This window comes from Lottia gigantea (genome assembly GCF_000327385.1).
Source record: "Lottia gigantea unplaced genomic scaffold LOTGIsca_19, whole genome shotgun sequence".
In the NCBI taxonomy this organism is placed as follows: Eukaryota; Metazoa; Mollusca; class Gastropoda; family Lottiidae; genus Lottia; species Lottia gigantea.
The window spans coordinates 664451-808629 of NW_008708358.1; the positions used below are offsets into that span (position 1 = coordinate 664451).

At 33.9% G+C, this 144179-nt stretch overlaps 14 protein-coding genes across 14 annotated transcripts in view; 5 read left to right on the forward strand and 9 right to left on the reverse strand.

The window, feature by feature from the left end:
• The window catches only part of LOTGIDRAFT_159034 (hypothetical protein), a gene marked incomplete at both ends in the record, with an annotated part of 4633 nt that extends 1049 nt beyond the window's left edge, over nt 1–3584 (forward strand). The window contains 4 exons of the mRNA XM_009052696.1: nt 1–130; nt 474–590; nt 2840–3016; nt 3373–3584. The exon at nt 1–130 is cut by the window's left edge and continues 47 nt beyond it. Of these exons, the coding sequence (XP_009050944.1) occupies nt 1–130; nt 474–590; nt 2840–3016; nt 3373–3584 (636 nt within the window). The remainder of the gene's footprint in view (nt 131–473; nt 591–2839; nt 3017–3372) is intronic.
• Nucleotides 3585–6901: 3317 nt separating this feature from the next.
• LOTGIDRAFT_159035 (hypothetical protein) lies at nt 6902–11749 on the forward strand (the record flags this gene model as incomplete). The annotated part of the gene is made up of 2 exons (XM_009052697.1): nt 6902–6935; nt 10674–11749. 2 exons carry the CDS (start codon nt 6902–6904, stop codon nt 11747–11749), a joined length of 1110 nt encoding a protein of 369 aa, XP_009050945.1.
• A 10422-nt stretch (nt 11750–22171) lies between these two features.
• LOTGIDRAFT_187340 (hypothetical protein) lies at nt 22172–27164 on the reverse strand. Its single transcript, XM_009052698.1, has 10 exons — nt 27152–27164; nt 26644–26757; nt 26207–26268; nt 25675–25818; nt 25265–25344; nt 24902–25034; nt 24475–24591; nt 23545–23620; nt 22999–23079; nt 22172–22469 (listed from the first exon to the last, which is right to left on the reverse strand). The coding sequence occupies exons 2-10, from the start codon at nt 26750–26752 to the stop codon at nt 22327–22329; spliced, it is 945 nt and encodes a 314-aa protein (XP_009050946.1). The 5' UTR covers nt 26753–26757; nt 27152–27164; the 3' UTR covers nt 22172–22326.
• A 9575-nt stretch (nt 27165–36739) lies between these two features.
• On the reverse strand, nt 36740–39696 carry LOTGIDRAFT_114290 (hypothetical protein; the record flags this gene model as incomplete). The annotated part of the gene is made up of 3 exons (XM_009052699.1): nt 36740–37722; nt 37876–37929; nt 39408–39696. 3 exons carry the CDS (start codon nt 39694–39696, stop codon nt 36740–36742), a joined length of 1326 nt encoding a protein of 441 aa, XP_009050947.1.
• Nucleotides 39697–49263: 9567 nt separating this feature from the next.
• LOTGIDRAFT_159038 (hypothetical protein) lies at nt 49264–50069 on the forward strand. Its single transcript, XM_009052700.1, has one exon. The coding sequence runs from the start codon at nt 49333–49335 to the stop codon at nt 49819–49821; it is 489 nt and encodes a 162-aa protein (XP_009050948.1). The 5' UTR covers nt 49264–49332; the 3' UTR covers nt 49822–50069.
• A 4042-nt stretch (nt 50070–54111) lies between these two features.
• On the reverse strand, nt 54112–57921 carry LOTGIDRAFT_231352 (hypothetical protein; the record flags this gene model as incomplete). The annotated part of the gene is made up of 4 exons (XM_009052701.1): nt 57366–57921; nt 56618–56700; nt 55910–56096; nt 54112–54377 (listed from the first exon to the last, which is right to left on the reverse strand). The coding sequence occupies exons 1-4, from the start codon at nt 57832–57834 to the stop codon at nt 54112–54114; spliced, it is 1005 nt and encodes a 334-aa protein (XP_009050949.1). The 5' UTR covers nt 57835–57921.
• A 12368-nt stretch (nt 57922–70289) lies between these two features.
• LOTGIDRAFT_159040 (hypothetical protein) lies at nt 70290–70873 on the reverse strand (the record flags this gene model as incomplete). Its single annotated transcript, XM_009052702.1, has 2 exons — nt 70290–70426; nt 70654–70873. The coding sequence occupies 2 exons, from the start codon at nt 70871–70873 to the stop codon at nt 70290–70292; spliced, it is 357 nt and encodes a 118-aa protein (XP_009050950.1).
• A 4290-nt stretch (nt 70874–75163) lies between these two features.
• Nucleotides 75164–86304, reverse strand: LOTGIDRAFT_159041 (hypothetical protein; the record flags this gene model as incomplete). The annotated part of the gene is made up of 4 exons (XM_009052703.1): nt 75164–75420; nt 76176–76362; nt 77724–77806; nt 85815–86304. The coding sequence occupies 4 exons, from the start codon at nt 86302–86304 to the stop codon at nt 75164–75166; spliced, it is 1017 nt and encodes a 338-aa protein (XP_009050951.1).
• Nucleotides 86305–90413: 4109 nt separating this feature from the next.
• LOTGIDRAFT_101818 (hypothetical protein) lies at nt 90414–90635 on the reverse strand (the record flags this gene model as incomplete). Its single annotated transcript, XM_009052704.1, has 1 exon — nt 90414–90635. A coding segment is annotated over one exon (222 nt), but the record flags the coding sequence as incomplete, so codon positions are not given.
• Nucleotides 90636–93533: 2898 nt separating this feature from the next.
• On the reverse strand, nt 93534–101123 carry LOTGIDRAFT_159043 (hypothetical protein; the record flags this gene model as incomplete). Its single annotated transcript, XM_009052705.1, has 4 exons — nt 93534–93802; nt 95928–96114; nt 97568–97653; nt 101102–101123. The coding sequence occupies 4 exons, from the start codon at nt 101121–101123 to the stop codon at nt 93534–93536; spliced, it is 564 nt and encodes a 187-aa protein (XP_009050953.1).
• A 9138-nt stretch (nt 101124–110261) lies between these two features.
• Nucleotides 110262–114237, reverse strand: LOTGIDRAFT_159044 (hypothetical protein; the record flags this gene model as incomplete). Its single annotated transcript, XM_009052706.1, has 3 exons — nt 110262–110378; nt 111666–111697; nt 113787–114237. The coding sequence occupies 3 exons, from the start codon at nt 114235–114237 to the stop codon at nt 110262–110264; spliced, it is 600 nt and encodes a 199-aa protein (XP_009050954.1).
• Nucleotides 114238–119670: 5433 nt separating this feature from the next.
• On the forward strand, nt 119671–122150 carry LOTGIDRAFT_231354 (hypothetical protein; the record flags this gene model as incomplete). The annotated part of the gene is made up of 6 exons (XM_009052707.1): nt 119671–119801; nt 120296–120518; nt 120724–120846; nt 121106–121253; nt 121607–121787; nt 122057–122150. Coding segments are annotated over 6 exons (899 nt in total), but the record flags the coding sequence as incomplete, so codon positions are not given.
• A 269-nt stretch (nt 122151–122419) lies between these two features.
• LOTGIDRAFT_213887 (hypothetical protein) lies at nt 122420–126530 on the forward strand (the record flags this gene model as incomplete). Its single annotated transcript, XM_009052708.1, has 8 exons — nt 122420–122480; nt 122734–122847; nt 123035–123097; nt 123324–123448; nt 123647–123845; nt 124059–124153; nt 124364–124562; nt 124789–126530. 7 exons carry the CDS (start codon nt 122420–122422, stop codon nt 124556–124558), a joined length of 852 nt encoding a protein of 283 aa, XP_009050956.1. The 3' UTR covers nt 124559–124562; nt 124789–126530.
• A 431-nt stretch (nt 126531–126961) lies between these two features.
• On the reverse strand, nt 126962–134353 carry LOTGIDRAFT_231356 (hypothetical protein; the record flags this gene model as incomplete). Its single annotated transcript, XM_009052709.1, has 4 exons — nt 126962–127643; nt 129508–129618; nt 133264–133498; nt 134180–134353. The coding sequence occupies 4 exons, from the start codon at nt 134351–134353 to the stop codon at nt 127225–127227; spliced, it is 939 nt and encodes a 312-aa protein (XP_009050957.1). The 3' UTR covers nt 126962–127224.
• Nucleotides 134354–144179: the final 9826 nt, after the last annotated feature.

Below are 144179 nucleotides of genomic sequence, written 5' to 3' on the forward strand. Positions count from 1 at the left end.
ATATCTAACACAACGAAATATCCCGATACTGCCAGGACACAGTGTGAAACGTTCAAATCAAGTATGATATTGTTAGATACTCATGATGATTTGAGATTTATCAAGGAAAATTTCCCCTATTTACCAGGAGGTAAGTATCTACAATTTGTTTCAATGCAAGGAATTAGTTAAAATTTGAAGTAAGCATGTGAGATATTTAGAGGAAGGGTCCTTGATAAATGAAGGTTTGTTGTAACAATATTCATGTGAATGGAAAGCATTTACCTCTCTCTTCTTCGTTTTGAAGTCAAACATTGAAAATTCACAAGCGAAGAGACTATAATATTATTGTCATTTATTAATCTATTTCTTACTTTTGGTCCCTTGACATTTTTCGTACCACAACCAGAATTTCTTTACCAAGGTTTCGGGGTTAAAGCTGCACACTATACTATAAATGGTAAATATATGTACAAATGGCTATTATATTTCAGATTTTTTTCTAGCTGCCGGCGCGAATAAGTTTGCAGGCGATCTCAATAGTTTTGAATGGTTAAGTGGAGAAATAATAGAAGCCACGTTGTTTTGTCCTGGTGAACCAGACAGACACGGTAATGAAAAAAGTGTTGGAATTTCTCCTCGTGATGGGTTTTGTTTGCGAGATCGACTTTACGAAAACCCCCAGTTATTTATATGTGAAATGATTTAACGGGACGAATATTAAATATCTAACATTTGTTGCTGTGATAGGGGAAGTTTTCTAAAGTGGGAAGTCGTAGAATACCTAAAACGCTATTTTGGAAGTGAAAATAGAATAAATTTTTTCATTTTTTATGGTCCGCCTAAATGCACCACTGTACCAAATCCACATCGTTCAGTTTTCAGTCAGAGCCAAAATGAAACTTCGTATCTTTCTAGCATAGAAAATCTGGTTCTGGTAACGTGGATAGGCGCATAGTATCTTGTATCAGAGCCCAGGGGACAGCTACTAACTGAAAGAATCCTGTCTAATGGAATTTAACAATAATGGTTATCTCTGTCTTAGGAACGTATTGTTGGTCTGGAACTCATTATGCGAAAATTTTCTTCAAAAGTTTAATCCTTTTATTTAAATCTTTACGCGCAATTAATAAATCAATAAAATAAAAAGAAAGGAAAACTGTCTTTTAACTTCATGACATATCTCCGGAATATCAAGGTATTGGAAACTTCCTATGAAACATAACTACCATAGCCGCTATCTTGTATCAAAAAATCAGTGGTGTCTCTTAAGGGGGGTCGATGGAACATTTTATAGCCCCTTCTCCGCCCCTCTCCTGAGAAACGCCACTGCGCGGAATGCAGCGATTTAATTGGATTGTACACCAGGGAATACAGCCGATCAGAGCCCTTAACAGAAAGACTGTAAACACTAGAATTGTTCTAGAAGTTCTGTCGAGGACTCCGATTGGCTGTATTCTCTGACGAACAATCTAACGAATTCTCTGTTACCGTTTTGACTATTAAAATTTGTTACGGTTTTGAGGTGTTACCGTTTTAACTGGATACCATTTGTAGATCTGTAGATATCACCTCTCCATCTCCCCACCCCCCTGAAACCCCGGGCTAGCTACGGGCCGGGTAGATATATGGCATGTGGATAATTGTATCTCCACAAAGATGTAATTAGAATTAGAGTTCACGTGGTGTTTTTCTTGTTTAATATGAATAACTATATAATATTGTACATTTTACATAATAACTACACCCAGGTCTGCGCAAATAGTGGCGAGAACATGCGGTTTTTACTAGGGTTGCGCCCATTGGCAGAAACGGTTTAAGATAACTACCACTTCCAAAACATTCAGAGAACAATATTTAAATTGTCCGAACTATTCCACATGGCATTCGGCTATCGATAATGATCGATACAAGAACATTAGATTGATATTATTCACGAATTTCTTTATCTTAATTGTGAGCTCGTCGATATTCTTGTCTGTCGTGACTTCAGTCATGGCTTCAAAGGTTTACACAGTTTTCTTACTTTGTCTCTTAAACGCCGAGCAAATGAAAAGTTTTACAATTTCTAAATGGAGGAGATACAGTTTAAAAGGATATCATATGGAAGATTTTATTGGGGAGGAAAAACGCAGATCTTTGACCGATTGTATGATAAAATACAGTTACAATAGCGATTGTCTGATAACAGGATTTAATATATTAACTTATATGTGTTATATATATAATAAATTCTTATATGTGACTCAAAATCATATACTGGATTCTAATATGGAGTATTTTATCTAACACCAAGGTAAATTATCATAATACTTTATTACATTTATCACTCTCGTTACAGAGAGGGGTTCTTGTTATGGCAACTATTTTATATTAGTTAAATTTTGATACAGAAAAAGATCATAGAGCAAGTTGTAAAAAAAATTTCATTTATCAATTTATAGCAGAGAGGAATGTTATCACAAAAAAGGTATTATTCGTATAATTAGATATTACATCTTTAACAGGGATAGCAGTTTGATATGGTTGCTTTAACTGAGGGTTTGTTTAAAACATCCTCAACTTTCAATGAGATGTCCCTATCACACTTGTATTTTAGTTTGTTATAATATTATCACTTTGTGACAGACCAATTTTCTTTAGCGGACAGCCATTCCGACTAAAAAAGCGCAAACAAGTGCTACAAACAAGCACAAACAAGTATAAACAAGCGCAAACAAACGCAAATCAGTGTAATTAATGGTAAAAAAGCACAGAAAACACGAATCGGTATTAGAAAATCAGGAAGCGATTTTTATGTCAACTATGTGCTTGTTTGCCCTTAATTGTTTGCGCAAAGTCACAATTTCAATCATTTCAGGTTATTGTTCGCCACCATTTGTTTCGGCAGAATCAAGATGTGTTTACATATCTAACACAACGAAATATCCCGATACTGCCAGGACACAGTGTGAAACGTTCAAATCAAGTGTGATATTGTTAGATACTCATGATGATTTGAGATTTATTAAGGAAAATTTCCCCTATTTACCAGGAGGTAGGTATCTACAATTTGTTTCAATGCAAGGAATTAGTTAAAATTTGAAGTAAGCATGTGAGATATTTAGAGGAAGGGTCCTTGATAAATGAAGGTTTGTTGTAACAATATTCATGTGAATGGAAAGCATTTACCTCTCTCTTCTTCGTTTTGAAGTCAAACATCGAAAATTCACAAGCGAAGAGACTCTGAAAAATGCCTATAATATTATTGTCATTTATTAATCTATTTCTTACTTTTGGTCCCTTGACATTTTTCGTACCACAACCAGAATTTCTTTACCAAGGTTTCGGGGTAAAAGCTGCGCACTATACTATATATGGTAAATATATGTACAAATGGCTATTATATTTCAGGTTTTTTTCTAGCTGCCGGCGCGAATAAGTTTGCAGGTGATCTCAATAGTTTTGAATGGTTAAGTGGAGAAATAATAGAAGCCACGTTGTTTTGTCCTGGTGAACCAGACAGAGACGATGATGAAAAAAGTGTTGGAATCTCTACTGATAGGTTTTGTTTGAAAGATCGACTTTACGAAATACCCCGGTTATTCATATGTGAAATGATTTAACGGGACAAATATTAAATATTTAACATTTGTTGCTGTGATGGGAAAGTTTTCTAAAGTGGGAAGTCGTAGAATACCTAAAACGCCATTTTGGAAGTGAAAATAGAATACTATTTTTCATTTGTTATGGTCCGAAGGGGGGGGGGGGGGGGATTGAATAACAGCCTAAATGCACCACTGTACCTAATCCACATCGTTCAGTTTTCAGTCAGAGCCAAAATGAAACTTCGTATCTTTCTAGCATAGAAAATCTGGTTCTGGTAATGTGGATAGGCGCATAGTTTCTTGTATCAGAGCCCAGGGGGACAGCTACTAACTGAAAGAATCCTGTCTAATGGAATTTAACAATAATGGTTATCTCTGTCTTAGGAACGTATTGTTGGTCTGGAACTCATTATGCAAATGTTCTTCAAATGTTTAATCCTTTTATTTAAATCTTTACGCGCAATTAATAAATCAATAAATCAATAAATTTGTGCAGCTTAGAGGCATTCTAAAGAGGTCATTGAAGGGGGCACTTAGTTCTGTTAACATCATTCCTATCGTCTATAGTTTCTACTACAGGAAAACCAGGCCGCCAAGGTATAATTATGGCATAAACATTTGGCCGGAATGGTATTTCCCTTCCGACGTTTGTGGTTCCTGAATTTATGGGAAAATAAGACCACTACGTCGTTAACAACCATTGATTGTATATGCAAGAAAACCTCTTTTTAATCACTAAGCCGGTAAATGCTTTATTTGATTTATTGTGTTAATATCTTATAGAGCTGAACTGCAATCACCCATATAAGTTAAGTTTTTGTATTGTTTCAATACAGTGTCTGTATACCACTGGCAGTTGTTGATTTCTCAGACCATCATGATCCTGCTTTCCACAAACCTATATCTGGCCAAAGAGGGAGTATTTATAAAAGTGTGAGGTGTTGATATTTTTAATAATCTGTTGGTTTGGCGACTTTTTTATATTGAAATAAAACATATCGCCCAAGGATTAACTTTCATTCAATTCCACGTGGAACGTTTTATGAATCCTTTTAAATTAGATAAATACAGAATGATCAACAAATTTCAATAAAAATTGAAAGAACTTTGAAAAGAATCAATTCCCGATATCTTGTTCTGCATACATCAATGCAAACATGTACCAATAAACTCTAATGTAAGAAACCTGTCCCATGTTTAATTCATTTACCCGGGTAAAAAAATCAATAAAAATGTCTGTCTGAAACCTAACTACCATAGCCGCCATCTTGTATCAAGAAATCAGTGGTGTTTCTTAAAGTGGGTCGGTGGAACATTTTGTAGCCCCTTCTCCGCCCCTCACCTGAGAAATGGAATGGGGCGATTTGATTGGATTGTACGCCAGCCGACCTGAGCCCTGGACAGAAAGGCTGTAAACGCTATAATTATTACTGTTTAAAGAATTTCTGTCTAGTACTCTGATTGGCTGTATTCTCTAACGATCAGTCCAACCAATTCACTGCATTTGCAAATTCCGTAAAAGTAAAACAAGAAACTTGGCTAGTGCACTCAAGACACAGTTCGTAATAGCTAAACATTGTGGAGATTCTATGAAGAAACAGCTTCTCTATTGTTGTAATGGGTTTACCTCATCAATATCTCAAGAGTTACCAGTCAGTTCATGAGGACCCGTACAACATACAACCTACCTCTAGGTAGTAAAAAAACATGTGAAGCTTTCATAATTTCTTTTGTGCTTTAGATAATAGCACTGAAACTTTGTTTTAATGTCATCAATATGTAAAATGTCAAATCAATGTCATAGAAAATGTCTGAAAAGCTCTTTTTTACTTTTTGAAAGTTATGAAATACATCCTGAAATAAACCAGCCTAAACTGTCTTGTTGAATTACGTGTATTCAGGAATTATTCGACATTATTTTACAATTTGAAATCAGAAATAAAATGAAAGCTTTACGTGTCTTACAATTCTGCATGTTATATTTTTTTCAAAATTATGTATTTGTCAGATCAGTTGTGTTTGTTTGTATAAAAAGTTGTATTGATGTTTAAGTATTTAACAGCAGTAGGTCCTAACCTGCTATTCGCTCAATTTACCTCATATAGCTCCGGATGTCGACAATTTGCTAAGAAATTTTAGTCAATACTTGCACTGTAGATGACATATTATTACACAAGAATTACTTCAATTTCTAGTCATAAAGTATAAAAGGAATATATATATATATTAAGATATAGAAGATAAATACATAAAGTAAGAAGAACAAACTCCTTTAAGAAACGTACTAAGAATTGGACAAACGCACTAAAGTTTAATGTTGACTTAAATAATGACTGCATTTAGAATCACTGTTTGGTCCGATAAATCCATAAAAAGAAGTAATTATCCATATAACTGATTCTGAATTAAATGTTATGGCACCAAATAAGTCCATTGATTATCATATACAATATTTGAATGTTTACTAGGAACGATCGTTGTAATACATTGTTATTAACAACAGGTATCTGTACAGTTCTTCAGGAGTTACTTCATGAACATAATGCAACATCATCATTTATAACAAAGACCTGGAGCATAAATTTCATTGGTACAAAATAATTTTCCAATCAAAGAGTTGGTAACCCGAGTTGGTTGTTTATTATTCTAGAGACTACTTGTAGGAGACACAGCAATAGTACTGTCTAATAGTAATTTAAATATAGAAGGAACCCTTCAACCATCTACAAGTGTAAATACTTATGTTCAATTAACTATTAATCAGTGGTGGGCCAAGTACCCAGTAATTATTATACTCCACATAAAACGTTATGGAATGAAACGGACCCTTGTATATTTCCCGTTATCCCTTTGAAACTGTAACGGTTCACATCTACTATAACAGCTGGCTAGCGCCTTCCACGCGACCAAACCATCACAATTTGACGGAAGTAATTAATAAAATGTTTAATACAGAGAAAAGAATTTTATTCTCTGATATCTTCATTACACCACTCGCCTTTATTTTTCATAAGATCAAAACAAAAATTGCCATCAAATATTTCAAAGAGCACTACAAACACTGCCGAGTGGGGTGTCAAGCACTACATTAAAAGATAAAACAAGTCGTGGAAATATCATGAAATTTAAAGAAATTCTTTCGCTTTGACGTGTGCAAGGTAAATTAGTTTGTCTCATCTATGACCCACAAGTGTCGTTGTCGATCCAAAAAATGCAACGCAGGTCAATTGTCTCTTCCAAGATGTATCGTCTAAATTGGTCAGTCATAACTTTTAACCTTTTTTAAATGGTGCCCCAGTAGTGCTTTGGTTTGGATCTGAATTTGTCTAACAAATATGGGAGTTTTCGTGGTATATGTCTTAGAACAAAGTAAGTCTTCGTCTCTTACATCTTTCATTCAGTGTAATTAGGGAACAGATAGTCACGATGTAGCATTAAATGCACGCGTAAGTATCAGAATATTCCCCCCCCCCCCATCCATCAGTTTTCCCTCTATTTGCACACTACAGTTTCAGTAGACTGTTGCCGACACTGCTGACAAGCTGACGCTCGATTCCCATATCACCAATTTCCATTTCATCCACTTTTATTCCATTCATTTTTTCGTTGTCCTCTTTCCAATACCAACCCTTTTTCATTTCACCCCTGTGATTTTCCGACCTTTCCCATTTAGCCCCTTTCATTGTTCGCCCCTTCATACCTACACGGGACCTCGGTTGATCGTCTCCTCCGCTATACAACTGACAAGGGAGACCCGTCCTGAAACTCTTACAGAGTTGGCATTGGATTTGGAAATGAATGAATTTCTTTAACACTTTTTGACGGGCGCCTAAAAAAACACTTGTTTGGAAAGGTTCTGGAATTATTTAAATCTATCTAAAAAAAAAATAAGTAGACAAATTATTTGTCTGCCAGAAACGGAAATCCTTTCATAATACCGCCATTCAACTAAAGACTCAAAGGGATACATAATTTGTATTCTATTGATAATATGCCTAACCGATAATGTAATAAAACGTCATCACGTCGTTAAAGAGGCATCTTTACAATTCGTTCAAACAATAATACCTTAATCTTAAAAATGGGATTTTTTTGGCTTATTAGATTATCAGAAATACCGTCAAGATCTCACTGTCATGCATGTGTATCCATAATTATCAGTGTTTGAAAGCAAAAATACGAATCTTATTTTAGTGAGACAATGCCTTATATAGAAAACGCACAATATAGCTGAAGTACTTTTGGAGTTAATTTACAAATATATTTAAGACCAAAATCGACGCTCGAAAATACTGAATGTTCCCCTTTAAGGCTTTAAACGTTTCAAACCACGTTGCACTTTATGAACTAGCCTATATCATATACATGTATACTAAATTTTGTCTTAACATGGTACTGGGAGCGAGGATTAAGAACGGAAACTCTCTCCCCTAAATTGCTTCAAAAAGAGCTTACACGTATTTTAGAAAGAAGAAACAGGACAATGAAACTTGTCTTGAGGGTATTTAAAAATGGTCAAGGACGGTCACTTTAATTTTTCATGATTTTTTGAGTCATTGAGTGCACTTCTGCAAAAGACATATTTTGAGAAATTTTATTAATATGTGTTTTTTATGAATTATCATGTGTTCTTAATCATTTCATTATGTTCTTATTGCATATGAAGAGTTCTAACCAATCATAAATGTCCATGTAAGAACAGTCTGGATTAACAAAAAAATACTTTTTGACCTTTCTTGTCCGGTCACACAGTGGAATTCTGCTTGTAATTCTCTTCAATGTTAGCTAATTATGAATTAATTATGGACATGTGAGACAAACTGGTATTTTTCCAAGTCATTACAACATCTCTACGTTCTATTCATATAAGTATCCATAATGAAAACCCATCTTTAATAGTCTAAATAGATAATATTTCTTATTTGGTATATTTATTCTATAATGCCAATGCCTACTTTCGTCTTGTGGAATCCGAAATTTCGACTGGCGGAATCCAAAATTTCGAGTTGTGGAATCCGAAATTTCGACTTGTGGAATCTGAAATTTCGACTTGTGCAAAATACATTCAGAAAAATAAATTTTTTTTAGATGGGTCTAAAAGGCTTTCGTACATTCTTAAAAAATCTAATTGAACAAACAAATCAGATAATATCAGATAAGAAAATATATCATAGAACGAGGAACATGTCGAACTTAAACTGTAAACAATTTGAACCCAGCGAGGGTGAAAACGACAGCCGGTCTCAATGGTCTTTATGTTAATCTATTTATTTTCTCTACCACTGTTTGATTACATGATCACCACAAGTGGTCAAAAGTCGGCTCCAATTACCCGGTTGAAATAACTCATTTCGTCTTGCTTACCGTTATTTTCATTTACATTGAAGGAGAAAATAATATCCTACGTCACAATTCCTAACACCTGTTCTTGTCAGATTAAAGCGCGTGCCATTCTTCTAAAAGGCGGAGCATCTTATGCAAATATGAATGATGCCAGATGATTGGTTCCTGGCATCTTAAGAAGCTGATAATTCGGGTGTAATTGGCACCCCATTCTGAATAAAGTTATATACTTATCAAACAAAACGTATATTTACCGTTATATATTTGTCGGCACCTTTTATTCTTTTGGATGCTGGTTATTTCAAATAATATTTTGATTTGGAAAGAAGGATAAAATTTATAAAAAATGGAGTACATAGAAATTGGTAAGCTTTATAATTTTTTTCGAATTTTATTTTTCTTTATAAATTTTGTAGTATCACTTCATGATTTATGGCAGATTTTTACACCAAACGAAATTAATACAATTTCTTATTGGCTTCAGAATCGGTGGCTTAAACCTGACTGGTCTGAAGCGTTTATTTCTATGTTTTTATATCAGGAAATCGAACTGCACGAAACAATTTTTTTTCTATTTTAGATCCAAATTTAAATGTTCAAATCTTGCATTGTTCTTGATATGATTTCATAATCTACACATGTTTTAATATTGACCACTTTCGTCACCCATGGCCGAAAAAAAACCCGACGGAAAAGGGACTTATAAATTTTTGTTCAACATCTGTACTACAAATAATGAACGATACAAACAATTAGTTTTATTGGAATAAAAAAATATAAATTTATAAAATAATCATGATATATCTTGAAAACAATCATCAGGAGATAAATTAAATTTTCGTTATCTAAATTAATTTCAATCTATTGTATCAATCTACTCGAGCGATTGTTATTGTCTCTGTTGGAAGTCTTGATATCATTGATAATTACGTTAATAAAATAACATAATAAGATAGGTCAAAGAAGGGAACCTTGCTTCACCCCGTGTGCCGATTGATATCAATTACTTAATATTACAGAACTATAGATTGCAATAATCTGTTTAATACCCGGAAAACCCTTTTCAAGACCAGTATCTTTTTAAGTTTTTGAAGTATCTTCCCAATCGTGAAGATTCCATTTTTGTGGACATTTTTTGATTCCAACACACTTTGAAAAGATTCAAGTTGTTATTGTGATAAAATATACTAATATACTAATAATAAAATATTATTTTGTATAAAAACCAAAAGTTTAGAATTTCAGTTGATTTTTCAGTTCACTTTTTTTCATATAAATACTGAATTTATGTGATACTCGGATCAAATGGTAACCAAAAAATATTTGAAGAAATTATCTTACCTTCGAATGGATTGCAAAAGTTAAACGTAAACGATAAATAAGATAAATCATAACATATTTAAATCAAAAACTATTTTTGTAACCAATTTACCGATTTCGGGGCAGGGAGGGTTTGATTCTCTCAAATATACAGGTCTAGGGTGGAGCAGACACTTTATTTAGAAATTAGGATTAAGGGTCTTGATATTGGGTTTTCTTCTAAGGGATAAATATATCTATATAAATTAAACGGCCTCCCTTTCCTGCTAAAGAGCTTTTTGTTAATACATTATAGATAGAAATTGATATCCACACAATTTGTTCTTGTATTTATTACAAATTTCACAGCAGTCTAAATTATACTTTAATAAATATACAAAATATATCAAATTTAACATTAAGTACAATTTTAGGTAAATAATTAATATATATATATTTTTTCAGATGTAACAAGTAACACAAATGTTCCTGACGGTCATCCTATGATGTCACAATCTGACATACTACGTCACTTCCACCAATCAAATGACACCCAGAGCATTACCAATAACACCTCCCACAGTTCCATTATGAGAGAACAAACTAACAAATCAACTGGTCAATTTCTGGCATCGTCCCTAGAGATGTCAGTTAGTGAAAGGCAGGCGGTTCGAACTGACAACACCGAAGTTAAATCTGATCCCAAGAGTGCTGTTAAACCTATTGTTCGACCTTGGCTAATCGAACCATCTACGAAGAAGAGTAATCAGAAGCAAAATAATCCAATCGTCTCCCAGAGTCAAAATGTGCCCAACGTTGTCCAGCCGACACATCCTGTTGTACCGTTACCTTTATCACCACGATACTGTTCAGATCAGCTTACCCTCAATCAAATTGATGCTATCAGACTTTTACGAGATCAAGCAGTTCTATATTCCGATCCTAAAACATCTTACTACCACGATCCTAGCTTCAGGAACAATCTGAATTCTTGGTTTTATTTTCTACGGAATGGAAGTTGTGAAGGTCGGGTTACCACTGATCAATGGCCTAATACAGCCATTTCACCTAGCCATCATTCTATGTCGATCAATGGACAATCACCGCCGCGGTTTCAATGTGATGCCTGTCAGAAAAGTTACTCAACATTTGGTGGACTGTCAAAACACAAACAATTCCATTGTGCACAACAAATAAAAAAGGATTTTCGCTGTAAATATTGTGATAAATCTTATTCTTCTCTAGGAGCTCTGAAGATGCACATTAGAACTCATACTCTACCATGTAAATGTAAACTTTGTGGTAAGGCGTTTTCACGTCCTTGGTTGTTACAGGGGCATATTAGAACACATACTGGAGAGAAACCATTCAGCTGTCAACATTGTGGTCGAGCATTCGCTGATAGGTCGAATCTGAGAGCTCATCTTCAAACTCATGCCGAAATCAAGAAATACGGATGTAAAAATTGTTCCAAAACATTCTCGAGAATGTCTTTACTGGTGAAACATGGTGAAAGTAGCTGTATGGGTATTGTTCGGTAACATTGACCTGCTTAAAACTTGAACTATTGAATTAGAATTTGTATCACAAGAGTCATCATATCAACTGAGAAAATTTCGTGATGTTCTTATGATAAAAGCATCGCAAGTTGTCGGATTTTGTAAAACAAAACACCTCATAGTTCATAGTTACATTTATTGAAATTATTATTGAGTTTCATTAAAGTCGTTCATTGAAGATTGTGCATAAATCAATCATTATGATGACATTGCGTTCACATAGTTATATCATAGTATAGGTAAAATAATCAAAAGAAATCTTTACACTCGATAACCGAGGACGAAACAATTCGTGTTGTAATGTTACTATTGTCTGTGTTTTCAAACGGACGACAAACAAATTTCGTTACATATATCAATTATTGAAGAGTTTGTTGAGTTCACCTTTTCTGTGCAGTTATCGATATATCGATATTTAAATGTAATATACTTCATGGTTTTCATTTTTAAGACGTTCAAGGCAGAAAAGTTCTGCAACGGTAAGGATTCTCCACCACGGAGTTGCTGTAACCAAGCATTGTTGTTAGATATTACACGCGTTTGATTGTGTTCAGAGTCTCTGATGTGTAATAAAGGTGCTTTGTAAAACAATTTCAAAATGGAGGTCGGGTAGACTGGAGGATTTATTGCTTCATTGACGGGACCAAACGTGAATGTTTGTTGTAGAGTGAGATAATCAGAGAAAATAAAATACCACACACAATGATAAATAGTGGTGCCAAATATCTTTAAGAGAACAAAATATATCTTTTCTTATTCAAATCTTAGGTCTTTAATTTCTTCAGGGTTTATCAAGATTTAAATATTTTTAAATGATGTTTATCTTATGTTTTATAATTTATTATAACTTTTGACTATTTTTTGGGATATGGTGTCAAGGGATATTTGGTCGATTTTAACTCGCTGACATCACAAAGACTAGTAAGCTTTAGTTTACTTTTTTAATATTTATTTATTATTTATGGCTGCATTTGGTATCCATACTTTTTTCATCATCACAAAACTATAAATCCACAAAGTTCTTCAATTTGTGATGTAACATATTTACCTTTCCATAATATCCAAACCAGTATTATTTTTTGTATTGAACATGTGATGTCAAATAATTGCAGTCGATTACATATATTCTATTGCATGTAAATATTGTTATTGTATATTCATTCATTAAATATTTAATATCATAATATTTATTTAATCGCAATAAAATTTCTTCATAATATTTTTATTTTTTATTTAATTTTGAAACAAGACTGCTACCGTTTAAAGTGATACTACGTCTTAGAATGAACATAAAATTTAAATTCTCGAATAGGTCAATATTAGTCTATATTCATCAGTTAGATTACCTAGTGTCATAAAGTTACAACAGAATCCCTGTAAAATCTTGAAAATTTGAAAATTCATAAAAATAAGTAATTATTGAAAAACGCTTAATCTTGATATAATATATAATTATAATATTTCAATAGTTAATTGCATATTTATGGATACTTATTAAGTTTTTGGGATTTATCGGATTATATAAGGATTCTGTTATGTTATTTATGACACACGGTATATCTACTGGCTCTTATTCGCCAAGCTTAAAATTCTTAAATTTTATGTTAATTCTAAGACGTAGTATCACTTTAAGATACCTCGAAGTAGTGAAGAAGCCTCACACAAGATATGTCATCGAATCCTTGGCATCTTTATGATTTATCATATTGATTAACTGTATTGTTTGAATTAAATGCTCTGAGTTTTTGTTTATCGTGATGACAAGAAGATCAACCGATACAATTGGTTTTGTTGCGCATCTTTAATGAAAACCATTTAGTAACTTCTGATATGAAATATTTCTTACTGATGTTTTAAGCTAGCCTATGTGCTGTTTTGACGTGAGGAACTGACATCGGTATACATTTCTGTAACACTGACGCACACAACTATTCTGGTAACCCACGAGATCCTTTTTGTTGAAAATTCTTTAGTAATCCGAATTAAAATTTCGTTTGACTAACTTTAAGTTGCAATTGGGATTTCTCATATAAATGAATGCATTGAAATGCGACCTGGTCCGAACCTGGAATACAAGTCCTTGTTGCCGTCTGCAGTAAAATGTGCTATCTCGTTCCGAATTTACACCCAAATTGCATCTGGCTACATTTTACAATGTATACATATCACACCTGCGGTGGGTCAATCGTCATTGGTGGCTACATTTAGACTAAATTACAAGAATATAAACACAGAACACACTTGCCTATTTAAAGGGATATTAGCCATTTTGTAATTGGTGTAGAAAATGTTTATTTATGTTGTAAGAATAGGCAGTAACATGATAATCAAACTGCCTGTTTTCATACCTATCACGTTAAACGTCTAAACAAACGTGAGAACATCTTTCTTTGACTTATTTGATGAGATACACGTGTTCTTGGACCATTGTAAATACATTAATCACATGTTCTAATATTGTTTTATATCCCCATCATTCACCGGTACAATTTGCATAGTTTGGCAAAGGTTGCAAGTACATATTTTATTTACTTGTAAGTTAACGCTAGTTTGAATGATAATAACGCCACAGAGTAATGGTTGGTTGGTAGATGACATGTTCTTCGAGCGGATGTTGATATCACAAACTAGGTAGTTGTTGGTAGACGTAGTAGTTGGTAGTTGCATTGAATGATTCTAAACTGTTGGTTTGGAGTGTTTTGGAAAATATGTTCACAAAAAAAAATACACAACTCGTCATCGTCTCCAAATTTCTTTTCTAATGCAAATGTATCTTCGCCCATCATCTGGCGAAATTGTAACGCATGTTATGTTTTAGGTAATTGGGCGTGTTCAACATAAATGGACATTTATGACTGGAACATAATGATAAGATTAAGAATACATGGTAATTCATTAGAAACACTAATAAATGAAATAATTTGCTTAAATTGACACTAAAAAATAAGGAAGCCCATCTTTAAATCTTTATAGTACATAGGGGCATATCCATTGTGCATTTGTGACAAATGATAAACGATTTGTCTATTAGTTGTTACTTTAAAATCCTTCCTCATTCCTCACCTCTTTTTCTAATGAAATATTTTCTAAGTTAAAATATTGGCCAGAAAATGAGAGGAGCTAGTAAGAAGTGTAGCAAGTGAAATAATGATAATAGATTTACCAAAGTTAAGAGAAATAATTGTTTGATAATAGTCTGTTTCTGTCTTTACTTTGTGCCAACAATTATATCAGTTTCTTCTTACAATCTAAATATCAACAAAACAGATACACTTTCTTCTCGTGCTTCTTTCTTTTAGTTTTTTTTAAAGAGGCCAACTGAAAAGGACCATAACCAAAAACCATTGAGATGCAGAAAAAAGAAAAAGTTTTTTTCAATTCTGAACAGATACAGATTAACTTCAAAACACCATCTCTATATTTCTTATTAAAACAAGATCTAAATACATCAGAAACACTTTCTTCTCTTGTTTCTTTCTTTAGTTTTTTTTAAAGAGATCAACTGAAAAAGACCATTTATATACAGAAAGTTGAACGTAAAAAAGAATATGTTTTATATTACATGTTCCTTTACATATAACGACAAAAAATCTGAATTTAACAGATACACTTTCTTCTAGTGCTTCTTTCCTCTGTCCTTTTAAGAAGACAAGACAAGATCTTAACACAAAGCACATTTAGAACAGAATCAAATATGAAATAGACCAGTTTTATAATACATTTAAGATTTACATAGAACAAAAAAGACTTTCTCTACGTTTGTAATAATATTCATCTGTACACAACAGATTGTTTTCTACCCTTAATATATATGTATAAATTTTTAATATCTAAAGTTTTAAATTCTTTGGTAGGCTACTACTAAATTTCACTGCCAAAATGAAGGAATTGCTCTGTCTCTTTAACGCTGTTCAATAGAAAATATATCGTTACTCTTTTCGTTTCTTTTCCTCTCACCTGCTTGTGCTTGTACGAAGCGACAGGTTCGACATTTTTCAGTTTTTTACTCTGTTTTTCCACCTCATTTCACACGGAGTAGAATGATGAATATTACACACGTTTCATCTCAATTTTCTGTGAATAAATTAACCTCCTATAGGGAAGTAGACTAAATTACCATTTGTTAAAATTGATGTATGGATTTAACATACGTACAACGACCCTCTTTGTACTCCCAGTTTACAAAGGCAAATTAAAAGTTCTAAAAATACTTCAAGAATTTGTATGTTTGGTCTCAAGCCTCAATCGACGATTAACACTCGGGCAAGTTATACTTTTGGTTACTCTGTTAGTTACCTTATCAAGCTTATTGGAAGTGTCGGAACGAGAATTATAGTTCTCTGTCAATTTGCCTTGGATTTGAAACTATCTGTTATTTCTCGAGATATGAACGAATTCTTCCAATTTTTGTTTTATGTCCCATGATCTAAAAGATTTCATCAAGTATGATCCAGTACTTTTGACAAATTTCAACCACGAAAGAGCTATCTTTGGGAAAAACCTCTTCGTAACTACACCAAACAACCGTTCTTCATTTTTCAATATATCTGCAAAGCAGATCCTCAGATTTAGTTGTTGAAGGACATTAAACTTTGTAAGTTTAACATGTTTGTAACAATCGATTAGTTTTTTTTGACAACACAAGTTTTACGATAATTGATTTTGCTTTTTAAACTCTCACTGCGCTTTCTGCATCCCTCAAGATACACGAGTTTTGCCTAAATCTGAATGAACTCACTGTGCTTTCTGCACCCGCCAAGATACATTCTGAAATAACTTATATTCAAGAAGGTGCGTTAATAGAGGCAGACGTTCATTAATTAAAACTTGAATCAAAGTAATGATAGAGTCATTAATTCTGCTGGTTTGTACCTCAATACAAGACGCTGTATAATTACCCAGCACTTGTGTACATTTCACTTGGAACTTGGCAACATCAAAGTCAGTGCTAACTGCTTCATTTCTATAAACATGTTCCATACAATGATTTTCTGTCTGTTTTAACAGTTTATGGGTAGAGTAGAAGAATCGCTCCATTAATATCGTGATCACTTCTGGAATTCTCAACATTTCTGCTTGTTGATTTACGCTTGTGTTTCCTGCAACAAATCGCCTCATCTGTTAGCCAATTAATCACGCTGTTATTTTCGCAGTTTCTTCCATGTTTTTAGAACAAGTTCATGCTGTATCATCGTATTTTACAAGTGCTTATACAACTGATATATCTTTTTACAACCGCATTTCTTTGTCAGTCTTGTCTATGTGTCTGGTACATATCACATTGATATGAGTAAGTAATCGTTACCACTGAAATCTACAATAGGTGACAATCGAATCTAGATTTCAAATCGGCCCAATTCCCAGACTCTAACTACAATAATAATATATTCACAAAATTAAAATGTAAGCAAGTTTTTAAAACAAACAAATAAATAAAAACTAAATTTCACAGTCCATTAAATACTGAAATTGCGAAACGAAATATTTTGTAATACATCTGTTTTCCTTTTAGTTTTAAAATTCTCGACTTTTATATCTGCCAATTACAAAAGTAATATGGCGTAACAAATAAGACATTTATTGATAATAGGAGTAAAATGATATATATCATTAAATAGAAGCGTTGAAGGCAGTTGTATTTGTCAATCTCGAACTAGACCTTTAAGCATTTAACCTATGACCTTACATTCATCAATCTAGTTTATAGGAGCCGAGTTTTTTATGTTCTGCACCTCCTTAAAGTTAATTGACCCGAAGCTTGCTACTTATTTATCTTCCTGCAGCCATAAATAATACAGATATCTTTTCTAATAAAACAAGTGAATTATGTAGCGTTAGACGTCTAGAATTGTTCTTGATATTTCTTAATTTACTATCAAAACAAATGTATTGGAATCAATTTTTAACGTTAAATTTTTTTGACATTAACTTTCACAACTACAAATAATCAATTCTTAAAAATATTTTATTTGAATCCTTAACATTCCATATCTATTATGTCCATTCATGCCGTGACTTTTCATTGATTTATGAAAATGTTTTTTGGAAAGAAAGGTTACTTTTTGTGTTTTACAATTGTAAAGCAAACAGACCAATGAATCGAGAAAAATTCCAGCACTCGTTCAGTCTTATATTTGCGTCAGTCAACTGAGTTGAAACTCTGTTTGTCAAATGGAATTTCGCTAATTACTTTTACAATATAAGTATTTAAATACAGATTTGTTTCACCAGCCAATTTGTAAATGCATTGGTTATGACATCAGCGTATCTGAAATCTCGCGAGAATATTCGTGTGTATTTGACATGTTGAATCAGGTGATGTCATACTGAACTGTAACAGAAGGAAAATAAACAGCACGTGACAACCGAGGCACCACAGGAAAACCTATTAGACACACGTGATTAGAATTCCCTCGGTTAATTATTACGTCACATACATCTCACTACAGAGATTGATAATCCCAACTGCTGAAATACCACTATATTCAGGGAATCGATCACTTATCTGTCAGTTCTTTCCAAGATCGTCTACAGGAGAAGGGTCGTGCTACAACAAACAGCAAGAACTTAAGCAACAGCCAATAGCTTTATTAATATTCTATTCTTTACCAAAATAATGTCTTTAGGAAAATTGTACATGAAATCCTTTTATTTGGTCTCCTTGGACTGCTTTGTGCGATGCATAATTTGCACAGATGAAGCTTCCAAATGGAATACAACACGTCGTCTGAATTAGGCACATAGAGAGCCTACTCATTATTACGCAAGTTCGTTTAAAAAAGTTTTACTTTCACACGGGGATATTGCATTTAGGCATCGACGAAATAAAGTTATTAGTTTAGAAAGGTCATAAATCATTTTTAAGTGTTAGTTAGCCCACCATGTTGCAATATTGACAGTAATGTTAACACTATTATTGGTGAACACCATCTGTACATAACACCCGATAACACTCCATAATACATCAGTAATATACATTATCATATTGACTGTATCACTTAGTGTTTATATAAAAATCAGGCAAGCACATCGTTAGCACCACTTTTCAACAGACATTAGCGGAGTTTTGATGCAGGTGCTCTACCCGACTTTGGTAATATGATTTTAACGTGGTACCAGCCTGGAAGTCTCTTGAAATATATAGCTTCATAATGGTATTAATAGAATTTACATCTCATATTTATGGAATAATAGAGTGACATTAAGAACGAACATGTTGTGATGAACGATTCTAGGGCTCAAAATTTTCTGTGACAGACAGAGTTTGGCAAGTTAATTGATGCCCCTGTCTGTCCAGATGTGTGAGAAGGGTTGTTTTTAATATTTGTTATTTTTTCACACGGGAATCTGTCAATATGCATGTTTGCATCTTGTTTAACGAATATTAAAATAAACAATGAATGCAGGGGGTATTTTCAGTTGATATAATTCTCGCAATCAGCCATTACATTTGTGGCCTTTTTTTAAAAACATAATTTTATGATTTATACTTTAAACCAAATTATAGTTCAATAGTCTGGTAATGTCCATGAAAGAATATTTTAAAATATATTGTTTGGTTTAAAAAAAACATGACGAGGCGTTTAGAAAAAACATGACGAGGCGTTTAGAAAAAACATGACGAGGCGTTTAGAAAAAACATGACGAGGCGTTTAGAAAAAACATGACGAGGCGCAACTGTATTTTCTGAAGATAAATAAATAACCCAAATACGATCCGAAATCCAAAGCGACTTGGCCTATTAGCGAAACATGTGGTATGTGTCTAGCACCTAATAAATGTAAATAAATGCCAATTGAGGTGCATATTGATAATTCTATATGATATGGTCATATTTCTCAATGCATGTGACATCATATCGTCACCAGAACAATGAATGGTTTCAGTCCAGAAGTACACTTCTTAGAAAGGTATTTGATGGTTCATGATTCAGGGTTACCTCCCTTGACAAGTAAATTAAACTTAAAGGTATTACCTCCCTTGACAAGTAAATTAAACTTAAAGGTATTACCTCCCTTGACAAGTAAATTAAACTTAAAGGTATTACCTCCCAAGAATCTTAATTGATCGATGTGCGGCTTGATTTAAAGATTAAAGGAAAATCAATTAAAGACATGAACAAAACAAACGAACATGCTGGTTCTGTAATTTATAATTGTATGATTGGCATCCTGTCGAGCAATAAATCGACGAGTTTCAGCCTTGACCTGTTGTAAAATCTAGATTCAGGGTTACCTCCCCTTACAAGTAATTTTTTTTTAATTATTACCTCCCTTGAACCTAAATCGATTCTACATCGATTTCGTCTCGAGTCAGAAAAGGAAATCAGATATAGTCATGGAAAAAAAAAACAAACAGATCAATTTCTACCAGATTATAGAACTGATTTCATGTCAGGTGAAATTATAGGACTTGGATCAATGATAGACAAACAAATCCTATTGATTTCACATTACGTAAGATAAATTTTTAATTGTAAACATTGCTAACTTACGGTTGCCATTATGTCAATTTTACAAAGCAACCTTACACCATATTCATCATATAGAGGTGTGTTTGCAAATCAGAAAAAATTATACAACAAATTATCAAACATAATATAGACGTTGTCTGACTTAAAAAAAGAAGATACTTTTATACCCTAGATCGATATGACCAAGCCAATCGACCACTCCACAAATACAAAACAAAATTCTTCATATAGTACGGAAATGTTTTATTAATAAGAAGATATGATTGGTTTAGATGCATGCGAATTTCGTCAGACTTGCCTAGGACCGATCGATTTCCAGTGGCCCAACTACTATAAAGACTGGTTGAACAAAATCCCCTGGCCCCCATCCTTGAGGGGGCCCCACCTTAAATGTTAACACATAATATAAAAAGGTTCACAACGTATGCTGTGACCCTAAGAAGGCTAATATAATGTACTACAGACTGAAAATCTTTAAATCTCCCATTAACAGGCATTAATTTGACTTACAGAGGGGTCTGAAAATGCAGGAAAACATGGGGGAGGAACCTCAACCCATTCAACTTGTTGAGCCACTGTCGGTTTCTACCTCAATTACATGATAGTTAAGTTGTTGTACAGACGGTGTATGTAGCAGATAACGAGTTAATGATTCTATAATTACTGGTTCTTTGATAAATTTTATCTTTCATCTTGAACATGGCGTTAAATTAGTTACAGAGATTTCCTAACGGTTAACAAGCTAGATTATACTGATTATCTATGATAACTTGATTAAATCGAGATAGCTGCCATTTCAATCTTGAGATGTCTTGTACGGTTCCTCATTCAAATCAAGGGTGTAGGCGCTAAGAATTTCGTATTGAGCCTTGTATTTGTCGTGTACGGATGAATTCGAACGAACGTTCTGTGGTTATATATTTAAAATTTGCATATTTATGGCCAATGATATTGATAATATAAATGAGCAAACGCCATTGATTATATATTTTGTACCATGTATTTTGAAAATATTGATATGATTATGTAGATATTTGTCTATATTTTAATTATGTGTCTTGGGAATAACACCGATAGTTCTTTTTATTAGCAATATCCAATCGTTGTACTGATAGATATTGCTCATATTTTATATTGCTATAAATGATGACTACATCCTGATTACAATGCCCTATTATGGATATGAATTTGTGAAAGAAAAGTCATTTTCGAAACGACGTTTTTCGGGATGGAGACATAAAGCAATTAAAGTACATATTTTAAAAGTTACTAATAATTACTAAATATAGTGTATAGCGTATCGAGCGGAACAACCCGCCGTGAGGTTGTAGAGTGAACTTGGTATTTTTTTTTTTTATCAAAGATCAAGTTCTACTTTCACCTGTTGATGTTTCTAGGGAGTTCCGGATAATTAACCAAAACCATCAGCCTTTGGCGTAAAAAGGTTAGTTAACGTGCAATTTTAATTGGAAGCCATGATATATACTGAGTAGATGAACCCAAATGATATACGCTTCGCTCTCTTCTAAAATATAACACACTCTTTACAGTGCTGTGATTCGTCATTCTACAGTGGGAAAGTGACTATTATTGTGGTCAGTTTCTTACAGGAATGACCTATCCAATATTCGTTTAACCTTATTTATGTGTTTGTTTTTTATCAACCGATCAAATACTATCGTATCCTTGAAATAAATTTTATTTTTCTCAGGTTAACAAAGAGTCAATTATATACAGTTGTGTCCCTTTGTATAAATTTCCATCACAACAAAGGTTGCGAGTGATACTCGTTTAAGAAGACCGGTAAGGCCTCATTTTCTTGCTGAAGACTTCACTGCGTTATCCGTTTTTCTTGCTGCAGACTTCACTGCGTTGTACAATTACATAATGGTACAATGCCCAGTAAGCAGTTAAGGAACAAGTAAGACTGTAAACTTTTCATTTTATTTACCTGATAGTCGAGAACTGATACATTTAATCTCCATTAAAAGCACAATTATAATACTAATAATCATAATACTAATAATTTACAATAAAAAAATAATTATAAACCTTTATTAAATCCAGAAAAATAAAATGTAGATTTTCAAAATTTATACAAAGGTTTGTTTATCGCCAATAACCATTTGGGAAGCTTTACCCAAGTTGGCATCCAATTGACTAGCCATTCTGGCACTCCATTGTACGTCAATAGAGCTGGCATCCACAGTTGAGAGGTAATGTGGCGACCTGAAAAATACAATACAAAACATCTGATGGTAACATCTCTTTTGAAGAGTCCACTACTATACAACTTTTACTACACATTTTGGCCATTCATTTGACGAGTTTTTTTCATCAAACGAATTGTCTTGCTTGTACGGATTTTTATTACCACGGCGCATCAAGAAAAAATTTTGAAGCGATAGAGCCATCCATATTTGTCTCGCCATAGTGGAATGGGCTAGCCGTATCACTTTTCAAAATTAAAATCCGACACCATGTCTCCTTCATATCATCAAAATTATATCACGCCAATAAGGACTGGCATCGCTTACAAGACATTAGTGTCACCTTGGTAATAATTGCACGTTTGTGGTAAAACGAAGGGAAGAACAACATAGTTTCATTTGTGATCCATTCTTATAGCTGGTCTTTGGCAAATCAGATTGAATTGTTCTTTACAGGATTATCCCTACCCATTTACAGCTGGGTCGAATGAAATAATGAGGAAATGTCACTTATTCCAAGCCACCAGACTGTCACACGACTATCTTACCGTCAATATCTTTTAAGTCATACTCATCACCAATATCAGCACTAAACAAAACACGACCAGTTTTCTCTAATATACAAGGATCTGAAAGAATACGCATCATGCTACTTTAGGCATATACTGACATTGCCAACGTTGTTGAATTCTAATTCCGTAGCTTTACACTAGACAGAGCTCTCTTCTTTAGGATCATTTATTTTGGCTCTCTGAATTTGAAAGGTATCTGATTTTTTGTAAGAATCAGTTAATAATTGATCTAGCATCGAGAAATTACAAAGAAAAATACATATGTATTAAAGGGGCCCTCACACCATAGCAAGCACCAGTTGCGTATGGTTGCTAATAAGAATATTGGTCAGAAGTTTCAAACGCAAATCTTATGAAACTGAGTTCTGAGCTGCGTCTGGTATATACTCATTATTCGCGACCATACACATCTGGTAATTGCTACGCTGTGAGGGCACTTTTAAGAAATTTTGTTCAGGAAAACGTCAAAAAGGCATTGAAATCATAAAATCCTACTTTTAACCGTGATAACTCATAACTTACCAGATGCTAGAGTAACGATACATTTTCCAGTAAATTCTGTGCTTTCATTCTGTGCAAACAAATCTTCGCTAACGGTCTAAAAGTAGAAAAACCCCAAATAACGTAATCACAGTGTCCATAGTGTCCAAACCAAGCCCCCATTCGCCATACTTCCTCGAGACCGTACAAGTGAGGAAACTTACGTATTCATAGATGAATACTGTCCAATCAGAATTGGGACTGAAATCTTTCTAGAAAATCTCAGCCAATCAAAACAAATCACTCGTTATGACTCTTTGTGTGCGAACGTACACGAAACGAAAGTAGCGTGTCATTAAATGTTTTGATTAATATGGACGTTACAAAATTGAGTAAGATATTTGACTTTGGAATATTTACTTGGAAAGAATGTGTTCTTATCTGATCAAACTGGCGAAGGTAAAACGATGATGTGTTTTCTTTACATGACCTCATTTCTGTTCTACCGATCTGATTGGTCAGATTTGAATAGCATCAATCTCATTTCCATGCCTACAGTGTCACAGACATTTTTGCACAAATGGCCTCACCAGATTAATGGTGTGAATAAGAGTTCAAACTCAGCAGCCATAAAAATGTCTAAATGTGCGATCTTGGAACTATTTTTAGTGTAGTTAATAAAGACCGTTCTCATCAAGCCTTCACTTGGAGCTTTTGAAGTTAAAATCAGACTTTAATGTCGGCTGGTTATGGACAAATGATGGCACTTGGTATGGTGAAATTTCAATGTAAAGGGTGAAGGTAGAAGGTGTGTCATTGTGAAGTAAACTTTTCTCGAAACGCTTGCAATTCGCAAAACCACATCTTCGACGTTGTCCAAGATACGAACGGTTCTCGAAACCAATGCGTGTTTACAGTACACAATTTTCAATCTTCCATCTCGAGAAAAGATATCTAAATTGAGTAATTTACCTTTTCTTGGAATAAATTCTTGCAAACTTCTGTTTTCACTGCACATGGATATATACTTATAAATGAAACGTTATGTGGTTCCAATTCTGGAGCTCCGTCCACTACTATTCTATCTAACTATATAATGAACGTTCAAATTACATTAGCAAAATCAAAATCAAAATCTGACTAAATCATTGGGCAGCAGAGATCAGATAAGAAAAGTCGATCCTCTCTCGCTTTGGAGCTCAAACGGAAGGTATATACTTAATAATAATAATAATAACAATAATAACAGAAAAACAATAATGTTCGTTGCTGATAGCACATGTACACACAAAATAAAATTAGAAACGACGCTGTCCTATAAATAATTCTTCCGTTATTCTTTTGTTGAATAAAATCTTGTAGATTTGAGGATTTTTTTATATAAATATTTAATGCTTACAGCCGTTTTCCCGGCACAATATGGAATGTTGAAGATCTTTGCAATTCCACCAACGGATGAAATATTAAAAATTATCCCTGACTTTCTTTCTACCATCATTCGAGCTGCATACACCGAGCAGAAATAATGATTCCTGAAATTATAGATCACACGAGTAGTTTTTAAGTGACCATGGGAAAAAAATCTCACTTTTTTTCGAAAAAAACTGTTCTATGTTGCTTTGTATAGAAACACAAGTTAAAAGATTTTGATTTTTTTCCTAAAATTGTATTCTAAAAGCCCAATTATTTTTATGTGGGTTTTACTATATTGACACCTATAAATTTTAAGACACTTATAAACACAAGTAAAGGGAAAACCAACCTTAAGCCAACAGAATTCACATCATCCCATAGTTTTGGCTCTAACTTCCAAAAGTCGGTGTAAAGATTATCAAGAGATGTCTATATAGAAAAGAAAACAAAGAAAAATGACATGTTAAAAGGCGACACACCTTCAAATGACCAAATCGAGAATTAGCTTACAAGAAGTCTTCAGGTCATCTTGTTAGTTAGAATTAGTGACTCGAAATTTTCACTCTTTAGCTTAAAAATGCGGCATTGTAACTCGAAAATCAGATTAATTTAGTACCTAATGGCCTCCCTTATTTAAACTGATGATTAAATATCATATTCAAAACTCCTGAAACCAATCTGTAACATTATTGTGAATGGTTTCAGAGCCAAAATGTTGAATGATGCTGCACGAGTACATGAATATTTGTATTTACATACCTTAACTGCACTAAATGCACAATTAACTAAAATATCAAGTGTTCCATCCTGTTCTATTTTGATTTTTTCAAATAATGTTCTGATTTCTTCAGCATTATTGTGGTCACATTGAACTGGAATACATTTACCACCTCGCCTTTCAACCTACAATATATAAGATACTGAAATTAAGAGATGGAAAAAAGCTTCGAAATGGACAGTCCCTCGGCAGTTGTAAATCGAAAAAAGTAGGCAAATGGCGCCGTCCTGGATAATTTTCCTCATGGCTCACTGCATAGCGTTTTCCGTCTTCAGTAGTGCAATAAGGTGCAGAAAACTCTTATTCATTTCATCTTACATTTTACATATTATGAAAGGCATTCTGGGCCATAACGAATCATCCGGAACAGGTCAGCAAAGATAAAGATTTAATGGGTGCAACAGATTTTTAGACATTTAAAATCCTCCAATTCTAACCACTAGTACACAGCTTGTGTCATGACTGGACAATATTTATGCGTATTGGTGATCCTTGGTGATTAAAGCAACTCACTTCTTTAGCTGTTTCTTTCAAACTTCCACCAACTTTATCGTTCGGTGGATTCAATGTTCTACCTAGTAGCAAAATGGAATAAAAAGTAAATAGTATTATTTGTTGAAATGACGTATTCTGAAAGTTTCATGGTTCAGTGCATTGCCAACCGTGATTTGCTCATACAAATTCGCAACATCAAAACGTTCAAAACTTGGCATTTTAAATTTTTGTGGAGCATCACGATCCCATATGTAACCGGGACTGAAAGCTCTTTTCTCTTAAAATATTTAGCAAATGAACTTTTTAACATTGCTAGAGTGCCATGGATCAAATTGAAGCCTAATGAAGATTCAATAAGCGACGAATAAATAAAACAGGTACAAACGTTCCTAACCGCAAAACGAAACCTGAAATCCAAAACAACATGTTGGCGAAAGATTATACAAATTGCTTACCTGTAATATAAACGGTGGCCCCAGCCTCGCCTAACTGTAGAGCTATGCCCTTTCCTAAACCTCGAGTTGCTCCAGTAACAAGACATATTTTACCAGATAAATTCTTCATGATTGCTTTAAAACAAAATCAATACACATACACACATAAATATATATATTTATAATCATCTTATATCTTTGGGTTATAACCTGGATCTATGGATAATGGATTTGATACTTATGAAGTTTTTTGATTTCTACACAAGAGGTTTTGCTGCATAAATTATGAACTATACAAATATCTGAATAGAAAACTTAATACACTTTAACAACCGACTTTAAGGGATCCGCGCAGCTTTAAGAAAAATGGGCTACAAAAAGCCATAACTTCACAATTTTTTAACTAGCTCAAGATATAGACAATTCAATAATTTATTCTGCTATGTACAAACAGATTTTTCTCGGTACTGTTGTTTTATATATATCTATATAAATTACGGTGGTGTGTGCTCAACTCCAGCAACCTTACCTGTTCAAAGTATAGTCCAATGATGAGGAGAATGATATCTGACCAGAACTACAATTCATTTTATAGCTTATTACCATTAATCACTCAATTAAAGTTAATGATCATTAGAAGACATTAGTATAATTTATAAATAATAATTATAATGAAAATTAGTTCATTAAATTCGTGTCACAAATCATTGCAATATTTAAAATATATAAACAGAATATTTACATTTTTGGCCATAATTAGACACGTAACAATACAAAACAGAATAATTACATAAATAAGATCACATTAAAAACGACAAATAAACAAAAAATAAATAAATGTAATTCATGTACATAAATGAAATAAAATCAAATATCTAAATGTACAGTATCTACAGTATATTTTGATGAAAAAATATAAACATAAAAAGTCTTGTGTCAAATATACCATGCACATGGGTAAACCTTTCTATAAAATCATGGAATACATTCGCAAAGTTTAAAACATAAATATCAATCCATCATAACATTAAAATCTAATGCAGGTGGAAATCGTAAAAGAGCAGGCTTATGCCGCTGTCCTGGCAAAATTTCCCTCATCGCTCCTTGCATGGCGTTGCCCGTCTTCATTAGCCCACATGGTGCAGAAAAGTAGGACGTAAAACTGCATTCATTTCATTTCATTTCTTGTCAAAGATGACCAATATTTAACAAGATGAAATAGATGCCAATTCTTATCAATTCTGTACAATTTAAATTTATTTAACTGTTTATTTGCTATGAAACATAATACACGCATGTGTGTTGCATTCAGAACTTATGATGTATGCTCTGTACAGGATAGGGCATGTAAATGTATATTTTGGAACCCATATTTGTGCCATGTTTGTCACTCTTTTCAAAGAGTAATGGTCGTCATTCACAATCCCTTATAAATCAAATATATTGTGTTTTCATAATTCTATAGAAACCATTTGAGTGTTTTTGAAATATTATGTTATCCCTTCTTTTATACTTTTTCCCCTTTTCCTTGTGCTAATATTTGGTAGAATATTTTCAGGGGATTTTTTTCTGGCCGTTGATCGATGGTCGCGCTTATACTGGTGGCTGTTGGCACAAGTTTGACTGTAATGTGTATACATATACAAATAGATGTAGTTAAAAATCTAATATAGTCCTAATTCGTCTAATTGATGTCGTCAGCTTGTAATGCAACTGTCTGGAAAATATTTATGTTAATCGGTGGTCACTTACAGATGAAAACGTTAAGGTCGGCTACTCTATGATACATTCCAAGTAAACCGATTAAAGAACTAGGTGGTGGCTTTCAACCTTAGCTACAGAGTGGCAATGGGGACCCCCTAATTCTGACAACTGACCAATTCCAAAATTGCCCCTCTGATTATATTATTTGCCCCTACGAACAAGCAAGTCTGGCTACGGGTCTGTTTTCAACCTGTTTTGTGTATGTGCCCCCAAATGGTATTTTGCTTGAAAGTGATATTGAAAGTGAAACTTAGTTTGGATATGAGGCATGGTCTCTCTGAGTACTCAGAGACAATGTTAGCTGAGGCCGAGTATAGTGTAGTTATATGATATGTTGTGTATATTGTAGTTGGACACTTTTTTCATAGCCTACAACACAAAGAAAAGTGAAAATGTCCTCACTTTAGCACATGTCCTTGTGGTTGAAACCTACGTTAAGAAGTCTGAGAACTGGCCAGAGATCGGCTCAAAAGTTAATCAAAGTCGATTGATTCACAGAATGGTCATTATACAACCATTTATAAATTTCGTCTGTTCCGTTTTGAGAACTGTTTATTTTCGTAAAGTAAAATAGAAGCAGGTATTATTATTATGGATTTCTTAAAAATATACTGAGATAAATGTATATATTTTAAACCAATTACATTTATGTATAATTATATTTCAGGGCAATTAATTTAATGAAATGATTGGCAACAAGGTCTGTGTTGGAGATATCACACCAAATAACTCAAGAATCACACTTTGATAGAAAACTTTTAATTATATAGAACATGAAAATAATTCATATCGTACTTGAAATTCTGTGAAGGTCTTTAAAATTGTATTAGCAGCAGATAGAAACAATTTTCTCTGTGTTAAATAGAAATTTATTCAACAGGTGACTTACGTAATCACATCACTATACTTGTCTTAATTCCTTCTTACGTCTGATAAACCACAAAATTGTTTTTGCTCTTCGTCAGTTCTTCAAGATCACAAGTATGGTTTGTTTTTGTATTTCAGTAATTTGAGCTCTTATACTTATATACCTTGGGAGTATAATTATTGTTAGCAATCGAAACATGAATTGCTCTAAAGTCAATGGTACAAAACAGAAGAAGATGCTGTTTGATTTAAAAGTCAAATTCCAACCATCCTTCATTATAGTCATGTCTACTGAATACATTTTCTTTTCAAGACCTCAAACCTGAGCTTCCTGGGTGGATTTTAAAAGAAAAACAGACGAGGGGCTCAATTAATGCATAATCTCACAATAAATCTACAGAACATGGAAATACCAGTTGTCCATTTCGACTCAAATCCACGTCCCGAATATCTAAAATAGATGCCCATAAGAACAAAGAACAATTCTTGGTACAATGGCAGTTTTCTGTAGTGAGTGAGGTAAAATCGCCCATTTGGAAATGATCATCGGGTCATTCTTGGCAGTTTCCATGTGTGCTAGCGGAACTTTCTTAAGGGGTCCTCACACCATGGCGACACCAGTTGCGTATTGTCAAGAATAAGAATAACGGTCACTTTCGAGCGCAACTCTCATTCAATTGAGTTGAGTTGCGTTCGGCCACTTTCATTAATACGCAAGTGCATAGTAATCGCTATGGCGTGAGGACACTTTAAATCTTAATGGCTTCTATCAATCAATCTATTACAATGAATATTTCGTATATATATGATACTAGGATATGGTAATACATTGTCACCTAGACGAAAATATGTTACCCCATGTTAATATTTGCACCTGATTGTGAGTTCGAGAAGAATAGATAATTGTTGTTCTATGTAGTCAGTTGACGTGTAGATTAAATACTAGGATTTAATCAATGGGTGTTTCTAGGTTTTACATATGACCTAACAAGATATTTCACTTCTATATTGTCACTCGGACCAGATAGTTTATAGATATTCCACAGGCATTCGAATTTTATGATCACCTAAGCTATGTAATAAGATATGCTTTTATTAAAAGCATTTTGTGTGGTCGGTTTTATATTAAATCAGGTTAATAAATACGTATAATTTCTCTGTATCTTAGTACTCTGGCTTACTTACGATGCTAGTATAAAATCTGAGCAGTTAAGAGTAGCATCATTTTTCTTTCTTGTAGATCTAACGATCTCATGCCATGAATTCAAGGTACTTTGTCGTATCATTTAGTGTTGTGTGCATGCATATTGCAAGATTTTATTTGAAATATAACACATTAGCAATTTTAAATTTTAAACAAGGCATTGCAACTCTGTAACACTTTAGTTCGAACGCCTCTGATCTTAAAAAAAATCATAACAAGGGTTTATTTCATGAAGTGATTGAATGTAAATTATTAAGAACCTAACGACTGGTTGACACCTGTATTGTATTGTATGTGGTGACTCGAACTAGCAGGTGAATACTACACAATATATAATGCAATCAAATAAAAATATACAATTCATATCAAAGTGTATGCGAAATACCAATGTGTTAAGATACCGATTTTGTAAAACATAAGTTATGGTGGTATTAATAATTGACAAAATTCTAACGAATATGAAAAAGCCCTGTATACCAAGATAACATTAGGCTTACATGCTTGTCTACTCACAAAAGACAGTCGCAAAGTGACATCACGCGGTCATTCTTGTGTCATTAGCCACAAGCAAATGCACTAGTTACAAGGTTGCAGTTTTTAGCATATACATGTATTGGAAAAATGGCCCTCATTTCTGTTATTAATTAGTTTCGCCTTCCTACAAGATGAAATAGTTCTCATTCATTTTAAAACACATGATTACAGGCTTCCATTCAGTCTATTCTTTCTCACAATGTCACCCAAGTAAGGACAGCGAGACGAGATTTGTACTCAAAGATTACCCATAATCCTCGACAAATCTGTAAAGCTCGACTTCTGAATTATGAAAAGTGTTTTACGTTATTTTGTTATTTATTCTGTAGAAATTCTCGCTCTGCCCTCAAATTGTTCAACAAAGGAAAGTTGGGGGTTTTGCTATTCAGTGATAAAAGTTTAAAAGAGAGTTAACTAGGACATAAAGTGGCTATGTTGTCCTTAGTAATACCATTGTCAACATCGCCCACAATTACACCATTATGCCCCTCATACGATACATTCTGTTTGGCATCGGAAATGGATTTACGCTTCTCTTCAACTCAGTGTTGTCGGAAGATTAGCCAGTGAATTGCTCTCTCTAATTTCTTAATCTCTTTAAAGAAATACAAGTTTTACATTCCTGGGAACGTTAATACTAGGTCCACAACACCTGTCGATTCATGTTTAGTTATGGAGTCGACGCTTGTAGCATACCAGCGTGGCGACCCTCTTCAATATCAAAGAGAAACATGTCTTTAACTAGTTTTTTCTATAAACAAATGATCATATGACGATCAGTGAAAGGCATGTATCCAAACGTTGTGTCTTTGATCAGAGGCTTATATCAAAAAATGATTCGAAAGTCGCAGATCTTCTGTACATGGTATAGAATGTTGTGTTTGCAAGTTACGCCTTTCACAAATATCTAGTGTAACTTTTAACAGAAAAATCAAAGAATGGGCAGGTATTCAAATGAAAAATTTATCAGGGCACCTGCCACTAAAACAAGTGATCAAATGGTATAATTCTATATCACCTTCACAATATACCTTATTCAGGTTTTTATCAATGTTCCTCGACATTGAAGGTAGTTACAGATCTAGGTAGTCAGCACTTCAGATGCAGTCCATAATAGTTTGACATAATGAAGATGGGTGCTCTGACGATTTTGCTCTGGTAACATAATCAAGCGGGATTTAAGACCTTTATCGGAGGCTGGACCAGTTTCACCTTCTCCCCATACTAGACGAATCCATAGCGATTATATAGTTCACTAGTACAGGATTTAATTTTACAAACAAAACCTGTTACTTTAAGTCTTAAATCAATATAGGAACCATTAAAACACGTCGTTTTTATATATTCGTTTACCAAGATTGTCATCTGTGTCAGAGTAGCTACCTACATTTCTATCCCTGTAGTGTTAAGAAAAAATTTAATCCGTTTTTAATTTTGAAAAAGTAATCGAAGGCGAGGCTTAATTTTCAGTTTCGAGAAAATAGTACAATTTTACAGGTCTTGCAGAAAATGCTATTTCCATTGAATATTTTAAGCTGAGAATTTCAAATTTATAAATTGTGATCGAACTGTAAATATAGTTCACAATTAAATCGATTGACATAAAATTCCGAATAGATAAATATTATAAACCTGTTGCAAGACCTTAATCTTTTTCTGTCTTGATTTCTACAGAATTTCAATTGATCGTGTTATTTTCAATCTTTAACATTTTAAAACCCTCATTCACTTTTATTGATTTTAGTATAAACAATACAATTTCAATCAACAACATATACAGAATTAGATTTCTGTCCGTTTAACGATTTTCATGAAAAATCAAGAAAAGTGATAGAATTAAATTTAGACACGAAATAGATTTATAACGAAAAAGGATTAAAAGTCCCATTATGAGATATTATTGACTGAAAGTTGAACCCTAAAATGCTGAATTTGTCACATTTTATTGAACTAAAAATCAATTGCACTTGTTTACGTGTATATAAAGGTATATTAGATTTGAAAGTTGATATACCAGCAAGTGTGTCTGACAATATAACTGACAGTCGTATAATAACACTTGTCAGCTTATAAAACCGTCATATTTCTCAACTCCTAGAGCTTTGAATGTTGAAATAACTGTTCTTAACGAACTGCACAAGTTTCAGATGCATTTTTCCGAGATAATTTATACAACTCAACAAAGAAAGACAATTAAAATTAAAATAGGCTTGTCCTTCTCAAATCTGTCAAAGCAAAAATAAATAATGAATCGTTATTTTGTGACGAGTGGAATATCTGTTTTGAAGGATGAGATTGTCTTTCCATTTATAATGATTATTGGAGATTATTGCATGCACAGAAGCAGCTAAGTGGAGATAACTCGTGTCTAACATAGAACAATAAGTGAGCAGTACAGCCATATCAATATCGTCCAATTCGAACGACAAATCCTTTCCAATAAATAATAACAAAATGATTTACGTCTTTTTATAGTGAAATCGGAGTCATTTGTATTTCAGGACAACTCTAATAAGTCTCTTTTTCTTGGATAAAGTTCTGAAAGTATGTTACCCTTTTTAAAATTATTATCAACATAGATGCGTTCCTTGAAATCAAGTCAAATGAAGTCAAATCTTATATCAAATAGGAAAACAGTGTGAGGTAAAAGTGAACCTGTATCTTCCTTCAAACGTTCATTGCCTAATAAAACAAAATCAGTTTGTACAATACATTATTGAAATAATCGACAAGTTCCAATTTATCTTTTATCTCTTACCGACAGGTCAAATATCTATTGTATTCTTCACGATTTAGCTACCTGCTTCGTGTACCAAACTACAGTTCGTCAATAGAAAATCGTGAACGTTTATTTGATATTCCATTATTTAACTATTGTAGTGAAATCGGTGGGGATCCTTGAAGACTTGTAAAATGTGAACTATGTTAAAAGCCGACTACGGGGGTTATTTAATTCCCCTCTTCCTCACGTCTAAAAACACGAGACCCGCCACCAGGTAAACAAACTCCTGTTAATTTTGTTTCTTTTTATTCTCACCACTGTAAATTAACACGATATCGTATTACTCGATGATAACAATGTTTTTTTACGGTACAGATCTGAATTTTTTCAAATATGAATTTGCAAGACGTGAATGTTGTGTTTCTTGGTGTGCACTTTTCGTACACAGAAAATGGACTTTTAATACTAATTGAAAAAAAAAGCGATGTTAGTAAGTCTTGGCACTAGTCTTAATCGACGTTGACAAATTAACACCCGAAAAAGAGAACTGTATTATGAGCATACAGCAGGAGTAAGGGTGGTTTTGGCAATTCGAAATTGACTTCAATACTTTATAATTCAAAAGCCAGAATCGGGCTGTATTCGTTTAACCATATATATATCCTAGAGGATAAGAATATAATATTTTGAAGCAGGTTGTGGGGCTTAAATTACAACAATATAGACTGAAAACTGTCCTAGGTGAACTCTAAATTGTATTTTTATTGTTACAAAGTATTGAATACTTGTCCAAGGGAAACCACAATCATAGGGACAGGTATGATAGCATTGTTCAGTGAGTAATAATAGTCTTTTGTTGTATGAGTCGATCCTTAAATTCGTTTCACCCTTTATATTTCTAAAACCGTATGTACTTTAGCTTATAAGATTAAAACAGGTGTTATTTAATGGAGCTATATTTATTTTGCATATCGAGGGTCTGGCTCCCTTTTACTCTTGCATATCGAGGGTCTGGCTCCCTTTTACTCTTGCATATCGAGGGTCTGGCTCCCTTTTACTCTTGCATATCGAGGGTCTGGCTCCCTTTTACTCTTGCATATCGAGGGTAAGGGGTTTGCTCTGTCCTCTCGGAACACGCATCAATCATTAGGCATCACTTTCATCTGGTTAGATAACATTCAAGAGATTCACATGAAGTGTCACCTATATTTATTCAAAATATGGTCAGTGATCTGCGGTTACGTTCAGGAGGAAGGGTAACAAATAATAGGTACGAACCCATCTAAAAGATCATGACTACATTCTTTTTAAATCTTAAGGAACGTAATCGACAAAGTTTCACAGTATTTTACGTCGCAAAATATTTTATTTCATGAAAAGTCTTTGTATATATTTTCTTTTCTTGTTAATGAGATCAAAAATACAATCTGGTAATTACCTATTTTCCAAGATTCATCACGAGTAACCTCCCTTAACATACATCAACACAACAAGCAGCTATAATTTTTAAAAGTACAATTGTTCTCTACATCATCATAAGGCTCATGGTATAAATCTGCCTACTGTAGTGTTTTACGGCAGGTGAAACAAATGTAAAATATAAAATGAAAGTAGAAGGTAACTATGACAGGTGATTTACTGACTATTAGAATCAATAATGTCATAAATTATATATCATTTAATTGTTCTGATAAACTCAAAGAATATGCAGTAGATAATGAGGAATTACTGAGGATTCCGATTATATTCAAGATAATCTTAGCTGAGACTCAGTTGTATGCTAGAGCGTTTACACCGCAAACCCTTACCGGCGCTCCCATATGAAATACAAAGAAAATCTTCACGAGACAGATGATCATCTGTTTGGAGGATCATATTATATCAATTATCATATAAGGGATATTATGAAGCTAATTTCTGCTACAGTCGGGTCTGTTTCTTCAGTGAATGCCAGACGTCAAACACCTTCCCGCGCTTTGCTATCACCTTGAAGACAAAACTTGCAGGGCGGGAAGTCGTCAAAGGAATGACTCGGGGCGCTTCCCTCACCCAGGTCAATGTAATTGTTGTAATCTATTAAAGAATGATAGAATAATATGAACGTTCCGCGCCATATTATCACCTGTCGTGAACTTGCAGGTTCTTTTCTACCTTTCAGACGACAACTTGTCCGTGCACCTGCCATCAGAATAACACTGTGTCACGCTCTCAACTATCATCATTGCCACGCGCCAAAGATGTCTCGTGTTTCTTTTATATTGGGGTGAATTCGGCGCGCGCCCAAACACTCAACAGTAATAGAGCGTATCACTAGATACGACAGGTGAAAAGTAGCCCAACAATGACAAAATTTAAAGCAAATCATAACATAATTGCAAGGTGGCCAGCTCTTTCTATAAGGTATGTTGAAAAACTGTCGGGGTGTTAAATTGAAAACACAATTAATGAAAACAAATATTGACTGGCGTATTTTAATGGTGACTGGTATTATACATTGAATAAATAATAGAGTATTCATTACATGTTATACAAAAACATAGATTTTAATAAAACAACTGATACGCTATGGAAGCATATCTTCCGCATGGCAAGAAATTTCTTGGAATAAGTTATAATTCCTCGTTGGATAACCATAAATAAAAATAAATTGGAGACAAATGGATTCAATACTGATATTCAAAATAAATAAGCAATAAATAACAAAAAAATGACTGAATTGGCACATAATAATCTTCTCCTTAGTCTAAGCATGAACGTTTATAGTTCTATGGTAGTCATCACCAATGACTTGATTTTTGATTCACTCGTTGTAAGACTTTAAACATCTATATCGTCTTTAACTATAACTTTTGATCCAGTTCGAGTCTTATCAAATGAAATGATTGCACAATACTCGAACATGTACAATTTAAAAGAACTTCCAGTTGAACATGGCTGCCTTCTTGAAAATTGCAACTATTAACACTTAACCTTGTAACAATATCCCATAGTAAAGCTGATCAACTAAGATAAGAACCAGATTTCTTTCAATGAGGGACAGGTCCACAACAACTATCTTCATGTTTCAATAACAGGGACATCCTAGAAAAAGTCTTACTGCATCCTCGACAACTATATTTCTTTATATCCGAATGCGTTTGAAGATGAGCTCTTAGATTAGACCTATCAGCGAATGCTCGACCACAATGTTGACAGCTGAATGGTTTCTCTCCAGTATGTGTTCTAATATGTCCCTGTAACAACCAAGGACGTGAAAACGCCTTGCCACAAAGTTTACATTTACATGGTAGAGTATGAGTTCTAATGTGCATCTTCAGAGCTCCTAGAGAGACGTACGTTTTATCACAATATTTACAGTTGAATTCCTTTTTAATTTGAGATGCACAGTGGAATTGTTTATGTTTTGATAAACCACTAAACGTTGAATAACTTTTCTTACAAGAATCACATTGATAACGTATTGGTTCATTTTCCTTGGATTTCTTTTTCTCTGGAAGATCAAGCTGCGACAGAACTCGCTCAGCTCCTACAGGATAATTTAACACGTTGTCAAATGGACTTTTCATTAACTTTTGTCCGAACTCAAAATCCATCCGTCTTTCATCGATAATCCTGTCATGTCTAGGCGGAGAGAAGTTCATTGGGTATCTCATTCCTGGTAAATAGGGCGGTGGAGGTGGGAGAAGCTGGGGTCCTTTGAATGCAGAGAGTTCGGAATAAGGTCTGAAACCGGTGGGAGAGTCTTGAGCAGGCTGAGGTAAGGGCGGAGATGGAAATCCATTCATGAATCTAAATGGTAAAAATGGATGGGAATGGATGTTTGGTATTAATGCTGGTTGCCATGGAAATGGATCATGGAATCGTGCTGGTTCCGGTGGACTGCAACTCGGACCGTCAACGGGACTAAGACTACTAGTACGTCTGTCGAAATCTGTGGGGGTGTGTGGAGATAAACGGCGATGACAATCGGGAGGTGAGGGTAGTGGTACGGACACTGGTATATGATGAGCTCGTTCTAAAACGTTTGGTGACAGTCGCAGGTGGCAGTCAGACGGCGACGGAAGCTGTAATGATATTGGAGCATGCAGTGGTCGTTCTATAATCGCATGAGGTGATAAACGTCTGTGGCAGTCGGTCGGAGTTGGAAGCTGTAAGGATGCACGCTGTGGCCGTTCTGCTATTGGTTTTACGACTGTTGGTTTGATGACTGTGGGTTCTGAAATTATAAAAAACAGAACAATGAAGACCTTTATGTATTAAAAAATGGAACACATTTTATGGTATGCTACTCCTGAGTTTTTATTGAACATTGTTTCAACAATTTACACTGTCAGCATCAGGTAAAAAAGAGAATCTTTAAAGGAGGCTGTTGACGTATTTTTGTCTGCTGTTTTTATGTAACAAATGATAATATTGTATCATTTAAAATTTATGAAAAACTGTTTGTTTGTCTAGTCAGTTGGCTGAGCATGGTTATGCAAAGTAGCAAATTATTGTTCATTTGATTCAAATTCTTCCCCACTTCACTGGCTATTGTATTTCAAATTCATAAAGCGAACAAATAAAGCGATGGTGAGAACAATGCTCTTTAAGATGTTTCCGCCGTTTTCGCACGCGTCGGGGTCACAAAAGTCTTGAAGTATTTCTAGAGAAGGGCGACAGGTGGTTTATTAGGGTACCGGCACGTGACCATAAACAGGTGAACGAACATTTTGTCAATTTTCATGAATTCCGTCCACTGAAATTTAAAGACGATTAACTGGACAAAGGTCATTTATTATTTGAATAGAAAACAATTTTCCGTAAAATTTGATTGTCGGTTCGTGGGATTTGTTCTGTTAACAATGGATTGGGAGTATAAAGGAATTTTAAAGAATTTCTGAATAATATTCTCTTGAAATATAATTAGCTATTATTTATGATAACAAGTGACATTAAATTCCGCTTTTTTTCCTCAACAGATTGTTGATCAGTCGAATTAAAAATGCATTATTCATATGAAATCTGAAAGGAGGCTTGGATGTTAAAGTAAATAGAAAATTATTATGTAAATTCCCATTGTCGTGTATTTTGTGTTTTTAAATATTTTTCAGATTCTATACCTATCTCATAATTTATTTCTACTGAATAGTATATTTTATTACTATAGCACCCTACAATTTATATATTGAGCACTACTGTAACAGTGAAAATATTTTGTTATTGTAAATGCATAGATAAGTAATTGACATTTTCATAATAAACCAGAAAAATGTGATTTAATTATTATGTTCATTATTACAATTTACTAGCAATAAACTAATAACAAATAAAATTTGTTTGTTATAATCTAATAAATGTTTATTTGTTTGTGAGTGTTAAACACCACCGTAATTTGTGAAAAACATTAATTATAAACATAAGAAATATATTATATTTCTTGAAAAAATATCTTCTATTCCTAGCAAAGTATCAATTTTCAGAGATAATAATAATATTTGATGTCTTCATTTGCAAATGAAATTATTAAAGCCTGTTAAAAATATGAAGGGTAATTCTTTGCTAAGGGATTTGATTCCATAGAAAATCGTCCATGATGTCATTACAGCATTCAAAAGTTTCATTATTGTAAAGTGCAGTACAGTGCACAATATTACCAACAATATTATCCGAGAAAAAAAAAAGAATATGCAAATAGAAAAGACATTTTCTTACCCCTGATGGTGTTTTTGTGAGATTCTGGGATCATATTAGGTGATATATGTCGGGGTATTTCTTCCACTATAACTTTCTGATTATTAATCATATCCTTGTAGATATTTTCTGATTGTTCCATTATCACATCATCAGTATCCGTCACATTAATAGTTTCTTCCTCATCGTCACACACATCGACTACATTAATAATTGTATTATTATTAGTTTCTGATACACTCTCTTCTGTTACAGCAGTACCCTCCATTATACCTCTATCACGTTTCTTAATTAAAAAGGCACGAGGCATCCTGTGTTTATTGCGGCATACACGTTTAAAAAATCTTTTGGATAATTTGCACCTCCTGATAGTTTCTGATTTTGCTTCACTTTAACTTTAACATGTGACTCTTGACAGAAATATTCACTGTATTAGATTATATTTAGTCTTGTGAGTTATAAATACCACTTCTTAACTCCAAACATTCTCATAAACAAGATCATTCATAATGTTTCAACCAATGAGAGAGCACGATTAGACTTCTCAAAGATATTCAGCCAATCGAAACCCATAAGATGGTTGGTGACTCCACCTACAAGGCGTGACCAGTTAGTAAACATAATGCAGCAGGTGTAATATTTGTACGCACTTTTGCCGCGGAAAGAAGGCCCTTGAAAATAATTAGGTACGCGTGGATGAAAGAAAATGAAAATGAATAATTTTTCGACTTAAGGAGAAAAACAATTTATAAAACTTCCTTGGTTAAAAGCGGCGATATCAATTTCAATCGAATTTTAAGGAATGTTATTTGAATATCAAACAATCTTTTATAAAGTTATTTCGCGGGAGCCTGAAAAACACTGCTTTAATCTTTTCAAAGACTCTGAAATTTTAGCAAATTTAAAACGATCATAAGCAGAAAATATTGGATCCTTTATTTTTTAAATTAAAATTTTGTTTTAAAATATTTCTCATGGTATAACTACATATTATTTTTCATATACTATTAACTTACTGATGTCACAAGGCATTTGATATTTCAGTGGTGGTTTTTTTCGGTGTCTTCAATTTATTTCAAAAATACTAATTTTGCCATTTTTTTTTCACATATACATGAAAATCAATTTTATAAAATGGTCATCATGTTTCGCTATATCTGTTTTTCAAATTCGGTTCTAGTAACTCTTCGTGTCCATGAGAAGATCAGGTGTAATCCAACGGACAATTTTTCAATCTGCATGTTTTTGCATATCAAAAGCTTATTTGGACAGAAGTTATTGTACGCATGTAGTATATCCATGAATATCTTTAATTTTAATACCATGCTCAAAACGCCAAGACAAATAATGTATGGTTTTAGTTACGTGTTTCATAGTTGGTCCGTTCGCCCTGAAACCTGTTCTTGTTCGCCCCTTTTCACGTTCGCCCTGGTTCGTTCGCCCGTATTTCATATTCGCCCCTGGTTCGTTCGCTGCTATTTCATATCCGCCCTGGGTTCGTTCGCTCTATTTAATATAATATTATATGATCATCTGTATAGTGATTCAACTTTCTCTATTACTCGAACAGCTATATATTACATTTTTCATTGTCTAAAATGTTACCGTGGATAAAAATGCAGATCGTGTTTTTTCATTTAAGCCATATGTATTTTTCTGAAATTGTGGTTTTAAGGTATATCGGATATCTTTTAGATGGACCTTTCCATGTCAGCATGACTGACAAATTCAGAAGATCTGATTGCGACCGCTACCGGAAGTGCAAGCTTGTAAGCTCTGATGATTCAATTTGTACCGAAGAAAACTATTATTAAAATACAAACTGTTTTAAGGTTATTGGTCTTGGTGAGCAAACCAAAAATAATATTTTGCAATAGCAAAAATAAGGCTTTAATGAATTTTAAGGTGATAAATATCTGCAAGAATAATACAAGACCTGGGTTCTATAGCATTGAGGAATCTGACAAACACATGTAAAGAATAAGTTGGACAAGTAACAAGTGATTACTAAGCTAAAATATGTTCATTTACCACCCGAACTGTTCTTCTTTTAATACAAGAACAACATGCGGTAATGAAAATATGTGTTAATGTAGCGTTGTAGAACTTATATTATACCATCCTAGTGGGTAAATATACAGTCTTTAACCTGGCTTTATCATCAATATCAATAGAAATATCATTCTAGACAGCTTCATTATATTAATCGGGCGTGAGACACTGGGCTTTGTTGATTCAACAGCTACTTAATGATATTACAATATGTTTTAAACAAATTTTATCCATGTTATGCTATGCGCTAATGTCGCGTGTCGCATGAATATCATTCATATAATGCATGTCCCGTCGCGAGCCTGATTATCTCAGCATATTGTAGATGACTTTCTTATGAACCATATAATTCCACTTTCTTATATTACGAAAACAATGAAATATTCATATCTTATGGTATGTATTGCATTGGTGTCCTTGAATCTCCATAGAAATATTCCTGTTGGCAGTTGAAATTGTATATTGATATGGACAATGCATTCACGAATGTCCGACAGAGTTTGGTATTCAGTAAGAAGTCAAGTTTAAAGAACAGTTACTTCGTTAGGTGTCATGGAACTTTCCATATCAGTTTGGAAAATATAGAAGATTTATTGACGTTGGAAGGATAACTTTCTTCTGACATTTCCTTGGTAATGATATTGATAGTGATGTGCTACTGCAGAATTATTGCCATTGGAATTCTAAGGGTGTATAAAAATTCTTCTGTGGGAATATAAAGAATACCGTAAGACGTACTTCAGTATGTAAACATTAGCTATTCTCAATATTGAGTCATTAAGCGATGATCACCAATTGTTGATGGCATCATTAACATATTGATGACAAATACAACAAACTGAATGTTATCAACGATATGTTTATAACTTATCATTTCAACCTTCAATTTGTTTGTGATAAATAACGAATCAACTGTAGTAAACAAACGAATTAAAATTTAATAAGATTAGTCACAGATTAAATGAATGATTACATGATCAGATTTAAATTATATTAGTTAATATATTAAAAGATTTATATATCCAAATGAAAGGAAATGAAAAACAAGCAGAAAATAGTGATGTGATTTGTGAGAGACCGTGAGAAACATCATAAATTGACCTCAAACAATAGAAAACTAATCAGCAGGGATCAACAGAAGAACGACATCGCGAGAAAAGTTAACAAAGTGCGAGTTTCATCTATTTTTGAGAGGATGAAGTCAATAGAGCTGAGACTGTAACCAAAGATTAACTTTATCGCTGGTCGTATTGACTTCTTCTAATCTTTTTATCTCCTGCAATGACAGCATGTAGTTTTTTCATTCTTCACATTCTCACAACTACCTCTTCTTTCAATTTGTACCGGAAATACTTTGATACATTCTAATATCTTTCTGTTTATTATTAATTTATGTTAATTTCTTGCAGGTTAGTAAATGATTCTGTAGTATTTTCAAACCAAATGTAAAAGTATCTTTCAAAACTTTTCGACTGTTTAAAATCTAAATGTGTAGTTTTGAGAACAAAAATTGGTTTATTGCACACTGCATGGCGTATTTTTCAAGCCCAAAGTAAAAGAAAAGTAAGTGGTACACAAATCTTTCCACATTCACTAAACTTGAATTGTGTCCAGTTAATTATAAGATATGCTTGAAATTGACGTGGGATATATGTTGTAAATATCGTATTAATGTATGGTTTAATATGGTTTAACGAGGTAAATATTTAAGAACTGAAAAGAGAATTCAATTATAAAAAAAATCATTTTTCCCAAGAATCATCAGATCGTTGGTAAAATACCCGACACCTGAGTAATATCGTTAGTGAAATGCCTGAAACCTTGATAATATCGTTGGTGAAATGCCTGAAACCTGAATAATATCGTTGGTAAAATGCCCGATACCTGAATAATATCGTTGGTGAAATACTTGAAACCTAAATAATATCGTTAGTGGAATGCCTGAAACCTTAATAACATCGTTGGTGAAATATCTGAATAATATCGTAGGTGAAATGCCTGAAACTTGAATAATATCGTTGGTGAAATGCCTGAATAATATCGTTGGTGAAATGCCTGAATAATATCGTTGGTGAAATGTCTGAAAAATTGAATAATATCGTTGGTAAAATGTCTGAAAACTTTACAGAATACAATACCTGTTGTCTTCAAGTATTGTTTGAAGTTCGTCAAAGATAGATCAGAGAGAAACAGGTCAAACAGACCGATTAGAATAATCCATAAAGCCAATCCAACAGATTAACGTTAATCCATGCCAGGTGAAAACAATAGCAAGTCTGTTTCCAGAATTCATCTCCACCCATCGCAATACAATGGCCAACTGTTCCAGAGTCGAATATCCTCCATGGAACAGTACTTGAATTCAATGATGAAAATCACTTTGGTTTGTTTATTTTCTACAAAGTAAGAATGTTACTTAAAGCCAAGTTAAAATCCAATATAACACAGGTATTCTGTGATCTTCAAAAATCTCTTTAAAAACCTTTTTACTGTTCTTCTATTTTTCATTGTCTCAGTGGACCATTTGGTATTACAATAAATTTAGGATTTAAATTCCACAAACCCGTTTGTATTTCGAAGCATTTTGATAACTCTCAATTAGAGATACATATTTCATATTCATACCTGTCTATAAACTTTTGACTGGTATTGCTCAATTGAAAAATGTAAGCTCGGGGAATTATCTTAAGAAAAGAGAGGCAATATCTGTAAAACTGCAAAAAAATGGATTTCCTGATAGTTTGAAAGAGTTGTATTCTTTGTATTGTCTGTATAAACAAACTCAACTTTCCTTGCATTTAATTTAACAAGATTTGTTAACAAGAGTTTCACTGATAGCCATAACTATACCAATTGTGTAGGCAACGAGGGGTGGGATATTGTCAGAATTAGTTCGTAAACCACTCCATGACATATTCAAATTCTAATTTGATTTATCAAAGATTCTTAATTTATTATTTATTACAATAGTTTGAATAAAATTTTAAAAGTTTATAAAATTTGAATATCAGAATATGGTATTTGATATGATACATGACCAGATCGTAAAACAATATGGCGATTTAAAAGAAATGTGGAAATGTCATCACGTCGTTAATACAATATAAGTATTTCACACTGTTAACAATATGGTAGTTGTTATACCTAACAATATACAGTTTTAACTGTTTATCTCTCTCACCTGTATCTTTCAACTAACTCATTAACAAACTCATTATACTATCACTATTAATTAGATTAAAATTAATTAAAACAATCAGTTTCTTGACAAACAATAGTGCCATTCAGAAAGTTTTGAACAGTAGGACATAAAACACGATTTACAACAAACAAACAAATAGCTTAGTAGTTTATTACTCATTAAGAAAAATTATTTTTCTACTTCGTTCACAGTACGATTTGTTATATTGCTTGCCATTTGTTTTGGAATGTCTTCGGGGCCATATAAATATATGGTTTGCTGATTTTACATTTGAAATAACAACTTGACTCTTTAGAAAATTCTTCATTTATAAAATCAGATATTCAAATAAAAAATTTTAAGTTGGCAGTTTCATCAATTCAAATAAAAATGGTATGCAAAGAGCGATTTTTTAACATTGTCGTCAACAGCAATACCTTACCGCTGAAGGATCGTCACATGCATAGTCTGTAGCACATTAAGGCTTCAGTCCCTTATTCCGAACGACAAGACGCCTTTTCAATTTTTACCCTCCAACTATAGCATCACGTAGAAGGGAGAATCTGATTCAAATATTTTCACGAAACCACATAATATTTAAAGGATGACATGCCTCATGGGTGTAATAGTTACAATATTGAAAATGCACGTGCATCATTGATATAAGTGTAATTAAAATATGTAAATTAGAACATATAACTTGTAACACCTTGTTAACTATATTGTGTGAAACTGTCATGAAAATTCCTGATTTACTTTTAAATAATTCAAATTATTATAATCCAAATCTTTACACGTACTAATACCACAGATTTACAGCATTGCACGTGCTTTAACTATAAATACAACAGATGACCCATTTGATTTTATGTAAGATCAAGGATAAAATCTCTGAAATATAAAATCTCTGAATACACACGAACAAACGGCTTAATATTGAAATTTAATGTTAAATCGCATCGACTGGAAATATAAAACCATTGATTTTTGTGATCTGAATTATATTGTGGTTTTTAGTAAGTCAGCAAGTAACAGGTGGACGGAGTCTATCAAAGCTTCCTGGAAATTATTTATTTTGGGTGTCGCTTCAATACCCAAGCCACAGTTTTATTTTTAAAATGAAAACGCATAACTTTGACAGTGTCCAAAGGGTTAAAAACCTCTGTTTACAATCATCACTGAGAGAGTTGAACAGAGCGACGGAAAATTATGTTAACTCACGTCTTATTATAAACCTCACAATAATACTTCAAGAAAACACTGTGTGTATACGCGATGTATGTGTTCGAGACGATGTTTTGTCAATATTCAATTCATCATCATACGAATTTTGAGACCTCTTCATTCTTGCTTGTGTACAGTGCAGGTCTTTTCGGGTTATATATACATGTACTTACAATCAGCGCATAAAATCAAGTTTTAGTTTAGTAGGTTTTTTTTAAGATTAATAGAAACTGCAGTTGCCTTAATGCTTTCGTAATTGAAATGTAATAAAACGGCACGAGTGCAACCTGTAACCAGAGGATTAACTGATTTTAAGGCAATTTAATCCTCAAATTTGACATATTTTCCACAGGTGGTTTAGTACAGTCTTAGAAAGGTACAAGTCCATAGTGTTGTTATTGTTCTTTATAATTCCTATATTTCTAATATAACAGTTGAATTCTATACTCTGGTCTTTAATCGGATCAGCTCAGGTAACACCTTGTTATATTTCAATCAATCATTTTATCACTATAATACGCTATTACCATCAACTATTCACAATCCAGCCACCAATCTCCAGCACCGTATTTATTTACATTCCTGAAAGATCAAAACGCTTGTAAAATAATCGAAAGTAATAAACCAGTTATACCAACTAATAAAAATCTAATATGCATTACATTTATTTACCTTTGAAACAGGTCAATATACATATTTAAAGCGATTAAATTCAAATATATAAAACAGAGAAAAAATATAAATAAAAATTTACTTTCGATTATGACTTTTGAACATGACGGGTCATTTTGGAGGAAAAGAAGCGAATGTATCTAATTGCATGATTATTATATCATTCTTATTCGGATTAATGAAAATCTTCATTCAATATTTTTTGGCATTACTTTATCGAGGTATAAGAGGAAAAAATATAACGCTCTACTACTTTAACAGAATATTTTAGAGGTATGTACATTTGTATCCTTAAACCAAGATGGAAGTAATTCAAGTGGAATTTCTAACGCTTCTAAATATGTCATTCTTAGATGTGTTCGAATAATACTTGCACATTTAGAGTCCCCAGAAATACCGCCGAAATTTCTTCACAGCGTTCCTGCAATTTATATCAAAGAAGGTATTAAAATGGCCACGATAGCATCAATGTACCAAATTAAAATAATATCACGCAAAAATATCACAAAATCAAAAAAATTGTACGAATTTCATCTGTTTCATTAATTAAAATCAATTATTTTCACTTTAAAATTCATCTTCAAAGCATCAAATTTATTTGTTGAATGCAAGTTGAGGAACGCCAAGGATAGCGTCAGTTTCCGTTATACATCTGGATCTAATGAGCGAAATGAATTAACATATTGTTTTCTTAATTCATCTAAAAAAAATTCACTATTCAAACAAAAGAGAATTGAACTGGGGCACTACAAATGAAATATTGCATTTAAAGAAATTTGATTGTTAATTGTATTTGAATATCATTGTAATGTGATTGTATGAATAATGAGATGAATTGGGTGATGAAAGATCATACACAATCATACATGATAATGATATAATCACTTGCTATGATCTTCGTATTCAACCAGCTGTCCTTAACCCTTACACCTCTTCTATTCATAACAGTGATGAAACGTGCCCCTAGGGTGCCACGCGACTACCATAAAGACGAGTTGAGAGTTATAACCGCATGGTTATGATATTCCGTCCCAATTAAAACATGGCTAATGATTTCACTGATAACATTGAGTGTGAGTTCTTCATGGCGTTGATAAGGAGTTATTAAGGAGCTGGTAGTCGACAAGTTGCTATGTGATAACACCGCTTTATCCCACTTCATTTATATGCTAATGTGACCATGTTATATATCTTACTAGAAGATAACTATAAACCTCTATCAAATATTATTTAAATCTTCACAAATTTTAAAGGAGTCAGTGCGAAAAATGTCCGTTAAAATTAAAAAAATCTGTAAATGTCATTCTAATTTGCTAATTAAAGATAACAAAATAAGGACATCTAAGTTACCATATAGGGCCTGAAAACTTCGTGTTTTGAAATAAGTGATAATCAACCCAGTCTTAAACTAAAATGTAAACTGTTATAAAAGTATAATTAAGTATCCGGAAAGGATGCTGAACAAATTCAATGACATCCGGTTTCCTGAAAGAGTCAAGAATGTCAAAGCTTTGCGTCTTGCCTTGAACACAAGGAGGGTAAGGGTAGTTAAAAAAAAGTAACAGGTATTTTTTGAACAATAGGCATTAGAGCAGAGTTAATACGATATAGTGTGCAGTTTTAATATTGCAAGCTCGTGTTTATTATGTTGATATAATTTTAAATGCTTGCCAATTATATATCTTAAATGTTTTTGAGAGACTGAGAAATGGGCCTCGATCAACTCTGATAAAAGTTCTAAAGCAATTAGGAGAAGAATTGATGCCCACTTACAGGAAGTGGAATTTAACTCAGGAAAATGGAACATTACTATAGTTGTTTCCTTGAATGAGAATGATATGGTGTAATGGTGTTCGGTAAGGGTAATTAAGATGGTTAATAACGTGTTTAACAAGTTGTATAAATAATAGCCTGGTTTCTTCACTTGTCAAGATCTCATTATAGATTACATGGTGATTAAACAACGACACTGATTATCTCCCTTGAATCTGATATCATTTGCATATCCTAGTCCTTTATAGTGATATATAAACATGTTGATAGTGGAGAGTATTTAACAGAAGTTGTAAATCTGATGAGATAAGCGAATGATATTAAGGATAAGCGATTTACTGTGTGGATGGTATAAGCTGGAATGATGCCGATAAATTATTATGGGTTCGTTATGTAAGACAGTTTTATTCTTCTAAATCATGGTATGGACATTGGTTGTCCCCAGTAAACACGAGTAAGAGGTCGCATGTGTTTAGTAATTCATGGGTCTGATCCAGTGCCTTTTGTGTAGATATAGAAATCCCCAGTAGACATGAGTAAGAGGTCGCAAGCAATTCATAGCACTGACCTTGTGCTGCTGTGACAACCTTCCCAACTCCACTAAGGAACATGTAGCCTACATGTATTCATTGAGCCACTGAGCATATTTAATACATTTGCCAAAGAAGATGCCATTGTTACTTGACATTACTGACTTTGTTATCATTGCAGGTAGTCTTGCTGTATCTTCTCATATTGGTCATCAAAATCCTTTATGAGGTCCGAAGTAAGTGATATTTGAAACTTTGTGAAAAACAGGATTGTACTCGTCTCTATCTTTCGTTTCGAACCAGAACAAACTGTTCTGTTAACTGTTAATTAACTTTGAACAATGTCGGATTTTTTATTCGATGAAAAAGCATGGACATATAAAGAAGGAAAACTCATAATCCATTTCCAATCCGTAATAAATAATATCAATATGGCGGCCTTCATATTGGGTGCATGTGAATTCTGACGAATCTGTGTGTCTTTCTTTTCTAGGATTTGACTCAATGATCAAATATGGAAAGCCATACTTTACCCACGGAACATCCGATTTACCACGAAATACAATCGTATCATTTGGAAAACCCAGGGCAAGGTGATCATGCGTTTCAGGTATATATTGACTTGTCAGAAACGCGAGGTTGGTACGGATTGAAATTGCATTATTGCAACGAACTTAATTGTGTTTTTCTTTCCGGAAAATCTCCGATAATTAAAGGAAGACAGATTGTTTTACCGGTCACAACAAATGAAACATTGAGTCAGAGGGATATGCAAAAGTACTTTGAACTTCTTGCAAAAGACGAAAGTGATATAAGGGAAATAACTCTTGCTCTGTGCGATGTGGACTCCACTTTGGTCTATTATAAAATTTCAAATCATATAGTTCGACCGGAAGATCCGATGGACACAGAATTAAAGAAGAAGAAAAAGTATGAACGATTTAGAAATGCTCAGTCGGATTTGCCACACTATGTGGATCAATACTATCACGAGCAAAAATAACATACTGAACCCACGGATTAGTGTATTAATAGGCTGTAGTCGATCATCGTTCTCGGCGAGTTACCTCCCATAGACAAATCTAAGCGAGTACAAATTTTCGTGCCCACGTTATTTCCTCCCCAGTCTTGTCACGCTTGTTTTACGTGTAATCTACTCAAGCCGTACAAGTTTTTCTATTCTTCGACTGAACTTTTTAATTACTTTCTTAATTAAGTTCTTAAATCCTTAGTCAGTCGTTACCAATGGATTGTAGACTACGTTCATCACTAGAATGGTATGGTTTCCATACTTCGCCTCGAAAAACTTTCCAGCTTTTTTAGTTTGCGAACATATTCCATATAATGATTTCATGGTCCTTTGCGGTTATAAATCTTAACATCATAATTAAGAGTAATGCCAAGTCAAAATGATTTTTTTTTGACACTTTACAGCAGACTCCCACAAAAGAGGTTTTTTCACTTTGGAACACGCGTAATATGCCAGGTTTTCGATGAAACGATGTTAAAGAAATGGTTTAGTACGAAATAGTCAGCAAGAGTAATAAAATAAACCTGCACATCCATGACCTTTTGGAAATATGTAGTGTGTTCTCGAAATAGCACAGTTGCGTGGCATTCATAATTAGCAATGAAATGTAATATAGTTTTCCAATATTCAATTTCTAGCTATCAAGACAACATCGACATGAATAGCCCTTATCACTCGTTTTTTTGTCTCTGTACAATTACAATAGAATACAATTCTTTTGGAAAAAGATAATTGCAGACGTCAATGCCACCACATTTTAACATATTAACCTTAACATTCACGAACATTGCTTTAACCCTCTGCCAGTGCCTTTTGTTGTATAGTAACTTGTTATCTTTCACTCTAATCTCTAAATAGACGATGCCAAAGAAGACTGTGGTATTGGATTCTCTGAGGAATGAATCTATATCGTGTACTCTCTCTTTATACGCAAATAAGTGATACATAAGGAGAGACGATACGCTTGACCTTGAAATTTGTTTTCGTGAAAATCAAGTGTTTCATTTCAGAACTTAAAAAATGGTATGACAAATTGAAAGCTATCATGAGTAAGATTCAAATGTTGTATTTCATTGAGCACAGTTTCCAACAAACATCTTTACGTAATATTAAATGTTCTCTTGTTTTAACCCATCAATTACGTAGTATTGAAAACAATTGCACACGAATTTTGTGTTTGTATTTCAACTAATATCGCTAATGGAGTAATATAGTAACTTTAACAAAGAATCAATTTTAATTTTTCAAGGTAAACTGGGTTGAAAGATCTGAAAGGTATTTTTCCGTGTCTTTGCTGGGATTAAACCCTGGATCTTTAGGTTAGCGAGCCGATTTATACCACAATAGGTTTGAACCCAACTAAAATCAGAGGCGCACACTGTTGCCCCGAATTATTGGACAAATTAAAGTATATTTTATCATTCCTATCTTAGATATTCCTCACAGAAGCTGTTCTTTTCTACTTTTCGACATCTTCCTCGTCATGATTTCTAATGTTTTGGACAAACACCGGCTGTTCTCAACCTATTGGTTATACTAGAGGGCACGTCATGTTTTTAAATCGTTTTATTCGGGAGAGACTTGAATCCTCACCCTGATTCTAACCAGTCCAATCTTCTGAAAACATTAACATTCAGGGTGACGTGGATCCCAACCGTTGTCATATGCCTGGCCCTACAACGTATTTATTCAGATTCAGAATCCCTACCTGGTTCTTAACCGGGCTAATTTTCTGAAAGCAGGAAATAAACATTCTAGGGGACGATTGACCGAAAATGACGCTACACTTGAATGAAAATGATGACCCAGAGTGTTAATATATAATTAACTTGTTATAGCATCACGAGCTGAATCATATCTATATAACCTCCAGCGATAGAAACCCAAAAACAGATTATGATGATACAAATATGGCGACTAACGTCAAATATCAACAAGTTAAGACTGTCGCCTCCAGACTTCTATCTGCGGCCCAAAGAAATCTTCTAATTTAAGAAAAAGATGAAAGAAAATCACGTAGAGTAAGAAGTATTTATGGTTAGTTTCCTTCAGGCACTTTCTATAGAATAATTCCTTTATTAGCTTAGGAACGAGAATGTAAACAAATTGTTAAAGAAATACTCGCTTCCCGTTTCACATTTACGCAATAAACGCGAAACAAGCTGCTTTCTTTATTATTATCTTTTAACAATGTAGATATAAACAATGGAAGATTTCAAGTTTGAAAAAACCATAATTGCTAAGTAAATTCACACATGTATCATTGTATGTGACGTCGTTTATCAGTATGTGCACCAGGTTTCAATAGTTTAAGGTTGGGGAAACCATGAAAGACAATATTCCTTAGTCATATTAAGGGAGGTCCGTCAGATGGCCAGACAGCCACGACTTTTTGATTGTCGGACATGAGACACTAGAGTTATATTAATGTTGAGGGATTCATGACGAATTTAGGATCAGATAGCACTACATGTTGCCTCATAGATGTTGTCTTACTTTCGCTGGGTAGGACAGGGAAATTATAAAGTTCTTGCTACCCACCAACACAGTTTTCGCCAATTTCTCACCAAAAAGTAATATTCATTCTCAGCTTTCGAAGAAATTAAAAATTAGAAAATATAATTGCCATGTACCTATCCTTATTGCAATCAACAACACCCACAAGCTGACAAAGTCGAGAAGATAGAAATGAACTGAGTTAAAATGTGACGTTTGGAATATTTCGATTATAGAAAGATGTAGAAATTCTTCTCTCATAAAGCACGAAAAAAACGAAGGACGTAGAGCTTCATCTGGGATATTTCTATTCTGAAATATTTTCTCTTTAAAACGAAGTATCCATGGACTACATCTGAAATTGTGTGAACACTATTCTGAGAATGAAATTTGTCGTTGATAATTGGTTGAAAATTGACATCCTCCGTGAAAACTGTGAGCTTTCAAATGAGCAGGTGTTCAAAAAACACAACCGGGCCGTTTTTTGTTTTTTTTTGCATTTGGCAAACACCTTTTGTTTGTGTTAAAAAGACAGCAAAACGAAATATTATTATTTTTCATAACAGTTTATGAAGGCATAATGAAATATAATAATATTAATTTCGTTATGATACAAAATATAAAAATAAACAGCTTAAATAATCAAGGCTTCAAAATATACAAATTATTAAAATTATTAATCCCGATATATTGAAGGAATTATAAATCTTAACTTATTTTACATAACATTTTTGATTAATATTGTCTTAATCATATAATCCATATAACATATATATAATTATTACATATCATTCCAATATAGTAGTTCATATATCCATGGTGCCTACCATAAAACTTTGGTATATAAATGTAATTAAATATATAGATTTATATAGCGAAAAACTTATAGTTCATTCATTAGCCACGTGAGCAAAAAATGTCACTTACGAAATGGGAGACACGATTTTAATCAAGCATATGTTCATGGAGATGTTGAAATATGTCTGTAGATTCACAAAAGAAAATTTAGGTGAATCATATCTTATAATCCTTCAAATGATGTTCATCTACGATATATAGCACTTTGAAATTACTACCAGCAAATGTCATTCGTGACAGTCTTGCCATTGTTGATGGATTACCCTAAAAACCCAAGCAATACATTTTGTTAATTGCGTGGAAGGTGAAGTACATGAGACTATTGGAAGTAATAAGCCAGATACTACGTCAAGTGATTCCGATTGTTCTTTGTCTTCTCATACAAATGTCAAGGATAGAAATCTGAATATTATAATAATCGATCTTATCAACCAACACGACAACTTTATGATATTGTCAATAATCTTCATGTCAGTGGGCTAATTTACCAAGTACGTGTCTTTCAAGAAATTCAACCTTTCAAACATGGTCAAAATTATGACATTAATAAAGTATTCTTCTTTTCAGTGGGCTGCCAAGTACTTGTCTTTAAAATCCACCCTCTTAAACATACTCTTATTGGCACTAGTTACTGTTCTACAGTTAATTTAAACAGGCGAAACAAGAGGGCGCAAGATCAGGTAAAATAGGCAAGATTTGGCTGAAGCTTCATTCTCTATTAGAACAGTTCGTCTCCACACATATTGTCAAAGAGAGAAAGAGATCACAACATATCAAGAGCTGAACAATAATCTTCTGAAAAGTTCCCAGTTCACATTTGATATCTATTAATGGCACTGACTGTCCTAAGAAACAAGGCCGAGCATGGATAATGCTGGAAGGACTAATACTGGGTGAGCATCACGTAGTTTAAAAGACCATTATGTTATTGCAGGATCGGGATTTCTGAGAATGCAGATGAAGGAATTTGCTGACGAATGCCATGACTTTCTTTGGTGATGATTTCTTATTTGAACAAGATTTATTGGAATGGCGGGAAGTAGTTTGAGATGGAGGACTCAGTTTTTGTCGAATCTGCTGTAAACTGGAAACAAGTAGTTCATCAACGTGGTGGTTTAATACTGCTGATGTTTCTAAGTAACCACATTCATATTTATCAGCAAATGTACGGGCAACTGTAAAAAAAACATAAAAAGTAACATTAAGTAAAATTTCGAATTTTAGATGTAACAAAAACATATCCAGTAATACAACAAAAGAATCTAATCAACAAATTCCATATTCTTTATCAAAAACATCGGATTAAATTTGTTTCAGACGAAGTGTCTGAGTAATTGCTTTCCTTAAACCTTTCAGAATGTAACAAAATGACAAAACCATTAGTCCGATGAATACTGTCAAGATCCTACTAGTATAAGTATTTAATAAACTAAAATTTTATATATATAACTAAACGTTCAAGAAGGTAGACGTATTTGGATGAATATACATATTATGAAAAGCATCCCAATTCTATATTTAGGGCATGTTTCCGGTCCATTTAATTTTTTTTCAGTATTCCAGTCAACCCGTGAACAAAATTACTTTAATTTAGTCTTACTGACTAAGAAAATATATCACAAGGATTGTCATCGCCTAGTAATAAGACGTCTGGATCAATAATAACATGACTAATGAGCAGCCAGACTGCGATGTTGCAATACATGGACAAAACAAATAATCAAGATCAATGAAAAGTGAATCATTGAAACTAAATATAGTTAGAGTTCCATAAATCGCCTGGTCACACTTAGTCACTTGAAGCCTAATGAAATGTTTTCGTATGCCTTCAGCTCAATATCAGACAACAATCATATTGGGTTTCATAATGACAGTATCACATAAGCCTTAACAGTGAATCATCCAATTCAGATAAAGGTACTATTTATAATCGATAAGAGTCATTAGCATTAACTTTTTAAAAATAATTCTAAATGGAGAACCTTGATTAAACTATATCAAGCTAAACATTCATATTTTTCCCGAATCTAAATATCTCTTCAAAAAGTGTGCTCTTTAAAATTTTAATGTCACAATTAATCGATTATCACAATTAAAAAATATAATTGCGTTTTATTCATCGTTAATTAGAACGAACTTGATTCTCAGTAATTAGTACGAAAAGCATCAGATGAAACAAAAAGGAGTAAATTTTAATGTTACTTAAAATAGACTTGCTAATAAGCATTGTGATTAACGATTCTATTTTAAAACGTTCAGATCGATAACTGTTATATTCAAACTAATATCAATTAGCGAACCATGGTAACGAATACTTTAATGATAATAATTAATAAGGTTTTCTCAGGTTATTCTCTGAAAATTGCTTGATGTTAATTGAAATCACAACCTGTAAGAACTAATTTCAGGACGGTGGTTATACAAAGCTTACTTTTTCAAAATGTTTTGGGGAAAATCTAACGAATTTGACAGTGCATCAGCCTATACACAAATACATGGTTTTGTCATTATCTTGCATTTTCAAAGCTTCAAGTAACAAAAACTTTCTCCTGTGTGGTAATGGTACCCCTACATAATAATATAACTAAGTTCAGCCATTGTAAACATTGGAACATTTCGCAAAACCGTTTACAGATGCCTTGATATTAGTAAAAGAAGGCTCAAGGGTCTTGTAGTGCTTTAACTAAAAATTGAAATAAATACTCACCATTTGCATTAACTTTTCGTTGTCTGACTAGATCTATTTTATTAGCTACCAATATAATGGCTCGGTCTGTTCCCATGTTAATTCGTAGATTCTGGACAATGTTCGTTGCAAGCATATACGAAGAATAGTCGGTGATTGAGAAGGCCACAATAAAAGCATCAATTTGGGAGTTTTCTATTTCCGAAATCTGCAATAAAATAGAAAATACAAATAAAATCTAACGGACATTACTCTGACAACTTAAAATAAAATAAGAAATTTCATTTATTTGAAAGATGTCGGGTATTAAATGAGAAATCTTAAGAATCTTTCAGTTTAGAAACCCCACAAAAACGAAATTGTCATGCGAATTCCCTATTTTGAGAATCTGGCATTTGACGAAGTAATTTATAAACTTCAGTATTGACAGACGAGATGTTCTAAAAGAATCCTATATAATATTATCAATAAGGCAATGTCCTATTCCATCATTGTCGATTTTTCTATTTCAGTAAGGAAAATCTCTCTCGCACGAATTCCCCAGCTTAAAGACTGATATAGACACGTAAGTATCTCGACTGAAATAACTTCTTAAAAGACATTATTAAGTATTTAGGATGCGGAATTGACAATCTAAATCGCAGAGAAGAACCAAGTGTTCCTGAAAAGTGAACATTTTTTGCATACCCGCCACAATATTTTAGTAGAACTTAATTTTTTGAAACGTACCTCTTGATTTTCCACAAATTCCATAATGGATTCCTCACCATTCAAAATCACAGATACCGTTTTATTTCCTTCATCATTTTCAACTAAAAAAGACAAAAAATTTCAATTACATTATTACAGTATATACGGTTTGGTAAGGTCACGATTTTAATTAGTTAATTTAAGAATTAAACAATGTGCATTGACGTAGATGGTTGGATTCAAACATAAAGACCTAAATAAATTGACAATTAACAGTTTCCAGATGCCATTTTCTTTAAACCAGTAGTTCAAATACAAACAAAAAGACTAGTAAAATCGATTTAGTTTCTTAATGTTTATATTAAAAGTAAACTAGACATTTCAAACAAGCCATTGCTGCCAGTTACAGTTTAGAGGGACGAAGGAGGAAGAAGAAATTTGGGCATGTGCCAGTTCGGAGAAATTTCTAGTACACTCTCTAACCCTAAAAAAAAAAACAAAAAATCCAAAGCAAAAACATTCTATGCTCAAGGGTTGCAACCGTATTATGGTCATAAATTTTATATGACTATGACGACAGCAAATACAAAGCAAGTATGACTAATGACATGATAAGAGATATGATGTCAATACAGCCGCGGTATCAAATAGTTGAGCCATTGCTATGACTCACCAGGGACGGGACCAACATATCCTAATAATGCCCTCTAAGCCCCTGGATAAGAGCTTCTTAATGCATCACAATATGCCATACAATGCGATAGCTAAAGATAAAAATGACACTTACCGTTGATATTATCATAACCAACATAATCAGATGTAAGAAACTGTCTGGACAAACTGGACTTTCCAACACCAGAACTACCAATCATTGCAACAGTGAAGTAAGAGGGAGCCCAAGAGACAGGACGACTGGTATGGTCATCACAATCTGTAGTGGTGTATGATGGAGGTGGTATACGATCAGTGACTGTATTCCCAGAAGACATCAAATTATTACTACCACATTCTTTTAAACAATCACCACGATTTTCCACTACACCCTTCGATGTAGTTTTGAAAGACCGCACTCTGCAAAATGTTGGAATCACCGATTGCTTGTTTACTTGGACATGTTCCACTGCACAGGTCGGCATACTGTTAGTTCTTTGTCTTGTTTGAATCACGTCCAATGATGATGATTTGAACGATCCAGATCTGGAATGAGGTGCTGAGGCTACCACTCTTGCTGGAGAAATATTTAAAAACTCTGGCATTTTGATTAGGCACTAAGTGAACTATAAAATGGTAAACAGATAAAAAATCTTGAATTTAAAATCGTCTATAAGTGAACGCTCATTGTCTAACACAGTTGATATCTAACCGGCTAGGAAATCGAAGGCTTTTATATAGTCGAGTGGGAATCACGTATTGAATGTTGGCGAATGACGTTATAACCATTCTCACGATCCGATTGGCTGGTTATTGTCAACGATTGACACATAATGCACTGTATATATTTTCATTATGTCATAATTAAGGAGTAGCTTATGATTGTTGGGATTCTTTTTTTATTACCTTTTTCTTGTTATTTTCTAGGTCTGAAGATGACATAATATATAATATATATCATTTTGTAGACTACCGCGATGATCGAGAATAGAACAAATAACATTTAACACGTTACCAGTCTTTCGTGTTTGAGGCTATGAGTATGCACTAGTTCCCTGATTTCAACAAGAATGCCAAACCCTTGCGCATTAATTCTCAAACAATGCGCCCTTATTATACCTGTCCAAAGGAGTGCATTGTGTATTGTGCATGCAATGATTTATCGACTGAGTCATGGAAAGTCATGAGCATAATATTGATACGAAGTTATCAACATACATCAATTTAAAATGCCAAATGCTAAGCATAGTGTGATAGGGGGTCAGAATACGAGCCCTAAAAAGAACATTGGGGTAAGGGAGTGGCTAAATCACAAGAGAAGTAGATTGTTGATTGTAATCTACGCTGTGTGTCATTGGATTAGAAATGCGCTGGTCAATAAAGCTTTCTTGTTACCACAAGAGCTTAAAGCAAGGGACCCTAACATTACCCGTCATGATCCCCAACTCTGATTGTACTTGTGAATCACGAATGAATAACAATATTGACATAAGTATGAGTAACAATTATAAATCAACACTTTTATTGATTTCAAATGTTTAAAATATCTGAAAGTTAAATCATAATATATTTAATTAATAAATTATGAGGTATTGTGTACAAGCTGATCAGGTGTTTGCAAACAAGAAAAGTAAGTATATGAACTCATAGTCCGAGACATCTGTCTCTATTCCAGCCTCTGATGGATATTTTGATAGTGTTGTCGGCTTGAGTCAGAAAATATAGACCCTGTTAAATGAGAGGATGTGTGAAGTCTCCACTTAAACGGGCTATTTTTCATTCTGACATATATCCAAATAGCTATCAGAGACCGGCATATAGATAAATGTTTCGGTCTAATGAACTCAATGACACGATGCTAAAACTAGAGCTGTAAGAACATAGTAATTAATATGCTAAGCCCATAACAAGATCAGTTATAATGATAAAAGGTACCAACAATACATAACAACTAGAAGAAAGGATGTAATAACTGTGTCATTCAGGTACACTGTATAGTGTTGTTGGCACTCAATGCACTCTACTCATCAGTACATGTATGATTCTATAGGTTATGTTATGCCATTCATCATACTTATATTGTAAGAGCAATCATTAATGAAAATTGTGTAAAATGAAAGTAATAATTCGTCTATAATACAACATGTACTTAACGATATTTGACATTCAAGGCATTGTACCAAAATTGAGAAAGTTTTGCAATATGGGGTAATGTGATGGTTGATAACGATAGTTGTATACTAGTAAGAAATCTCCAAATTATTTTACATGAAATATGTGAAATATTGTAAATATTCAGAAAGTTGTCACAATTGTTTTTGTTTATGGACGCAGCAAATTCAATAATAGCAGGAAGCCCATTTTCAGTGGTGTTTCTCTGAATCATTAGGTGAAGTAGGACGACAGAATTGTACAGGCGGAGAATGGGGGCTCCTAGGCGATAGTTTCCCCATTTATAATGATAAGAAATTTAAAGGTGGGTGGTGGGGGAGTTTTTCTCGTAGCTTGGACATCGTCTTTTCTGGCGGGGGAGGGGGACCCAAAAAACCACAGTAGAAAAGCGATTCGTAACAGGCTCTAATGACACTTGATGACACTGATCTATATCAGTTTTGCCTACTTCTACAATGTAGGTAACTTCACCCGGTTTATTGCTTTATTGCATGAAATTGGTTTCTTTTTGTAGCGTCATAAAAATGATGAAAATAGATGTTGACGATATTATATATCTCGGTTCTGCGTTTCTTATCGTTATGAAAAATTTTACAGACTCATGATTAAATTTTTTTTCGATTTACCTGGAGTATTTTTAGTAGGTCAATGTAAATAAAAAAAATAAGCTTTCAATGTAACTATAGATAAAGAATCTATTTTCCACAAAATTAAATTGCATACCTTCGATGACTTGTGCTCCACGGGCAATATACAAGTCACTGAATATGAATTATAAAATAAAATATAATAGAATTCCATGTCCGATTGGTCATGCCTGGTGTGATCCAAATAAGATTTCCATGCTTTATTTATCGTGCACGATGTGACCCGTAATAAGTTACCGTATTTGATGTATATTGCACGAAATGGCCTATGGGAATATACCATACTAGATTTACATGACTTGTCTTGCAAGATGTCAGACATAGTAGGCTTTCTTATTAGATTTATCTTGCACGACGTGGCCCCGTAATAAGTTTCCAGGCTTCATCCGTGAATGATGTTACTTCTTCATTAATTAGTTTTATGAATTTTCCAAAAATACCACCTTAGGAGTAATTTTTTAAATTTTATGATGATCATGATACAGGGCTATCAAATATTGTGTTGAATATAGAAAAACCTACAGGTTAAGTTTGGTCGGTAATAAAACTAAGCAAACAGCGAGAGTGGGCCATTCACCACTCATGTCACGTTAATTGTTCAACATGAAGTTCATTGTCTCTTAAGATTATGATCCTGTAATATTATTGCAATCAATAGACTCGAGTTTACTTTTGGATCAAATCATTTATAAATAACTTGCAACCATCTGGAATGGACCAGTAATCTCCCACAAACGCTTCCACAATTAACAAATATAAACCTTTCTAAGTATACCATTTATGATCTTTATGACTTTCTGAAGAGTTTCCACTATTTGGTATCATGTTAAATAGTATTATATTTATGGAAGGTTTAAAGCTATATCTATGTTTCTCATAGTCGTGGGTTAACTGATAATAAAAATTAAAAATTAGAATAGCTCTTGAACATGGACAAGTAGCATAAAGTATTGCACGAAAACTGGTCTAAGGTCTAAAACAACAATTACAAATTGCAACTTTGTATAGTTTCAAGTCATCAAACAAAACCGCTCAGCAACACAAGCCGATAATATCTATACATGTATTATGCTCGCACTGTCAGCATTGTATATAATTACACCGATGTATTAATGTCGATGGGTTGAATAACTAATTTGAAATTTATAAACATGAAATTAGAATAATGTTTTGCATATGAATTTAATTACAGTCCGTGTTTAATCTATGTACGCTGAATGGAATGAGAAAAGAATGATTATATTAAATTACCCAGTTTCGAAAATAATGCCCTAGACGCAAACAATGATATTGTTCAGTCGAACTCACCCACCCTCGTACTCACAGCTTTTACCCAGCATACAGGTAGAACTCTATTTTAGATCTATCTCCTACTATTGAGTCCTGGATAGTCACTGGATCTTTCATTGGTCAATCAGAATAATAGTCCATGCTATGGAAAGCTTACAAAATCTCGGGTATTTTAATCTCTTGCTCCCATTCTTAATTTCATATGATTTAATCTCTTTATCTCTGGCTTAAACCATTTTCCAACGATTCAATGTATGCAATACCCAGAAACGTCAATGGATCTATATACATTAAGATCCAGAGCCATATGGATCCCTGAAAGCAGTAAGAGCTATGTTTTTAGATTGGGTTTGACACTGTATAGTGTGGTGCTTTAGGCAGCTCTAGCAGGCAACTTGATTGACGCAATTGTCTTGCTTGCCTTGCAGGACTTTTATTTTCAATAGCTAACTTGATCTGAATTGTAATTTACGGAATGGACCTAAAGGAAGTACATGCACTAAGGATAAACTTTTCTGTGAATGTCTGTGTTAATTAACTGCTAAAAAACTCCAGAACAAAACAAAACAAATGCACCTATTTCTCTCTACACTTGGTAACTCAGTTCAAGGTATCTTTGGTAATCGTTGTACCATCTGGTGGTATGTTTAACCTATATTCGCTCAGAAATGAAATCATATTTTACTGAATGGCACGAGTAATAACTAAAGGGTATCTTATTATTCATAAATTTATTCCTCTAGGTATTCTTTACTATTTCTATATGCTAATCCCCATAGCCGCAATAAATCTAACCAGGAGTGGGCTTGAGTTAGTCTGTCATAAACTGGTATATCGAATGTCTAGAGAATCAGCAAATGTGAGGAATTTCCTATTGAATTACGTATGTACACGAAATTAATTAATTTACACTCAGACACATACACAATATTTTCAAGGTTTTCTGTATAGGTAATATTCTATATACGGCACTTGTCAACGATGGGCGCTCTTATATTAAGGAAGTGGGAATGCGCAAATATTCAAATTGTGACAAGTTCTTCGACATACAGCGTTTTTTTCTTCTTACATTATTTATGGCTTTATGACGTTCATCAAAACCATCCTATATTTATCAATCTCATGCCCGTAGCCAGACGTAATTGTTTGGGGGGGGGGGGGGGAGTGATATATTCGGAGGGGCAATGAGGGAGTGGGGGTGGTCGATTGCAGAAAGGGGTGAAATATTCAACTAAGATGTCCTAGAGCATCGAACCGTTACTATCACGTTTTCGAATAAAAAAAAGCCAAAACAATTAATGAATTAACTTAAGTTCCATAGAACTGCAAACTGCTTTATTCTTCAACAATGATAATTCTTGAATTAAATTCGTGACACACTTTAGACAAGGAAAGTGAAAGCTACGGGCCTGCTCATGACTTGGATATATATTGAATTCTTAAAATCGTGTAGCATCTTAAAACACGGTGGAACCATACTGACTTTAAGATATTGCGTAAAGAACTAGAGAAGAATAAACTTTATTCGTCTGGTTATGTCATAGTATTATCTGTATTATACAAACAATAGTTTAACTCTCCTACATGTCACGATTTGAGATGCTGCCAAACAATCGACTTCAACAGACAGGTGTTGTACTATTCAAGGATAGGAACCGATTCACCTTTTTTATGGTACAATTCTACTGATATGATATATCGGGGGCTGGTTGAAGAGTTCAGTGGTACCGCACTATAGTGGAAGTCTGGAGCCACATCGGGCTATAAAGGCACGGGCATAAATTATATGGGAACTGAAACGCTTTGGCATCCATCTTGCAGAAGGGTAGGACAATAGTAACACGTCAGGGATAGTTTTTATGTGTGTACGTTATTTGTACTGCCATACATGCGTGTTTTTATACCATTCTGAGAATTCCGTTGTTTTGACTATTGTTTACCAGATGTATTACCAAGGTTTTGTGTTGTTGTTTATCGATTAATATCCTGGATTATCTGGGTTTGTCATTCATTTACACGTAAACCATGGTTACACCAAGTTGGAGGAGCTGACAGAAAAAGTGTACAGTCTTTCGGGTGGTAAAATAAACCGAAGCCCTCTATGCTGTGTGATTTGTTTGTCTGACAGTTAGCTGTCCCGACAAAGTTCCCATAACATACACTATGTGGTTTCACATATAATTTCATCAATCACCTCACGAATGCATTTAAATAATATGATCGCCTGCAGCAGTTCTTATGCTTACGTGTTAAGGAACCTGAAGATTTTATGAATGCGAGTTAATGTCGAGTCGAGTCTGATTCTTGCCTGGCCAGTTGACTTTGTATTGTTGATACAATTGTTGAGGTCGAATGTAACGGCATTTCCATCAACATTTGCAGAGTTACCGCCCATAATATTGTCTTGAACAAACAAGCATGTATTATTAAAATTTAGAAGACGGAGACAAAGGTTTATATTTCAATAGGTAGAAACGTGACGTACTTGTGTCGAATTATCCTTAATCAATTGCTAGTTGAACAGTATGTTTCAACGGTTAGCGAGGTGACTCAATAAACATTCTCATCAACAACTCCTTAATAATAGGATTAAAAAAATCTGATTATGATAAAAATGATTCTGCTTGTTAAACTGATACAGATACATGTGGACTTTGACAAGTTCGAAGTTGATAAATATTCAGCTACAAAAACAATAATTTTTATGTTTTACATGATGCCGTGCGGGTCAGCGTTGGCGTCGTCTTGATGTTGTTTCGAACTCTTCTGAACGAGTGGTGATGCTGATTACTAACAAATACATCGCATGACTCTAGTTCTGTATGGAGCCGACATTCAAAAGCATTTCCAATGCAAAATTAACAGCAAACATTTGGAGTCAGTGTGGGTGGGTCAGCTACTTTGAAGTATTAATCAACGGAGTATGAATTAAATTATATTTGATAAAAAATATCGTGATAAAGGTATAATAAAAGATTGAGATTAAAACCAGTTATACGGAGGTTAAATAGAATTAATCTATAATAATCTTGAGTCAAAAAACTGGAATTGTATTTTAAAGCAATATTAATTCGTTTTATTTTATAACTATATTTATAAAAAACAAAAACATGTTTTTTTCAAATAAGAAACTGAAAGATGAGTTCAACGTGATATGATGTCCTCACGTGAAGCATGCAATCATAAATATAGGTGCGCACGTGTATCAAAAAAAGTTGAAAGCTGTATGAAAATATTTTGCGCAGTAGCCTATATTTAAAATAATATTAAGACAATATTTTGTTGATTGTTTGAATTAAATCCAGTTTGACGTGTTTCAGAAAACTAAAATAAACAATAGAAAAGAGATGATTTTGCCCGAAGCAACGAAACAAATAACCAACCACCTACATGTTAGCCTAACAGTGTGCAGCATCCACGTGAAATGGTATTAATAACACCCACAGCACCAGCGCCTTCTTCCCAAATACCAGATCAATGATCAGATGATCCAGACCTAACTACCACGACCACCAACAATAACCTTGTCTGCCATATCAGCTTCTGCAGGAAGTGGACGTCAATATGTCACCAACCGACCAACCAATACTAACCCCTTACTAGATCACCAACGAATGGTCTTTGCAGTCTGTAATACACATCCACTGTTGACTTTTGTCGTGATTGTAGCGGTACCCTGAACGGTCTAGAGACCTTTGTCTGCAACGATTTCGTAACTACACGGATTAGATTCAATCGAATGCGCAACCACCGAATGTGTTTCTGGCTCATGTTCAAGGTTCTGAATTTCAAATAGTAGCAGTATCAGCTCACGACAGTATCCAACACTTACTTTGTTTTGGAGCATAGTCTAGCACAAGAAAAGGAATCGTCACCAAAATTTATTAGGATCACCCTTGCTTTTCATACAAGAATACTCATCCTTGGTATTAACCTACAAGTACTAAATCATGCCTTATATTCAAACACAAAACCAACGGTGTAAACTTATTTGATCATTCAAAAATCACTCGGCATCATTTATGTCTTTCAATGAAGAGAAATAACAAACATTAAAATAATACATCAAAAACAGTCTTTAGGTTGATCACGAGAAGACACCTGTAGGTACCAATGCTGTAAATTGGAAAATTGTCAGAGTACCACGGAAATATATAGGAAGCATCTTTGCCTTATAATGAAAATACAAAACAAAAATGAGAACTATCTGTCAAAATTCTAGTCTGTAGAGTGGAAAGTTGTTAATTTTTCATAGCACTTTCTGCAACTCTGTGGTCGCAGTACAAAGCATTCTAACAATCACTTGCTGTCTGTTAAGAAAAAAGCAAACAAAACAACAACAACACAGTTGTAGTGTAAAGCAAATTAATATATCATCTTCTTAAAATATGCTAGTAAAATTCGTAATCGATGTCACCTTTTTAAGGTGTTTGTTTTGCATTTCGTACTAAATAATTCCGTACTCAGATGAGCCAAAGGAGAAATAGTTGTTTTATAACCCGGGGATGTTGTTGATGGACAGTACCGGATACATCATCTTAATCTATATGGTAATCAGTACATCCTCCATGAACCTACGCTTAATTATTTAATGTATTATTTTCTATGTACATTACAATTATTATGTAGTGTTCAATGTCGTCCTGTTTCTTTCCAAGATTAGCTTGTATCTTCAGGCCGCATTGCAAAATGATAGCCTGTTTACGTCATTGATGTATTTTCCTCCAGCAATTTCACGAATAGATCAATTCTTGCATATTTCTATGCCTTTCATTGTATGTTTTTATAATGATATCGTGTTCCATGTCGAAGGTTTTTTTACCAAGCATATCTAAAGTAATCTGATCTGTTTTCCACGAAGAACAATGCCACTGTTATTATTGTCTTCTAAAAGAGTATTTTTATTTGATTCACAATCTTTTATTAGTTTGAATTCTTATTATTTGTCCAATCAGCATCTTAAATTGGATTATTATTGAAATTCGATTTAACTTAAAGTTTTATTAATAACGTGTATTCCATTGCATTACTAGTGATGTCCAATTATTAACCGACCTTTAAAAAAGGAAATCGAAATGAAATGAATGGAGTTTTACGTCCTACTTTTCTGCACCATGTGGGCCAATGAAGACGGGCAACTCTATGCAGGGTGCGATGAGGGAAATTTTGCCAGGACAGCGGCATTAGCCTGCTCTTTTCGATTTTCAACTGTTGAGGGATCTTTAACGTACACAGCCTGTAGACCGACCCTTAAAACACCATAATAAAACTAAGAGAAAAATCATGCAACCATGGTAAGCACAATGTCCGGTGCTGCTAACGGTGCGTACGTTTACTTTTTATATTTTTGCTATATTGATAACCCTGCCTCGTGTATTCGCACCTTTTTGCTTATGTGGACCTCTGTTTAATTTGAAGGAATAAAAACTTGTCTTCGACTTGTACTAACTTCGACCAATTGTTAGGCTTGATATCATTAATTATAATTGCGGTACCGATCTTTACTTTATGTGAATTCTCGCGATTATAGGTCATTCGGTCAACTGTATCGATTATTCACTTTAATCTGTAAGTATTGACTACTTCAATCCAATAGTAAATACGTTCAGGCCGGAAATGGAATAAGAGGTATTGTATCATGTGGGGTATTTCATGTAATATTAACAGACCAACGTGAAGTTTAAATCAGGAAATCCCCCATAGGTTGATACTCGTAATCGAAATCTTGTAACGTGCTGGCAATTCTATAATCAATATTTCGTGTCAATGTCGCTCGTGTAAAAGTTCTTAAAGAACAACACTACAACTCGCAGACAACGGACAACTTCTTACCATGCAATTAGATATAGCGACGCACGTGGTGTGCCCATTATAGATCCTCCGTGGGAGTAATGACGCATTGGGGCATACATGTTTCTGTAGGTTGTTGTGAAATCGCCAGTCAGTAAATAACGACGATGCAAGTTGATGAAATTTCAGAAGAGCTCACCATTTTTGCACCTTAACTTTTCGGTAAGTAATGCACTTCACCAAAGTCTGTACAGCGATCATCTTTTAGGCAATAGCCTTTTACGGTAAACTGTTGGGCAAGGGTAAGTTACCAGTATTGCTCGAGACACTACCTGTTGTCCTATATGCATGCTGGATCGACAATAGGATGGACAAAAATGTGTGCTACGGTCTTCGTACACTTAAGATCCCTTGACAGGTGAAAATTGAAAGAAATATCTTTAGAACGGAGTCCTGGTAAAATTGTCATCATTGGGCGTTCGGATCGAACAATTTAGGAGGTGTTGATGAGACTGGTTAATTAAATATCAAGTCTTCATTGTCTCGATTAGATTAGAAAAGTAAGAAGTAAAACTCCATTCTTGGTCTAATTTACATGTTGATAGACTTCATTATGTCCATATAAGGATGTAATCTATTTAATGATATTGATATTATTATAACAGGAATATATCTTCAGGTCTACGTAAACAAGTCCCCTGCTGCGTGACGCTTATTAGTATTCTTTGTCGTCAAAAGTTATATAGCTTCACCTCTCTTTATCTTATCATTGACATCTTCAGGCGTCCTGGGATAATATCTAAAAGTCTTCTTTTTCTTGGAGATTGTTAGTATTTGTCCAAATCAGCATTGTACAAAAGGGCTTTACTATTGTGTAACTAGAGAGGTCCCATAGAGAACATTACCTTCTAAAATGTCCAACAGAAATACAGTTGCAGATTGCTGTAGTGACATAAAAAAGAAAAACTTGTTTATTGGTGGAAGAAATTTTTACTGTGTCTTACCAGGATAGACGCAAAAACCAGAGCTGAGTCTGCTATTTTGGTTACTTTCTATCCCCGTAGAATGTTTGACCGACAACAATTACCTGCTCAAGTTTTTCATCCGCATTTGCAATGATCTAAACAAGTACACGATTTCATTAGATTTACATGTCTTTTAAGCATTATTGTCATACGGATTACACGCATTATATTTAAGTGTAATTAGACAGGAATCAGATTGAGCAACTGAAAAAGTATCACGACTTCGACATTTACCCAGACACTTGTGTTTAACAATATATAGTTTAAGTTGAGAGGATATAAAGGATATAGAAATTTCACATTTAGTAACACCTGTGTATAGAATTATGAAAGGGAATGTTGAAGCTGTTGTTTATAGCAAAAGATCACCTCCCGCCACTCCAAAAATAATATAAAAATAATAATATATATATTTCTTTAAATTTTCAAATATTGTGTTCAAGAAACAATCGGACCTGCCTTCCGATAGCTTTTGCAAATATTTGCTTATTGAAAGCAGTTAAGATATTCTAGTGAAAGCGTAGGTCGAAATAATCCCATTTAAGTACCTTCACAGGTACTTTTTTCAAAGAGCCGATGTTCTTGACGTAAAGCTTTACTTAGAATTCTATAAGCCATAATTATTGAATTTATCAAGAGAATATCAACTTATATTAACGTCAATACCAGATAAGACTGTTTACAAAAGGATTAACGAACAGTAAAAACGTGTGTTGACGGCCCATCACGTGTGTGTGTTTTACTCAGGAGTTTGACCCTCAATAATGCTTAGGTAGATTCCATTGTTTTCTTGTTAAAGCTTTAGTATCACGACAACATTCTTTCTTTTGAATTAACATCTGTTCATGTTTAAAATTTCAAAATTCTTAAATGACGTGCTATTGTTTTTATTCACCAGCTAACATTCTATCAGGCAATCCATAATCATCTTGAAATTTAATTTATATTGCAATTTCAAAGAATCGTGATAAGAACATTTTTTCTTTATGAGCTTTTTTTATGAAAAAATTTGAAATATATCTAAATGATAATATATTGTTTAAAAAAAACGATCAAGTCGCCTGAGTAAATGACTTTCGCATGTCGTTCACGTGTCCCATTACAATAAGAAATCATCATAGCAGTATTGATTGCAACTATTCCAGGAACTATCTAGTATGTTCCAAGTATGAGACGATTCTTCATTATGTTAAACATGTAATTTAGTCTAAAACGCAAATATTCAATTGCTTCCGCTATTTCATGATAAATTATAGGAAATTCTTTTGCACACATACTCATCTTATCAAGAATATGGGTTTTGACACGGAGGAAGTATGACAAATGGGTTTGGATATGATGACGTCTACCCTTCTTCGAATACAACTCTCGTGGTATCTTGTACGTGTGCCACTTTCTACTGACAATATGATGCCGAGAAGAATAATTCCGGTTTAAATATCCGACGGTATTCCATGGGATCACAAAACAGGATCTCGAGGTTATCCAGTAACAATCTCTAGGAGCCCCCACTCCATAGCGACCAGCAGAAAAAGAATAGCGGTCATAAGTTACGAACGCAACTCTCATGTAACTGGGTGGTGAGATGCGTTCAGTACTTATGACCAATTTCATTATCCGTAACCATACACAACTGATAATCACAACGTAGCATGAATGGTACTAAAAAAAACTTGATTATAAATTTCGCTATTATCGTATCATACTATTGTATTTCTTATAATCTGGAATTCATCTTGGTTAACTTATCGTATACAAGGCCCCTGTTTTGTAATTCTCAGAAGGTTGCAGACTGACATTTTAAGGCCAGAGCAAAAAAGTCTTTAAAGGCAATGCTCTACGGTGATCATTTACCCTGGAAAAAATCACAACTCTCGATAACCACGTAAGCAATCGATATAAACAGCACTTTTGAAGGACGTCTGTTTGATGGTTGGTAGATGACAAGTTAACGTTCGCTTCCAGCGGATGCTGATATCGCAAACTAGGTAGTTGTTGGTAGTCGTAGTAGTTGGTAGTTGGATTGGATCAAATTGGATGATTCGGTGTTGTTGGTTTGGTTGTTGATTCTTCGTTAGATCTGGTCGGGTCGAATGACATGGCGGTGAAACTCGCCCCTGGATGGTGTGGCGTGAGTTACTCGGTCTCCTTCATTCTTCCAAACTCGTTCTGATCATGGTATTTCTTGTTGATTGGTAGTCGAATGGTAGTCGTTGGTTTGGTTTGGTTTGGTTTGGTTAGATTATCTGTTATCTGTTGGAAAACTCGAAGACCTGAAAAAAAAGAAAAAAATTATATAATTATAATTATATAATATAATTAAAAAGTGTTAAGAAACTTTGATTAAAAAAAAACTTAGCCTATCTGTTCAAGACAGATTTGGTTATAAAATGGAAGACTAGTTCCATTATCGTATACCAGTGGTCCGTGGGTGGAGCCAAAACATTCTGTATGGTTAGTGGTATGCCGTTGGTTTCCAGGTACTCTAGTAGTGGCTTACGAGCGAGTTTCAGTTCAGTGCATTGAATGAGGATATGCGACCTTGTGGCAACGTGGCCGCAGCGACATTTAATGGCGTTGAACTGATGGTCTCGTAGTACGTTGTTGGTCCGGAGTCTGGTTGCCACTTTGCAGATGGCTACACATGGATGGTTTGGTTTGGTTTGGTTTGGTATCTTCGGATCAATCTGGTATCTTGCGGTGTCGAGGTTCCGTAACATGTTTGACCATTTCTGGTTGATCCTAGAAGATACTATACTGCAGAACTCCGAATAGGAGTATTCTACAGACTCGATATCCTCCAGACTCAGACTTTCTTTGGCACAACGGTCTGCTTGATCATTGCCAGGAATGGAGACGTGCGATGGAACCCATACTAATTCAATCTTCTGGTTGTTGTTGGTTAGGTAGTCTGTTTGACAAATCGTCTGGCTCAAGTATGTAATATCCAAGGTCTTTAATAGCACGAGTAAGCTCCCTTCGTTCACTCTGCACAACGCTGCCCGTCTTCAGTAGCCCACATAGTGCAGAAAAGCTCTGGTATTGTCAAGTAAAGTGAAATGACTCTCCCAGGTTTCCCTCTGTTTGGTGTACAAGGGCTACCAAAACGATCATCAAAGAAGACCAATAACACAAATATGAATTTATTGTGAACAGTCTACAGCAGAATACAAAGGATCGGAAATACGACTTGTGTAAGAACGTCTTTACATGTACTAGTATATAAACCTATTGGAATGAAATATTGCTCATACAGTAATATCCTGCGGTCCTAACAGTGTCGATTACCTTCAGAATCTTAGATTACTCGCATCACTGCCGTGAGACTGTGATTTCGTAGAATTTGGTCAATTGGTTGGTTGGTTTGTAGGACATTTACCTGTCTTCTTAAAACTGAGTGGATGTTCCACAAAATAGAATTGAGTTAAGTTTCAATTACCTTGCATTGATGCATTTTATATTTCCATTTAACTTTTAATGCCAGGAACATTCCATGAAGTACATGGGAGATAACTGTACATCGATTCCAAGACAAGATCAGACTACAATACTTTACAGCGACTGCTCACAAAATGGGGAACAACTTGTGTTGTAGATTCAGACAACACAAAAAATGAAATACTGCATCTTCGTCCGATCTATCAAATTTTCTCCCAGATAGAACATAACGAAGTTTCACAATTGTTAATACGATGTGCATGCAAATTTTACAAGCTTTGGTGATGGTATTGCACAAATTTTTTATTGATACTGGAAAAAACTTCACCAACATCGGACAATTTGTAACAACCTTTGGCTATTTCAGGTGATTATATTTCAGTGGATTATTCACCCGACAATTCGACACTTAACTGTTGTAAATGGCCAATGTCGTAAATGTTCCTCCAGATTATAAAACCGAGTTTCTCTCTGACATTGATCGGATGGACTGATGTGGAAAAAGCGTATATTCGTTCGGACGGACAAAACACACCCACTAAGCGCCGTTTTCCACAGGCCGTTCACATTTAAGATCCTTTGACAGTTGGGAATCCAAAAGTAGAAGGCTAATGTGCTTTTTATCTTCCAACAAAGATCCGAGGATCGGGTACTGTTAACGTGATTGTTGAAAAACAGTAGCCGATCCATTGGTAGAGACAGCCTCAATCGGTTCAAGACGACAATGGGACCGATCAACGAAATATTTCATCGGGACGATTGAAAAAAAACCATTGCTTGTAGAAATTATAAATAGCAGATGATTTACATGATTTTAATACAACAATATAAACTTCGTTTAATTACAACTGTGTACAATTATTTACCTATTGTATATATAATAAATATAGCAACTAAACATTATTGGATGTTGAGTTGACAAACACCGTCACAGAATGGCATCGGGTGTTGAGAAAGTATATTTGTAAATCGTATATTGGCATTATTTACAACTTGCTATGAAAGCACGAAAACGTTCAGAGAGTAGACAAAATTATCTTGGATTAAATTTATTTTTCAAAAATTGACGAAACGTTCGTTGACAATTTTCACATTAGCTGCTTGCTCATTTTAGGCTCCCTCACATCATAGCGATCATCAGTTGCATATAGTTGAGAATGCAGATGGTGGTTCTCATGCTACTGAGTTGTGAGTTGCGTTCGGAACTCATGGCCACAGTATTGATTTGAAACCATACGCAACTAAGGATCGCTATGGTGTTAGGGCGCCTTTAAACATCATATGTAACACATTTTTAAAAAAGTTTCTGGTGATCAAGTCTTCCATAAAAGTGTTTTTAGTCGAAGCAATCATTCCTAATGGAAAGTCTATCGGATAAATACAATATTTTGGCACTATTATTAAAATAGCCGCGGTTATGTGACGTTTTAGGTGAATGCACTAGATCAGATTGTATCCTAAGGTCTTCTGAAATTATCATTGATACATTTGATACATTCTTGATCAAGAAGCAGCCGCGATAAAAAGAACTTCATGATGTATGCACTAGATCCGATTGCAACTCACTCCTCTGAAAGTATAATATCAAATAACGTTTGATTAGACATTGCGTGTTATTCAATTAATTTCAAATCTTTTGAATAATAAATGAAGTCATTATCTTGCATCAGAAGAAAACGTGTTGATGGATCTTGCAATGGTGTTGCCAGCAATGGGTGACAAATCACAGGATGATTTACTGATTAACTTTATACGGTAGCTCTGATATCTTGTCACTCTCAAATTTTCACAATGTCAAGCTATCACGACCTTCGCCTTGAATACTTTCTTGTATCGCGGAAGCCATAATGTATACAGTCTTTCTGGCGAGCGTTCCGATTGGTTGTATTCACTGGATTACAATTCAATCAAATTGCTGTATAATTAGTAATAGCTTGATATTGTGAATATCATATGAATATGGCACAATAAATATAGCTTTGAAGAGCATTGTTGGAATCAAATAATTTAATTGACTGAACAATTTTTGCCGTCACATTATGTATTTATAAGATATATGGATATAATTGCTTTCACTCAATAACATAACCTAGAACGTAGCAGCAGGATGTGAAACGTTCCGTTAGGTCAGAAATAGTTCATTTTTTTGCATCTGAAATTCCCCAAAATAACAGCATTGAGTTTCTGATAGACATGCCATTATGACAAACCAAGTCACAGAGCGGTAGTATATGTTATTTGTGCATACATGCGTTATCACCACCCATTCACATTCACGTAGGTTCAGAACCGTGTGTAAATGGTAATCATATACGTCATTAATTATCTACATTGCCAATTATATACAATTAATATTACACATTATATACAATTAATATACATCAAGCAGACATCATTATATAATTAAATAAAGGCACTATATATAACCAGAAATATGTGAGAGATTAACAGAGCTGTGAACAGTCTATCATATTGACGGCATATTGTAATGTAGATGGTTATATTAATAAATACCACGTGAACATTCCACCTACAAATACCAGAGATGACGCAGACATAATATATTCTCTATCTTTATATATAATGTAGGTGCTGGTATTCCTTGTGGTATTCTACACTTCATGGAATGTCTAACATTTTATGCCTAGGCAATATTGCAATATGGGGAGTTTAGGTATGTAAGAACAAGTACTTCAAGAAGCTTTGTAACACTGGTTACATTAACAGGTTTGGTACCTTCTCGCCCCAAACTACCATTAATGATTCATGGATACGCGAGATATTTGATAATGAGTTTGTTACTTAATTTTCAATATTTAGCGAACTCTGTAAGGGATATTCTAGTTTTGTCAATTATTTCAATTAGCACATAATTTCAACTCACTGGTTTGTTGTAAAGGGCAAAATTATAAGCACGATAAACTGTTATGTATATCCGGCAAAATTTCGACAGACAACCGCTAATATGATGAAAATATAATGTTTCTATGAAAACGCACTTTACCGTTTTACAAAATGTATCACTGATTCTCAGCTATTTCTGTATAGATTTACCTTGGTAAATACTACAATAATGAGGTCATATTTAGAAGCTGTGATGTACACTATATAAATATAGAAACGGAGTATGTAAGAGCTTTTATCGTGGTAAAACAATTAAATAACTTCAAGCGTCATAAAATTAGTATCTACCTCACAATTATTGTTCTATTGCTATACAGCCGAGCTATCCTTAACACAATGAATAACACTTCCGGAATTACATAATTCAATGATCTCACCGCTATATTTACCCTGGACTAGGTCCAGAATATGCCCACTTACTTATATTTATTTCTTACATGGTGCAAGAAAGGCATTGAAGTTCAAAGCACAAAACAATTTCTACTCGTCATAACAGCACATTTTCGAAATCCCGCTGTTATTTTTTTTTCCAAGAAATTTCTTGTTCCGTTTCGCCGGATATTCCATTATTATGTACTAAGAAAGGGATTGATGAGGCTCTTGTTTATGGCAAATCGCTGTGAATGTTGAGCAAATAAAACCTAACTGATGTAAAAAAGAAAAGCTCTTTAAGAATTATAAAGATTATCACATGACATTGTTTTTCTTCCATTTCGTTTGAATAATCGGCTTAGAAAGGAAAATGCTTTTCTTGGCGAGGACGGCTTTTTGCTTGCTGAATGTGAGGATCTGGAATTGGCTGGAAGGCTGAGTTTGATACGGATTTGACTGAGACAGCCAACCAATAGTTCATCGATATAATGGTTCAATGCTGCTGACGTTTCCAGATATTTACAATCGTACTTCATGGCAATCACTCGAGCTTCTGGAAAAGAAAATAAATATTGACAGATCTTTGTAAAGGAGAATTAAGTCATTACAATGTAACCATAAGAGCTGTCATTGGTATTTCAATCTTCTATCTTTGAACTGACATTCAGTATAATATAGTCAGCTAAATATACTTAAATATCAAGCACATAATGGCCATTTTGATGATATCTATCAAGAAGATGCTGCGTTGACGATTGGACCTTGGCCGAAAGAACACAAGGGGAAAGTGTATATGTTAAACGGACCCGATGTCATGTCGGGGAGTAACAGATCGAAACATATGTCTCTATTCCAGCCTCTGGTAGCTATTTGGTCAGATGTCAGCTTGTGTAGCTTACAACTGTCAAAATATCCATCAGAGGCTGGAATAGAGGCAGATGTTTCGGACTAGGAGTAACATAAAGCATTCCAAAGGGTCTGTGAATGCGTAGAGAGGTTTTTGAAGGGGATATAGATATTGCAATAGGCCCGTGATAACCTTACCCAATGATTCATTCTTAACAACACTATTTTATTAAAATATTCCAGAGGATGCTGAAGCTACCGCCAGATATAAATGTCAAAAATAGTGGGAAGCAGGAACACAACCAGTAATTGATAAATAATAAGAATACCATAAACAAACTCTACCTTTCATTAAGAATTTTTGATGCGGTTAATTAATGACCGTGTCCTTAGTTAAGTCAAGGCTGAAGTCAATTAACGGTAAGAAACACAAAGACAAACAGAGTAAACAAAGCCACTTACCATTAGCAGATACTTTTCTTTGTCGCACTAAATCCGTCTTATTAGCCACAAGCATGATGACTCGATCTGTGCCCAAGGTCACTCGTAAATGACGGACCAGGTTGGCTGCGGCTACAAATGATGGATGGTCAATGATAGAAAATACCACAACAAAAGCATCCGCTTTGATTTCTAAGTACTCGGCAAACTACAAAAGAAAAATTGAATATGAGGATACATGTTCTTTGTCGATAATATTTGGGATTTGTTTCATCCAGATATGCCTTATGGCTTCAAACAAAGACAATCAGTAAGCTTCAAGTCATGTTGTTTGGAAGCTCTACCACCAGAGCTCTTTTCCTTCAACTGTCTTGGTGTTTGCTATTCACAAGTATTTTAACAAATTCATAGAGAAGCAAACCTTTGACTCGAACTTTTAGGGAATATTTTGCATTTCTGTTAAAAGCAACCCACTTAAACTGTGACTTATGGACTGTGACTTATGGACGCGTACTCGAGTTCAAAATTTCTTTTTTGTGTTATCATTTATTCTATTTCTATTCTGTTCTCCATAAACCGTACTTTGAGAAGTATTCTGATAAACTGCGAGTTCAGAATTAGTCTTTGTCTTATTTTTTAGCTGTTTAAAATGATTTGTAATGATTGTACAAGACGTTATAAGAATGGGAACAATGAGTGTTATTGTTGTAATAATAAATCATAAATCATTAGTTATCAATTAATCTCAACAACTTCCTGGCAAGACTTTACAAACTTTAAATAGGTGACACAGACATATCCAGGCATTTTAATCACCGGCTAGAACCTGAATGTATTGGCATTCTACACAATACCAACTGATAAGACATTTAAACAGTATACAGAAGGAATGTGGAAAATAAACATTTTGCCAAGAATTTTGGCATCGTATCGTCATTCTTAAAGTTCAATATACCCAGTAATTCAAAGCACTTGAACTTTGTTATTGGCATTAATTACTTTTAATTCTCATTAAAGTATTTTCATTTGATTACTTCGTTCATATGAATTTCAATAACTCGTAACATGGTTTTCACGAAGGTAATTTACCTTCAACATGGCGATGACGTCATAGTCTTACGTGTTTTAAGTAAACGAGTTTAACGGAATAACAGACGATAAACTATTTAAAGAATCAAAATAATACGGTAATATTTCTCACAGGTAAAGTTTATTTATTTTGCATCATTCATCTTCAACGTCAAGTATGACTAACGTTGCAGCGATATTTTTAGTAATATTAGCATACAAATTATAAAGATGTACTATATATAGAATTTCACATTATGTGATCTTCAGACGACTGACTTATTTTCAGCCTGCGTCCGTACTGAAGTGGGACAAGTAGAATTTATTCTCATGTCTACATTTCGAGACAAGTTCGGACCGCTTATTTATGGGCATTAATGATTCCTGTAATTTAGAAAATGTATTTTGGTTTTGCCGGAACATGTAGTTGAGTGAAGAAACCAGGAGGGCAACTGTTGAAACGAGTAGATAGTGGCGTGAAGATGGAAAGCAGTAACCTACCTTCGGATCGTCTATAAATTCCATCATGGACTCTTCACCATCTAATAATACTGAAATTGATGTTTCATTATCTTCGCCATCAGCTGAAATGATAAAAGAGATAATAAATAATACATATTTAGTGATTGCACGGTCATAAAAATGGCACAGGTTGAAAATGGAATGGAGGATTGTCTATTGTTTACAGGATCATGCTGGGTACGAGTACGAGTATCAAGATCATCTCAAAACAAGAATTACAGCCAATATCAGTTATGCGAGCGTTTATGATACAAATGTTGCTGAAAACGACGGATGGTACTGTTACCCGAGGCTGAGTCATAATTGGATTACATGCAACATAAAGGTTAACACTCGTTTTGCATATTGATGGAAAGGCAATCGTACACTTAAGGTCCTTCATATTGTTAATTTCTAGAGTATAACATCACGAGTGTTGTTATGATTGATTTCAATGTCATTAACAGTGGTCGTGATTTTATCCCAGTAGACAGGATTATATTTCCCTTCCCTTCCTAAACGTTGATAGTATAACCTGTGATAAATGAGTAGAAGGACAGAAGTTCCTGCTGATCAATATCCAGGCATTGTCCAGATATACCTACTTCAGCAAAAACACAATGGTAAAGTTTTATTACAACACATAAATGGACTAAAATCACGCAAAGACCTTGTTAAGACCTAGTCTTTATAATTCGCTCAATATATCAATGTAATAGAATATTGTTCATGTATATTCATTATTTCGAATAATGTGTCGAGTCAGGAAATGACAGTCAAGGTACAATGTATTAAGGCCACCCCCTCACTGAGTTATTATGGGTTCATATCTATTTATATATCATGTGTAGATAACATAACCTCATGTGGTATACCATTAACTTCAAAATAATTTACTATTCATTTGATCACACATCATGTTCTTGTCATGCGGTTGTCAATGAGATGATGATGACAGTTATAAGTGCTGGAGATGTTTGATGTTTGTCGCAGAGCCACAGCAGAGGGATTGAACAACCAACTATTTCCGTGTGTTTTTATCCTGAATGCTTGCCGAAATGATCATCTTTAGCACTTATTCCACATTGTGCTCAGGCATTCCAGCATAGAAATTGCAAATCTGAAAGAACTCTGAGAACAATCCGTATCTCTTATGTACATGAATGTTGCCGAACTGCTCATAAAGATACCTTTCGGAAAGTGCCGAGAGCAGAATAGATAGATCACTTCAATTTAGTTTGGTGCTAATACAAAGATGGAAAAGTAATTAATCAACCTGATATAAATAAAAGCATCAATTAAAAGGTCCTAATACACATGCTTGTAGTTGAAAGTTCAATAACTGAGTGTAAGGATGTCAACTAGTAAACACAAGTCTACTAGATTGATAACGACAGATTGTGTCGAGTGGTAATTATATAATCAATACGTAGAAATAAAATTAATTATTAAGATTTCATTACTAATAAAATATGCTCATGAATTTTATATAAATAGATAAATAGGCCAAGATGTTGTAAATTACGAGTTTATAATTGATCTGGATCTATGAGAGCTAAGATCGATTAAATCTTTGAAGGAAAGCTAAGATCGATTAAATCATTGGAGGAAAGCTAAGATCGATTAAATCTTTGAAGGAAAGCTAAGATCGATTAAATCTTTGGAGTAAAGCTAGGATCGATTAAATCTTTGGAGGAAAGCTAAGATCGATTAAATCTTTGAAGGAAAGCTAAGATCGACTAAAGTTTTGGAGGAGAGTTTATATGGACCTTACAAATGATGTATCTGGGAGCATCTGAAATTTAGGCGACTACTAGAAATGTGAGCATCTAGGAACAATCTTGATCTATCGCTAGATTTACTCCACTTGAAAGCTCCAAAGACCAAGTAACCATTACATAGAGGTGAATTGATTAACTTCGAGCGCATTTGAAATGCTATTTTTTCCCAAAGTTTCCATTAGTGTTCCAGTAGCCTGACAATTGCAGTGTTGGAAATAATCTTCAAGAAATCCTTAGGTGGTGATAATACACGGCATTATATAACTTATAAGCCGACTGTAATCCTGGCGGTACAATCCTTCAACTTCAACTAACAATAACCTGTGTAGCTAAGATGTCTGGCTACGAATTCAAAGGGAATTAAAAAAATGTGTTCTTCTGTTATTTGAAATAGAATTGAATGACATGATTTGAAGGCAATATGGTAATGGGAAATTGTTCAAAGACCCACAAGATCCATTGTATAAAATCTGGTATTTCTAATCTGAAAATAGCATCAACGTTCCCACTTTTTGGGGTGGATTTTCATCATCTAATGACCACGATCTTTACCTTTTTCAATGGACTCAATCCCACCACAGTTTTTCTTATACAGTATTTCTTTCCATTGTCCGATTTGAATGGACGATACGTAGTTGACAATTACACGAGACAAGAGCCTGGAGAAGTGAGACTGACTAGTAATTCCCACAAGACGCTGCGAGTTATATAAAGGATTAAATTTCTCAGATGTTTTCCGGAGATCCTTTATATATTGGTCGATGACGTCAGTCAATATGGTGTAATATAACAGCAGTTGACAGACCTCTTGTAGCCAATAGTTCGTTGACCATTGAAGGCGTCAATTAACTTCTTATTTCATGCTATGTATATTAAAGATTTGTCTAAGAGCTACTTTTTTCATTTTGACATACTTCCATTATAATGATTGATATACTTACTCATATAAAACGTATTTTGCAGTTCCGATCGTCAGCACTTGGATGTTTATTGGTTTCAAGGCCAACCAACCAACAATACAGTATTTATGACGTCATCAATTATCAGATGTTTTCTGGGGATCCTTGATATATATTGGGCGATTCCGTCACTGAAGCCGTGGCAATATTACAGCGGTCACCAACCCGATTGTAGTTCGTTGACCATTGAACACGTCAATTGAAGGTATCAAATAACTTCCTTTCTAGATATATGAAACTATCTTATATAGTTTTTATTTAGTAATATAAACATAGTAATATAATATCTGAAAGACTACTTCGTTGCAAGATCTGTAGATCCAAAATCCAATACCATATTTTTGAAACTTTTGCACAAAGAAAACAAACCCGCCACATTAAATAAATGCCTTCATATTGAATACTGAAAATTTGACTGCTAAATTATGCTTGCTAATTGGTCCACTTGACGGTTAATGAAGTTTTGGAAATAAAGAATGGAAAGAACAGAGATTGATGAAGTGCCTCCTTCAGTAGTTACAGTGTTGACAAATTCATCTTGAACCGCCTACATCGATGGCATTTATTCGATGGTTTTATAAAGGGGCTTCTAATGGAAATATTGTCAGAAACATAAAAGCTTATAGTTTTAAGAATTCTAAAGTACTAGATATCAAATACTAATGTCAATTTAACATTAGTGACTGACCAGAAGATATTCTTGAAAATAACATTTGAAATACAATGAGCGCTATCGCTAAGTTATAATTTAAATCATAATTTAATGTACCGCTTTCTGTCGGAACTGCTTTCCCAACAATCGGTCGAGATTAAATAATTCTTTACTAAACCCTTCCAGGTCAGATGATTTCTGATACCACCAGAAGCCCTTTCGATAGTCAGCCTTGTGTCGCCAACAACCATCTTTCCACCAAGTTTTACGTTTTCTGATTACGGAGGCAGAACGTTAATTCTGTATAATTTCAGATGATAAATGATTGTGTATTAGAAGCACGACACAGAAATCGTATTAAGATTCCTGGCACTAGATAACAATAAGTAGGTTCCTTCTGAAGTGTTGGGAAATAACAAGTTTGTGTACGTGGTCAAGAATGAAATCCAATATACAGACAATAGAAAGTTCTTGTTAAGATCACCCACTCGATATTCCTGCTAGGTTTTATCTAAATCTCATTGTGTGCGGTTTAACATGTAAGATTGTATTTATATTATTTATCTTAACAAGAGTTACCAATCAAGACTAGACCTGAGGCTTCTGCTAAGTAAATACAACAATATCAGTCTTTTGAAGCATTCTTTCAATTAAGTGTGGTATTTCGTAACAACGACATTTGTAACATTGTCTTTTATGATGGATATTACGAAATGTGGACATGCATACAGAGGTATTTCTGAACTCGCAAATGATAGGAATTTTAAACCCAATTGCAGTAATACGGTTCGGGGACTTATTCTTGCTGTCAAAATATGTTGATATTTACTTTTAACTTCCTGTTGAATTTACAATCTAAAGTATGTCATATCTATTGCTTTATGATCATTTTGATAAACGGGTTACTTAAAACAGGCATATAGCACAAGAGTGGATGAAATGGGAGTTTCAAGAATGTTCAATAAGGATCACATGTTGTTTCCAAGAACCTTGCATTATGCCAATCACTATCTATATACGTAAATACCAAGTATATTATTGTTATGAATGGTTTAAATGTCAGGATATATACTGCATTAGAGATTGTTCATGTGTATTTCATCATTTCTTCTTCTGAAATGAGTCTGTGGAACACCAAGTTCTGAATTTTACGTGTTCTCGCTCCAAAACTATTCGATGCCTTTTTTTATTAGTGAGGATGTGAGAAGAAGATGATTCCAAAATATTGATATCACCGAATATTTCTCTAAAACTAGTACAGTTTCATTCCGTCGTCTGAAATAAAGTAACCGATGATATTAGAAGGGAGCATTTTCGCGCCATATGTAACTTTCAGTTGTTCGGTAAGGATTTTATAGCAACCCTAAGTAGTATGCAGGTCGTAATTATGTACTAAATATAGATGTAAATGTCACTAAGTATATATTGTATATATTGTTCTAAAGATTAACTATAAGAGAAGAATTAAGGTCATATTTCTGATAGAAACTAATTAATCAGTACAGATAAACTAACGCTAGTTAATAACCAGTATTTAATGAATACTAGTATATAATAAAGATCTAATATCTGTGACAATAAACCGAGACTCTGTCTGCTATGTGGAGTGGTCTTATGCCGCTGTCTCAGACCCGTAAATTTGATTGTATGGAGGCGCAAATAATCAGTTGTCAGAATATTCCCCCCTGTAGCTTCAGGGTAATTGGCAAAATTTCCCTCGTTGTTCACTGAACAGCCCAATCAGTAGCCCAATCATGTACAGAAAAGTAGGACGTAAATTTGTTTATGACCAAAGTCAGAGGTTATACTTGGTAGTACGCCAATTAGTAAACGTAAGTCATCTCAGAAACAACATTCAGGAATAATATTGAGCAATTCAATTGTTTAGATAAGTCTGCAGGTTGAGTCATTTATTAACAGCTCCAGTTTATATCGTCTAGTTATAAAAACGTCTCGGGAAACTAAAAATAAACCAAATGGTAAACTTTAAAGTGGTTTCAAATTTCTGTAAAATAACACACCTCGCAGCATCTTATCATTCTTATCATTTGATGTAGAATGGCTTCTGAATATTTTAATGATATCACAACTCTTCAACAGAACCTAGATGATAATTACCCTTAAATAAATCACCAAAATGTCATATATCATCTTAACTATTAATATCTTGACTGCAATAGCCACCTTTCGTGGATGTAGCGATTTGATTGGATTGTTCACCAGCGAATACAGCCAATTACTGGAGCCTTCGACAGAAAGACTGCAAACACTATAATGGCTGTATTCGCTGGCGTACAATTCTTCCAAATCGCCACATTTACTAACTTAAGTGATACAAGAATGGTGGCTATTCCAGTCAAGGTTTAGAAGGAAGTAAGTAATAGCTTGACATTGTGAATGTTCGTATTGCAGTCAATGTATAAGACGATGTTCGTATATAGGACAACAAATTTTCATATACAAAGGTTGTATAATGGAATGTCAAATCCAACCATTTTAAGGAAAGGGAACAAGTTGCAGATAAGTAAACAAACCAGTCGATAATGAGCATAGACCAATCTGTCCATTTTGCACTCCTGAAACGTTTTCGTGAACCGTGATAGGACTGTTTTTAATATTATTCCACAGCACAATATTATCTGCTTTTTGCTTCACGAACCAGTGTTGCCATTTTAGAATAGTGTCTAATCTCACCCCCTGGTACTGATAATTATATTAATATATTAGTAAGGCGTTCGTAATTTGTTTACAACAAGTCGTTTTTGAGCAATTAACGACACAGATGGTCAAACCGCGAATGGCGTATATTGCGAATAACTGAAGAAATATAATTGTTAGTTGCTCTGGATACAAAGTTTTTGCCAAAGAAATAAAATCTATGCGAAGTTTATATAAACAAATTAAACTGGACAATTTGCTGCTAATATTATGCAAAGAAACATGGACTGAAATAAGGTTTTTGCGTTGACTATCTTGAAACCTCACAGTGAAGCTTGTACCCTTAACTTAATATGAATAAGGACAGAATGATAAGAGATGCACAGTTACGAAGAAAACACCAACTTGTACAACTTGTACCTAATACAAAAGGGGAAATTTGATTCAGTAGAATCTAGAATTGGTCGACACCTCATAGTATTCTGTCCAGTTGGGATTTATTTTGTCTAAAAAAAGGCTGTTCTACAAACAAAGTAGATTCCTAGAGATAAGGGTGATGGACAAGATCCTGTTCAACAGAAGTCACTGGCACAAGAATTTTAATTGAAATTATTTATCTTTATAGATTTACAAACACAACGAACCAAAACAGCTTGAGGAAAGGTACTCAATCACCATAACCTCGCTAGAATCAAGACTTGTTTACCGGAAATGGAATATGAATGTTATCGGCCACCACCTTATGCTTTTGAGATACGAATATGTACGTTGGGTCATGGAAGTTCGATATTTTGTTTATATATAATACTTTGGACATTTCCTGTGAGTCCAATCTATTCGAAATGACTGGCATTTGGGTAGAGGTTCACATTTGAGTGGAGGTTAACATTTAAGTGAAATACGTCCTCGTTCATCTAAAGCCTTATTCAACAGAAGAGTGGAAATTGTTGCAGCCACTGGTTGATATTCCTATGGGCTGAATGTTGGTCACTTTGCTGTATTGGACCTAATTCTGACCCATGTTAAATAAAGAGTTTATTATTATTAAGACAATTGCTAAATATATCGCCTACACCATTACTTTCTACCATCTTAATCATTCAAGCCTGAACAAAATGCGTTATCCATTATAAGTTTTCTGGTATCTTTTACATGGTGTATTTATCTCTTTATCTGTGTTTATCAGACCAGCATGATGTATGTGGTTGTTTAAACTTTACAGATAAGAAAATGTCGTTAGATTGGAATCGATACAAAAATTAAGATAATGGAATAAATGTATTGGAAAATGTTAATGTATTTAACCACGAAGATTGTAAAGGGTAAACAATGGTTTTATTAGTTTTGTTGGTAAAATTGTCGATATCTTTCAAGATGATTATAATATATAATCATCAGCGCCTATTATGATAAAATAATGTTCAAAACTTCTATAATTATTCACTAAGGCAATTCATCAGAGTCGATAGAGTCCTAAAATACGATGATCTATCGATATGTTAGTGATGTCACTTAGTGGCCGTCAACTGGGTACGGTTAGAACTGTCAAAGTCGTTGTCGCTTTACAGGTTGCACTGTGAGTCCTCGTCGATCAGAAACCAGGAAAGGTGGTTACTTTGTCACATAAGATGATATTGAGAATATTGAAATACTATTTTAGTTTCTGTAAGAATTCTTTAGGCAATGCCTATTGCAATTGTTTACATCTAAAAAATGTACTTTTTGCTACCCAGCTCTGGGCTAGATTGGGGTTTGTGTAGAATATATAGAAGAAATGATTTAGTCGATAAAGAAATTGCTAATCACTTTCTTATGATAAGCAAAAGGAAATCTACGTACTTTCATCTCACGCCTACTTGGTATATGAAAAAATCATTATACATAGTCTATTTTGCCATTGAAATAAGTAGTTAAGTCGAGACACAAATAAGCTTTCACACATTTGTACACCGGAGTTCGTTATCTGGTGTACTTAAAATATATAGGTAAAAGACATAAATTCTAACTGAAGGTACAAGTCAGTACTAGATGAAATACTTACGTGTTGCTACTTCATAACCCATATGTTCTGATGTTAAAAGTTGGCTAGTTAAGGTCGTTTTTCCGGAGTCTGCCCCTCCAATAATGGCCACCTTGAAATAACTGATTTGTGAAGAACTGTTTGTGCTATGAGAGTTATTTGACGTTTCACTTGGGCTACGAAATCGCTTTTCCTTGTCACGTCTGGTACTACCGGTTGATTTCAAACTTTGATTACTTTTTTTGAATGAATCGCCGCGATTTACGACACCTTTGGACGTTGTTTTAAATGATCGAACTCGGCATAACTTTGAGTCGTCAGTGTTATCAAATCCTTCCATTCCTGGAACTTGTAGAGTCTGACAATTAGGCATACTATTCGTCCTTGGTCGACCCTTTGCCAATTCCAAATTTTTGGGTTTCGGTCTGTTCCGAAAGCTACATGATCTGGAATGTGGTGCCGAGGCTATTTCCCGGTCAGGGGTGACGATTACACAGGTATTCGCAGGCATAGTTACGTTTATTCCAGATAAACCATAGAAATATAGTCCTATACAACACAAACCACAGAAATGTTTTATAGAGAAGTCAATAACACACAACTTCTTTAGCACGATAAAGAATCAGGAACTAGTTGATAGTACGCGTGCTTGTGCATTTATCGTCTGTTTGCTTACTAATATCACGTGGTTTGATTAATCACTATAGTACTGAGAGCCTGTTAGAAGTTTATACTAGCACTAGTCAGGTATTGTTATTAATCTGTAGCCACCAGGCATCAATGACATTCAAATCTATTGGCTAGCATTCTCTTCACTCCTTCAACCATACAGACAATGGGCTTGTCAGAAAGAATATACCGTCACGTTTTACCAATTGAGAAAAACCCACAGAACCATCCTTTCACATTGTTTACAGGTTTAGTTTCGTTTTTCTTTAGATGTTTACTTGCGATATGTCATTGACGGATGAAGGCAATGTTATTGAGAATGAAAACACAAAAGTTTAATTGAAAAAGTTCCATTACATATTACATCTTGAATTCGATTTCATTGAATAATATAATAGTCTATTTTATTAACATTATTCGAACTTCATACTCACTTAAATGCAGTTAATTTTTACACGGGTTTTTCGTTTATGATCAAATCGTTATAAAGAGGTTGTACTTATATCAGTCTTAAAGGCAGAAAATAGGACAATTACTGGCTGGAAATGTGAGTAGCGTAAACAACTGCGTTAAAATTGAATATTTGAAAATTAGAATGTCTGGGTATTATTTACTGGTAAAAATTGTCGTGATGCCTTGAAGAACTTTTCTTTAGATGGTATCCTTTGCAAGATTACTTCAGAAACTTTGTTGAAAAATTGAAAAATTACACACAATGTAATGTGTCAAACTCTACGATAGAAAAGGAAAAACAAAAAATAAATGTAGTGGTATCTATCTCGCTCTGAAATGAAAACCAATTGAAACTGATGACATATGTCGGAATTGATCGCCGAATAAAACGGAAAATGAAGTTCCATCTTGTAATGACTTATCTCGTCCGTGTATCAATTTCGTAATGACTTGCGTGACAAACTCATGTTGACCTTTACGTTTTGGACAGATCTTCTGTTTTTATTTGAGGTAATAATATGACATCTTGGGGAAAGGCCAAGCGTTAATGTTTTGTGTTAAACAAGACAGTGGTGTATTTATGCAGTAATTCTTGGGCCATGCCCCACTCCCTCGGGCAATAATTGATTTCCAAGTGGCTATAAACTCGCAAATAGTATCAAAATAGAAAATTTAAGTCGCAGTGTAGTATCAAGTGTTCCGAAGGAATAATCATAAAACCCCAACATTAATCATAGTTCTGACGCTGAATAATGAAACTGAAAGAGTCGAAATATTTTATGAAATTAAATTTTTAAATTTTTTCTTGAAAATTGCGGTTGGTATGGTAACGAATTTATTTTAATAGCAATTTCATAAAATTAAAAAGAAACTCATTAAAGGCGTCCGATTCTCATCAGATATTAATTGCAATTTGTCTGACACGTGAGTGCGATATGAGTCGAATACGCCCAAATGTTTGGCACTTAAGCAATACTGACACAGATATGACAGAACCAATTTTAGGTACAAGATTATTGGGGCTTCATCAAATATATATATATTGCTCAATTATGTTTGGCATTACAACTGTTCATTTATAAAAATTATATTTTGGACTGGAGTACATCCAAATTACACTTTCTATCCCGTTGCCGCTTTACGCCTCCTCCCCTCAAGTCTGTGGCCCCCACTCGGACCCTCCACCGAATGATTTAAGGAGAGGCTTCAGCTAAGCTACTCAACAAGACTTTCAAGTCATCTAAATTTTTCAGAGAGGGCTGGCCCATCGTAATCTATTAACCAAACTTCACTGATTCTTCTTTTCATCATTAATCTACGGCTGATATTGTTTATATATTGGACAGACAAAATCGCCTTACGAGCACAAATTTCAAAGCACATAAATCTATGACGTTCGCATGGACTCGGTTACCCTCTATTCTTGCTACGAGAGTAACTACTGTTAATATCATCATATCCTGGTCGAGTTATGTCTTCGTCAATTACTTTAATTAACCTGAATTTCTAACAGGTGTAGGGCGCAGTACAATCAGACTAATTTATATATTTACGTCCGACTTCTATTTTCATGTATTGTTAGACGCAAAGACAAAACTCTATCAATGCTATCAAAACCACACCTTATGGATATAGGTCTTATAATACAAGACTAAAACAGTGCCCCACATACTTGGTCAGATCAGAAAAGATTTGTGAAGTTTGGTGTGGCGTCCAGTGCGGATTTGGTATCTGAATATCAACCCAATTTATCGCATTGACCTGCGTATTTCCTGTAATATAAAGTGATACTGTATTGTTTCTGGGCCAAAAAGAATCGAGTGGAATCGTTAATGGCTGAACCGAACGTCAATGATAACATTTGAAAGGTAATATGACTGTTAATGTTTTGAAAAACTTTGTTTTTTAACAACCAAACCTAGAGGTCTTGTATCTTACTTTGAGTCATATCTTGTGCGAAGTAAAAATGTTTTCATTGAATCAAAATAAGTCTTTTTAAGATCAAAGTAAATTAATCCAAAAGAGTATACTGTTCATCAATCAGAATTAATAGTAGAGCGTATGCCTTTGAACAGTAGTAAATGTGTTTACGATCTTGTTTACGAAATGATTACACCTTGATCTAGTATCTTTCCAGATTTAGAAATGAGTTTTTTTATGGGTCTTCCGATGTTCAATAAACCATTTTAAATATTAAACGTATATCGAATTAAATATTTTGCCCATATATTTGTGAGATGCAAAAGCATGCATAGTACATGCAAAGACGGAAACAATTGTGTGTTTCCACAATATTACATTTGTCTTAGCATTATTCCTAGAAAATTACCTCTGCTGCATGGTGTTGTCCGCACTCATTACCCCAGTACATGTAGTATGTAGTAAACTACGCCATAACTATATTTTATTTCCTAGAGCTCATTAAGATAGATATATACCAGTAAATAAATATATAATGTTCTTTAACAGACGGGGTGACCTGGTTTCTAGCTGAGCAGGTGGTTAATATATGCCGTGATATACTCCAATAAAACTTTCATGAATATCAAACCTGGCAGATATTTAAATACCAAAAGGTCATCAACCTGTACGATCTAGTATATATACAGAATATATCGATTGGTTGACCAATCAATGATATCAGCCCGGGTATTATAAGCATATAGACTTAAAGGGACAGATGTGCCATTTTGGAGGTTGATCTTAGTCTTGAATATATGTAAATAGTTTTCAGAAGTACATGAAATTTACGAAAATCACACAATCTCAAACAGGAATTTTACTCACTTACTTACTTAAATTGACGAGTCGTCATTTTAACATTCAAAAGCAGATAATTCTAGACACACATTGATTTGAAGGCTCAAATATCGACGATGGGCTGTGAACACTGTTACAGATTAGATCAGCTAAAATATGCCAGTTCCTGAGACTAGAGTATGATTGGTAAAAAAATGGCCTACCTGTCCCTTTACTGTAATGATATATCAATCCGCTTACAACCACGTCGTATTGGTGTAAATTTCTGTCATACTTTGAGCCATCTGTACCATGTTGATTTCGTCTATATGCCATTTCGTCGATGACAACTTGAGCATTATTTGCAGTATTTAGGTGCAGCGCATTAAGGGCAGCTATTTATTCAAAGGGGGTCACGAAATAATAATGGTTGTCAAAATTTTGCTGGTCATTGAGGTACCAAGTAGGCAGTAATATTGGCAGACATGACCTTAATGCATGTGAAACGGGTCGTTTTTGAATTTATCATGTATCGAATCTACGCTGCATGTGACATTGTTTAATCGTCCTTTGGTCCAGGAATATTCACACATTTCTCGTAAACTATGGGAATAGGTCGAATACCGAAAAACGTGAATGCACATATTCGATTGTGAATATGTGGGACATGGTTATAAAAGAAGGAGAACGTTTGTAATATTTTTTTAATAATTTATTTTAGCACTAATAAATAATAATAACATAACAAATTTATCACTTGTGAGTCTTCTTATGGCGAGTTAGATTTCCAGATTGACTAAAAGACTTACAACAAATATCACAACTGTATGGTTTCTCGTTGGTGTGGATTCTTTGATGCTTGACGTAAGTGGAGTTATCTGTAAAACCTCTTCCACAGATTTGACAGGTATATGGTCGGACACCAGTATGAATTCTTGTGTGAACATTCAGTGCTGATCTGTGAGTGAACACCTTTGGACAAAAGTCACATTTTAATGACTTAGCTTTCTTGACTGATGTGGTTGCTTTTGGTTTGGTATGTGGTTTTAGTGTTGATGCTTCTTTGATACGTGGTAAAATCGGGATGTGCTGTTTGGTAAAATATTCGGGATCAAATAAACTTAGTCGGGTTTCAGCATTATTGATCATGACGATATCATCTGCTGGACGATAGGTGAAATCACTGGCGTGGAAATCGACATAGGAACAACTGGTCTGTGGTTCAGTGGTACACACATTATCAAAAAAATCATAGGATTCTGTATCCCGGTTATCTTGTGGGAGACTAAGTATACTGGCTATATCATGAGATCTTGGTCTGGTAACCTTATCATCAGCCATTTCTTCCGCCATCAGACTACCTGCTATGGACTTGGAGAATAAGGATGTAGGTGGTAGTAGATCTTCTGGGTAAACAAATTTCGGTGTGGAAGACTTGTAGTAAGCACAGGATGGAGTTAACGGAGACGCTGGTGGAAGCGTCCTGTTGAACTCTTGAGATGGGTTGACTGGTGCTGGTGGTTTGAATGTAAAAGAAGCTGGCGGTTCTGCTGGTGATGGAAGATAATAACCATTATCGTTAACTCTGTAGTTCATCTTGGATAGTACTGATACGGCTTCATGGGTAGCTGGTGATCTGAAAAAGTGACAACATTCATGCACAGATAGACAAACAAAGTGGAACATGATAAACAATGTAAAATCGTTTATTGCAAGCAATTGCAACTGTTCACCTGTATTTCATGCCTATGTTCATTGCAAAAATTCTTACTATTGGTTAAAAATGAAGGATACTTACGGTTGTGGCTGTTCTCTTTCATAAGGTTGGAATCTGTCGTAGTTGAAGGATAAGGAAGTTGGACATTTTGATTTATATCTGTTCTCCATTTTTGGATATGCTGAAAAAAAAAATAGTCAATATGAATCCAATGTGAAATTTTACATACTATAAATAATCGAAGGGTTCTTAATATTGCGCTCTGGGTATTCCTCGTTGATAAAAGACCACAATGAAAGGTATTACTTACCGGTTACTTTTTCAAAAGACATAATGTTCCGTGACTATTCAAATACTAATAACTATAGGAATTCAAATTCAGAATGCCGACATTATTGTTGAAGGAATACTTATAGTCAAGATTATGGATTAACAGAATTAATAATTTTGAAAAAAAAATCCCTTCATTTCATTGGCTGATTAAGGGTGATTAAAATTTGAATGTCAAAATGAACAGTTTGATTGGTAGGTGTCATAATGAGCTCAATTGAGATCAATCAATTACAATCCTGATAAAAAATCATTATTGGCATCCTGATTAATCCTGATAATTAAACAATGGCTTCAGCGGCTCACTTCACCCTTATTATCCTGATTGAATTCAGATTACTAATCAATTCAGGATTTATGATCAAAAAACGGCACAGGACTGAATTTACATTTATCTTTTGAATATATTCAGATTTTTAAAATATGAAATTTTGAAATGGCTTCATGTGTATTTTTTTTTGTAATGGGGGCAGGAGGGAGGTCCTAACACTTCGTATTAATTAAACCCTTAATCAAGCTCCAATCTCTAGAATTCCAGAAGAAACAGACTTCAGCCATTAGACATGTATATTGATGGAACACATGTTATTTCTTAATGAAATCGTGAATTAATGAATGATATGGATGTCTTATGACTGGCTGATTTGATTTTCATTCAGCTTTAGTTCTGTCATCTTGACCCGAAAACCATGAACTTGACCTTGATACAGAATAATGATATACAATCATGACATTCCTACATCAATGAATGATACAATGAAACAATACGTGACTCGATACATTGATTTATACGTCTAGTGATTCAATAATCATTCACAGATACAAGGGACGTAATTTAGAATAGTGGCGGTTTCCATACCACTGTTAATATAATAGTACCAGTCTGTGATGTCCAACAAGACACGACATTACAGGCTCTGTTAATGCATTATCTTTTGCAACCGCTGTCACTTTCGTCAACAATAAATGGGTAATACTGCAAATGAATGTAGGGCATGACGATTTGAAAAAAGATAGTTCAAATATTTGATTGAAATTCAAAAATTTATCTTCAAGCAATTCAACAATTGACCTTCAACCCGTGTTGATTCTATGTACATTTCATAAGGATATAATGAGTTGTCTTTTTGATGGAATCCATACATTAGGAAATTAAACGCCCATACTCAATTCGGAAAACAATAGTTCTTTGGTATCCGCAGATTTTCTATGCTCCGCAAATAACAAAACCTGAAATCGTCCAGTCAGCTATCAGTCAAAAATGTATTTTGTAGTATCATACCTTCACGAGAAATATGAATAAACCACGAAGAATATGCTGGAGTTATCGTTTTTGGATGTTCTTTGAAACATGATTGATGAACACAAACGCTGATGCATTTGAAATAATTTGAAATAGTAAGCTTGGTAAGATTATAATAACATAACATCTTGTTTATAAAGTTTTTCAATCTTATAACAGCCACCACATACCGGATGTGACGGGGCGGGGAGAGCATGCCCCAACTTTGTACAACGCACACAGTACTTCGAACTAATAACGTAAGGACGTTATGCGGGACAAACGCCTAACGTTATCGAGGTCTAAAACTCTTCCATTCCGATCAGCAGCAGACCCCATTTTACATCTAAGAAATAGAGCCTCTGCTTCTGATCTAAGCGATACAGCATGGTCTATAAGTAATATACAACGTATCTTATGACACTCACAGTCCTTTTATAAGAACTACTCGGTGCGCTGGTAGCAATTGCTCTCTTATTGTACACTTTGAATACAATATGTACCATTATGTTTCCACAGCATTATTAGATATTTTGTTCAGGAATTCGTTCTAAAACACCAGTAGATTATCACACGATTGAGCTTTGCGTCCATTGGTGCGTTTAAATAATTTACACAGGAAGTTGAGAGCTCGTTTAGGAGAGGATTGTTTGTTAAGATTGATATCATCTGATGTTCCCAATAAACCGCACGATGGTGGACTTAATTTCATCCTGATTTGTTTTAATGTTCCAACTAATAATTCATCAACATAGTGATTGATAGCACCTGCTGTTTCCAGAAATACACAGTCATACTTCATAGCTATTGTTCTTGCCTCTGCAATTATAAAAAAGACATTATGTATTATTAAATTTTTGTCATTTTCATGTACAGCTGATTAATACAAGCAAAAAAATCGACAAATATGAAAATATGATAAAGCCTTATCATCTAATGTTTTTAATTTAATTTATTGCCGTCGACATTATTCCAAATTATTAATGAAAAGTAACGGTTGAATTTGTGAATCATTAGATTTGATTCTTTCCTGCAAAAATAGACAATAAGCAATATAGCAATAGTTCATAATTCAAAATCTGTATAATGTCACATAGAAATTACAAAACATAACCTAAAAATCAGGCTATGCGATGTCAAATGTATCTATATTCGCGTAAATTATGGCACTCTGTCCATCCACCTGTCTGTTCGTTAACATTTCCATGTAAACGATCTAAAATTTACAGTCATTGAATTAAATAAAATCCAAACCGTATTAATTCAACGTAAGTTCAACAAAGATCAATCAATTATCTCAATTACAAACGACATTTACAAGAAATAAGTCAAGAATGATGAAGAATGGAAAAAAAAAAAATATATTCATGTATTCATTTCGGAAAGCACAATCTCTTAGAATTTACAAGTATGTGGTGTGTAACCTCTTAGAATATTAAACAGCTTAAAACATCTTTGTAATGAAATTACATAACATGTCAATCTATGAGGTCGTGAAAACTAGAATATAGTTCATGTAAGAACCTTGACTCTTGAATATTCCAAGAATATCCGGCATATAGTTATCTTGGAATTCTTTTATATATTGCGAAAGAAAACCCCAAAGCACAACATCTGCATTGTGTTCCGATACTGTCGTTTAATTCTTTAACTCTGAAGAAATCGCTTTGTATTTTTGAACTATTTGTTTATCTTGTAAATTTCTTCAGAAATTAAGTAACTTCTTATCAAATTGACGTGTTGTATTTGTGAAATCCATAGTCTTCACTTTTGACATAGACCAGTACTCCTATAGGAGAATATCTCTTATAACGCCTAATACTCTTTTATTGGCAAGTATTTGTGACAGTTGTCTTGCACCAAGATAAGTACAACACGGCATTTTCGATGTGTTATGCTATCATATGAACTCTGTTGGAATCGTTGTTCTTAATATTCACAATGCCAGTTAGTCTGTCATACTCTATAGATACCAGATAATTACTCCTCTAATACACTACTTCCTCTATATTATAACGACAGTGGAGACATTAAGCAAACTGTAGTGACAAAAACTTAAGCATGTCAGTAGGTGAATTGTGAGGTCATTGTAACATTCTGAAATGAAATATATCAGCAGCAAATGACTTGGCGCCTTCGCGATCTGATGAAATATACATGTCTTAATAAATAATAATATTTAATCGAATGATACCACATTCATTTAATATTAATATGTCGTGTAATAAAAAGACCATTTTGATGTACTTACTGAGCCATGTTTAAATTTAGTCCTGCATCATTAACTAAGAATGTTGCCCTTTGATAAATATCATTCGAAATATCATTCTGTTGTACCATACACGTTATTTGATTTGACAACAAACCAAGGTTGTTCAATTCTTTACTTACGTTACTTTTCGTCCTTCACGATTGAAGAGCGTCTAATTATACTTGCCGTCAGGAACAAGTTTGAATGGTGAATTGTAAAATCAGCCCTATTTAAAAATCACTAATCCATCATCATTACTAAAGAAAAATCCAATGATAACTACCCCAAGTCAGGAAATTTATAAAAATAGAAAATGTGAACCTAGACAACCTTCCACAAAGATAAATATCGTCTAAACAGTAAATTATGTCGGGAATCAATTGATAGAGCTTGATTTCAGCTTTGTGTCTCTTTTCGGAGTCTATTCGATATGTGAAAATCAAAACGCTGTGGAACTTAAGCTTTTTTTTTAAGGTTAATTGTATTAATAGACCTACTTTATTTCAAAGATTTGAAGATTTGAAAAGTTAAATGGTTCACAAAATTCAGCTTATATTTAGAGACAATATAAAAGAAAAGTAATTGATGTTCAGTCAATATTCTAAACACTTTCCAGAATATCACTCGGGATTCGAAGCAAACAGTGAGAAAATTCTACAAAGAATACAAATCGGCTTATTTTAAGCTACCTACCATTAGAATTAACACGCCGTTGTCTGGCTAAGTCAGTCTTATTGGCAACTAGCATGATTGTTCTATCAAGACCCATCGTAACACGAAGATGTCGAATTAAGCTGGTGGCTGTTTCAAAGGAACTTGGTTCAATCAGAGAAAATACCACCATAAAGGCATCATATTGTAAATCATCATAATTATCTATCTGTAATATAAGAAACAGAAATAATGTGGTCATAATTTATAGTAGTGAAATACAAGAGGCAGTAATAATGTTTATAATTTATAGTCCCCTGAAATTATAAACATTTAGCTATAAATTTCAACCGACTTCTCAACACAAAGGGACTATCGGATGAAATTGCCGTCATCTTCATGAGGTAATGGATCATAAAAATTCCATGCATTGTCATACGGGATGGTTCTTTGCCAGTCAGGTTGCGAATAGACGAGTTACGATGTCCATTGTGGAGTTATCGATACAGTAGAAATTAAAAGGAGCCAATACTCGAGGTACGATTCAGAACACGATGCATACACCATTGACGTCTCCTATGGTGTACTTTATCGACAGTCCCGCCCCACACCAGATACCATACCTCGTCCATTCGCACCATGATGATTTTAAAGGATATGGAGAAAAATTCTATTTTTTAACTATTACAGAAATGGAGTCCGACAAATGTTAATCCAGACAACAGTGGATATAAACAGTTCATATAAACATAAAGGTACATGCAATTATTAACCATCCATCAATCTTCTTCAAAGGAGGCATGCCCTGTTAATTATGTGGAAAATCTGAGGTCATCGCAATTCTTTTTAAATTCAATACATCAAATAACAATGGTTGACCTATATGACTTTCAAATTTCACGCACAGAGATAAATCTAAAAATGTACTGTGTTTGGTTATTTGAGCGATAAACAAATCTTAACGAAGGCTTTCATTCCGATGTGCTCTGACGTGCTCTAAGGATTTCAAATTAGCTATATAATTTTTGTCTAGGTAGTAAACAAAATATATCTGGATATCGACTGGGAACCAGATAGCGTCTGGTAATATTACTTAGAATATTACTAAGGTTAAAATAAAACTGTTTTCTAGAATAATAAATAATGACATAAACCGTCTGTCCCCTATTTCATTTCTTTCTTTACTACTGTAGAATGACTAACAGTATTACAGTTTCTATTGAATTGTATTCTTGTATTGTTTGTCTCGAACTTTTTATTATTTACCCACTAAAGAAATAAGAAACTTCCACATGGTACACAAATTTAGATGGATTGGAAATTAATGTCGACGATGTCTCCACATAATGTGTTTAAATTCTCTTACAAAGCCGGGATACTGCTCAATGTTTAGTTTAAATTTTATAAAGAAGGAACAACCTCACACCATAGTGTTTATTGCCGATTGATGGGTTATGTTCAATCTCGAGCACAATTTGGTACACGGAACCAAGGATTCCACTTGAACGCCTCTGCACATATTCCAAGTGGGCTTCACTACTGTTGGCAATTTAGATCACAATAAAAGCTATCGCGACCCCCAGAAATTGCACTAGCACGAAAAAGTCCAACACTTTGGGCTAATGAAGACGGATATGAGAAAAGTAATCGAGAGGAGTAACCATACAAAGGTACCAACTTACTTTCGGATCTTCAAGAAATTCCACCATTGCCTCTTCGCCATCTAATAGAACTGATACTATGGTTTCTGGTTCACATTCATTATCAGCTGTAATATAGATAATAAAAGTTTTACGTCCTACTTTTCTGTACTTGTGTGGGGATAATGAGAACGGGACCGTTCGTTTTCGATATTCAACCGAGGAAGAAAATTTAACTTGGACAGTCTGTTGCACACGAGCCTCCGTTTATTCTTCATTCCATAGAAGTATTAGATCGACATCTATATGCTTGAAACGTTTTGTTTAAGCACAATTTTGAAGAGCAAAACCAAACAATTCGGACCAGATGGATTTGACCAGGAACACCTCCCAGCTGTTCATTCAGAACACTGAATTTGTGAATAATGTTCGTGTAATATACAATAAAAAGAAGAAAGAATTGAGAAGCAAACTCATACAGACTTGACCGAATAAATTGATAGCTTTACTTAATGTGAAAAAGTAAATGTGAAGTCTTTATTTATTACCGAGTCATTACACTTGATGTGACTATTAGATTTATAGCATTATTAAGATCGAGCTTCAAAACCTATCAATCTTAAATAGTTTTTATTTGATTACGACCTTCCTATGATTGCTTGCCAAGTGGATCAGCAATTCTGATATATATCGTATGGGAAGTTGCAATGTGGCTCCCTGTTCGATATCAATTTGATAACAGCAAAACTCTTTAAATGGTTGAGATTCAACACTGTTATTCTGACATTAACTGATCTTCAAAAGTTTACGTTTCATTCCGTTTCAAACTTTTAAAATGTCACATTAACCTGTTCCTAACTATTCAAATGGTCATAAGGGTCAACATCCATTTCTACAAAGAATTTGACCAATTCAGACACAGTCTAAACACACATTTTTATTTCAAAGAGTTGTTAAATGTACAGGAATACATATGCTGTTAAACATGTTCCCTGACGTTTCCTTACATCAGGTAAATGGTCAAAAACGACACTTCGAGCTAAGAACTCAAAAAATGACTACGAAACCATGGTATTCAAAACAATCATCCGCCATGTATCGTCCTAACAAGGACGCTAGGATATCTTAGGATCTAGTTTCCACAATATCCTAACACTAAGATAGTTTCTAGAATATCCTAATGCAAAGATAGTCTCTTGAATATCCTAACACTAAGATAGTTTCTAGAATATCCTAAAGCTAAGATAGTTTCTAGAATATCCTAGCAGTAAGATAGTTTCTAGAATATCCTAGGGGTAAGATAGTTTCTAGAATATCCTAGGGGTAAGATAGTTTCTAGAATATCCTAGCGGTAAGATAGTTTCTAGAATATCCTAGCGGTAAGATAGTTTCTAGAATATCCTAGGGGTAAGATAGTTTCTAGAATATCCTAGCGGTAAGATAGTTTCTAGAATATCCTAGGGATAAGATATTTTCTAGAATATCCTAGGGATAAGATAGTTTCTAGAATATCCTAGCGGTGAGATAGTTTCTAGAATATCCTAGCGGTAAGGTAGCTTCTAGAATATCCTAGCGGTAAGGTGGTTTCTAGAATATCCTAAAGCTAAGATAGTTTCTAGAATATCCTAGCAGTAAGATAGTTTCTAGAATATCCTAGGGGTAAGATAGTTTCTAGAATATCCTAGGGGTAAGATAGTTTCTAGAATATCCTAGCGGTAAGATAGTTTCTAGAATATCCTAGCGGTAAGATAGTTTCTAGAATATCCTAGGGGTAAGATAGTTTCTAGAATATCCTAGCGGTAAGATAGTTTCTAGAATATCCTAGGGATAAGATATTTTCTAGAATATCCTAGGGATAAGATAGTTTCTAGAATATCCTAGCGGTGAGATAGTTTCTAGAATATCCTAGCGGTAAGGTAGCTTCTAGAATATCCTAGCGGTAAGGTGGTTTCTAGAATATCCTAGCGGTAAGATAGTTTCTAGAATATCCTAACGGTAAGATAGTTTCTAGAATATCCTAGCGGTAAGATAGTTTCTAGAATATCCTAGCGGTAAGATAGTTTCTAGAATATCCTAGCGGTAAGATAGTTTCTAGAATATCCTAGCGGTAAGATAGTTTCTAGAATATCCTAGCGGTAAGATAGTTTCTAGAATATCCTAGGGGTAAGATAGTTTCTAGAATATTCTAGCGGTAAGATAGTTTCTAGAATATCCTAGGGATAAGATAGTTTCTAGAATATCCTAGGGATAAGATAGTTTCTAGAATATCCTAGCGGTAAGATAGTTTCTAGAATATCCTAGCGGTGAGATAGTTTCTAGAATATCCTAGCGGTATGATAGTTTCTAGAATATCCTAGCGGTAAGATAGTTTCTAGAATATCCTAGCGGTAAGATAGTTTCTAGAATATCCTAGCGGTGAGATAGTTTCTAGAATATCCTAGCAGTAAGATAACTTCTAGAATATCCTAGCGGTAAGATAGTTTCTAGAATATCCTAGCAGTAAGATAGTTTCTAGAATATCCTAGCGATAAGATAGTTTCTAGAATATCCTAGCGGAAAGATAGTTTCTAGAATATCATAGCGGTAAGATAGTTTCTAGAATATCCTAGGGGTAAGATACTTTCTAGAATATCCTAGCGGTAAGATAGTTTCTAGAATATCCTAGCGGTAAGATAGTTTCTAGAATATCCTAGCGGTAAGATAGTCTCTAGAATATCCTAGCGGTAAGATAGTTTCTAGAATATCATAGCGGTAAGATAGTTTCTAGAATATCCTAGGGATAAGATAGTCTCTAGAATATCCTAGCGGTAAGATAGTTTCTAGAATATCCTAACGCTAACATAGTTTCTAGAATATCCTAGCGGTAAGATAGTTTCTAGGATATCCTAGCGGTAAGATAGTTTCTAGAATATCCTAGCGGTAAGATAGTTTCTAGAATATCCTAGGGGTAAGATAGTTTCTAGAATATCCTAGCGGTAAGATAGTTTCTAGAATATCCTAGCAGTAAGATAGTTTCTAGAATATCCTAGGGGTAAGATAGTTTCTAGAATATCCTAGCGGTAAGATAGTTTCTAGAATATATGGCAAGGCGACAGAGTGGTAACGTGTCTGTAGAAAAGCATATTGTCGTTTTGAAATGCTAACTTTATGAAGTATTTTGATCTTAAAACTAAAAATGGTTACAGAATGATGATAATTAATGTTCACTAAGCTATTTCTATATGGTGCTCACATTGATTAATTAGAAATTAGAAACCGAATAACTGAAAAAGGACATGACTTATCACACCCACTCTAGGGAATGGAAATTAATAAATAGATAGACTAATAATGTCACACATATAACTGTTTAATATGGATAAACAATAGTGTCATATCTGGATGATCCTAAACTTGGTCAGTTTCATATTCACCAATTGTTAAAACTCGTTCAGAAATATTGAAATACAAGATGGTCCATATATTTGACCCATTAAAACACAATAAAATATGGTAGAAAGTTCATTCTGGAAATATTGTGACCTACTTTTGGCCATTAGTAACCGAACTCTACTTATCACAGGTCTGAAAAAATACCGTAGTTGAGATTCGGGGTCATTTTTGCTGGAAGCTTTACACGCTTAATGGAATCATCATGTTTCAATCGTATTTAGAATGACACAATCAAACCCTGTACATTACCCGAGGTTTCGCCTTAGATTAACATAACGGATTATGATTTTAAACTGATCGGAGTCATTAATGCGCAAAACGCTTTCTTCTCCCAGAAAAAGATGTGATGAGCAATTCACCATTGTCTGTTTAAATGTTTTTTCTCGGCTTCTTATATTGCAAGATCGAAGTTTGAAACTTTTCAGTCCACAACTGCTCTGATTTTCTCATGTTGGGAATCAGCCTTTAAATTGCCATGCAGACATAAATTTATCTCCAATATATATACAGAAAATACCATAAGTGAATTCCAGTATCAAAATAGAGGTCAACAAGATCGATAAAGGTCACAATTAACCCTCCTTTCCTCGTCTATAAATAGAAACTCTTATATCAATACATCAATTTTCGACTGTGGAATGACTTTGATTATGTTACCGACCAATGTTTAGTTGAATCCTTTCATAGTTCTTGCTATTAAACGTCTGATTTATTGACTCTGCCTTTCTGTTACAATAAAAGCCATTTCAGAAGAGACTGGCATGTAAACAATAGCTCATTTCACATATTTCTGTTTCAGAAGAATTCCCAATCTTTATAAATGATCAAATAATAAGAAAATCTTGAACCATTGATGATCAATGATATCAAGTTATCTTCAGTTACAGCCATTGATAATCGTCTACCACCGATACTTCATGGTATCGAAAATATTGTTTTACACCCATCCTTCTACTGTAGTTTATGTTAATGAAGACAGGTAACACCCTGTAGTGGGTAACGAAGGACTTTCTCTAAAGCAATGGTATACCATAATAGCATAACTCGTTTTATATATATATAATTTTCAACCAAGGATCTTCATCGTGCGTTGTCTTGATTTATCGGTCCATCCGAATGACTGGGCGCTTTTACTGGTTACTCATCCATCACTAACAGTTTGAAAAATTGTATTAGCTAGATCCTTTGTCGGAAGAGAACCATCAGGAATGTAAGCAAATGTCCGGATAATGAACCACCTTTTAAGGATATCTGTAGATGTGTCAGAAGCTATAAAAGTACAGCGTTCAGTTGTTCAAGAAGACGTCAAATATCAATAAAATAGTAATATATGACACACACCACAAAAAAACCAATTTAACGTTGGCTTATTGAAACGAAGGCAGATGTTCTTGTACTTCCATTAAAGCTTGTAGCATTTTTTTAAATTGACAATCTTGAGTAAGAATTTAAAATAAATATATATAATCTCCAGACTACTTCTTAGCTACTTCCTCTTTAATACAACCTGAAGAAAATGGATTGAAAATAACTGAAATTCTGAACACAGTTGAGGAACATTTAGATTAAATTAAATTGAAAGACGCTGTGACCGCACGATTTAGTCGGCTAGAGCAATCTAAAATGATATTTAAGCGGTACGAGGTAATATTTGTTTATTTATTTTTAAAAAAAAAAAAATAAGGACATAAACTTGACTAGAAAATAATTCGTGCAAAACTAAGATCTTCTGTATCGTGGTAAGCTAGACCAAGGATAAACAGATGTGAAAAAGACACAGTAGCTAGGAACGGGTGAGTTCTTGAGTGCCAAACTAGGTTGGTTTAGGCAGAACACGTTATAGACGAATAACTATTGAGGTAAATAATGCCAGAGTCATTTTATGCATTTTTTATGTTCGATTCTTTGTGCTAGAAAGATATAAAAGTGCTTATATCATATAGTCACCATTGTAATTACATATTACAAAAGATTACTGTTTTATTACATCAATATATTGTTTACATTTATTGTCTGAAATATCATTGATCTTTCTAATGTAATAAAGTGTAATACACGTAGTACGAACACTTGGTATGATAAAACCCAGTCAGTTACAATATCAAGCCAAGTTATATCGTTGATCTAGTTAAGAACAGCCTGAAAACAGTTCTTTCCAGAAAAAAATTCCAAATTGACATCGATTTTCAATCAAAAGCCGGAATAAAAACATTTATGTAATCAAACAGTAATCAGTTATAACAAATTATTGTTATTTATGTTTCCGGGGTCTGAATACTATACCTATTAACTTAGTTCCATACCATCCTGTATGTCTGATAACGTTTAGATAATAACAATAGATTCATTTCATATAATAGAAAGGAATTGGGTTATATTGATATTTATTTCTTCATGTTTCATTATAAACCAGGAAGTAAGTCTAAAACGCAGTATGACGCAGCACTATTAATTATTAGATAACTATTTCCATGTTGAATACAATCTGAGATGGGTTTTGATATGAAAAGTTTGCACCTTTTAAAGTACACTGGACGATGTGTTGTATATCGGTGGTTGTGGGTGAGACTTATTGCTCTTTTTTAATCAATATTCAAATGGTAGAGCTACAGTGTGTACTGAAAGGCTTCGATATGGTTGAACATTGAAGAAGCGAATTGTGCCCGAACCCGTATCTCGTTTATTCTACTAACAGCTGTATCGATAAACCACACCTTAAAACATCACGGGAACAGTATGTGTATGTAGAAAGATTGCTCTTTAAATGGCACTGACTGTTTCATTCGAGCTGCTTTAATCACACTTTATTTCAATTGCAAATTCTAGTGGATAACTATCTTCTAGTGCTTCTGGCTACAAGAGCTACAATAAAATAGACCTAATTTTTTACGCATCCAGATTGATTGCATTCCTTCTTGAACAAAGCCATTTCTTAGAAATAAAATGGCAAAAAATCTATCCTATTATAATAACAAATCTTTTAAAACTATCTTCGTAGGTCGTGTCATATCTCAGCTTTTTTTCAGTCAAACAAGAGTTGAACATTATCAGTTTTCCCATCATAGACACGATTATTGATTCTTTCTCGTTTTTGATAAACGAGGACATTTTCTCCAAACATTGAGATGTCGTATTTAAGTGCATTCGTGAATTTATAAGAAAATAGTTGAAGATATGTCACGGTGCGCGGTTGTTTTGACATACTGCTCTTCATGTATAAAAAGGATTTAAGAATATAATCTAAAAGAATATTCAATAATATCATTTACAAAGGAAATTGTATCCATCAGAAGGTTTTTGCTTTTCATTTGTCATTCATTGTTGATCAACGTTAAGTAAAATAATCAAATAAATCATGTCATGAAATTATTTATAATTCCTTATATATATTTGTTCGCCAGTTCCGGATCGATCAAAATTTAGGTCGAGGTAGCTCATAATAGGACAAAAAGGCCCTGTATAATTGTTAGGATATAGTATATGTACAGCATCGAAATATTGAATACTTGCAAAACCTTGCCTTGCTCATTAGACACAATGGGGAGTAGCGTATTCCTTCGCCTAAATTATGTCAAAATAGATTCTGCATCATCGTAAAGCAGAAGGCTATGACTTTACGAGTTCTCACCAAAGCAATATTACCAAGGCAGAGACAAAACTGACAGAAAAACACCTTTGAGTGTGATTGTTCACTGAAACTCACGAACGCCGATCGGGGAACTGTCTGTTGTATTGTCTTCGTGATATCCAATCTCATGATATCAAGTGCAATATATGATCTGATAACGAGCTCACAAAAAAACAATTTCCAGTTGTAAGTCAAACAGAGTTAGACGACCCCCCACAGTCGTTATTGTGCCGATAGTGGCAATTTGTATCGGAACATTTCGTGAAAACAACAGCTGTTCGGAAATTAGCTGTATATCCCCTAAACATCCCAAACTGGTCAGTGATCATTCAACCTTACAGCAAATATTCACTGATCATTACGTTCTTCGGTGATTCAGTCTACCTTAACGTGGCGTGAATGATGTGTTTATTTCTCCGATCTGAATGAAAATTAACACTAACCGTGTGTCAAAAGTCAAAAGGGGTTCGATTAGCAGCCAAATGGCAGACGACACCTTGGTATGAAGTCCTATTCGAGCATATTCACTTATTCAACTTGCAATACTGGCAAGGGACGATTACTTTTTTAGTCGGAAATAAACAAGAATTACTCAATTTAACAGAAAACTGTCGCGTGATCTTTGACAAACACAACCAAATGCAAGCTCAATATCTGTCCAACCCGTGTCAGTACTAATATGTATTAAACCTCATTCAGTAATAAACAAGAATAACAAATTCCAATTACAGAAAAGACTGTTATTAATTGCATTCACTTCAGGATACTATAACCTGAGAATGCTGGATGTTATTGAATGAACAAATGGGTGCTTTGATGATATTGCCGAAGATCATGTCGACGATAAACTGAAAGCATCCTACTGACGTTACGAGGTATACATCAAGACTTAACCCCCCTTACAAAATATAATGCAAAAAGGAATTTACGCCGAGATAGCATAGCTTTAATTGAAATATACCACAACCATTTCTGTCGACCCAGCTGTAAATGGGTCCGTATCAATGCCAAGAGTTTTGGCTAAGGACCAGCTTGTTTAGAAATTGTATACCAAAGTTGTTATCCGTGTAAAATGTAATTGTTCCTTTCTGTCTTAAATCGTTAGAAGTTGAAATCTATTTAGCTGAACCCAAGTGTATAATGATTCATAAAATAAATTTGATGGTGAAATCGATCGAAAGCTGCAAACTGCATATTGAGTTTTTAGTTGTTTTAGCGATGGGTGCTGGTACGAAATCTTCAAGTGGATCTTAAATAAGACTTCGCTAACCAGAAATTGGTCGAAGCATCGCGAACTATGATTATGGCAGGGAGATTGATACTTCCATTTAGATCGATTTACAGGTCTATTTAACAACATATTTGTGCTAGCTGGGGGTAATAAATAACCATAGTTGTCTAATTATTATTACTGTTATAAACTTGAAACTAATAATCTGAATGTTATAACAGGAAATTAATACAGGCTGATATTGGCTGACTAGGCGTTACTATAAATAGCCCTATTTATAGCGAATAGTCAGAGTAGCAAACAAGGCGAACTAAATCGTTGTTTGAATTGTCCATTATCGAAATAATATGTTTCAATTCTAGTCAAACAATACTTTAAGATTGAATAAGTTGACCATCACTACTTGGCAAGTAACATTATGGATGTTCGAATGGACCCATTTCATACATTTGTATATGTACAGTCGTACATGTCTCTTTAAAATAGGTTTGCTATTTGATATTCCAGTACAAATCTACTCCAATTTGCAATACACTGAAAGACTAAGAACAGCTTTTCAAAATCTAACCTAGATAAAACAGACGTGAACTGTAAAATCTGGCTCCCGTTGATTCTGTTCATTAACATTCAGACGTCCACAAGGAAAACTATTGCATTTATCTCTGCTAATGATTTCCTTTCTGTAATCTTATCTGATATTTGGAATACTCTGGGGGTATGACAACGACGAAAACATGCGACATATTCAAAAGAACCTTTTTGTACCACATTAATTCAAAAATTCAAACTAAACATCCAATCATTAGATGTGTGTGTAGCAACGGCGGGCGTGGGACCAGGCAGTGCATGCTTATCTTCTAGACACCTGATACCACTTGACATTATAAAATACGTCTTCATATAAGATTGATATACCTCCTCATTTGATCAATGTATTATCAACTAATATTTTTGGAAACAATAGAAAAGAAGATTTCTCGGCATTTCCATCACCACCCCACTATCTGGACCGACTCCAGTAAAACATTTTATGCTAACCAGTTTAGGCTAATGATTGTATTATTGTTAGAAATCCTCTTTCTCCCTCCATTTTGCGGTTTTTGACAAATATTTTACCTAGATTTGACCTGGAAATTGATGTCTGGAATTACATTTTCTTTCAGATTAAGTGAGCTGATGAGACATTTTCATGCGGGAGGATAATTCTAAAAAAAAGTTGGGCAAGTTCAAGATTTTTGGTCATTTTATGTTGAATTTTTGTCCAGAAACTAAGTTTTCAGCGAGATTTCTGAAAAAAGTTAAAGGATGTTGAATTTCGAGATTAAACTTGGAAATAGACGACAGATGAATTACCGGAGTGAGTCCATCTTGTTTCATATGATTTACATCCGGAAAGAATTGCCTTTTGAGACCTCCTGGCAATTTCGTAACCCTGCGTCTACCCCCAGACCTTATGATTCATAGAAACTCCACTGTTTTCAGTAGGTGTAAGGTGTTAACAATAAGATATACAACTTTAGATCTATTACATTTTTGTCTGCCCACTCATTCTTACACCAGATCAACTCTAAATTGTTATCTGATCTTTTTTATACAGTATTTTAATTGAGTGTTATTCTTATCAGTTACGCCAGATTTTAAATAGCATCGTTCCGAGCCTACACATCACTAGCTCATGGATGTGTTGTTAACAGTTGGTATCAGTTATGCAGCACCAGATGCGTTCCGCTTAAATTTTTCCAATATTGGAATATTGGTGAAATGATAATGGAAAGATTGTAAGTGACATTGTTCCGACACATATTTTTCAATGCTCCATGGATGCGTAGTTGATAGGAACACCCTTAACTTCAACTTTTGGTTCCCACCAGTAGATTAGAATATTGTTGTAATAATTCTGGAACTTAAATCTATTGAGACAAGCAAACTCAGTTCACGACGATAATGGCGAGAAACAAAATGCATTCGCTTGATGTATTTTAAATTATTGCTGTTTTGGGAGAAGAAAAACTGGCATAGTTACACAAATTACTTATTTTCAATAAAAGTCTCAAGAATACTCTATCTCTCCGAATAATCAATTAAATTGCATGTAAGTTTGTTACAGAAGAAATGAAACGTCAAGGAAACGAGAATTAACGTGACGAAAACAACACATCTTAAGGGGGAGCATCTTTTATTGGAAACAGAGAAACAGTTTATCTTGCAATTCACAAGACAATACCATAACGAGACAGTTTAACATTATTTCTTGTAATAAATGAGATGCTCTAGCAGCTAACTAAACAATCGATTCTAAACTGATTACAAGAAATTAGATTTTTACTATTTTTATATCTGAAGTAATAAATCACGGTTAAATATAAACAATTATATTGAAACATTCTGTTAAATAACATTCTTTACGAGGTTCAAACACACCATAAACATAATTAAATACACGTTTCAATTTTTCTTTATAGAGTATTGCAGACATTCCTCATTCTTTAAAAAACAATGTTTACAAATGTGTAAATCAATTAGCATATACACGTAATGATGCCCTTAAAAGAGATTTATATGAAAGTTCCACAAACGTACAACATTGGACGTCAGGTGATTCGCAAACATAATTACCGATAGAATGAGTTATGAAACTTGGTGTTAAAAAATTTGAGAGCGATTGGAATTTCAACCATTGCTAATCTTAACTGGTGGCATCAGCGAGAATCTGGTTATTCGCTGGATTTTGTCGTAACGCATCGACGACTGATGAGTAGCCGTCAGTTGGTTGTGCTGTGGTTGATAGGAGTCAGTGATATTTCAAAGAGTGGTTTACGACTTCTGATCAGCCGTCTAAATTTTGTAGAAATTAGATGCGCATGATTAAATTCATACTACTACGACAATGCTCCTTAAGTTTCACAAAGAGAATCCTTAAACGAAAATAGAAGATAGAAACCCTCATAAGTTATTTTGGAAGTAGTTGTGGATCTGCGTGTTGAACACGATTATTTCAAATGGACCTAAAATGATTGCTCTTACGAATACAGAAAGAGCAATGTTCGTGCTTCTTTCAGGATTTATTTAATTTCTATTTCTACTGTCTACATTTCCAAGATATTTATCAAGTATATATTGGCAATTAACATGAATTTTTTAAAAAATCCCAGACTATCTAATTTTTTTCTTCATTTTCCCTAATAACATAGTTTAACCTTTACAATTTCTCCAATAAAAATAGGATTATAATAGTTTAAGGCAAGATTTCGATACGTCAGAGAAATTTCTTCCAAATCTCACATGTCACAATTAAGTGTATTCGAATATACATGTCATCTTATATGAATGGTTTGACAAGAATGAACTGCTTCGGGTCAAAAAAGCTTCCGTCTCAGAATCGAGTTAAAAATGTATTCTTGAAATCTAGGAATTTAAATCGAGCAATCTTGAAACGGATAAAGTCGTCTAAATATTACCTTGATCAAGAGCTTAATTTCAAATATCCATACCATTTTCAAAATTTAAATCCTACTTCCGGTTCTTGTTAATTTAAAAAATCGTGTACCACAGAAGTATAGACTTTGAAATTGGAAAAGTTCTACAGATGGTGGCTAAAATAGAGTCCAAATCGTAAGGAACCTGAATTCGGATAAGTTCTACGGATGACTAGGCTTATTAAAAAGACTACATATATATACCTTTTACCTTCAACAAAATCAATTATCTGTGTTTGTTCAGATTTTGATGTTGGTAATTTTTGATACATTATTCCAGAAAAACAACAGCTGTCCGAAAATTAGCTCTATATATTCCCTCACCACCTTGATCTGGCCAGTGCCCGTTCAACATTTCATTTTGACCATAGGACCTGATATTTAGTGTAGAAAATATATAATAGTTCTTGGAAGGTGTTATTTGATCTACATATTCAAATCATGGAGGTCTGTCAGCAAATTAACAACAGGACGTTTCATTGAATGTTATTTTTCTGCTTCTTCATTAACCGAAGACTAGAACATGTGGGGGAATTTGCAAGAACCGTAGAGAGATCATTTCGGTTCGCAGCCAATAGCACCATAGCCTCTATTTGTTGTTACAGGCCGGGCGCACTGTGGACGAATAATCAATTTCTTGATCAAGTAGAGTACCATCATCTACTGTAAAAGTCTGAGAAAACATATTTTTTCTGTATATAAGTATAAACAATACTCTATTTAAAACAGTAATTCAATTTTTATACTAAATAGCAGATGCTACCAATAAATGTAGAAAGTCATTAGATGCCTATGGCTCTACCATATAATTGTGTTACAAAGAAGAAATTATCAGAATCTTAGAAAGAACCTTATCATTGTTCCTGTAGATAGCAACGATGGCTTATTTTTCGCTACTCTATGGATTATTGTTCAATTCATAGTTTGTAATATCAGCACGAACTCTACTCAATGATATTACTATAACTGTTAAGCAGCAATGGCAGGTGTGGCGCCAGGCTGATTCTTATGCATATTCTTCTTGGCACCTAACATCTGAGTTTGGATCGTTAGTTCTGGTTTTATTGTTATTAGTCTGGTTAACAACTATATAATGAAGAAAAAGGCGATTATATATTATGAGATTTCTTTACAGAACATTTAATATCTAATATAAAATTATACACATTTTCATAAAGAGTTTTTTTTCACAGAAAAACTACAATCGTTCCAAATGTATGCCATCTTTAATTATAGAAATAATCACAGTAAACAATTATATTGAAACATTCTGTAAATAAAATTCTTTACGAGATTCTATAGATACCATTAGGTACAGATTTCTTCAGTCAATTATGATTTAAGAGAATTAAAGGCAATAATAACTCAATTTTCTGACATTAAAAATTGCACCATTAAATACACGTCAGTATGACTAGGTTGTTATCCTACATTCCCTATAGGCCATGAACATAGAAAGATAATTTTAACGAGTAAAATTTGATACATTTGATTTAATTTGTCTATGGCAATTAGTACAATCATCAGCGTATATTAAAATATTGACGAAGATAATTTTGACAATATGACTGAATAAACTATGGCATCCTGATCAACAGAGAAATTCTACCTATCGGAGATATTACTAGTTCTGCGACTATACGGAGCTAAGCAAGATGCGAAGTTTCGTATGAAACTATGGTTGCCAAGATTTGGTTGGGAACTGGCTGTCTAACCCTGACGCAATCAAATGATGAGTGGAACCATTTCAATATTGTCAAGGGAGTGAACTCTGTGTGAATATATGTACTAGACAAATACGTCAGAGAGAATTATTCACGGGAAACAACTGATTACAAAATGCATTAATAAACTCGACCGGATCAATTTGGGATTCAATTGATCTAAATCAGGAGGAGTCTGATATCAGTATGAATTTTATGATATTACAATATGACATTATGTCGGACATGTGCATTCTAACGTAATCATCATTACAGTCTGTCGATTGCACATTTTTCGGGAAATCAAAAATATTGCCCATGTTGAGAGTGAGAAATAATCGCTCCGTGGCAGGAAATCTGTGACCTAAATATGTTTTCAGTACGATTAATAGAGTTTATCCCAGAATGATATATGACAGTTCCAGTCTTTCTTATGACATTACTGGATACAATAACTCACTTATTATCATCACTTGACATTGCCGCATCAACCAGATACGACATGAGGCATGAAGATCTGCTAAATTAGGTTAAGGGAATTTTGATGGAAGATTGGCAGTGATGATAGAATGAAATCTATTTAAGATATATTATTAAAACTGTCTACCAGATGACCTAATTATATTTACTCATTATCTCTTTTTCTCTGTCTCCATCTCAAATCACTTACCTGAGGCGAAATTACTTTTAAAACATACGAGGCTATATAGTAAATAATTTTCTATCATTGATTGGTAAAGAGACTTCTGGTATTAAAAGAACAAATGAGTAAACTTGCAGACAATATGCTGATGCCGTACATTTTGAAATATACAGTTCCTGAAAGATGTATATTACAGTACCATTAAATGTGTAAGAGTAAAACAAAATGTCTTCCACTCCTCTCAATTCTCTTCGGCGTGTGGTAGTCTGGTGAATAAGTCGTCTTTTTTCATTACTTCCTGTAGACCCTGCTTTGAATAGGTGCGGATAATTCGGGAAATATATATGCCAAGCGGTTTAGCCAAGAACTAGCTGATAAAAAGGACCCATGTTAATCTATGTTGTTATCGTTGTAACAATAAAGCCATACAATCAAGACCATTCTGTTAATCAAAATCCCACCCAAAGAATGGCAAAAATCGGGAGTAAAAGTTGTATAGTAGTGGACTCTTCCAAAGAGAAGTGTTTCGAAAAAGTAAGCCTGGTCTGTTTCGAGCGCGACATCCGCCACTACTATCTAGGTCATCATCATGAGATACAATCAGATCAATTTATGGCTGACCAAACAAATCAGCATGGTTGTTTGTTTCTTGTCGTATACATGGACCACTTTATTTGGTAAATTACCATTAAATTCAATTTGTATTAACCCTGACATTTTGTAACATGTAAATCAGAAAAATTGAACGTAAACCTTGTCAACAAATAGCCTATTTATACACCAATTCTTTCAAAGCATTTGCTATATCGATTCCTAACACATATGGATTTCAAGCTTAATGTGATAGATTAATCCCATTAGAACATTTCAATTAGTTGATTAGCGGCGATGTTCAACAGAATAAGTAAAAAGATATCGGCTCAGAGAATAATTGAGGCGAAGACAGAAAAATCATTCAAACGTTACACGAGGGTGGCTGTATTGAAGTACTTTAATTGGGCTTAATTTTTGACGAAACAAAGGATACAACCTACTCATTATTCAAGGCCCTTCCAATGTCTAAAGTGCCGCACTTCGTATTAAAGTCCTTTGCAAATGACAGGAATCATGTTACATCGATTCTCGAAATTGTGGGTATGGCTGCAGTCATCATTCGAGCGTTTCACTCGTATCCAGAACTGCTCGACTACAAGCAACTGCAATTACTTGAAAACCAAGTCACAGTACTTATCTTTATTGAGCTTAGGTCTGAGGACATTGACGTTAGGGGTTAAAGCTAATGAGACAGCCTTGTTCTTGTACCAACAGAGTCATCGGCCTATTAATATTATGTAATCAAAACTCAGTACATGGTAAATAACAGTAATACGATCTCATGCCTAATAATTCGGTTAAATTAACCGGCTGTAATAGGTATATAAAACTGTATCGATTTGTGATTATTCCATAGAATATCAGAATTGAATTCCAGTTTGCTTATTATGAGAAATCAAAGAAAATGAATTGCGAAATGTTACTTTCTCAGTGGGTTCTTTATATGCTGGGACAGAAATCAGGAAAACGGTTCGTCATAATACATGAATACACGTCGATTTCAATAAACCACCTAAAGGCACTTCCTATCTACGTATGTTAAGCTATACTATTTAATATATAGAAATGAAGAGAGATTAATGACAGTCGATTTTAGTCATCTTTGCTGATATTCTTCGTGATATATATGAAGCACCAGAAAGAGTTTGCTGAATTTATATCGGTGTAATATATGCACACTATAGAGAGGTTTAGCTAGATTGTCAATGAAAATGATTCTAAACCAATTCAAATTGGAAAACTCTATGATGTAACAACACACAGTATATGTTATACTATTGACCAATGTAAGCTACATAAACAATTAGAACGGGATGCATGTTGACATAACAAGTCGACAAGTTGCATTAGGTATATCGTATGCATGAGCGTGAAACCTTTCAGTGAATCTCAAACGTAGTAGTCATTTCAATAGCGGAAAACATCAGATAGCCGTATCTGATCAACCTCATATCGCTGGCGACTATATTCTACAGGCAATCTTTTCTTCATAATGTATAACACCGGTATTATTTATGAGAATTCATACATAGAGAAAGAAGTATAAAGACTTACGAGAAGAGGCGTTATAACCCATACATTCTGATGTCATAAACTGCCTTAACAAGGTCGACTTCCCCACACCATTACTGCCTAATATAGCTACTTTAAAATAGGAAGGTGCTGACGAACCACCTTGACTGTCATCTGATGTAACACTTAATGTTCGTAGTTTTTTGTCAGGTTCTGTAACAGCACTGCCACTGGACATTAAACTGTTTGTACTTCGATTTTTAAAAGAATCTCCACGATTGATTAAATGTTTGGAAGTGGTTTTAAAAGAGCGAACTCGACACAATTGGGCCTTTGGTATGTTTTTGAAACCATCCTCTGGTAATTTCAGAAACAACTGACAATTTGGCACACTGTTGGTCCTTTGTCGAGATTTTCTAATCTGAAGATCGCTTGGTCTGTTCCTAGTTTTAAACGAACAAGATCTCGAATGTGGTGCAGACGACACTTCCATTTTTACAGATATATTCTCAAATTTTCAAAACAACTCGAAATATTTGTTTAAAATGTTTACTGCATGAGAGTTATCAGCACCTTTGAAAGATCAAAAAAGTTAACTTTACATATACAGAGAAAACTTTTCTTTGGATAATCAGAAGTATTCCAATGGTGTCAAAACACACCCTGACACCTACACCAGAAACATTTCGAAGAGACTACTATCTGTTCCACAGTGTTCAAGTGTTTCGTAAAATTGTCTACTGTTCCATAGAAGTCCAAACAGATTTTTCCTGTCACCCCAAACATAATATTACCGTCTGTTTCGACAAATCCCAGAACATCCTTTTATTGAGTCACATGATGGCATACTTTGTCTATATTCATCAATATCTATTATTGAGAAATTCTGTACTCGGTAAACCGATACCTTTACTTAACAATCGATCTCGGCTACTTTCTCTCCAACACTTACTGTCTTCTTACAGATTGCTCCGAACAGATTCACATCTGCTGAAATTAAATTTTCACACCCCTTTATCTGTCGCCAGAACCTTCAATGAGGTGATAGTTGATGTTAGTAAATTAATTTAATGAATCAGCAAAACGTTTATCAGGATTAACACTCAAAGCAATCCCTCTGCTGACCCGAGAGAAACTTTTTTTTTAAAATCCAACACTATTGATGATTCCGAAAGTTATATTTCAGTTTTTCTGTTAAAGTGCTATTTTTAATTATATATGATAGCACGTATAACGAATTGGTGTTTTCAAACTTTGTTTTATTTCACAAGTAATAATATAACTGCATTTCCTGAAATAAACGTTATTGAATGGTGATCTATTTTCTGAAGTCAAATGTTTAGTATGCACTCACTAATAGATAAATCTAGAAGACTTAAACTTATAACTAATATTTTATAAACAAAACCAAGTGTTTGTATGGAATTGATTAGTATTTCTAATAGTGTGTCTATTGAACACCGTATTAATAATAATCAATGTAATGTCTATACCAGTGTTCCTGTAAGTTCCTGAAAGCCTGACTTATTCTACTACAAACTGATCACAATTAGTCTAATCTGCTAATAAAACTCCAGCAGTCAATTCACTCAATACACTTTATCAATAATCAGTCTATTCCTCCTTAGATTTCCTCTCATATTGAACGTGTTGCTGTCTGAGAAGTTCCAGGAACTATTCAATGCCAGGTTAGAAGGAATCGTGATATTTGTGTTACTACTGGGTTTAATATAATACATTATATTCCAATACTGAAAGCTATATCACAAACGTTTACTGTTTTTAAAATATCGCAATATATATAGTATGACAGTTTGACAGATCTGTATTTCTTAAAAACAAATTGGTAAAAATGCATTATATATTTGATGTAGTTTTGAATAAAATTCAAAGACAGGAATTTGTAAGACTAAAGCAACTACATTCGTGTTATCACAAACTAATTTTTGTGTGTGTTTTGTTTTAGCGAAGTAGACATTTGTGCTTTAGCTAAAATGATTCCATTGCTGCTTGACAGCCTCCTGTCGACTATTTAAGTCCAAGGGTTTGACTTAAAGCCTTCTAGTGGTTCTTATGTCACTATAGATTGAAACTAAGTGTGCTTTTGGCTGCTCAATCGAGCCTCCATGACACACCGCATGGAGTTGTCTATCTTCATAACCCAATACAGAGCAAAATGTAGGGTGTAAGTGTCCTTTATTCACTTTCGTCATGGGTGTTTCGGACCATTTGACATACCTGTACTTGATTTAAACAAAGATGCACAGATGACCCCAATGGGAACCTAGTGGGCTATCCATCGGACTATAAACCAAATGCTTCATTCACTGTTTGTTGCATTTCATCTTTCCATATCTAGATTGCCCTGCCTTTTACATGTAATCTTACAAATTGTAAATATTTTCCATGTCATATGATTTTTTTTCGTTCCCTTTGGACTCACCATTCAAACATCTTCATACGTTTGTTACATATGTGTATGAGTACGTGTATAACAAAAAAATAGAAAAGCTGACACATGCATTTATTGAGTGAATCGTGGAAATTCTCCACAGAATTCAATATTCAATAACAGTGACTTCAGTAAAATAGATTTTTTCGACAAGGGAATATCATGACAGTTCTAATATATTGAAATATTACAAACATGGATATAATTCTCTGGAGATGACAGTTAGTTTAAAGAATAAGCCGAACAATATGTAACTAGTTTCAGATAAGAATTCATTTTTTTATTTTAAAATTCATAATTTCTATTCATATATTTAATATTTTAAAGGTGCGAATGAATGATTATGGAGTTAAAGGTCGGATTCGAGTCCGGGTGTTTTTGTGTTTGACAACAAATACGCCACATACGAAATCGTTTCCGTTTTTTGCTCGGATCCGGTACCCTGTGTATCCTATTTTCTTCTGTATCCTAGCACCGTACACCGTACCAAACCCCATCTGTTCGCACCTAATAAACCTTTTCCAACTTGAAGAAGAAGAAGATCTACCACTGAATCGTTTAAAATCGTTTATGTTTTCGAGACACGAAGCCGAGTATGTGTTCTAGTTAAGTGCTTTATAATTCATGGCTTCCATCTCTTCTCAATGATCAGTCTAAATATAAGACCAGAATCCAGGGCAGTGTCCTCATAGACCAGCACAAATTTACTTGAATATCATAAAACAAAATATTTTATTGAAGGAATCCTTATATTTTAATTTCGTCAACTGTTTATAGCCGAGTGTTGTTAAACATCTCCGAGAACAATATTACTTTGAGGTTTCATCTGTCTGCCTTAAAAATATGTCTTAACTTTAATATTGTTAGCAGTCCTTCTGTGTTTGTGTGTGATTGGTGCACCTTTTAGGGATTATAAAAATGATTCATTCACTTTTCATGTGCGTTAGGGACACTGATAGCTTCAATTTGCACCATTCCAATTATCAGTCAGACGCCTGTAGCTGCAGACTGCACATCGATTCTAAGTTCCCAATACACAAAAGAGTTTTTGAAAACCTCATTACGATCAATTTAAAGAGGATCGTAGCTTAGTCTTTTTCCTTTCAGACTGGGTTTAGCAACGGTCTTTGACTCTTGGTGGTCAATAATGTCATAGAGGTCATTAATAAACCAGCTTTAAGCTCTTAAAACCTACCTTAAGACCGTATGGAGGTGGGGCTCTGCTAAAACATGTACCATGGCTTGTCGCCAGCAATACAGGCTCACTTACAATTCTTTAACATCTAATTTCACTCCACGTTTGTGCCTCTTGGCATCTCTTTCAGTGAGCACTCATAACTTATAATGCATCTTAATGGTGAATTTATTGTATTGTATTAGAATGCAAAGCTGTCAAACTTCCTCTGTATGCCTACTGTATGAAAAAATACGAAGAAAGTAGTGTGAATATAACTTGCAGAATGATCACTATGTGGACTTTCCTGTAATATTGAACATGTGAATCGACTAATTCTGTAAATTTTCTGTATGTAACTATATTACGAGATTGGTGGCTTTTTACGATTCGACAAGAAGAATTAGGCTGAAATCTTCCCTGTTGTTTAAATTGAATCGATAAAACTATTAGCAGTGGAGGATGTCAAGATGTTTGTAGTGGGTGTTTCATTCCAAAAGAATACTACAGAGACTTTTTAAGGAATAAAATTAAAACACATGTTAAATGAAATTAATGAGGCGTATTGGATATTCAGTTCCGAACAAATATTATTATAGAACTTGGCCAGGGAAAGACAGAACCAAAATATCTTCGTTTTAACCTTAGTTCCATTGAGGCGATTAGAAGGATCCTATATTTGTTTTAAAAAAAACCTCTTACGTAACTTTGGTATTAAATTTGTTAAGTCTAAAGATAGCGGACATTCAAATTTAGATTTCAATGGAATTGGCTTTATTTCATGGTGACGTAGTGTAACTTTGAAAGTATTTTTACCTGATGAAAAAGCTGCACCAAGATTTATGATGCTCTCTTATTATAGCACCGAGTTTCAGGTAATAACTTGCAAATATATAAAATTAGATAGAAGAAAAACACAATCACCTTATAAACTTATAAACTGTATTCTGTTTTCGTTTGAAACCACGCAGTAATCATTTATATTCAATTACTAAAAGATACTCGACACTCAAAACGAAGTTTTAATGAAGATCAAAATGAAATGGATGACGAAGAAATTTGGACGGAATTACTTTATTAAGTGTAGTTTATAAATTCCAATTCATCATTCAAATGATTCCCTTTCCTATTTTAAAATCTAAATGAAATGAATTGACTTCTACGTCCTACTTTTCTGCACTATGTGGGTTATCAGAATTCAAGATTCAAGATAGATGTAGAAGCTGTTTTCACGACTGTTCTGGACTGTCTTCCAAAAAACCAAAACCCAGCACACAGAGAGAAGGGGTGGGGGGTGGCGGTGTATTCCAGTTGTATATGGTAACAAGGTTGGTCATAGAATATAAATTGCTTTACTGCTTTTAATAACGCTACATAGATTTCTTGGGATCTGCCTTGTCCTCCAGCAGATGCTAGTGATTTATACCATTTACTATCAGATCAAGCAGATCAGATCAACCATTTCCGTGACTTTCAGGTACATTTCGCTGAACAATTTGAAATGATGATTTCATGTCAGAGGTTACAAAATACAACATGGAAGAGGGGTATAGTGAAACGTGACCATTATTGTGATACCAGTAGCCTATTTCTTTCAATAATATTTCTAATGCAAAATGATATTTTATTCCACTAATATTATTTGGGCCATAAAACATCAAAAGCGTATTAACACAACCAACATAATGACCTGAAGCACGACCCACTAACCCCAAATGATGATAAATGTCTACATCATAGACAGGACACATATTCTTCTTATTGCCTGCCAGAGGCATCCGATCCGGAAATGGGAAATGATGACCAATTATCTAATAAATTATACAATATCGTGCCAGGTTAGATACTCGTTTATCAATAGGGTTGAATATCCTTCATAAATAACAATAACGCATTCGAGAACTAAATGCACCGACCGTCGAAGTAAATATTCTTTGGGACGAGTAAGCTTGAATAGTTGTAAGGACCATTTTAACCGAGAAGAAAAGGCTTATTTATCATGAAAACAGTTTGTTATGAAGTTTATATGCTTGTACTCTGATTTCTGAATTCAACGAAACCTAATTGAAACTTACTTAAAATGTTCAACTAACTTTAATGACAAGCTATTACCAGCGATAAAAAATCAGAAGTTGAGTCGAAACAATTATTGAGCCATGTTTCATAAAAACGGCTCATATTAGTCTATTTTTAGAATTTGCACGTGCAACGCAGACGATGGCCTTGATAGATATGTATTTAATTGGTTATGACGTCACATCCTGTTAATCTGTTGTTTTTATAAGAACAAGTTTACAATTTGATGCAGACGCGAAATGGCTGTGAAAGAGTGAAAAGGTCCAGACTTGAATTAAGAGTTCACAAGAGTTTACATATAGCAACATTATCATTTTGGGTTGTTCAAGTCATAAATATTGAAATGACCACCAGTGTAAGAATTTACTTTTTGATTTTGACGCCATTTTTTCCTGCTTAAATGACGATTGTTTTCAAGTGTATTTTATTTTTCTAATTGAGTGAATTATTTCATGTTTACGTTTATCAACATCATTTATAAGAGCCCAGTAAATTGCAGTCGTATTCACCACCCCCATAGGAAATCAAGACAAGTCAAGCTTCGTTCCTTGTCCAATTATGGCATTTGTTATGTCTGCATGAGTACATTTACAATAAGACACAAACACCGGTAGATGTTTGTTTCGACAAATGTTCACTACTAATGTATTCGTATGTTTGAAAAAAAAAACATTGAATATATTCAAACAGACTCTGAAAATGACAGTATAAGTGCCTCAATTTTCAAAACTTAATTCTGCAAGCATATGATTTAATATTGTTTTATGATATAAATGCATAATAACTTAACAAACTAAGCTTTGTGTTGAGACACACAAATCATAAAAGGATTTCAATTCCTTTGTTTAGAGTCCAGAGATACCAGCTATAAAAGTGGAGGATATTGATGCTAACCAAGGACAACAATCATATCCTAGCAATGTTGATATATTAAAACGCATTAATGCATTATTAGGAGATTCCCTAGATTTGGCTTCTACTAGAGTTAGTGGAAATGGAGAACCAACTCGTTCTAGTAAACATGTACATTTCAATATGGGACATATTCCAGATTTAAAGGAGACCTCACAAGGTATGTGTGTCATTGTTACTGATAATTCAAGGTAAAATCATTGTCTTGCCTTTCTTAAATAAGTGTTGAGATAACTAAGCTAGCTTAGACCATGTATATTTATGGTAATCATGTGAATTGGTCTATTGATGTGAAAATTCAGAATTTTCTGATGTGAGGAAAACAGAAATTGAATTAAAACTATTGATTTTGGACTATTTTCTAGGAGTCCATATGTATAACCAGCCTAACCAAGAGCTTCAGTCTGTGTTGAACTATGCTGGAGTTGGAAGCCAACAAGCTTCCAGTACTGTTCCATCAACACCCACATCTCCTTACAATTCACAAGGTAGGCTTAATTCAGAAGCAAATTTGTTTTAAACCTTTTGTGCTTTTGTACCAACTAATTCCAGTTCTTGCATAGGCCTACTTTATTGAGAGGTTTCATGAAGTAAGTTTGCTTTAATAGTTGGCCCTTATGTATCCATCTACTCCAGATATTAGACTGGCAATTACTTATTTTTAGATTGCCAGTTAAGATCAGCCTTCAATATCCATAAATGGAAGCATTAAATTGAAAAATTATCATAAATGATAAACTATTACAGGGTTTCAGCTATTTTCTCCAAGTCCAAGTCAAAATCTAACTTCTGAAAATTGGGCCAGTATGTGCCAGACTCCCGAGGGAAGTTTTTCAACACCCAATAAATATCCCAGAGCTATAAAGGGAGAAAGATCCATGAGCTGTACCTCAAGGTAAACAACTTTTTAATTAGACTAGATAGTATAGATTTGTCTTTTCAATTTAAATAAATATTTTTTTACCCAAAATTTTATAATTAGGAGTTACATCATATTTAGTTTTGAATTTTTCAAGTGTCTGTAGAAAAAAGATTGTTCTCAGTGTTAAAGGGAGACAATCATTCATAAGCCACATTAAATTGAATTTGTTAGTTTAAAAATATTTTAGTTTGCCAAGTACTCTCTGAAAAGGTGCAAAAATAGGAAGAGCTAGTTATGCTATCCTTGTGAAACAACTGGTATATTTTGAGACTGGTTTTGCTCCTTTGATGTTCATAGATGATATTTCTCTGGTATTTCTCTTTCAGTGATTATGGTTCTCTATCACCGGTTAGTCCCATGTCTGATACATCATTATCACCAGTAGAGAAGATTATCTACTCTAGTCTGTTAAACAACAGAAACACCAGGAGTCCATCACCATGTGAATCAGATACCAGTGGATTTGGTAGTGAAGGCTCTGATGCCAATGCTCTCAATGATATGATGGTAACAGTTTTTTTTTTACATATTTCTTAATTTCAAAGGTAAAAAATTGAGTCATTGGCAGTGAGCATGGCTTATTATTAGAATTTTGCAGAATTTAGATAGTCCTTTTATGACTGTAAAGAAAGTTTCCTGATCATGCATGTAACATTGTCAAAATTTTATGACAACCATAAACTTCATTATACCTTATATCAAGACAAAACAATGATTTTGAGGTTAAATGATGATGAATAAATCGAAAGGTTTGAGAAGAATATTTCTCGTTGCAGAGTAATCTAAGTCTGGGCACCAATGGAATGAGAAACAATGTAGCCACTGCTGGGATGTCTCACCAGCAACAACAGCATCAATTAACATTACAACAATATAATCAGCACTATCAGCAATACCAACAACAACAAGCTGCTCAACAGCAGGCAGCAGCACAGCAACAGCAACAGCAAGAGATATCACAACTATCTAGTCAAATTACAACTAATTTGTGTCAATATCAGCCACAACAGTCCCAGCTTCTGAGGAACTCAACTGCTTTGAGTAATCTAACTGCTATGGGTATTGGTGCTGTGGGCAGTGTTACTCAAGATGTCAATGTATTACAAGATAGAAGCTGGCAGAATTTTAATCCATTCTTGATGACTAATGTAGATCCTTATGCTATTGATAGAGCTGCTAGACTACATAGAAATGCTGCCTGTAAGTATGAAAGCAGACATAATTTCTCTGCTCTAACCTGTTACTATCTGGACAAAAAATCTTGACTAATAATAAGGAAGAGTTTTGGCACCAAATGTGATCCAATAAACATTGCATAAGAAAATTTTTTTTTAAATGTAAACTTATTTTTGCTTCATCTATTGAAAACTTATGAATTAATTTTTAGGAACCAGTTGACCCCGTCCCCAGAATTTGGCCTTTATATTTGTTGGTGTCTTATATTTATTTTTAGCTGTAAGTGAAGCAAGTTGTACCTGGAGTGGTCAATTACCACCAAGAACTTATAAAAACCCTACATATTCCTGTAAAGTTTTCCTGGGTGGTGTTCCCTGGGATATAACTGAACGTATGTATATTTAGATTGACAAAAAACAACTCGAAAGTTTGCTTGAAAGCCTGGTTTTGATCCTCATTTCTTTTGGTGATACCAATAATTGGAACAATGCTATGAACATTAGTTTTGATAAGTTTTCAGGAAAAGTTTTATGTGCAGATTTGTTCAAAAGAAAATTTATTTTTTTCCTTATTTTCAGCTGGTTTACAGGCTGCTTTCAGTAAATTTGGTTCTTTGAAAATTGAATGGCCAGGCAAGGATGGTAAGTTGCTTATGAAATTGTTCAAATTTCAAACCTGGCATTAGGATTTATAGGATTTAATTCTTATTCTGAATATACAAAATAACAATTTTGGTGTGGATAAGTTTTCTTTCAGCTTATCCGTAACAGATCTTGGAAAAAAAATTCCCCATTTGATATGGCCTACATACAACTGTGATGAAAAGTATATCTTTTTAGACCAATGGTATAGCATCTTATCTTCCAGGTTATGTTTATCTATTATTTGATTGTGAGAAGTCAGTTCGAGCGTTGTTACAATCCTGTACACATGACTTCAGTAGTGGTGATTACTATTATAAAATATCTAGTCGTAGAATGAGATCAAAGGAGGTAACTTATTGGAGATTTTATTTATCCTATTCTTGAAACTTTCCATCAGTTTTACTGTATGTCTGTATGTACAGGGTGGAGGGGTGGGGGATATTCTGCTGTCGTCTTTCCTATTACGGTATAGACAAGTTACACATAAAATATCTTTTCCCTGAAATGCAAACTACCCATTCTATTCCTTATCTATTGATTTTGTAGGTTCAAGTAATACCATGGGTATTGGGAGATAGCAATCATGTCCGTCAACCATCACAGAGACTAGATTCTAATAAAACTATATTTGTTGGTGCTCTACATGGTATGATAACAGCTGAAGCTCTGGCCTGTATTATGAATGATTTGTTTGCTAATGTTGTTTATGCTGGAATAGATACTGATAAACACAAGTATCCAATAGGTAGGACTACTGTTCTTTTTGAAAACTTTTTATAGGAATGATGATTTAATATATTTTGAAAAAAGAATTGAATTAAATTATTTCCTGATATAAAAGTTTTGGAAGAAATAAATATATTTGTATCTATTTGTAGAACTTCTTGATTAGAAATATCTAAATTGAAGTGGAATACCCTAAAGTGAAATGTCTTATAAATGTAACTGTTGATTGTAGGATCTGGAAGAGTCACATTTAGTAATAGAAAGAGTTATATGAAAGCTGTCCAAGCTGCATTTATTGAAATTAAAACAACAAAATTCAGTAAGAAGGTAGGATAGCATTTTCTCCAAACAATAAAAGATTTTGAGCAGCAAAATTATTAAAGAATATTTCCAACAGGTGTGGTAGGTAAAAGAGTATATGATTGCTTACTGGGATATCAGGTTAGGCCATTGCTTTTCATATTATATTGATTTGATCATGGTCACAATAACCTTCATGTATATCTTAACATAATAATATTGATATTGGCCTTCCAGATTCAGATTGATCCATATCTAGATGATGCTATATGTTCAATGTGCAGTATTCAACAAGGTCCATATTTTTGTCGAGAGTTGGTGTGTTTTAAGTATTTCTGTCGTTCATGTTGGTATTGGCAACATGCTATAGAGAATATGAGACACCATAAACCATTAACAAGGAATACTAAAAATACCAGTCTTTCCATTTAAACAGGTAAGTTAGTATGTTAATTATTGAATTTACCAATTATGTAAAGTTTATTGAAAGAGTTATTTGCCCCTATAGATTTTTGGAAATTCTATTAGTCTATGCTTTGGTGCTGGGTGTAATAAAAGTTACTTTTAATTTCTTTACCACTTAATATGCAGGACTGCTGTCTGAATTCTGAAGGTTTCAGCAGATTTCAGTTTCACTAATAACAATACAACTTTTGTTGTAGATTATGATCAATGACATTTTGGATACAGAAAGAAAATAACACATTTTTTACAAGATTTTTTTTTGTTATTTTATTTATATTATGTTGAATTTTATGCACAGTTGAATAATGAAATAAAAAGTGCTATTGTTATTTATTTATAATTGTAATATTTCATTATTTATATTAGGTCTCATTTCAAATTGTTGAATTTTTATAAATTACAAAGTATAAGAAATGAATTTGGATTTAATTCAACAATTTGTCGTGCAAAATTATTCTGATTCTGCAGGGAAATGTCTTTCAATAGTGCTAAATAAAAGTGTTGAAATTTGTTGTGGATTTTTGAAATTGTCATAAAAATGGCACATCTGGATTTTTTATTTGAAATGAGTGATTTTTATGACAAATGATGTACATAATGTTCAAAAGTGGTTCAAGAATGAATTGAGAAAAAAATTGCTAAAAAAAATGATTTGAATTTGTAACAAGTGCTCATTTATTTAATTTTTGTCTTAGATTATTGTTCATTATTTTTTTCATATCTTTCGGAAAAGGGTTTTTTACTTTCTTTAAGAAAAAACGGAAAAAGTTGAAAAAAAAAAATAGTTTATATCTTTAACCATTATTTCTTTGATTAAAAACATAATTTCAAATTTATACATGACTTAAGTTTCTGTAGACTGAAGAAATAGTGTTCTGATGCAATTTAATTAATTTAATTATATTTCTAGTTAAAATTTTCCATATCATTAATGCTTAAATTTTATGCTTAATTTTAAAATAAACAAAATTCTTAAGATATCATGATTTTGAAGACCAAATTCCCATAACATTCCATTTTTATTTCAAATCTTTAATCATCTTTTATTACATGTATCTATGTTCTTTTTATATTTTGTAACTTTTGCTGCTTTTTATGTTGAAAAAGTGTTTGAAAATGATTTTTAATAAGACAATAGCTTGATGGTAATTTTGGGCCTATTTCTGTACTTTTTGGCCTGCTGGTTCCCAATTTGTCAATTATTTAAATCTACAGTCAAAATCAAAGATCTGTAATAAATTGTTTACTTCAAAAGTCAAGTCAAACTATCTGTAATAAGTAGCATATCAATTTTGCCAAAATGTAATAACAAACAGTGGCCCTATAAGAAATAATGCCTCTGTCTTGTTTAAAAGTTCTAAAATACATAGAACATCCTTTTTTGAAGTCTGAAATAAGTCTTGCTAGTTATGAAGATACAGAATAAGCCTAATATGACCTATAGATAATCTATTTTATTAGGGAAAATTAAGATAAGCTACAATCAAACTTCAATGTTGCTGTGCCTATTAGAATCTTTTAATTGCTTGCTTTAAATCCAATTTTACCTAAAATATCCCAACTGATTTTACCAAACCTAAATATATCAAACAAGTATAAATTTTTACCCTTTGTAAATGCTCAGTAAATCTGTTTTAGTAAATCAACTCTATTTGTAGGACTTAGTACCAACTGTTTTTTAATCCCTTTTAAATTGGACTCTTTCAATTCATTGGTTAAAGTACTATCAATGACTCCATATGAAATGACTAATATTGGTACTTGTATATCATTTTGTATATCACATAAATAATGTGATATTGGGATTATGAGAGTGGCTTGGAAATCGACTAAGAATATGGACTCGAGAAAATGTAACTGTATAAATGTTATTTAAGGCATAAAGAAAATGATGTATTTTTTGGTGAACTTAAGATTTAGATAAAAGTATACCAACATCAAACCTTTTGTTATATTCTGTAGATCTCCTCTTGTCATGGTTACATTGAAGGGGAAACAACCGTATCTAAGAATATTGATGGACCACAGTAATGTCAATATCTGTTTAGTCTTTGGAATTGAACTGATTCGAAGAAGCTCGACACGCAATACATTTATTTGATAATAACTTTGACGATGCTTCTCGAAAATTTTCGAAAGAAATTAGAATGAGACGAGGTACATTCGAATTGACTCCAGAAGATCGCGGAATTTTGGGAGATATGATTTTTGTCTGGGCGATTTTAATCTCTAAAAGCATGAATCTCAAAGCTCAAGTTTCTACTTTGATCCGACATCTTAATGACAGGAGGTCGTGACCTCTGTAGACCCGTTGAATCAGTTCTTGGGGAGGTGAATTTGAGATTGGATAGCCATTCAACCAAAATACATAAAATATATAGAATTTTATTAGTATTTTCAACGAGATATAATATTCCCGACACCATAACGACAGGCTGTTCAGAATGAGTTTCAGATTTTATTTTTCATTGCCTCTTGCTTGATGACGTGACAGAAAGTAGCCATTGGACTTGAAAACGGTCGACAACAATGGTCTGAATTGTAACTCGTCACAGTGGCGGCTCCAAAGACCAAGAATACATTTTGGTGAAATATTCATTATCCTGTTTTACCATCGAGAACATAGATGATCTTTAGGTTGGAGTAAGAAACGTATAACGGATATCTTGTCTGGTGAGATCGCCAGTATTGTCTGGTTGCCAGTATATAGAAGTTCTGTTGGTGACACACCAGTATCTACTAGCTACTAATCTTAGTATATATACTAAATATAAAAACTGGTGCACCACTCCCGATATCAGTATAAACAATAAATCAGTATGGATAATATCTGTATTTGAATTCCAACCAGGGTAGTTCTTGTCACTGCCAATATTATTGGGTAAGTTATATTCTTGGTATATAAAGTTACACAGTGCATAGAAACACATGACCAACATAGGGTATATCATATGATAGATACGAACAGGAGCTGCCACCAAACATAGATTTACAATAGTATATAGAGCTATTCCACCATAAGTCACCAATGAAAATATCGATACAGTTTCTCCTGCAAAAGACAATTATCAAGAAATTAATGGATTGGAGTTTTACATCCTATTACTCTTATTGAATATTATGTCGAACGCATCGTAAGTTTGACTAGATATATGCGCAAGAATTTCTTTATCGGATGTCATATGTTTGACGATTGCCTACCCGTATAGTGTGATTAAGTTTAAAAGTCCCGGATTCTTTCCAAAAACGCATTCACATTCATCTTTATGTAACCCAATTTTCATGCATACTCACTACGCACTACGCCACACATACCAGTTGGGTAATAACCCAAGATGAGCTAATATAATCCAGTATGATATATTAGACCCAAGATGACATGACATTTATTTTTAAATAATGTTTAATATTTTACCCTCGTGAAGCCTCTTTATTTTATTTTCTACACTATGATTTATCGGGCAATTTATCTATATTTATTCTTTATTTAATATTAGTAATCTTTCTTAAATTTCCCAATTAGCAGAGATTCCATCAACTCCAGGATACCAGGCGCAGATAACATCGCACTCGGTACCTTCAATTCTCTTCTCTATTAATTGGATTCCATCAGAAAAACGCTGTCTGGAAGTCTTTATGATGTAATAACAATAGTGGAATAAACAACGTTAAACCTCATAATGTTCCTGGAAGTTTATTTCTTCATTTTCTATTAAGCCATAAATTCATGTTATATTATAAATGGCCCGTAAAAATTGTCATAAAACATCCTTTCAAAGATAAAATAATTTACGAATGTTTATAGTGCTTTATAATGTTATATTATACCGTATGGGAAGTTGTATGTAATTTGTTTCAATTACCTGGATAACAATACTTTAATTAATTGATACAAGGTGCTTTTTTAATTACAGTATCAAAGGAGCTACATCATATAAGGCCGCATTTCAGACTTTATAGGGAGACACATATTCACTGTGTCAAGCTATTACTAACTTCGTCTTATACCTTGTCTACAAATGCCATTATTCTCGTAGCACTTAATGAAGCAATTTGATAAAATTGTACGCCAACGAAAACAGCCAACGACAGGCAGGCAGTAATCATTATGATTTATTCGTTCCAGACTTTTAAAGGACGAAGACTCAAATCGAACCGATTTGCTACATTTACAAACTTAGTGATACAAGAATAGTGGGTATTGCTGTCAAGGTATTAGACGAAGTTCGCAATAGCTTGACATTGTGAAAATGATGAATACAGTACATCAGTCTAAAAGTTATTCCCGAAAAGTTATTTAACTATATGATCCATCTGTAAAACTGTTTCTCTTTAAACTCTTTTTAAGGAATTGGGTGCTTTTACTTGTCCAGCTAAAATCTTGAACGTCGTGTTAATTTCTAACCTCTTATGTAAGCTTTTCATATAATTTTCTCTACCATTGGGATTAATCTTATCCATCGCAGACGAATAGATCGATTTCCTTATATATATATTTCACAAGAAGCCTTTAATTAGCTATTCACCAGATCATTATAACATGAAAGCATGCTTTATAGGTCACCATGAGTTATTGGCCTCGGCTTTTTCATTGCCAATTTGAAATGCCCAGAGAATAACATTTCTTAAAAGGCTAAGAACATTTGTAGAAAGATGCAGACTTGTCTTACGTGTAACGTGACGTGTAATATGTATTGGTCCCAAAACGACCCAATCCTTTTTAAGATACAAAGGCCATGGTTCGCCATTTTCGGAATTGTTAAGCTAATAAATAGTTCGCTCTGATCAGAGCTAATCATCGAAATTTAAATCCGTGGATCCATAATAATCCATCACCATAATGTAAGAGATATGGATATGGAGAGGGAGGGGCTATGCCTCCCCACCCCACTTGAGAGTTCATCATATATACCTACCTTGATAAATAAAGACCCAATGTATTATAGAAATTAAACAGGTGATATTGTTACTACATGTTGTTAGAAACCAGTTGACTTGTAAAAACCATGGCATCCTTCTATATTCTTCTGGAAATATAAAATAATCTTTAGAGTTAAATTGAAGGTAACGTTAGTCAGTCATGCCTGTGTCAATGACGAAAACAAAAATCACATAAAAAAAATAAATAATTGATGAAGGTTGTGCTCAAAGCGTGATAAGATGCAATGTTGTTTCGTGCAGGTCATGTAATATGCATTCATGCTGTCTCAAGTATTGCAGTACAAATTAGACCAACAGTAAATTCCAATTCATTTCACTCAAGGACTAGAGGTGATCTTTTTTTGTTGATGATTATGCTGCGATTCAATAAAAAAAAAAGAGGAGATTCGTGGGTAATGAGTGTGCCCGGTTCAAGGAATAGAATAACAGATTATATTATTTCAGATGATTAACATTTGAAGAATACTAATGGTTAGAACTATGTCCTTGGTTTCATTGTGTAAATTCCACAAAGGGAGTGTTTGAAATGTCAATATTTATTCTGTGTTTAATAAGTAGGGATACGTGATAAGTCACATAATTAACAGAACAGAGCCTTTATATAACAGGATTACACGTTATCAGTGGCGGTTTACAGTTACCCAGAGTTATGCCGATTCAGACCTTAGGAAAATAATGATGTGGGATTAGTTTTCCAATGTTTGGTCAAAACGGTTTTATAGACGACAAAAATGATTTTTCTTGAAGGCAAAACGAAAATTCAAACATTGATATACTAAAAGTGATGTAAAATTAGGTAAAATCACTTCATGTTTGCTGACGTCATTAATCCCATATCAGTTTATATTAAAAGAACAGAAGCCTACACCGGAAATGAAAACCGGCATGAATCTTTTTAAAACTTATAAGGAACACGTACTGCTGAATTCTATATTTTTTATATGGATAAATGAGTCAACGACAAAACCATAAATGACACTTGAATTAAGCATGGAGTTACACAGGTGCTTGCTGTTCCGACTAGACAATAAAGTGGGTTGATGTATTTTAGTAAATGCTCATGATAATTCCCTTTCCAGATTTGTAACTGAACATAACAAAATCACCAGTAATTGAGGGAAGGAAATGAAACGAACGACGTTTGCTAAGAAACGTGATCTGGATTGCGGCTAGACTAGAATCAGATATCAATCAGCAATGATTATAGAAATCATAGCAGACTAAGTTCTGGCTAGTTCTAAACAAGTAAAATATAAACTAAACTATCAGACGACTTAATCAGACAATTGGAAAGAATGAACAATAAGAAAGAGTCTAAAAATAACCCATTGTTAGACAAAGAAATAGAAGTTTTCTTTCAAATATTTATTATTATTATCTAAGACTTAAATTGATCGAACTGTTTTTAACCTTTAAAGGTATTGTTACGACCAATAATATGCTTTTACTTCGGGCTCATTTGTTTCCTGTTTTCAAATAGAGAAACACTTCTTTTATACATAAGTCTTCGAGTCTGTTAGATTTCATTACGTGACATCGGCGCTCTGTTAATCGTTGGTAGAATTACCCATTTTTCCCGCAACGAAGCTATTTGTGATCATTGTAAGTAGTCCTTTGGGAATTTCGTACAATTCGTCACTTAAGATAACAATCTCAACGAACCGAAACAATACATTTTTGTCTTATACATAAGTGTTCGAGACTGTTAGATTACATTACGTGGCTTCGGCGCACTGTTAATTGTTGGTAGAATTACCCAACTTTTTCCACAACGAAGCTATATGTGACCATTGTAAGCGGTCCTTTGGGAATTTCGTACAATTCGTCACTTAAGATAACAATTTCAACGAACCGAAATAATACATATTTTCCTTAGGAAGCTGACCCACTTTCTTACCATATTTTAATTATGCGAAGCAATGCCTTTACTTTAAGAAAGTGATCGATGGAGAAAGAAAAACTGTATTATTCATTTTACGTTATACTATAGCGATTAGTGAATAATTATTCGATTTCTTATTCAACTGCTATAGTGACTGTATCATATTACTGTGAATTATTTAGCTCTAGTCCAAAGACTATTATAACAAAGTAAAGAATAAATGGAATATTTCTGACATTTCTAGTAATAAAGAAAGAGTTAGTTTATTATATAACATATTATATAATAATTACTAATATTCCGAGTTGGAAACACCTCCATTACGACTTTCTTTCGTTCTGATCGAATTATACTTTTATTACAATAGTGCTGCCAGTTACAGTTAAAGCAAGCGGTCAAGCCAATGCTTAAATTTGGCTGCTTCTGTGGGTTGTTGTTTAATATATTGCCAGGTTTTACGGTGATATTTTAAAGGTCTGTGTGAAAAATTGCCCCTAGATCAGGCCGTTCTAAAGTATGAGAGTAAAAACAAATATTCGTGCCCATTTAGCCAAGCGAAATGAAACTATCTCTACCATCAGCCGATCTGGAAGCAGCGGCACTCAAGTTGTTTGGAGACCCTTGTCTAAGTACGTTCTATACTGGCAGATTTTAAAATTGTAGTCGAGGTACAATATTTTCTACACACGATATATAGATACAAAAACAATCTACGAAGACGTAATTGCAGAACATTAGATGAATTTTTACTCACACCGAACATCAATCAGCAAAACACGGAAAAAGTACATAGAATTGTCCACCTACAGCTGTCCTATTTGTAGTTTATCAGCACTACATTTCGACTATACATAAACATTATTTACAAAACCCGAGATGTAAATTGGCAAACAAATTGAATCTGAAGGCTATATATCTTGTGTTAATTCTGTTTAATCGTCAAATAAACCGATCCAATCTTATCAATCTTTCATTTCGATACCCGTGAGCTATGAATCAAGAATATTCGACTGTGTTATATAACACAAAGGCTTATAACAGTCATTCTGTATGGACATATCACGATATAGTAAATTGAAATCTTTCAAAGCCTACAGCTTACATTGAAATCTAGATCAGTTTTAATCAAAATGTGTCTCGTCTGAAAACATACCAGATAGCTGGCCAGGCAATCTGTGTTTGGTATACCGGAAGTAGAATTATTTCTACCATAATTTACAGCTTAAATTGAAATCTAGAACATTTTTAATCAAAATTTGCCTTGTGGTCTAAAAACATGCTTGAGGCAAATATGAAGAAAATCTGTCATGATTGTTTCTAACAAAACCGGAAGTAGAAATGTTAGACCATTGAAATGTAGATCAGATAGTCTAAAAACATTTGAAATAGCTGGCCAGGCAATTACAAAGAAAATCATTCTTATTTGTCTGTTACCATTAGTAGAAGTATTTATGAGTACTAGGCTTATGCTAACGTCTCGTATAAATTCTTAATCAAAAATCTAATTCCTTTCCATTCATGTTCATATCTTAAATTTTGAAAAACAAACCGGAAGTAGAATTTATACGTATTACCTACAATATTCTGAATAAATCTCATCACAGTTTATTTCGAGATATGGAAACTCAATGGAGATGTATCTAACCAATTTTGGAACCCCTCTCAAATTGGGTAACTTCCAACAGTTCTTCTTCTTCACCTGTCGTGACCAACCCTAAAGATCAAACCTCCTTAGAAGGTCGTGTGCGCTCTACAAATTCATATAATTTGACTCCTTGAAAAATCCGACTGCGCTCCGTCGAAAGATAGGCCAGTATGCGGTGGACTTTAACAAAGCAAACAAACCTACCTTTAACAATATCAGGTTTATAAAGATATATATGTATAACACAGATGACATCTACAGTGGTCGTTACAGCTAATAAATAAGATGTCCAATGTGTTAGATAGGTAAACCATTGATAATGTTTGTATTTACTATGACTCCAATAGTCGCTTATAGTACCATTCAATATCAACATAAATAGAAATACTATAGCCCATACAGATCTCCATACTAAATACTTGAATACTGATAATATACACTGAAATTAATTCAAAATATTGCTATTATACCTACGAAATACTTGATTAGATACTAAAAGGCAAATCCAAACAGAATGGTACATGAACTATAAGTAAAATAATCGTAGCTCAGAGACGGATTAACCTAAAGGCAAACTAAGCAACTGCCTTGCGGTCCATGGAAAATTCGGCCTACTACAAATTATCAAACAGATAATAAATTTCCGCAGGCCCATCAAAAATTGTCATACTAGGAGCGTGATGTGTGAGAATCGACTAAATTGTTTGAGCCTAATGGTGACGAATGCCGATATCGTGAATAAGATTGATGCTAATGAGCTGACTGACAAAAAAATCGCAAACTTCCTGCCATAAAATTATAAACACCATGCCCCCCCCCCCCATAAATGAGAAATTAGGCCCTCTCCCGTTCGTTTGCCTATGGCCCAACAAGTCCAAAATCCGTCGTAGCTGGATTGTGTTTAAGGTATATGTAGTAGTTTAAAAACGGACGGTTGTAAAGTTAAATGGATTAGGAGGAGAAGAATGCTGAATTCTCCTTTTAAGCTAAGGGAACCTTTTCCAGAAGACATTCAAAACTTTTCAACTTCCGCGAACGAAAAAATTGGTGTTAACAGTAGGTTTCTTCGTAAAGCTTGAAATACCAAAGTTGCCACAAATAAAATTACAAGAGAGCTTACCTGAAATTTTGTAAAATCTTCAGGATAAAGATATCCGAATAAAAAACTTCTTGGATGAAGTTCATCTTTCAAAAAACTTTTCCAGTTGCAAATCTGTGTGGTCTTTGGTTTGTACATGTTGGTAATCACTGTAATAGTGGGTCCGTTTGATTGAAGATTCACTGTTGAAGACATGGTTACAATCGTTGATAATTTAAAATACTGTTTACGAGAGCAGTCTGTCAATTCGTATCACTGAATGCTTAATTTGGCTTAAACGTCACAGATTGGAAATTATCTATTTTGTATAACGATCACATTTATGTAACATCACTTAGTAAGTCTAGAAGTTTAAATTTGATTGTTAAAGATACGGTAGAATCAATAATTGATGTTATTAACTCCAAGAAAATAAAAAAGTCTTTCAAGATAAAAGTCACACATACAATGTTGAAAGGACGAGTTCAAAGTCTACATTAAAATTTAGAATTTCCCTGTCTGTTTATTAAACTATACGCGTTTATCATTATCACTAGATTGGCAGCTTACATCAATACATCTTATTCTCTCTTCCGGTCTGGGAATCCTTCTCGTCTAACTGAAATATGTAAAATGTCTCTCCACTGATTGAATCGTTTCTTATATCCGTCAAGTCCTGTTTCGTTTCTGACACTTCCCTTGTATTTATGGCTTATATTTTATGACTCTATCCACTGAAAGGGTTCAGTGTGGTTAATTGTTCTTTCGTGTAGTAATCTGTAATCAATTATACTAAAGTTGGTGTCTCCATAGAATCTTATAGTACGTTCAATAATTCTACTAAACACTTCGAAATCAGACGTAGGTATGGTAAGCTCAAATACTCGACCAACCGATCGTGGGCACTGGAAGTTGTTCCATACTCCTTTCTATATCAACCAGCCTTTTCTAGAATATTTTAATATCTTGAATGATTCAGACAAAAACAATAGAGATATAGCTAAAATGATATCCTAGATATAGACACAGACTTCAATCATCTTCTTAAATAATAGCATGTTTCGTGTGGAGGAATTCATGTTGCTCTAGCGTTACATTCAGCTTATTAATATTTATACCATTCTTGTATTCTATACTTCTTCCACTCTATTTCTTCAACCTGAAAACGAAAGTAAGAGATATTATGTGAAATAATATCAGCTATATTGTAAATATATTGAAGATGTATTTAACCAAGGGAGTCATATACACTGCCTTTTCTATGGTTGTATATTTTTAATTTAAAGTAATGCTTGAATATATTGATGTAGACTAGCTTTATGTCGGTATAAATGTAGGTATTAAAACACATAGATATTGACAAATCCCAGACGAAGTTTCATAAACACTGCAGGTATAAATTGCTACGTCCATTGGTTACTGCCAAACAGCAACAATATTATGCTGCGCATTTTCACAATATCAAGCAATTACGAACTACATTAAATACCTGAACTGCACTAGCCACCACGTTTCTGATATCACAGATTTGACGCGATTTGGTTGGTTGTGTGATAGCGTATACGTGTCCTCGACAGAAGTCTGTAAAATGTACACAATAGGCCATTTTAGTTTATAGACGTTCAGTTGAGGGCTCTGATTGGCAGTATTAACTGGCGTACAATCCAATCAAATAGCTGCATTCTGTGATATAAGAAACGCGGATCTTAGTCAATCAATCCTGATGAATGCTATCTGAAAATCGTGGTTCTATGTCTAAATGAGTGTATATGTTGATATAAACAAATCTCAATTCATCCACCAGCCATTAGGTACAAATTGCTTAAGCCAGTGGTTAATGAACAAACACAGCGAATCTAATCAATCAGTGTGACTCTTAGAAGGCAATGTATTTGTTCTCTATAGATCTATGTGTTTCATTAAGAGAAAATCTTGTATACACATTTGTTACCAACGTGGTACATGACCTTAGGTGGGAATACATCAGGTACAATGTCCGTTGCAGGATTACCAATACAGTTGGAAAAAGACGAAGCGAATACAAGTGGTATGGGTCAAGACATGATGCGCACATGATTGGTGTCTTCTGTTTTCTATTGTAAGAACAATTCAACACAACACCCAGACAACGTACCTCGTCTATTCCTGCATTAAGACCAGTACTTCAAAAATCATATCCAATATAATAAATCCGTATAAAATCAGAAATTCGTTAAAAAAGAATGCCAGAAAACTATGCCTCATCATCGACCACAGATACACTGATACCGATCGTAATTTCTACAATTAGGAAAATCCTATTGTGTATCATTCTTATTATGTCTTACTCTTTACATTATACTCCCATCTGAGTTATGTATCAGATTATGAACACGAAGAACACCAACGCCTCTAATCGGAATCATTACAGATCTGTTACAACTATGGTATTGAAATATCCACAAAATGTACACGCATCTATTAGGCAATAATATAGAGTCTCACACCTTGTGATATTTACAAGTACCCGTGAATATTGTAACAGTTATCTGCCAAATAAATAACATAATACCATGGATTAGTGTGTCAAATCCACATTCCTTAAAGGGGTGGGAGGGGGGGGGGGGGTCTACATGATTAATATTTATTTGGCCAACTTTTATAACAGTAACCGATGCAAAGATCAAATGTAGCGGCTGCAGTCTTTACAGAACAAGTTAGTATAGATGACTTATATAATTAAATATTACTGCATTAACTACCGGCTCTGACACTCTAATCCTCCGATATGTCAATTCGTCATACCTTTCTAAATAGTTTTTCTTTATATTTCTGAAATTGGTCTACAATGTTCAGACCACGAAATCATTCGTAAAATTTAATCTTGAATCTTTTCAGATCGAGGAATCAAACATTATTAACAATGGCAGATGCTAATACAAAGCAGCACTCCCAGATAGCATATCAGCATCCTTTGGGAGAGTCCACATGGCTGATTATTTTATCTTTATTACTCATGAGAGATGAAAATCTGTTCAGTATCAAACCTGATTATTTGATCCTGTAGAGACTTTACTATTAATGAAAACAAACAAGCAGATTAACAAATATTATAGTGTGGTTTATCCCGATTCCACCACGCGAGAGTCTATTCCAATGAATCTATACAACATAGCCTAGGTAAATTATGTTTTGATTCATATTTGATCATATGGTAAATTAAAAGAGAAAGTCCATTACACGGGTGGATGATATCATTTTTATTTCACAAGAGACTGAATTAAACCACATAAAAAACACAATTTAGACGACAAATTTCCGGCATGAATTAATATACAAAACATTTCAAACCAGGCATGGATTTCCTTCATTGTTTTTAAACTCTAGAGACAGTTTCAGTCTTATCATGGAAATTTCTTTCGTAGCATCAGTTTATTGCCATTAAAATTCACTTAAACAGAAAAACGAAGAACGTATGAGTTGGGGATACACATTTAAATTGTTTAAAATCGAAAATATAACAGTAATGCATTCGGCATAGAATTATTCTCATATACGGTTATTAAGATGCTTGTCGTTTGTAAAGTGCTAGATTGTCTTTTTAAGAGCTTGATATGGATTTGCAAGGGAGTATATTGCAGTATGTGCTTGTAAGGTGCCAGATAGTCGTTTGTAAAGTTCAAGATTGCAGTTTGTAACGTTCTAGATAGTCGTTTGTAAAGTTCTAGATTGTGGTTTGTAACGTTCTAGATTGTCGTTTGTAAAGTTCTAGTTTGCAGTTTGTAAAGTTCTAGATTGACTTTTGTAAAGTTCTAGTTTGCAGTTTGTAACGTTCTAGATAGTCGTTTGTAAAGTTCTAGATTGACTTTTGTAAAATTCTAGATTGTAGTTTGTAAAGTTCTAGATTGACTTTTGTAAAGTTCTAGATTGCAGTTTGTAAAGTTCTAGATTGTAGTTTGTAAAGTTCTAGATTGACTTTTGTAAAGTTCGAGATTGCAGTTTGTAAAGTTCTAGATTGACTTTTGTAAAGTTCTAGATTGTAGTTTGTAAAGTTCTAGATAGTCGTTTGTAAAGTTCTAGATTGGCTTTTGTAAAGTTCTAGTTTGCAGTTTGTAACGTTCTAGATAGTCGTTTGTAAAGTTCTTAATAGACGTTTGTAAAGTTCTAGATTGTGGTTTGTAAAGTTCTTGATAGTCGTTTGTAAAGTTCTAGATTGATGTTTGTAAAGTTCTAGTTTGCAGTTTGTAAAGTTCTAGTTTGCAGTTTGTAAAGTTCTAGTTTGAAGTTTGTCATGTGTTAAAGGATCTTTGTAAGTTGCTAAAGTATGGTTTATAAAGTGGCTTGATTGTGTTTGTAAGGTGCTAGATAACGAAACAGTATTGTTTGCAGGGCTATCAGCTACTTTTGGTTGAAGCTACATTCTCCGTGACTCATTCAAGTGATTGTAATGCAAGATGTCCATCTCACACTCGAACAAAATACTCACTCAGATTGTAGAACGACTGAGACACCAGGGAGCAATAAGATGTCGTCAAGAAACATTGACTCTAATTTCCAGGTCCTCGAGTGTTTATTCTAGAGTAGGAATCGAAGAGAAAGCCAATACCTTAGAGATGTCACTGCTTCCTCTCATTTCCGATCTGCTCTTAAAATGTCAGTCATAGTCGTCAGGGTTATATAGTTAAAGAAAAAGGTTCGTCATCCGTTTGGCAATCGTTTCTTAGTCACAGCTCACCGTCAAAATTTGAACCTTCAAATCCATGTGTGTCCAGAATAATCCCCCTTTCAAAGTTAAAAAGACGACTTGTCTTTTTTTGGTACTTTAATTGTACTTGTGACGGAATTGTGCGGTTTTTGTACATTTCTAGTACTTCAAAAGACTATTTACATATATTCAAGACGCAAATCAACCCCGAAAATCACGAATTAATCTTTTAACTATTAACTACTAAATAATTAATAACCACATTATAGGAAGATCAGCATATTATATGACCAGCCGTTCCAGATAGATGAGTTTCAAGAATCAAGCGAACAAAATTCAAATGATAACGAATTCACTAGCCTTACCATATCGTGACATTCAAAAATAAATCACCAATATTGTGCAATTTTACTTAATGAAACTAGATGAACAACGTAATAATTTGAGATTTGGTGACGTCATAAATCCGGGTTATTGGATCTGTAAATGACAGAAGCTATTGACGGGATGCGATGACGTCATAAATCATGTTTGAATACTGAATATTTGTTAATTCGAAAGACCACAACTGAAGCTGATGAATATGACAATATGGTCTGAATGTATAGTGAATTACAGTAAGACATTAACAAAACACCGTACGTTGGCCAGATTGATAATGCCAAGGTTATTCGTCTGATTAGCTTTTTACTGCAGAATCTTGTTGGTAAAAATCACATCGCCTCGGGCGTTCTACAAGATCTCGTAACCTTCTTGATAATCTTTGTGTTAATTAGTCAAGATTGGTTGTTCTTGTAAATTGAAAATTGGAATTGGAAAGCCACGATATTCAATCATTATATTACCAAATATTAAAATGGAATAACACAATATAATATCGAAAATAGTCTGCATACACAGCATTTATTTCTTTTAGCAGGTTACCCCCCACTTTGGAACATATTCACATATCGTTAAATTTGAAGGGCAAATACTGCACAGATTTAAAGTAGAAGAAGCGTTTATACTCGTCAGCATTTGTTTTAAAATTGAACGTTGCAATGTTATGTCGAAGTTATCCACTGCTACAAAACGCAGTGTGTGATGGTTCTAATAGTTTCGCTTTGATAACGCCGTTAATTAACACGTACTCTGCTTAATGATCCTGTATTTTCCAATTGAAATTCAGATAGTTTGTTGTAAATAGTTTGAGATGTCAGACAATATCATTATATAGGTATTCAATCGGCAGAAGAGTTTGATCTTCGAACTCATCAAGAGTCAATGGCGTATTTATATATCATTAAGCGAGGGGGCCAAGTAGGGGCCACAGAATTGTCCACAGAAATGATGAGGTACGCCACTGTCAAGTGTATTTACAGGATCAGGGAGTATAATGTCGTCACGTCAACGGAGGAATTAACCAGAACTATTCAGGGAGTATAATGTCGTCACGTCAACGGAGGAATTAACCAGAACTATTTCTTGTCTTTGATTTGACCGATGTAAGTAGTATCGCGACACATAATGGTAGTCGTACAGCGGAACCTTTTTTTCATTTTTAAAGCAATTAAACGGATGCAATTTTCCATTGTCCGCTTGTAGTATGCATTCAACAATATACAGATGACAGTTCATACAAAATCCCATGGCATTACAAATAGTTTTTGTCACGAACAATTTGCAATTAAAATATCCAACAACTATAGAACCTGAACAAACAACATTAACGGTTCACTGTAGACTACAACCCAGAAAAGTGCAAAGCAATTATTTATAAATTATGCAGTTATAATACTTAAATATTTCAAAATCAAAAAACTTTACCTGTGAAGCAATGTAGTATAGACTTTCCTGGTCTTCTTAGCAGTACAATATAGACAAACTCCTACTCCATAAAAGACAAGTAAAGACTGGTATCGAACGGAATAGTACCTTATCTAACATCTAAATATATGACTATAGCTGGAATATCACACTATTATCTCTAAAAGTGACAGATGGCTTGCCATAATGACCATTAAATATTATAACAAATTAATTACATTCATGAATACTGAAATATATCGATTTTACTTACCAAGTATAATAGAAATAGTTGTATATAAGGTATCAATAGAAGCCGCATTATTGATTAACCATCTATATATATTACCTGTTATAACTTATGTATCCAATGTTATTCATATAGATAATGACAAAAGAACATACAATGGCAAAATGAGACTAAAAAATATTGACAATTTCGATTGCTGTTGTCTTGTAGTACAACAATGTTTTTCATTTTCTGAGGGCAGTGTATTATGTCTTTGGTTTTGATTTTGTAGGTTTGAAGTGAACTGACGATTAAGTTTGAAGTCTTCTACATGTATACATATTCGGTTCAATTGAAAATTATGTGTTATGAGGGAAAATGGCATTAAAAATTTTAACTGTCAAAGGATTGCACTGTGTCCAATTTTGCTGTGAGTAAAGCATTGATACACATGCAAGATACTATTTCATTATTTCATTATATTACGTCACAGAAAGTCTTACTATATATTCTGCTAAGCTGGACGGGTGATGAGGGAAAGCTGGATTGAACACATCGTCAACATATTTTCACCATCGAAGGGTGTTTTGACTGAACTATTATGCAGTTGATTCTCTGTGAGTATAATTACTTTATTACCAAGACGGGTCATGCGGGAAAGTTGGATTGAACAAATCGTCAAAGGTTGTTATGACTGTGCATAGTTGATTCTCGTTGAGTATATCATTGATACACAAGCAAGATACATTTCCTTGTATCAAGCCACTGAAAGTCGTAGGGAATCACAATATATTAATATAATTACTAAACATTCTACTGATTTGTTGAGCCGATATCAAGAATTCAGAAGACATGGTTATACAATATAATGAAGAAGGGACAGAGATAATAACAATAGCATTAAGATATTTTGTAGGGATTTAGATACACAGATTAAAACTATCAAAGTAATTTACCATCCTTATACTTTATTCCAGTTATATCAGATTTAATCAACAAAAATAGAATTATTCCTTAACTCAATTTAAATGTCAAATTCTCGTCTGATATTTTAGTGAAGGAATTATATAAACCCGGTTTAAATTGCTTTATATTCACAGTGACAGGTGACACGAAGGAATCGTAGTATGGGTCTGTTACGGTTTGACATTTACATCAAATTTAGAAATGTTACATATTCTTGAGTCTAGATATTGAATGTGTCATATGAAACGATATTTATATAATATTGTTGCAATAACAAAATATGTGTGCTCAATACATTAATTGTAGAGAGATATGTAAATATTAAAACAGAACCTGAAATATGTGATGTTACTCAAAGTTGTCTGAAGATCGCACAGCGAGAGACCCTGAGTAACAGCATGTTTCAGGTTCTGTTTTTAACTTCTTATTATATGATTGGTTAGATGCCGTCACTTGCGTCTCTGTGAGCGTTTTTGTAACCCAAGCAATCTGTATATCATATTCCAGGTGTTCAAAAGTATGTGGATTGTATATTTCCTGAGAAAGATAAAAATGTATCCGCCACCTGTTCTGCTGTAGCACAATATATTTCATCGATATTCAACGCTGAACTGACATTAAGAATGCTTCATGTCGGTTACACATGCTTAACTATAGACTAAGTACCATGTAATAAGTTTTATATGTCAGTTCAATTGAATCAAGTTACAGAAGGTCATATTGTCCGAATTTTTCTTTACCACAATTGGTTTAGTTAGATGTAGTTATTTACAGTGACCTTTCTATGGTGGGCAAGGAGCGAGGGGATAGAGGCTGGCCCGGCTTCGCCCCCTCCCCCACACTTTCAATTTTTTATCATTTTGCATATAGGAAGAATGGCCTGTAGCCCCCCTGGAAAACTATGTGACACATGATCGGCCCCCCTCACCTTGTGCTTTCTAGAAACACCAGTGGTTAATTATTGTGTCATAGAGGACGGACAATACCAGCTAATAACTGTGAAAGCTTGCGAGGCAAGAGACAATATAACCTGGGCCGTTTCTCATATTCGTATATGTATTGGTTAGAGACATTAGATGTTCTATCCAAATACCTTAGACTTTAAACCTCTATGGTAATGTTCGCAACAGAGGATTTCGATGTTTGGATATTTGGAAGAGACAATCAAATAACATATTGATATACATTTTCATTCCAGACATTACATGTAGGTTATATCAAATTATAAGACAGAAGTTCGTGACAGCAAAGTTAGTACACGTTCACAGGAAATTATTTTTGTTACGTTAAATATGATTCTTGATTGTAATAACACAACTAGGAAAGAGTCTATTTTTGAAAACAAAGTGTCGGATGACGATAAGCTCCAGAAATAACCATTCTTTAAACGCCTTGGTAAAAGCTATTTCTCGTTTGTTCAAACCAAAAAGTGTTAGTAGACTGGAGGCGGCACGGGGTTATAACTATATGACGCACATGGAGTATTTTATACCTCCGTGGTACAACCCATAAGAAACATAAAAATATAAGGCCGTCGGTTGGCAATGTAATTCCTATTACATCCTTACATTGGGCTATACTGTAGGCAAAATAAGAGAATCCAACTCAGGTTTTACCTTAATGGAATTTCCACACCTCTTCGACTTTCCAGAAGTTGACAGCTTCTGAGTTTGTTTCTCAAACATAAAAGATTTCAGACGATCGGTTGACGCTGTAATTCCTAATACATACTTTCATTGGGATATACATTAGGCAATTTTAACAATAGAATCAAACTTACCTTAATGGAATTTCTACACCTTTTCGTCTTTCCAAACCTAGAGAGTTTCTGAGTTTCTCGGCTTTAAGAGTTGTACTCTAGACACGAAAGGAATAACTCGTGAAGCTTCTATATAAACTTATCAATTATTTAGCTGTTATGTCTTGGCCTACAGTGAGAATCAGAAATGATTGTTTTTGTTTAACGTATTTAATACTGGATATAAAAGGAACGTCTATTATGTGTGTTATAATTAGTTGATCTTCGATCTGCAATTCAAGAATTTATTGATTATTGGTAAAGTGTGGGTTATTTTATTTAATCTGACTGCATGTACATGGCATTCAAGTCGTGACCAGGTTTTCAAACTAGAACATAATTAGTCAGCTTGGTATAGCATATATATATATATATATATGCGGTTGCCAAGTTATAGCTGCCGTATCCACCAAAACATGCTTATGATAATTTAGTTAACTTCCTACCGTTATAGGACAGCGTCAGCTCCTCGCCTTAATGTTTTTCCTTTTAAATTAGTAAATACTCTTTGAAATGATTTATTTTTGTACTTTTGAGTAACTTATAAGGAGAGCTATCATGGACACCGCCATGCAGTTTG

Coding starts and splice junctions, on each gene's coding strand:
- LOTGIDRAFT_187340 (XM_009052698.1), bottom strand. CDS start 26,752: ATGAAGAATTTATCTGGTAAAATATGTCTTGTTACTGGAGCAACTCGA. Junction 25,035..25,264: donor GTGAATTCTGTTGGCTTAAG/GTTGGTTTTCCC, acceptor CTATAATTTCAG/GAATCATTATTTCTGCTCGG. Junction 24,592..24,901: donor ATTGTGCCGGGAAAACGGCT/GTAAGCATTAAA, acceptor TTCATTATATAG/TTAGATAGAATAGTAGTGGA.
- LOTGIDRAFT_159038 (XM_009052700.1), top strand. CDS start 49,333: ATGGAAAGCCATACTTTACCCACGGAACATCCGATTTACCACGAAATA.